This window comes from Emys orbicularis, chromosome 2, assembly GCF_028017835.1.
Source record: "Emys orbicularis isolate rEmyOrb1 chromosome 2, rEmyOrb1.hap1, whole genome shotgun sequence".
Lineage (NCBI taxonomy): Eukaryota > Metazoa > Chordata > Testudines > Emydidae > Emys > Emys orbicularis.
Genome location: NC_088684.1, coordinates 1,506,901 through 1,646,354, shown reverse-complemented (window position 1 = coordinate 1,646,354; position 139,454 = coordinate 1,506,901). Strand labels below are relative to the sequence as shown.

Sequence of the window (139,454 nt, the reverse complement as noted above, 5' to 3'; positions counted from 1 at the left end):
ACCAATAAGTGCTGGCCCCACAGCGTAGTTGAGCTGGTTAAATTCCCCTTGTCATGTGCCTGCTTAGAGAGCTGATGGGATGGGAGAACAGCACAATGAACAAAAATAAAACAAAACAACCTAATATCGCTTTGAAAATCAGTTTAATCCAACGTCTACACTACAATAAAACACCCGCGGCTGGCCAGCATCAGCTGCCTTGGGCTCGGGCTGCAGGGCTATAAAATCACAGTGTGTGCGTCCAGGCTCAGGCTGGGCTCCGGGCTCCCACAAGGGAGCAGGGTCCTAGAGCCCAGCCTCCAGGCTGAGCCCAAACGTCTATGCTGAGCCGCACGAGCCCGAGTCAGCTGAGACAGGCCAGCTGCGGGTGTCTGACTGCAGTGGAGCTGTACCCGAAGCTTCAAACACTACTGACACTAAGAATGAGATCGTTATTGCATTGCATCCCTGCAGGGTTCAGGGAAGGTTGTTTGGGTGCCTTAAGTATGGATTTTCACATCTGAACAAGTTTAGGACTTCTTCCAAGTTTAACCCCAAGTCTGAACGGGGTGTTGCTCCAACTCATGGCGTGTTTTCTCAAGTGCAGACTGCAGGCTCTTGGAGCCAGGCTCTGGTAAGCACCCAGCATTGTTCTGGGCAGGACAAAAGGAAGAACAGCAGCAGTAGAAAGCAATCAGACTCCAGCTGCTCCCAGCACCCTAGAGAGCATGCTGTTATCCTTGGCACTGTGTGACCTACTTTGCCTACAGGGTTTATAAGAACAAATTGCTGTAGTCCTTTGCAATGACCACACAAGGCCCTCTGAGCAAGGCCACTGTGACCACGCACCGGCCTCCTAAGCTCCTCCTGTTGCATAACTTACCTCCCAGGGGAAGGCAAGGCCATCACCGTGTTCTTGGTTTCCTGTGCTCCAGCAGAGTTTGGCTGTTTGAGATCCTCCAAATCCCTCCTCATCTGCACTTTACAGAAATGGTTTATTGCGTTTATTGGCCCCACTGACGGCTCTGGGCTGCCAGCAGAGGGCGAAACCTTGCTCCTCCCTGCAGCTTTCTTAGCCTGCAAAAGGAGTGACAGGTGCCGATTAACATCAGCAAGGGCTGCCTGTCTAGCGTAGATACTGCCGCAGGCATGACAGTGCTTCCAAAGGACACGCTGTATGTGGGAGACGGGCAGGCACCCGAGCCTCTGCCAGGTGCATGTGGCACTGAAGTGGTTACATCCAGTATAAAGGGCTGTTTCCGTTACACAGGAGAAAGATCCGTTGAAAGTGACAGGAAAATCCATCCTGCAGAAGCCCCGCAACATGAATATACATATACTGCACCATCACCATGGTATCTGAGCCCTCAGGACACGTCCTCTCTGACTACTGGGGCACTAGCTATGGGCGTTGCTTTGTGGGTCTGCTCATCCTGCCAGCAACTGGAGGGGTGGGGTCATGCCTCCTCTCTTCTGCGGGAGCAGCCTGCACTGGCACCGCTCAGCAGCAGTAACTACAACATTACAAGGGCTCAGGCTGCAGATACTTGGGGAGGGGAGGAAGCAGCTGGAGCAGAGAGCCAATGGTGGGGCTTGTCCTGGCATTGAGACGTATCATCTGGGAGACACTGGGCCATGCAGCGGGAGCTTGGCTTGAAGACACCTCCGCGGCACTGGCCTCACCTTTGGGCTGCTGCCAGGGAAGTGCCTTTTCCCCGCCCGTGCCTGGAACGGCTCCAACGTGCTGCTCTTGTGATCCTGGAGCAAACAGAGACGTAACCAGTCAAAACTGAACCTCCCCATTCCCACCAACCCCCAAACTCACAGAATCTCTTCATATAACCTGGGACTGTTTGCTTTGATCCCACAACCTGCGGGCAGGCCGCGGTGCAGAAAACACGGGAACAGGCAGGAGGAGGCCAGGATCAGGAAGGAAGCAGCTGTGAGACCCTGAAGCAGAAATTTTCCAGCCCCTTTCTGCTTCGCTGCCTGACACGTTATTACTGTGATGATCATTCGTATCACACCAGCAGTGTGCTGGGGCTGCAGGCCAAGGGCCGAAGAGAAGGGCCCTGCTGCAGAAGCTCCCGATCTGGACAGAGCATCCAAACAGAGAGGGGATGGGGAGTCTATAGTGGCAGCAGGACTCAGCTGGGCACGTTTATATAATAAGATTTTCAGCCCCCAGGTGAGGACCCGTGTCGGAGGAGGGACTAAGGAGGGCAGCCTGTGGGCACAGCTGCTTTGGGCACAGCCAGGCCTCTGAGCTCTGCAGATTCCCCTTTCTCTGAACTAGCCCCCCTCTCTAGGGCTTGGTCTGCACTTAAAACCTACACTGGCCTAGCTATGTCGGTCGGGTGTGAAAAACCCACAGCCCAGAGAGACATTACTATGCCGACCTAACCCCGGCGCAGACAGCGTGAGGTTGACCGAGGAATTCTCCCCTTGGCCTAGCTACCACCTCTCGGGGAGGTGGATTAACGCCGACAATAAGGGCCCCTCCCATTGGCAGCGTCTTCCCTGAAGCGCTACAACTGCGCCACTGCAGCATTTCAAGTGTAGACGAGCCCTACGCCTGCTCCCCCACTCCCCGGGAGCTCCGTCCCCTGCTCCTGGCGCGCTGGTTATCACACATGCAGAATTGTCAGTGGGAAGAGACGACATCCCACTGGGGTCCCTGCCTGGCCGCTGCTTTGAGCCATCTCCCCTGGGGCTCAGAGCCCCTGGGGGGCCGTGCAGTGGACAGACCCCCCCCCCCCCATGCTGAAGAGCTAACCCCACATTCCCTGCAGCCCGGGCCCAGCCCTAGGCGGGAGGGGTGGAAAGGGGATTGCGAGTGACAGAGCAGCAGCACCTGGAAATCCTGCATCACTCCTTCAAGCCACTGTGCGCAGAGTCTCCTCAGCGCTGCCTTGGTGACAGGCTTCTCCCTGGAAAGATCCCAAGAGTCCATCTCCTGGTAGAAATAGTTGTGCGGATCCTCCAGGCCCAGCTCTATGAAAAGAGCCTTAATGGACCCCCTGAGAGCAAGGGAGAAATCAGCGTCTGGAGGACGTTTGTCCCTCCCCTTGGAAGCTGATGCTAACTAGCTTTAATCAGACGCAGCTCAGCGAGCTCCGATACGTCCCCGGGTGGCCAGGCGAGCTGGCTTGTGGTGCGAGCCTCTGGCAGCATCAGACTGACGCCCCCAGGGACAGATGAGGCTGCGAGTAGCTTGTGCTGCATGTACCCACCACCTGACAGGCCCAGCGGTGTGGGGGGGGACCCTTTCCTCCCTTTAGAGGAGGGGGTTGGAAGTGGTTCTGCCGTGGCCTCGAGCCGTGATGGCTCGTGGGCCCAGCTCCCTCAGCGACTGCCTGCTCTGTGGCCCACGCCCTGCCCCGGGGGGTTAAGTTTAGCCCCGAGCCACGCTATGCATTATGGGACGTCTCAGCTCACATCTTGGCATGTAACGTGGCAGCGTGCTAAATTCAAACACACGGGGCAGTGTAGGGCAGCGGGGGCCAGCCTCACGCCCTGCCTGCACCCCCACTTCCTTCCGGCACCGCCTGCCCCATTCCCCAGGGGTGGGCTCCTCCTGACAGATGGAAATGTGAACCAAAGCGCTCTTGGACCCCAGGCCAGCCAGAACTCAGATCCTCAGACCAAGGGGATGGGGGCTTAAATCGGTCACTGCTTGTCAGGGGGTCTCCAAGTCCCTCTCTCACTACACGCCGGCTGGAGCCTGAGCCCTCAGCCCCAAGCATCTCGGAGCGTTGCAACGTGCCCAGCCTTTTGCAGGCTGTCCTTTGCTCTGGAGCTGGCTGGCTTCCCCTAAGGACAGGGGCTAACCCAGAAGCAAAGGCCCCCCAGGCCCACCCCACAGAGGCTGAGTTCCAAGGCACGGGCTCTTCTCCTTCCGACAGGGTCCAATGGGCATCGCCTACGAGCGAGTGAGTCCAGTAGCACCTGCATGCCCATGACCCTCCCCGTCAATAAATGATAGCGAGAGGGAGACGCCGGATTCGATGCAGGGGCGCGGACAGCTGGGGCTGCACAGGATCCTCTCGCCGAGGGCGGGGAGACTGTGCACAGAGGCAGAGAGGAAGCCGAGGGGAGAGAGGTGACCTGGGCCTGCCCTCATTCTGTCCTGGAGGGGCGCAGAGTTAGCCACAGCTGGAATCTGTTCACGACAGGAGCTACCCTGTTGAGCAGCACTGGCTACTCCTCAGCTCCCTGCCCGCTCACTGGATCGAATGCTGCACCCCCCGGGATCTCCGACACAGCCCTTTGCTCGGGGGAACAGGCACGGGAGGGCTTTGGCTGGTACCGTCCTGGGATAGCCTATGAGTGCAGCACGCTGATTCCAGCCCTGGGATTGCAGTACAATCCTGGTGCGAGGCACTTTACCCAGACTTCCCTCATCTAGAGCAACCAGTGCCCCCCAGGAACGGAGCCCAAAGCTCACCCTTGTCATGGAGGGCAGGAGTCTGAGGTCACTGATGGAGTGCATGGCTCCATACTCCCAGCCCTCCCTTCACCCTGCCTGCAGCCAGCCCCTCACCTGCTGGAGACGGGACTGTGCAGGAAGTATGCCATAAGCTCCAGCAGCAGCTCCTTACTGTCTCGCCAGAAGGCCATGAGGGCATTCAGGGAGGTCAGGACAAACTTTTTCTGAGTCTTTTCCTGAGAAGAGAGAAGACAGAGCATTAGCCTGCCCCAGTCCCAGCAAGGAAGTCGCTTCCCCCATGGGACGCCTGGAGGCTCAGGCTGGGACTAGCAACTGAAGAACACTAAAAACCTATTCACATGGCAGCATGCTGGCCGATGGAGCAGTGTCAGCCAGATGTGCTACTGAAGATAGTGAGTCAGGGCTGCTGAGACCCTCCCTCTCTAGCAGAGAGCCAGGAAGCAGCAGGCACCCGGACTGTTATGCCCTGTCCATGACAGAGCGCAGACAGCCGAGGGCAATAGGTATATAGACACAGCCATGCACAGCCATGCACTGCGAATACTAACAAGTGCACACCTACACTCCATCCCTAACAGGCACAGGCTGTCCCCACAGGACACAGCTCCCCTCAGCAGGCTGATACACGAGCCCACGTGCGCTTGGTACAAGCACATCAAGCACCAGTTTGTATGAGGAGGGGTCCACGTTCCCTCTGCGGGTTCATTTGGACACATTCTTCACTTCCTCTTCTAACCCACTGCGCACCATTGCCGTGCACCGAGGGCCTTACCCAGTTCCCATCACAGCCTGTCAGTGACTTCAGTGAAGGCTGGATCTGATCCTGACCATGGCGTCTGCTACGTCCGGGGGCTGCACGCCGGGGGGGGAGGGGAGGGGCATGCCTGAAGTTTGTGAAGTGCTTTGAGATCCTTTGGCGAGACAGGTGATATTATCCCCGAGCGTGCACCAAGCACAAACACCCCTGGTGCAGAGCTCCGTGCACACACCTTGCACCACACGTACCAGGGCGTGTGCCCAGCACAGGGGCACAGACACTGCCATGCACAGCCTCTGCTCAGCCCTACCCATGGGCAAAGGGAACAGTTCCTAGTTCACCGTCAGCACCCTGCCTCGTTCCCTCCTCAGGGCTGGGAGGGAAGGACACTCACTAGCCTGTCACCACCTCTTGTTGTGGCCTTTCTGCGGGTCTCGCTTCTCCTAACTGACCCTTCATCACTTCGTTCCCAGACCGATCAATTCATTGACCCTCGCCTCAGACTGAGCTTCTCAGCCCCTCAATTTGAGGGCTTGCAGCTGGGACGAACTGGGTCTGTTCTTAATGTGGTCTTTGAATGCTGAGTGGGGAGGTTGGCTGGGACGGTCTGCATTGGGGGATGGGAGACTGGCCTTGAGGGAGGAGACCTGAGCATGTAACATGAGAACCCAGGAAGGGGTTAGAGGCCAGGTGACACCTTGGCCCGGGAAACTGAACAAAGGCTGGGGGAGGGGTCGCTGAAGGCAGAGTTTCAGGAGCGGGCTGGTGGAATGGCTGGGAGGCAGACGGGGCTCTGACCTCCCAAGGGGGCTGTGGTGCCCTGGGACCCCAAGATGGACCTAACTGGGGGGATCCTGTTGTCTGTGCCTGCAAGACCTGTCTTGGATTGTGTTCCTGTCGTCTAAATAAACCTTCTGCTTTACTGGCTGGCTGAGAGTCATGGTAAATCGCAGGAAGCCGGGGTGCAGGGCCTTGTGTCCCCCCACACTCCGTGACAGCAGCTTCCTTGGGTCTCCTGGTTGATTTCCTGGAGGCAATCTGGTGCGTTACCCCCTTGCTGTCTCAGGCCTTTCGGCCTCTCCCCCCGGCTCTGGTCTCTCCCCTTTGTAGCAGGTCTGGTTTTCTCTGTTGTTGGCAGCGGTGGGTGCCTGTCTCCATGACTGGTGGCTCTGGCAGCTGCATGGGGTTGTGATCAGGCAGCTGGGCCGTAGGCAGGAGAGATGCTCTCCTCCCCTCTGACTGTGCTCTGGATGAGGTTACAAACCCCATTACGCAGCCACTCGTTTTAGTTCTGCTTCCAGCTCCCGGGAGATCATTGGGGGTGGCCAGGAAACTCCAAGTTCTCCAGAGCTAGCGACCAATCCCCATCAGTTCTGAGGGCTCCAAACTATACCCAGAGGGAGCCGTTTCAGACCATCCTGGGGAGGGGGTGGGGGAGGATCACCACTGCCCTGCAGAGCACTGGTGCGCAGGGCTGCAGTTAGCACAGTGCTGGGGCATGCTAACCCTTCTGACCGGGATCCTTACCTCCAGACTGGGCGGGTCGCTCTGGTTCAGGATGAGGAGCAGGGCCTTGCAGACCTCACGGCCATTCTCCACCCCGAGCTGCTCATGCAGCGTTAGGATGGCTTGGACTATGTCCGTCTTTGCACCGTCGTCCACGGTGAGCAGCGCCTCCAGGAGCTGGCGCACAAACCTGCTCATGCTCAGTCCCTGCAGGGAATCCTGACAAGGGGCAAGAGGGACATTCTGAGACACTCCTTTCCCGTCTCCTCCTTTCCATGTGTGGGGAGAAAATGCGCCTACTCAGAGCCGCCTCCCCCTGGGGCTGGGGGGCTCACCCCCCCAAATCCACGCCAGCTCCCCAACTTTCTGCCATGGCAAGGCATGCGCGGGTGCAGCTTTGCAGGGTTTTGGTAGGAAACGAGGCAGCGAAATTCATCATCTACAGAAATTAAAGTTTACTGAGCTAACCTCTGCGGCCTCCCGGGGAGAAGCGAAATGGCCTTTCAGCCTCTAGCAAGAGGTGGGAGAAGTCATAGCGGAGGCCAGTGCTGTGTGTGCACGCACAAGCGTGTGTCAGAGAACCCTCCCCGTGCCGCGCTGGCATGGGCCCTTCTTGCCTGCTGCCAGGGCTGCAGAAGTCAGAACTCCTGGCGCCGGGCCACTGTTAACTGGCTACACCTCAGAGCCCCGTCTCATTACCCACTCCGGTGGGGCACTGGCTTGCACTCGGTCACACAGCAAGCCTGTGGCACAGTCGGGGTTAACCCCCAGGAACTCCTAGCTTTCAGTCCTGTACTCTGCCCACTCGGCCACACGGCTGTGTACAGCCAGTGACGCAGACGGAGGCAGCTTCGCACCACTGAGCTGAGGACGGGGTAGATCTGCCTGAACCATTCTGTGTCCTCGAACTGGAGGACGAAGGATGGGATCTCGCCTCCGGAGGGAGAGGCCTGGGGCTGCTCAAACTCATCATGCTGTGTCAGGAAAAAACTCGTCACGCTCTGAAACAAAAGCAAAGGTGAGTCAGGAGAGCCAGCCCAGAGCCAGCCCGGAGCCACACAGGCCAACCCAGAGCCAGCCCGGAGCCACACAGGCCAACCCAGAGCCAGGCCAGAGCCACGCAGGCCAGCCCAGAGCCAGCCCGGAGCCACGCAGGCCAGCCCGGAGCCACGCAGGCCAGCCCGGAGCCAGCCCGGAGCCACGCAGGCCAGCCCGGAGCCACGCAGGCCAGCCCGGAGCCACGCAGGCCAGCCCGGAGCCAGCCCGGAGCCACACAGGCCAGCCCGGAGCCACACAGGCCAGCCCGGAGCCAGCCCGGAGCCACACAGGCCAGCCCGGAGCCAGCCTGGAGCCACACAGGCCAGCCCGGAGCCAGCCTGGAGCCACACAGGCCAGCCCGGAGCCAGCCTGGAGCCACACAGGCCAGCCCGGAGCCAGCCTGGAGCCACACAGGCCAGCCCAGAGCCAGCCTGGAGCCACACAGGCCAGCCCAGAGCCAGCCTGGAGCCAGCCCGGAGCCAGCCCGGAGCCACACAGGCCAGCCCGGAGCCAGCCTGGAGCCACACAGGCCAGCCCAGAGCCAGCCCGGAGCCACACAGGCCAGCCCGGAGCCAGCCTGGAGCCACACAGGCCAGCCCGGAGCCAGGCCAGAGCCACGCAGGCCAGCCCAGAGCCAGCCTGGAGCCACACAGGCCAGCCCAGAGCCAGCCCGGAGCCACGCAGGCCAGCCCAGAGCCAGCCCGGAGCCATGCAGGCCAGCCCAGAGCCAGCCCGGAGCCACACAGGCCAGCCCAGAGCCAGCCCGGAGCCACGCAAGCCAGCCCAGAGCCAGTCCGGAGCCACGCAGGCCAGCCCAGAGCCACGCAGACCAGCAGCACTCTTCTGTTTGCCGCTTTGCCGTTCCCTGCTAGGGTTGACGAGAGCCTGGGGCAGCACGAACAGGCCCTGTGCAGGCCTCCAGAGAACACAGTGCTCCGGCAGTGCTCCTCGGCGCTGGCCTGGCCTGCTAGTCAGTCCTGCCACCTGCCAGAGCTCTGCCAACGCCCTGGCTGCAATCCACGAGCAGCGCGGTGCCCAGCCGTGATCTGGCCCGTTCTGCGCACAGACCGGCTCCCTGCCCACCCATTCTGTGTCGTTCCCCGCAGCAAGCGCCCAGCATTTTGGGGGCAGACCCCAGATAGTCCCAGAACAAGCGCAGAGCCCCTCTCTCCTGCCCAGATGGGTAGGGAGCCCGGCCCCATAGAGGCACAGAGGGAAAGAGAAAATCACAAACAGGGAGGGCCCTGGGTTTAGAGAGACCCCCGAGTCCCTGCAGCCTGGGTCAGAGCAGGAGGTTGGGGGGAGCCTGATGCTCTGTTCCATTCTGGTTACGTCCTGGACCCCGAGCTGCTAGGCCAAGTCCCCGCACCCCAGTGTCCTCATGTCTCCTCCACCAGGGGTGCCCATGGACACAGCGAAGCCCCGCAGAAGCCCCAGCAAGGCAGTGAAGAAGCCGGGGAAAGCCACAGGCAAGGAGCAAGAGCAGCCAGGTGGGATGAGGTGGGGGACAGACAGTGAGTGGGGTCCCAGCACCGGGGTCACACGCAGCACTGCCAGCAGTAGGAGAGCCCCCCGGGCCTCTCTCTGCGTTCGGGGGACGAGCACAGGGAGAAGGGATGGTGCAAGGGCAGCAACAGGGGAGCTTTACACCTCCTGAAGGAGGCAGAGTGAAGGGAGGAAGCCTGGAGCCCCGGATCGACGGGGGAGCCCCAGAGACCTGCTGGAGGCCAGGCCAGGCGGAGAGGCGGGATGATGCAGCCAGAGCATGCAGGGGCGGGGAGAACGTCAACTGGAGCCAGGGCTGAGTTCCCAGCAGCACCGGGCAGTGGCTGTGCTCCGAGATAAGGCCAATGTCCCAGGTACACAGAGAAGGGGACTAGGCCGAGGTGAACAGAAATGAGCCAGTCCTTTTTGGAGAGCCGTTTGCAGGCTGTCTGGATCACATGTGGACCCCCAGCTCTCTGCAATGCCAACGTGCTGGGCAGGGCCTTCGGCTGCTCGTTAATTCCAGTGGCAGAGTCCCTAGGCGCTGGCCTGGGAGAAGGACTCAAGCTGTGAGGAGGCCAGATTACAGCACAGTGCAGACACCAGGCCAGGTTCTGGCCTGGAGACCAGAAAGCATGTGTCTGTCCAGAGCAGCTCTGCAAACCCACCAATAACCACAGTCGTCAGAGCCGGGCTGTGGGAGTCCATCGATGCCCTGGGCCGGGGAGCCCAGCCCTGCAGCAAAATGCTCCTCCAAGAAGGCTTGGGGCAGAGGCTCCATCACGGCCTCTGGGAGAGGGTGAAAGGCCCACGCAGGGACAGGCACTTACCTGGGGCCTAGAGGCTCCTGCGCTTTCAGACCTGCTTGCCAGAGTCTCCTGGAAGAGAACCGCTGGCATGAACCCCAGACTAACTCAATGGGGCTTCCTCGCTGACTGGGGCTGGCCCTGGCCCTGCTGCAGCATTTCACTAGCCAAACCTGCCCCCCGGCAGCTCCCCTTCCACCTCTTAATTGGTGTCTCTTCTCCCTGAGCGCGTGTCCTTCACCAGCTACGCCGGGGGCGGCAAAGGGCGCATGCTCAGGGCATGTGGTTTTCCAGAGGAAACATCCCAACTCAGTAACACCCATCCTGGGATCAATCTGGCGCAGAGGGGCCAGCTGGCAGACCCCAGGCCCCCGCTGCAGACGCTGCTGCAAGTTACCTCCTTCCACTTGGGGACAGGCAGGGAAATGCTGGATATCTTCTCTAGCATCGCCGCTGTCCTGGCCGCCTCGTCCTCTTCCTCCTCGGTACCAAGCAGCTCCTCGCCGCGCTCGGGGCCTGCCCTCCCGGCCTGATCCTAGCAAGGAGGAGGAGGAGGAGCTGCCCCTTTCTGCCTGCTGCTGCACCCACATCCCCCTGGGCTTGAAACTCAGGTGGGTCTGAGAGTCAAGAGGTGGAATCTCCCTGTGTCTGAATGCCAGCTGGGAGCGGCACGGGGTGGATGTAGGGCGACACCTGTGCTGCCTGGCTTATCCCAGGGTGTAATGCTGGCCCAGGGAGGGCAGCCGGCTGTGAGCGGCACGGGGTGGATGTAGGGCGACACCCTGTTCCCTGGCTTACCCCAGGGTGTAATGCTGGCCCGGGGAGGGCAGCCGGCTGGGAGCGGCACGGGGTGGGTGTAGGGCGACACCCGTGCTGCCTGGCTTACCCCAAGGTGTAATGCTGGCCCGGGGAGGGCAGCCGAATCTGAGCAGCACGGGGTGGGTGTAGGGCGACACCTGTGCTGCCTGGCTTACCCAGGGTGTAATGCTGGCCCGGGGAGGGCAGCCGGCTGTGAGTGGCATGGAGTGGGTGTAAGGAGACACCCGTGCTGCCTGGCTTACCCCAGGGTGTAATGCTGGCCCGGGGAGGGCAGCCGGCTGTGAGCGGCACGGGGTGCGTGTAAGGAGACACCCGTGTTTCCAGGCTTACCCCAGGGTGTAATGCTGGTCCGGGGAGGGCAGCCGGCTGTGAGCAGCACGGGGTGGGGGTAGGGCAACACCCGTGTTCCCAGGCTTACCCCAGGGTGTAATGCTGGCCCGGGAAGGGCAGCCGTCTGTGAGCGGCACGGGGTGGGTGTAGGGTGACACCCGTGTTCCCAGGCTTACCCCAGGGTGTAATGCTGGCCCGGGGAGGGCAGCCGGCTCTGAGCGGCACGGGGTGGGTGTAGGGCGACACCTGTGTTCCCAGGCTTACCCCAGGGTGTAATGCTGGCCCGGGGAGGGCAGCCGGCTCTGAGCGGCACAGGGTGGGTGTAGGGCGACACCCGTGCTCCCAGGCTTACCCCAGGGTGTAATGCTGGCCCGGGGAGGGCAGCCGGCTGTGAGCAGCACAGGGTGGGTGTAGGGCAACACCCGTGCTCCCAGGCTTACCCCAGGGTGTAATGCTGGCCCAGGAGGGCAACCGGCTGTGAGTGGCACGGAGTGGGTGTAAGGAGACACCCGTGTTCCCAGGCTTACCCCAGGGTGTAATGCTGGCCCGGGAGGGCAGCCGGCTGTGAGTGGCACGGGGTGCGTGTAAGGAGACACCCGTGTTTCCAGGCTTACCCCAGGGTGTAATGCTGGCCCGGGGAGGGCAGCCGGCTGTGAGCAGCACGGGGTGGGTGTAAGGAGACACCCGTGTTCCCAGGCTTACCCCAGGGTGTAATGCTGGCCCGGGAGGGCAGCCAGCTGTGAGTGGCACGGGGCGGGTGTAAGGAGACACCCGTGTTCCCAGGCTTACCCCAGGGTGTAATGCTGGCCCGGGAGGGCAGCCAGCTGTGAGTGGCACGGGGCGGGTGTAAGGAGACACCCGTGTTCCCAGGCTTACCCCAGGGTGTAATGCTGGCCCGGGAGGGCAGCCAGCTCTGAGCTGACACAAGACTTGTGGGAAGAGCCAGGGGAACGGTGTCATTGCAGGAACTCACTGCTCTGCTCTTGTGACTCTGACCTTCGGACACAAGCGGGGCCCTGGGGCTCCCGCCGTAAGCCCAGCCCATGGCCAGGCCGGTCTGGGGCCTTGCTCTGCTCAGGGAGGCTGCCCTGATTCCAAGCCCCCGGGGTGGGGTGACGGAGCAGCAGGACGGGAGTGTGGAGACCAGCACTGACCACAGCGACTCTCCAGGAGCGAGGCTGGGCTCCCGCCTGACCCCTCTGCCCTGGTCCTTGCAGAGGCTGCTCCAGGCTCCTCCTCAGTCAGCCCCGGCCTCCGGCTGCAGCTCAGCTCCCTCCACTGACGGGGAGGCCGGGAGAGTCTCTCACTCAGTGGGGGAGGAGGGGGGATGGGTTTTATGCTGTGTGTATGGAGCAGGTCTCCTGGCTCAGCCTGCAACCCCCATGCCCGCAACATCTGCCTGCCCTGCAGCTGGGAGAGGGCACTACTGGCCTGGCTGCAGTGGGCCCAGGCCACCGCCGCAGCACCCAGCGGGCCTGGCTGCGGGAGGAGCAGACCAAGAGGCAGGGAGCAGTCTCCCCGTTGGAGCCTGCAGATCACTGCACCTTTGGCGTCTTAGCTTCACTGCAGCGCAGGGAATCCCCCAGGAGATTCGGGGAGGGGACACACAACAGGGGCTCCAGACCGGAGCCCAGGGGAGAGCGAGGAGCGGCAGAGCACTGGGGAGAAGCATTGGGAGAGCTCTGCCTAGGGATAGCGCTTTCTCTCTTGGACCATCTGCACTCCTCTACTTGTTGCACTTCCAGCCACATGGCCAGCAGCGATTCCCTCGCAGACTCGAGGTCATCCTGGCTCCGGAACTGCTGCACCACCACCGAATTGGGCAGGAAGCCGGATGACAGCCTGCGGACGTGGAGATGGGACGACTCCTGAGAGAAGGAAACAAAGCGTATCAGAGAGCCGCTCGCTCTCCAGGGGCACGGCAAACCACGGCCCAGGGGAACCGGGCCAGGCCACGCAGCCGGGCTGCAACCACATCCATGGGGGAACTGGGCCAGGCCAAAGCCACCATCCACGGGGGAACCGGGCCAGGCCGCAACCACATCCATGCAGAAAGTGGACCAGGCCACGCGGCCAGGCCAAAGCCACCATCCACGGGGGAACCGGGCCAGGCCACAGCCACCATCCATGGGGGAAACCGGGCTAGGCCACGCAGCCAGGCCACAACCACCATCCACGGGAGAACTGGGCCAGGCCACAGCCACCATCCATGGGAGAACCGGGCCAGGCCACACAGCCAGGCCACAGCCACCATCCACGGGGGAACCGGGCCAGGCCATGCAGCCAGGCCACAGCCACTATCCACGGGGGAACCGGGCCAGGCCACGCAGCCAGGCCACAGCCACCATCCACAGGGGAACCGGGCAAGGCCACGCAGCCGGGCTGCAACCACCATCCACAGGGGAACCAGGCCAGGCCACAGCCACCATCCACGGGGGAACCGGGCCGGGCCACGCAGCCATTGCACAACCACTGCCCCCCGGGGAACCAGGCCGGGTCGCGCAGCTACTCTGTTATCACTGCCCCTGCGGAACTACAGTGGCCTGCATGCCATTCGTGTTCTCGTCTACTCGTCAGCAGTCACAACATGCAGACAGCTCTTAAAGAGCCAGTCTGCCCCCAACTAGGGTGACCAGATGTCCCGATTTTATAGGGACAGTCCTGATTTTTGGGTCATTTTCTTATATAGGCTCCTATTACCCCCCACCCCCACCCCCCGTCCCGATTTTTCACACTTGCTGTGTGGTCGCCCCACCCCCAACAGAACCGGCTTTCTGGGCCAGCTCCAAAAGGAACTTCCCACAGCCGAGCTGGAGGCTGTCCCGTGCACTGCCTGGTCTGTGCGGGGCACCCAGGAGGGCTGGTGGCAGCAGGCCGGGGGAATGCTCCATAGCGGCTCCTCCTCCTCTGCCTAATTCTTCGGGGGGGTTGTGACAGATCCTCACCCACTGTGGGAGGCCCAGGCCCGGAGCAGTAAATGGGAAACAGCTAAGTAGGGAGGAGCAGAAGGACAGGGACTCATGCCCATGCACGAAAGGAAAGAGATCAGGCTTTTACCCCCTGGGCAGTGCGGATGGCTCTGGAGCGAGCCGCACGCCTCGGCGGGGCTCTTGGAGAGGAAGGTTCTAGCAGGAGACAACATCAGCACCTTGCACTGCAGGGCTGGGTGCTTGGACGCCCGCTGCATCCAGGCTGGGGCAACAGGCTGCCCGGAGCCGGGACAGCGCATATGGCGCTGAGGTCAGTGAGCTGGACAGTCACGGACAGGGGAAGGAAACATGCCCAGGCCTCGACAGTCAGGGGCCCAGAGAGGAGCTAGGCCAGTGGTTCTCAACCTATTGACCATTGTGGGCCACATCCAATCCTACTCGTATGGACCTGAGGAGGTCACATGGGCCGCAGCTCTGTGCTGATTGGGCCGCAGGTTGAGAACCGCTGAGCTAGGACCTGGGGGGGCTTCAGGACCATGGCGCCAGGTGTTTGCAGTGGGATCCCCGACAGGCTCACCTTGGACGTCTGACTGCTGACCTGAGACGTGGAGGGGCCATGGCCGTTGACTCTGGTGATCTGCAGTGAAGGCGACCGGCTGCGGCTGTCGGTGTGCTGGCTCTCACTGGCTGCCGCGGCCTCCTGGCGAGCCTTGGGGACCCAGACGCAGAAGGGAGTTATTCCGCTGCTCTGGCTGCGTCTGCACCTTTCTCATTCCTTCCTGTTCCCGACCCACCACGTGCACCTGGACCACGGCCGCGGTAGGGGAGGCCAGAGCTTAACAACAGTCTGGCCACTCTCCCTTTCCCCCCAGCCAGCCTGCCAGCTGCAAGGCTAGAGAGCCCCTGCCCCCCAGCCAGCCCATTGGATCCCCCTCCCCCCAGCCAGCCCATTGGATCCCCTGCCCCCCGCCAGCCCATTGGATCCCTACCCCCCGCCAGCCCATTGGATCCCCCTACCCCCCGCCAGCCCATTGGATCCCCTGCCCCCCCAGCCAGCCCATTGGATCCCCTGCCCCCCCAGCCAGCCCATTGGATCCCCTGCCCCCCCGCCAGCCCATTGGATCCCCTGCCCCCCCGCCAGCCCATTGGATCCCCTACCCCCCGCCAGCCCAGTGGATCCCCCTACCCCCCGCCAGCCCACTGGATCCCCCTACCCCCCGCCAGCCCATTGGATCCCCTGCCCCCCACCAGCCGATTGGATCCCCTGCCCCCCCGCCAGCCCATTGGATCCCCTCCCCCCAGCCAGCCCATTGGATCCCTACCCCCCGCCAGCCCATTGGATCCCCCTACCCCCCACCAGCCCATTGGATCCCCCTACCCCCAGCCAGTCCAGAGGTGAGATCAGAACCGGCAGCGGACCTGCTGCCTTGCCCGAGCCTGCTCGGCGTCGATCCAAGCCCTTACCTGGGATATCTGACTCCGGATCCTTGCCAGTGAGGAGCGGCGCAGGGAGTCTTCCAGCCCTTTAGAAGCACTGGGGGTTGGAAGCGCTAAACGTGAGCCCCGGCCTGCGTGAGGCTCCAGGGCGTCCTCTCGGCAAACCCCATCTGCCACGGGAGCCTGGGGGACACAGGAGCTCGGCGTAAATGGGCACGTTACAGGGTCCCACGCGCTGCGCCGGCACGGCTGCCTGGTGCACCACCGCCAGACACCAACACAGGAGCTTCCAAAGCAGGGCAGGCAGAGCCCACGTGGGCCAAACCGCCCGGCAGCCGCCCGCGCTCTGGGGAGCAGCTGCAGCTTTGTGCAGTGGGGTTTCTTATGGGCGGTGTGTCCACAGCACAGCCACAGGCGGGCCAGGGGGAGACGTGGGCAGAGAGAGCAGGGGAGGCCACGGGAAACATCCCTGCTGGGTGTTGGTGCTTGGACCGGACCTCACACACAGACCCCTCACCTTCACACCCCTACCCCCCCCACACACACATACACCCCTACCGCCCCCCTCTCTCTCACACACACACACACACACACACACACACACACACACACACACACACCTACCCCCTCTCACCAGGGCCGGCTCTGGCTTTTTGGCTGCCCCAAGCAAAAAAAAAAAAAAAAACTCGGGGCGGCCAGAACAGCAAAGCAAAAAAAAACCAAAAAACCCTGCGGCGTGGCCGGAGCGCGGGTACAGGGGGACTCCCTGCGCTGCAGACGTGCCCCGGCTAGCGGGGGGGAGAGAGAGAGAGAAGGGGGGCGGCCAGGGCTTCAGCGGGGCGCTGCCACGCGGCCCCTCCCGCCGCGCCGCGCCTTGCTGCCTGCCGGGAGGCTCTGCGCTGCTCCGGTCGGCAGGGAGGGAAGGACGCGGGCTGCCCTGCAGGGCGCTCCCGTCCTCCACGCCGCCGCCCCCTACAGGGCGGCCGGAGCGGAACAACAACAAACAAACAAAAAGCGGCCGTGCCGCCCTAGGATTGGGCGGAATGCCGCCTCCTACAAGCTGCCGCCCCAAGCACCAGCTTGCTCGGCTGGTTCCTGGAGCCGGCCCTGCCTCTCACCCTCACTCAAACACATCCCTACCCGCCCCCCCACACACACACCCCTACCCCGCTTCTCTGACTCACACACACCTCTATCCCCTCTCTCTCACACACACACACACCTCACCCTCACACACACACCCCTACTCCCTCTCTCTCTCACACACACCCCTACCCCCTCTCTCTCTCACACACACCTCACCCTCACACACACACCCCTACCCCCTCTCTCTCACACACACACAACCCTACCCCCCTCACACACACACACACGGAAACACCTCACCCCCACTTCTCACACACACACACATGCTCTAACCCCTGCCCCCACCCTCACACATGCTCCACACCTCCATCTCCCCCACGCCCCTCACTTCTGCCCCAATTCCCCGCCCCACTCCCCTCACCTCATCACTCTTAGCCCCACCCACACCCTAGCTCCCCCTACAAACACACAAACCCCAACCCCCTCATCCCTTCCCCACACACACCCGCCCTCCTGCCACTCCCCCCCTCCAATCCATTTCAACTCAGTGAGACTCTTGGCACGACCAGCCTCACAGGAGGCCCCAGAGGGCAACCAAGCGACAGCCCCTCGGGTCTGTGCCAGAGACGGGTCCGACCCGCTCACAACGGGGCAACTCTCTGGCATGGGCTGTGGGGCCCTGGGCCCGTTGCCAGCAGAGTCTATTCCTGATCCCGTGACAGCCTGCTACACACACCCCTGCCAGCGCTCGCCCGGCCACGACACCCGTCACACAGAAGCAGCCAGCCCCTGCCTGACGCACCCGGCCCCACAGTGTATTGCTGCCGTCTACACACGGGCCCGGACCCACAGCCTGCCCCCCCCCCACCTGTTCCCCAAAGCCGGGCTCCATTACGGGTGTGCCAGCAGCCCAGGCTGCTCCCTAGGGAGGCGAGTACCAGGGTGAGAGGAAGGGAGGGACTCGGGCGTCTCTGGGACGTTGCTGACTGACAAACGCAAGGAAAGGGGCGGGGTGGGTGGGTTTGGGGTCGGTGGCGACACCTCCCCCGGGAACGTCCCCAGAGACCTGGGAGGCAACAAACTGGTGGGACCAGGCAGAGCACCAGTGCGGCCACGTAGCTAATAACGGGCTGAGAGATGCAGCAAACTCCCCAGCCTGGCGACGCACCACCAGCCAGGGCCCAGCGCCAAGCGGGGAAGAGGCAGGAGTGAAGGGAGCTGCGCTGTGAGCCACGTTATCACCTCTGCCAGGGCGGGGATCAGCACACGGGCCTAGCTGCGCTGCTTTCCTGCCGGGGAGCCCCGGGGCCTGATGCAGAGCTCTGGCAGTGAGCACATGGGGGCCAAGTTTGTAAAGGAGAATAATCCCCCCAAGCCAGATCCTCGCCAGCCAGATCCCCCTTCCCCAGCTAGCCAACCAGATCTCCCCACAGCCAGATCCCCCTTCCCCCGCTAGTCTGTCAGATCCCCCTTCCCTGGCTAGCCAACCAGATCCCCCCCAGCCAGGCAGTGCCCACAAGCCAGATTTTCCCTCCTCCTCTATAACCTGCCAGTCACCCCAGGACTGGTCCCCCTCTTTCCCTGTGGCTTATGGGCTGTCCTGCAGCTCTCCCCCCCACACCTCCCCACGCCCTGCCAAACAGCTGTGAGGCTAGAGAACGGCCACACCAGGTCAGACCAATGGTCCATGTAGCCCAGCAGGCGCAGTGGCTGGTGCCAGGTGCTTCATAGGGAATGAACAGAACAGGGCGATTATCGCGTGATCCATCCCCTGTCCTCCCCTCCCAGCTTCTGCCAGTCAGAGGTTTAGGGACACCCAGAGCAGGGGGTTGTGTCCCTGCCCATCCTGGCTAACAGCCATTGATGGATCTATCCTCCATGAACATATCCAATTCATTTTGGAACCTCTGCCCCCCGCCAGCCCATTGGATCCCCTACCCCCCCGCCAGCCCATTGGATCCCCTGCCCCCCCGCCAGCCCATTGGATCCCCTTACCCCCCCGCCAGCCCATTGGATCCCCTTACCCCCCCGCCAGCCCATTGGATCCCCCTGCCCCCCCGCGCCCATTGGATCCCCCTACCCCCCCGCCAGCCCATTGGATCCCCTTACCCCCCGCCAGCCCGTTGGATCCCTTACCCCCCCCGCCAGCCCATTGGATCCCCTGCCCCCCCACCAGCCCATTGGATTCCCCACCCCCAGCCAGTCCAGAGGTGAGATCAGAACCGGCAGCGGACCTGCTGCCTTGCCCGAGCCTGCTTGGCGTCGATCCAAGCCCTTACCTGGGATATCTGACTCCGGATCCTTGCCAGCGAGGAGCGGCGCAGGGAGTCTTCCAGCCCTTTAGAAGCACTGGGGGCTGGAAGCGCTAAACGTGAGCCCCGGCCTGCACGAGGCTCCAGGGTGTCCTCTCCGCAAACCCCATCTGTCACGGGAGCCTGGGGGACACAGGAACTCGGTGTAAATGGGCACGTTATCGTAGGCCTGTAACTAGATCTGGGTGTGGCCTCGCTTCTTGGGAGCCAGGCTTAGGGAGGTAAATGGATCAGCACACTGGAAACAGAACGTCTGGGCTGGCTGAGCTAACGGGGAACCCCAGAGAACCACTGACAATGGACAAGGGAAGTGGGGGACGTAAAGATGAGGTAAAGAGCAAGTCGTACATGGACAATGCATGGACGGAGCATGCTGCACAGGGATTGGCTCCCTCAAAGTAACCAAGCCATTCCCAGTGCGTGTGATGCAATGTACAGTACATGCAATGGACCGTATCAATGTCTACAACAGAAGAGGTTTACTGGGTGACTTTGGAGGTGTGCCATGCCCTAGACCCACCCCCTAGGCTTGAGGGCAATCAATTTAGTCTAGCTTTACTGTGCGCCTAATAAAGGAACCTGAGTGACGAGACAGGAGTTGACCTGAGTTCTTGAGGAAACCGGCTCAGTGCTGTGTTTGAAGGGAAGGGTGTATTTACCCCAGTTCAATTAATAAGCTGCAACATACTGACTCTTTAACAGAGCAATGAACTTAATATCTTCTGTGAATACACCGTGATGGGTGCTGTGCGCATTGCAGAGAATACTGCTGAGGAGTTTGGGGGCTGGATTTCGCTGGTTGTTACCTGCAAGGCGAGATTTGGGCTGGGAGGCCCCGAGGAGTTTGCTGGAGAGAAAGCCAGGCTGATGTGGCAGGGAGCTGACGCAGGGTAATCTCTAGCAAAGCTCACTCTTGCCTTGGCAGAGGTAACACAGTGGCTCACAGCTCTGGGTATCCCCAGCACCATGGTACATGGATCGTTGTGCTGTTTTAACTCTGTGGGACGCAGGGATCTGGCACTGGGGATCAGGGCAGGCAATTTTGTAAAGGAGAATAATCTCCACCAACCAGATCCTCATTCTTCATAAACCAGCCAATCCCCCCAAGCCACATCCCCCCAGCCAGATTCTCCCTCCTCCACCGAAACCTGCCAGTCTTCCCAAAACTGGCCCCCCTCTTTCCCTGTGGCTTATAAGAACATAGAACATAAGAACGGCCACACTGGGTCAGACCAAAGGTCCATCCAGCCCAGTATCCTGTCTGCCGACAGTGGCCAATGCCAGGTGCCTCAGAGGGAGTGAACCTAACAGGTAATGATCAAGTGATCTCTCTCCTGTCATCCATCTCCACCCTCCGACAAACAGAGTGTAGGGACACCATTCCTTACCCATCGTGGCTAATAGCCATTAATGGACTTAACCACCATGAATTTATCTAGTTCTCTTTTAAACGCTGTTATAGTCCTAGCCTTCACAACCTCCTCAGGTAAGGAGTTCCACAAGTTGACTGTGCGCTGTGTGAAGAAGAACTTCCTTTTATTTGCCCGGTACTGATGTTAGACTTACCGGTCTGTAATTGCCGGGATCACCTCTAGAGCCCTTTTTAAATATTGGCGTTACATTAGCTAACTTCCAGTCATTGGGTACAGAAGCCGATTTAAAGGACAGGTTACAAACCATAGTTAATAGTTCTGCAATTTCACATTTGAGTTCTTTCAGAACTCTTGGGTGAATGCCATCTGGTCCCGGTGACTTGTTACTGTTAAGTTTATCAATTAATTCCAAAACCTCCTCTAGAGACACTTCAATCTGTGACAATTCCTCAGATTTGTCACCTACAAAGGACGGCTCAGGTTTGGGACTGTCTGGCCGCTCTCCCTTTCCCCCCAGCCAGCCTGCCAGCTGCAAGGCTAGAGAGCCCTTACCCCCCGCCAGCCCATTGGATCCCCCTCCCCCCAGCCAGTCCAGAGGTGAGATCAGAACCGGCAGCGGACCTGCTGCCTTGCCCGAGCCTGCTCGGCGTCGATCCAAGCCCTTACCTGGGATATCTGACTCCGGATCCTTGCCAGCGAGGAGCGGCGCAGGGAGTCTTCCAGCCCTTTAGAAGCACTGGGGGTTGGAAGCGCTAAACGTGAGCCCCGGCCTGCGCAAGGCTCCAGGGCGTCCTCTCGGCAAACCCCATCTGTCACGGGAGCCTGGGGGACACAGGAGCTCGGCGTAAATGGGCACGTTACAGGGTCCCACGCGCTGCGCCGGCACGGCTGCCTGGTGCACCACCGCCAGACACCAACACAGGAGCTTCCAATGCAGGGCAGGCAGAGCCCACATGGGCCAAACCGCCCGGCAGCCGCCCGCGCTCTGGGGAGCAGCTGCAGCTTTGTGCAGTGGGGTTTTACTCCTGGGGGAATTCTGTGCCACTGCTCATGTGTAGAATTTATGTCCCCCACAGATTTATTTGCTTCCCTGCAGAAAAATGACTTTCTGACGGGGAACCAAAGGGAAGTCACAAGACCGGTCATGCAACCCTCCCCAGCAGTATGTTTCGGGTGTCCAGGGCAGCCAGCAGAGAGGTAAAATCACTGTCGGGTAGGGGGCGGGACTGGGGAAGACCCGGCTGGTGGCTCCTACCCTGCGCCGGACTCAGCTGCTAGTCCTGGCTGGGCTGCGGAGGTGGGGACTTCCTCTTCCCTTGCACAGCATCCAGAGCCGGGTCAGACCCACCCCCAAATTTCTCCCCCAGCTGCAGGAAGCTCTGCAAACTCCCCCCCACACACACACACTTCCTGCACCCAATGCTCCTCAGCTTCAGGGTGAGGGTTCCCTGTACAGGGAGCTGCTCCCCCATCCGCTCAACCCCCATGCATCCAGACGTCCTCATACTCAGACCTTCCTGCTGAGCCTCACACCCCCATACTCAGAACCCCCCCAATGAGCCTTACTCCCCCTGCACCTGGACCACCCTGACAAGCCACCTGCAACCGGACCCCTTCCCTACTGAGCCCCAAGCAATTACACCTGGATCCCCACCGCACTGAGCCCCACTCCTCCAGCATCTGGACTCCCCCACTAAGCCCCCCATACCCAGACCCCCCCCTGCCGAGCTCTATTCCCCCCACACACACCCAGACCCGTCCCTGCTGAGCCCAACCACCTTCATCTGGACCCCCCTGCAGAGTCCTATTACCGTTGCACCCAGAAACACCCCCCCCAACAAGCCCCTGTGCATCCAGATCCTCCCTGCATCCCCCACTGAGCCTCCCATACCCAGATTGCCCCACACAGAACCGTCTCAACCCACACCTGGATCTCCCCACACTGAGCCCCTCCACACTTGGATCCTGCCTTGCTGAGCCTGCCTGCCCACACCTGGTGCACCTGGCACAGAGGGGCAGAGCCCTGGGGTGTTTCTAGGGCAGGCCGGGTCCCTGCGCTATGTCAGGGTTGGGTGCAGCCTCACCACTGAGTCTGTGTCTCGGGGGGGGGGGGGGGAGCTGCACAGTGATCTCCCACCTCTGTGCAGCCAGTGCCAGGCTGGAGCCTCCACATTTATTTGACAAATAAAATTTGCAGAATTTTAACTCAGGACTAGGGTTGTTATGGGTTGTGTGTCCAAAGCACAGCCACAGGCAGGCCAGGGAGAGGCGTGGGCAGAGAGAGCAGGGGAGGCTACGGGAAAGACCTCTGCTGTGTTGGTGCTTGGACCGGACCTCACACACACACCATTTCAATTCAGTGAGACCCAGAACGGGGCGACTCTCTGGTGTGGGCTGTGGGGCCCTGGGCCTGTTGCCAGCAGAGTCTATTCCTGATCCCGTGACAGCCTGCTACACACACCCCTGCCAGCGCTCGCCCGGCCACGACACCCGTCACACAGCAGCAGCCAGCCCCTGCCTGACGCACCCGGCCCCACTGGCACGGCCAGACACTGTATCGCTGCCGTCTACACACCGGCCCGGACCCACAGCCTGCCCCCCCACGCCTGTTCCCCAAAGCCAGGCTCCATTACGGGTGTGCCAGCAGCCCAGGCTGCTCCCTAGGGAGGCGAGTACCAGGGTGAGAGGAAGGGAGGGACTCGGGCGTCTCTGGGACGTCGCTGTCTGACAGACGCACGGAGAGGGGCGGGGTGGGTGGGTTTGGGGTCGGTGGCGACACCTCCCAGTTTCGTAGCACCGACTACTCCCCTGGGAATGGCCCCAGGGACCTGGGAGGCAACAAACTGACATTCCAACCTGGTGGGACCAGGCAGAGCACCAGCGTGGCCACGTAGCGAGTAACGGGCTCGGAGATGCAGCAAACTCCCCAGTCTGGCGATGCACCCACCAGCCAGGGCCCAGCGCCAGGCGGGGAAGGGACAGGAGCGAAGGGAGCTGCACTGTGAGCCACGTTATTACCTCCGCCGGGGCGGGGATCAGCACACGGGCCTAGCTGCGCTGCTTTCCTGCCGGGGAGCCCCGGGGCCTGATGCAGGGCTCTGGCAGTGGGCACATGGGGGCCAAGTTTGTATAGGAGAATAATCCCCCCAAGCCAGATCCCCCCCAGCCAGATCCCCCTTCCCCCGCCAGCCAGCCAGATCCCCCTTCCCCAGGTAGCCAACCAGATCTCCCCACAGCCAGATCCCCCTTCCCCCGCTAGTCTGCCAGATCCCCCTTCCCCTGGCTAGCCTGTCAGATCCCCCTGTAGGCCTCACTGGAGCCCCAGGCGTAACTGGGTGTTGCTGGCGCTGCCGGTGCTGTTGTTCTGGGAGCTCTGTCAGCGGCACTAGCAGATGGTGCAGCATGTCTGTGCCGCAGACCTCGACGTTCCTCGTGAGACAGGCCACAGGCTGGGTTCGGTGGCGAAGGCCCTCGGCCAGGTTTATTGTCGCTGAAGCAAGGTCCTAGCGCCCTATAAGAGCTACAGCTGCACTAATCCACATGTGCCCGCCACAATGGGACCAGTTCAATGAGGCCAGCAGGAGGCTGTCCCCTCGGCAAGCAGAGTCGGCCCCCTGTGACTCATTGATACAAATGAGATATGTATCACCCTCCTGACGTGGTTAGTTACCACCTTTCTCCTTCTACCTGCTGGCTCGAGCAAAACATCCCCATCCACCCGAGGGGTTAGCATGTTCCTGGACTAGCTATGGGGAATGCGTTCACGTAGTTCCTTGAGAGCTCAGTGTGGTTTTGTATCATCCCCTCCGGCCAAGAACGTGCTTACTGGGTGTTAGCCAATGCCTGGCGTGTTGGTATTCTGCCAGGACCAGGCCTGCTCTGGTTCACAGCCTTTGGTTCACACTGTTAGTTACACCTTGGACTCCAGCGAGGCCTACACCCACAAGCCAGCCAGATCTCCCAAGCCAGATCCCCCGAGCCTGCCAATCACTCCCAAGCCAGATCCCCCGAGCCAGCCAATCGCCCCCAAACCAGATCCCCCGAGCCAGCCAATCGCCCCCAAGCCAGCCAACCGCCCCCAAGCCAGATCCCCCGAGCCAGCCAATCACCCCCAAGCCAGCCAACCGCCCCCAAGCCAGATCCCCCAAGTCAGCCAATCCCCACAGCCAGCCTTTTCCCCTGCAAGCCAGATATCTCTTCTCCATGGTTTAATAACAGTTTGGCCACTCTCCCTTGTCCCCCAGCCAACCTGCCAGCTGCAAGGCTAGAGAGCCCTTACCCCCCACCAGCCCATTGGATCCCCTGCCCCCCCAGCCAGCCCATTGGATCACTACCCCCAGCCAGCCCAGAAGTGAGATCAGAACCGGCAGCGGACCTGCTGCCTTGCCCGAGCCTGCTCGGCGTCGATCCAAGCCCTTACCTGGGATATCTGACTCCGGATCCTTGCCAGCGAGGAGCGGCGCAGGGAGTCTTCCAGCCCTTTAGAAGCACTGGGGGTTGGAAGCGTTAAACGTGAGCCCCGGCCTGCACGAGGCTCCAGGGCGTCCTCTCGGCAAACCCCATCTGCCACGGGAGCCTGGGAGACACAGGAGCTCGGCGTAAATGGGCACGTTACAGGGTCCCACGCGCTGCGCCGGCACAGCTGCCTGGTGCACCACCGCCAGACACCAACACAGGAGCTTCCAAAGCAGGGCAGACAGAGCCCACGTGGGCCAAACCGCCCGGCAGCCGCCCGCGCTCTGGGGAGCAGCTGCAGCTTTGTGCAGTGGGGTTTCTTATGGGCGGTGTGTCCACAGCACAGCCACAGGCGGGCCAGGGGGAGACGTGGACAGAGAGAGCAGGGGAGGCCACGGCAAACACCCCTGCTGGGTGTTGGTGCTTGGACCGGACCTCACACACAGATCCCTCACCCTCACACCCACCCCACACACACCCCTCCCCCCTCTCTCTCTCTCACACACCCCTCACCCTCACACACACACCCCTACCCCCCCACACACACCCCTCACCTTCACACACCTACCCCCCCACACACACCCCTACCCCCTCTCTCTCTCACACACCCACACCTACCCCCTCTCACCCTCACTCAAACACACCCCTACCCCCACACACCCCTACCCCCCACACACACATACACCCCTACCCCACTTCTCTGACTCACACACACCCCTACCCCCTCTCTCTCACACACCCCTCGCCCTCACCCCCCCCACCCTCACACCCCTACGCCCCCACACCTACCCCCTCTCTCTCACCCTCACTCACATCCCTACCACACACACACACACCCCTACCCCCCCAGACCCCTCACCCCTACCCCCTCACATCCCTACCCCCCCACACCCTTACCCCCCCTCTCATGCGCACACACCCCTCTCACACACACACACCCTACCCCGTCTCACACAACCCTCACCCGCCACCCTCTCTCTCTCACTCTCACACACCCCTCCCCACACACACACACACACACACACCTACCCCCCCTCACACACACACCCCTTCCCCCACACCCCCCTACCCCCCACACACACCCCTCACTCCTATCCCCCCAATCCATTTCAATTCCATGAGAGTCTTGGCACGACCAGCCCCACAGGAGGCCCCAGAGGGCAACCAAGCGACAGCCCCTCGGGTCTGTGCCAGAGACGGGTCCGACCCGCCCAGAACGGGGCGACTCTCTGGCATGGGCTGTGGGGCCCTGGGCCCGTTGCCAGCAGTCTATTCCTGATCCCGTGACAGCCTGCTACACACACCCCTGCCAGCGCTCGCCCGGCCACGACGCCCGTCACACAGCAGCAGCCAGCCCCTGCCTGACACACCCGGCCCCACTGGCACGGCCAGACACAGTATCGCTGCCATCTACACACCGGCCCGGACCCACAACCACAGCCCCACTGCCCCGCTCCAAGGACAACGCCCCGCTGCGCTGCCTGAGGCAGACACAGCCACTGCCCCCCACAATCAGAGAGCCGGAAAGGAACAGCGGTGAGAAAAGCAGAGTGTGGGGCAGGGACTGGGAAGAGCCGGGGGCCCCGAAGGCTCTGAGACCCAGGGGCTCACAACTCCTGCGTAGCCCCACGCTCAGTGCACTGGGGTGGGTCACCTCTCCACTTAGGGTGGAGACAGCGCAGCCTGGTGCTGGGAGACCAGAGCGCCAGAGTCCTGGGCAGGCCTCCGACAAGCCCGTGCGTCACCACGCCCATCTGTGCCTGCCATGGCACTAGCGCGGGTGGGAGGGCTGTGGCAGCAGGGGCGGCTCTAGGCACCAGCAAAGCAAGCACATGCTTGGGGCAGCCCATTTGCAGGGGCGGCAGGGATCCAGCCTGGGAGCTGAGAACCAACAGGGGGCCCTGGGAGCTGTAGTTCCTTGGTTAGCTCCCTGCCTATAGAGCCAGCCCTGGAGCAGGGAAAGAACTACATTTCCCAGCATTCCCTTGGCCACTACCAACAGGAAAGAGGGGGAGGGAGTGAGGAAGCTGAGACCTCATGCTGCAGCCTGCTGTGAATGGAGAGCTGCACTGTGAGTAGGGATTCCATATTTTAACATTCAAAAAATAGGACACTGCACGGGGAGGGAGGGTAGCCCCCCCCGCCCCCATCCACTCCCTCCGACTGCCCCCCACAGAAACCCCAACCCATCCAACCCCCCTGCTCCCTGTCCCCTGATCACCCCCTCCCAGGACCCCTGCCCCCCAGGACCCCACCCCCTATCTAAGCCCCACTGGTCCTTGTCCCCTGATTGCCCCCTCCCGGGACCCCTGCCCCAACTGCCCCCCAGAACCCCACCCCCTATCTAAGCCTCCCTTCTCCTTGTCCCCAACTGCCCCCTCCTGAGACCCCCCAACTTCCGCCCTAGGACCCCGCCCCCTACCTGTCCCCTGACAAACCCCTGGGACTCCCATGCCTATCCAACCGCTGCCTGTCCCCTGACTGCCCCCCCGACCCATCTAACCCCCCCTTCTCCCTGCCCCTGACTGCCCCCCCCAAACCTCCGCCCCATCCAACCCCCCAGCCCCCTTACCGTGCCACTCAGACCAGCATGTCTGGCTCCGCGCAGCGCCAGACACACTGCTGCATACATGCTGCTGTGCTCCCCTGCAGAGCCACAGCCCCTCTCCCCCCCCCCCCAGCACCTGCCTTCCAGATTTGAACACCTCAAAATTCAGGAGTGCTCAAGCTCAGTTTGGGCAGCTGTTACTTCATTTCTCCCAAATCAAATATACTGATCCACTGTAACTTGCTGTAGAAAAATTAGGATAAAATTGAGCAAGAAATGCTTCCCAGTGGTTATTAGGACTGGAATTGCTATTTTCAACAGCCATTGCCTTGTTTGTTTGTTTAAAAGGAAGACAGTGATATTGCATTGGCAAATTCCCCATAGAAAGAAAGAGAGGAACAAAAGAATAATAAAGGCACCTCAACTTTTCCTCATTTATGTAGGACAGTCTTATAATATGCATCCAGATATCCTCCAATCACACAAGCTGAAAATTGTTCCACTTTACTGCAGTTCTGTAACCATATGGGAACCAATCCTGTCTGTGTTCTGTGCACATCTAAAATTCCTGCTGAATGACCTGCCGTGGGAGCGAGTTACCAGTGACCCAGGGCTGCGGCGGAAGGAGGGTGCAAGTGGGGGGCGAGAGAGCCCAGAGCTGGGGCGGCAGGGGGTGTGGGTGGGGGGGAAGAGCCCAGGGCTGGGGCAGCAGGGGGGTCCGGCGAGGAGCCCAGGGCTGGGACGGGGGGCAGCCAAAATTTTTTTTGCTTGGGGCAGCAAAAAACCTAGAGCCGGCCCTGCTTGGCAGGGGCAAGGCTGCACTCAGCCAACCCACCAGCGTGGTGGCATGTGTTTACCTTGAGCATCGGCCGTTCCACGTTCTCCTCGGCACCATCGGGGAAGGCCCCTAGGAACATGTGAGAAGCAGCCGGGCCGTAGAGTTTCGGTACCAGTGGGCCAAGGAGACAGGCCTCCAGAACCATATCTGCATCAAAGGAATCGTTGTGGGGGATCTGCGTGGAAAGGCAGGGGGGAGCCGTCAGCCAGCTCCGCCTTCGCCACGGGCACCAGCTGAAATCTGCCTGCAGCACCACGCTGCACGGTGAGGCGTTCAGCCTGAGGGGGCCCGGGCGGCCACCCACGTGCCATGCTCTCCACGCACACACATCGGGCGTGGCACTGCCACGAGGCCCTCATTGCAGAGTGTGCCAGCCCCTGCAAGCGGGGGCCAGGGCCACCTCACGCACCACACACTCGGCTTTCCCACGGAGGGTGTTCGAATACATCAAGCTGAGCACAATGGGGCCAGCTCCCCAGCGACCCATGTGCTCCCGACACACAGACATTGTAAAGTGCAACCTGGCCTGCACCGCAGCACTCCCTTGGCCCCCCCGGGGGCAGTCACCGGCACGACACAGCCGTCGGTGTCAGTCCCAAGTAACTGTGCTTAGTACGAACGGCCACTGGGTCAGACCAATGGCCAGGTATCGCAGTTTCCTGCCTTCCAACAGTGGTGGGTGCCAGAGGCTTCAGAGGAAATGAGCAGAACAGGTAATCACGTGATCCATCCCATCGCCCATTCCCAGCTTCTGCCAGTCAGAGGTTTAGGGACACCCAGAGCAGGGGGTTGCATCCCTGCCCATCTTGGTCAACAGTCATTGCTCCTCCATGAATGTATGTATTTTTTTTAACCCAGTTATAGTTTTGGCCTTCACAGCATCCCCTGGCAAGGAGTTCCACAAGTTGACTGAGTTGTGTGAAGAAATCCTTCCTTTGGTTTGTTTTAAACCTGCTGCCTATTAATTTCATCAGGTGACCACTGTTTTGTCTGTTATGAGAAGGGATTAATAACACTTTCTCCATCCCAGTCATGATTTTACAGACCTCTAGCATATCCTCCCTTAGTCGTCTCTTTTCCAAGTTGAAAAGTCCCAGTCTCTAATCTCTCTGCATATGGAATCTGTTCCATACCCCTAATCATTTTTGTTGCCCTTTTCTGAACCTTTTCCAATTCTCACATATCTTTTTTGAGATTCAATATGTGGGCGTACCATGGATTTATATATCACCATTATGATATATTCTGTCTTATTATCTGACTCTTTCCTAATGGTTCCTAACATTCTTTCCACTTGTTTAACTGCCGCTGCACATTGAGTGGATGTTTTCAGAGAACTATCCACAATGACTCCAAGATCTCTCTCTTGAGTGATAATAGCTAATTTAGACCCAATCATTTTATATGTAGAGTTGGGATTATGTTTTCCATTGTGCATTACTTTGCATTTATCAACATTGAATTTCATCTGCCATTTTGTTGCCCAGTCACCCAGTTTTATGAGATCCCTTTGTAGCTCTTCGCCATCTGCTTTGAACTTAACTATCTTGAGTAATTTTATATCATCTGCGAATTTTGCCACCTCACTGTTTACCCCTTTTTTCAGATCATTTATGAACATGTTGAATAGCACTGGTCCCAGTACAGACCCCTGGGGGACACCACTATTTACCTCTCTTCATTCTGAAAACGGACCATTTATTCCTACCCTTTGTTTCCTGTCTTTTAACCAGCTGCTGATCCATGAAAGGACCTTCCCTCTTATCCCATGACTGCTTACTTTGCTTACCAGCCTTTGGTGAGGGACCTTGTCAAAGTCTTTCTGAAAGTCCAAGTACAATTTATCCACTGGATCACCCTTGTCCACATGCTTGTTGACCCCCTTAAAGAATTCTAGTAGATTGGTGAGGCATGATTTCCCTTTACAAAAACCATGTTGACTCTTCCCTAACAAATCGTGTTCATCTATGTGTCTGATCATTCTGTTCTTTACTATAGTTTCAACCAATTTACCTACTACTCAAGTTGCTGGGATCACCTCTGGAGCCTTTTTTAAAAATTGGCATCACATTAACTATGCTCCAGTCATCTGGTACAGAAGCGGATTTAAATGATAGGTTACATACCACAGTTAATAGTTCTGCAATTTCACACTTGAGTGCCTTCAGATCTCTCGGGTGAATCCCATCTGGTCCTAGTGACTTATTACTGTTTAGTTTAGCAACTTGTTCCCCAAACTCCTCTAATGACATCTCAATCTGGGACAGTTTCTCAGATTTGTCACCTAAAAAGAATGGCTCAAGTGTGGGACTCTCCCTCACATCCTCAGCCGCGAAGACCGATGCAAATAATTCACGTAGCTTCCCTGCAATGGCCTTATCGTCCTTGAGTGCTCCTTTGGCACCTCGATCGTCCAGTGGCCCCACTGGTTCTTTGTCAGGCTTCCTGCTTCTGATGTAGTTAAAACAATTTTTGCTGTTAGTTTTTTGTCTTTTGCTAGTTGCTCTTCAAATTCTTTTTTGGTTTGCCTAAGTATACTTCGTACTTACCTTGTGAGGGTTTATGCGCCTTTCTATTTTCCTCACTAGGATTTGACTTCCAATTTTTAAAGGAGCCTTTTTGTCTCTCACTGCTTCTCTTACTCTGTTGTTTAGCCACGGTGGCACTTTTGGGGTTTTATTCCTATTTTGTTTAATTAGGGGCATACATTTAATTTGAGCCTTTATTATGGTGTTTTTTTTAAAGTTTCCATGCAGCTTGCAGGGATTTCACTTTTGGTGCTGTACCTTTTAATTTCTGTTTTACTCGCTTCCTCATTTTTGTGTAGTTCCCCTTTCTGAAATTAAATGCTACCGTGGTGGGCTGCTGTGGTGTTTCCCCCCTATCCCCCCGGGGTGTTAAATTTTATTACATTATGGTCACTATCACCGAGTGGTTCACTCGGTGATAGTGAACCACTCGGTTCACTGTAGTCACCTTTTGGACCAGATCCTGTGCACCACAAGAATTGCCTCTCCCCTTGGGGTTCCTGGACTATCTGCTCCAAAAACAGTCATTTAAGGTGTCTAGAAACTTTATCTCTGCATCCCGTCCTGAGGTGACATGTACCCAGTCAATATGGAGATAGTTGAAATCCCTCATTATTATTGAGTTTTCTATTCTTATAGCCTCTCTAATCTCTCTGAGCATTTCACAGTCACTATCACCATCCTGGTCAGGTGGTCGGTAATATATCCTTACTGCTATATTCTGATTATTCAAGCATGGAATTTCTATCTATAGAGATTCTAAAGTACTGTTTAAGATTTTTACTAATTTGACTCCATGCTTTCTTTCACATATAGTGCCACTCCCCCGCCAGCACAACCGACTCTGACATTCCTGTATAATTTATACCCTGCTATTACCGTGTCCCACTGATTATCCTTATTCCACCAAGTTTCTGTCAGGCCTGTTATATCAACATCATTGTTTAATGCAAGGCACTCAGGTTCACCCATCTTAGTATTTAGACTTCTAGCATTTGTGTAGAAGCACTTACCACATCTGTCACTTTTGAGGTGTCTGCCTTCATGTGAGGGAATTGAATGGGCCTTTTTTCATTTGTCTGTTTCTCTTCAGTTCCTCCCTGTACTTCAGCAGGCTCCAGCCTCTCCTCTTTACTAGGCTATGGAGTATCTCCTTTAATAAATCCTCCCCTAAGGGATGTCTGTGCAAACCATGTGCTCCTCTGCACCTGGCACCTTTCCCTCAGCTCTTAGTTTAAAAACTAAACTCCTCTGACCTTTTGAATTGTCTTGTCAGCAGTCTGGTTCCGGTTTGGTTTAGGTGGAGACCATCCTTCCTATACAGGCTCCTTCTTTCCCAAAAGGTTCCCCAGTTCCTAATAACACTAAACCCCACCACCCTACACCATCGTCTCATCCGTGCACTGAGAGCCTGCAGTTCTCTCTAACCGGCCCAGCGCATGGACCTGGAAGCATTTCAGACAATGCTACCATGGAGGTTCTGGAGTTTAATCTCTTGCCTACATTTGGCCCCCAGGGCCTCTCTCCCACCTTCCCCTATGTCACTGGTACCTACATGTACCACCGGCTCCTCCCCAGCACTGCACATAAGTCTGAGCGACCTGCAACCTTTGCACCCGGCAGGCGAGTCACCATGTGGGCAAGCCCAGCTATCTGCATTTCTAATGATTGACTCCCCCACTGCTATTCCCGGCCTCTTCCTACTACTTGGGATTCCCTCCCCTGGACAGGTATCCTCAGTGCCAGAGGACACCATGCCATCGTCTGGAAGGAGGCTCCCGCCTATGGGGTAGTTCCCACCCCCCACTGTTGCTATGTCTGTCTCAGAGCCCCCCAGCCAGCCCCTTCCCAGGCAGAACTCCTGCTAATCCCAGAACACAGAGCGCGTCTGGCCGGGCCCCATCATCCGCAGCCAGCCCCAGCCCCATCCACACCGTCACCTGGATCCTCCGCGGCTGCCTGTAGACGAGATGCATGTAACGTTCAAAGGCCTCGTCCCGCAGCTTCTTGTTCAGCTTGGGCTTCCTGGTGGCGGAGAGCTTCCCCTGCTGAATGAGGAGCAGATCCTGGTCCCTCGCCGCCAGCTGGGCACAGGCCTGCAACGTTCAAAGGGGCCCTGGCTCACGGTCGTTCCAGGCAGGCTGAGGAGCCCAACGACTGCCTGGGGAAGTGGCAGGGCTTGGGAAGCGGGTCTGCAGCTGCCAGGCAGTCACTGGCACGCAGCAGAGCCCACCCATGACAGCAGCCAGTGTGGTCCGGGGCTGGGAACAGCAGACGGCTGCCCAGATCCGGGGGCTGTGCAGGGACTGGAGGGCCAGAGGTGCCCGTGGCCCAGGGCTTGGTGCCAGCCCTTACCCACTGTCTGAGATCAGGACCCATGCTGGGGGCCTGGATTTCGTGCCCCGGCAGGTTTGCAGGCCGAGGGGGTGGCAGGAAGCAGAGGCTGGTGTGAGCTTGCCCGGAACTGGCAGCAAGTCGAGGAACATGGGGCTGTCCATGTCCTCACTGACTAACAGGGGCCATCTCTCAGCCTCTCCTGCCTCATCCCTGCTCGAGCGAGCTCCGACAGGGCAGAATGTGAGCGCCAGCGCTTTGGCCCAAGGGGACTGGTGCTTTGGCCTATCGCTCAGGTGCTCCGGACCAGCGCTGGGGAAGGCAGCGCCAGCAGCTTGCCATCCCACCATCAGGCGTCACCTCCTCCTTCTCCTGGCGCGCCCAAGACAAGTCCTCGTCCTTCTTGGGCTTCCAGCGGAGCAGCGGCACGCACAGCCTGCAGAGAGGGACACGCCTGTCAACGGCCAGGCTCACGGCCCCCAGGCCATCCACCAGCCTTTGCCCACCGCGGCCAGGGCAGCAATACCTGACATGTGGCCCTAAACCCTCACAGAAGCAAGAGATGGTGCATCGGGTGCAAACTAGCACCAGCGTCCCTCAGGGATCTCAGAACAACCCCGCTCACCGCACGTCCCCTGCCTGAGTGACAGCATCCTGCCTGGGGCTGCACTGCGCAGGGATGGCATGGGCTGCCCTGAGCCCGCCCACAGGGCGGCCAGAGCCAAGAGACATGACCCAGGACCGCCGGTGGGTCACCCAGCATTGCCTCAACAAGGGCCATGTGGGTCAGGAACGTCGGCTGTGGTGGTGTGTGTCTGTCCGTGTATCCATCTGTCTGTCCCCATGTGTGTCTGGTCATCCATCTGTCCCTACGTGTGGGTATAGCCATCTGTCTGTCCCCACGTGCCCCACGTGTGTGTCCATCTGTCTGTCCCCACGTGTATGTTTGTGTGTATGTCCCCATGTGTGTGTGTCCATCTGTCCCCATGTCCGTCTGTCCCCACATGAGCGTGTAGGGTGTGCCCACAGTTGCCTTTGGGTGAGGACTCCCCCCATGTATCTCTCTGATGCCCCCCCATTACACTGCTCTTCGGCAGATCTGCAGCCACTGCCCTCGACCCCTCCCCACACCCAGCTCTGAGGCTGTGCGTTCTGCATCCACAGAGAATCCCTCGGTCTGGGCGGAAAAAAAACAGTTACTCACCGTTGTAACTGTTGTTCTTCGAGATGTGTTGCTCATATCCATTCCAGTCAGGTGTGCGCGCGCCGCGTGCACGATCGTCGGAAAACTTTTACCCTAGCAACACCCGGTGGGTCGGCTGTGGAGCCCCCTGGAGTGGCGCCCTCATGGCGCCGGATATATACCGCAGCCGACCCAGCGCCCCCTCAGTTCCTTCTTGCCGGCTACTCCGACAGTGGGGAAGGGGGGCGGGTTTGGAATGGATATGAGCAACACATCTCGAAGAACAACAGTTACAACGGTGAGTAACCGTTTTTTCTTCTTCGAGTGCTTGCTCATATCCATTCCAGTCAGGTGACTCCCAAGCCCCACCTAGGTGGCGGGGTCGGAGTGAGACATTGCTGTGTGCAGAACCGCTGACCCGAAAGCAGCATCGTGTCTGGATTGTTGCACCAGCGCATAGTGCGCCGCGAACGTGTGCACCGAAGACCACACTGCAGCTCTACAAATGTCCTGGATCGGGACTTGAGCCAGAAAGGCAGTCGAGGAGGCCTGGGCCCTCGTGGAGTGAGCGGTGAGGCGTGGCGTCGGGACACCGGCCAGGTCGTAGCAAGCACGAATGCAGGACGTGATCCAAGAGGACAGGCACTGTGAGGAGACCGGTGAGCCTTTCATCCGGTCGGCCACCGCAACGAAGAGTTGCGTCGTCTTTCTAAACGGCTTTGTACGGTCAATGTAGAAAGCCAGGGCCCTGCGTACGTCCAAAGAATGCAAACGCTGGTCTTGACGAGTAGCGTGTGGCTTTGGATGGAAGACCGGGAGAAAGATGTCCTGGTTTACGTGGAAAGGTGAAACCACCTTCGGGAGAAAGGCCGGGTGGGGGCGAAGCTGCACCTTGTCCTTGTGGAACACCGTGTATGGGGGCTCGGACGTCAGCGCTCTGAGTTCAGAAACACGCCGTGCTGAGGTAATGGCTACGAGGAAGGCCGTCTTCCAGGATAAGTACAGGAGCGAACAGGTCGCTAATGGTTCAAACGGGGGCCCTGTGAGCCTGGAGAGAACGAGGTTGAGGTCCCACGTTGGAACCGGCTGGCGTATTTGTGGGTACAGCCGGTCCAAGCCCTTGAGGAATCTAACGACCATCGGGTTAGAGAAGACCGATGCCGGGAGTTCTCCTGGGTGGAATGCCGAAATGGCGGCGAGGTGAACCCTGATCGAAGATATCGCCAAGCCCTGCTGTCTTAGGGACAGGAGATAGTCCAGTATGAGAGGGATAGGTGCCTGCAAGGGGGACGTAGCTCGTTGCTGACACCAACAGGAGAACCGCTTCCACTTGGCTAGGTAAGTGGACCGTGTAGAGGGCTTCCTACTTCCCAGCAGGATCTGCTGGACGGACTGCGAACATTGTTGCTCCGTCTGATTCAGCCATGGAGCATCCACGCTGTGAGGTGGAGCGATCGTAGGTCGGGGTGACACAGACGGCCGTGGTCCTGGGAGATGAGATCCGGACTCAAGGGGAGCGTGATCGGCGCTTGAACCGACAGCTCTAGCAGTGTGGTGTACCAGTGCTGCCTCGGCCAAGCGGGAGCCACTAGAATTACTCGTGCCTGGTCGGTGCGGATCTTGAGCAGCACCCTGTGGACAAGCGGAAATGGGGGAAAGGCGTAGAACAGGTGGCCCTTCCACGTTAGAAGGAAAGCGTCCGACAGAGAGCCTGGAGCTCGGCCGTAAAGGGAGCAGAATGCGTGGCACTTCCTGTTGGCCCGGGATGCGAATAGGTCGAGCTGGGGAAATCCCCACCTCCGGAAGACGGAATAGATGATATCCGGGCGAATCAACCACTCGTGCGTCTGGAAGGACCTGCTGAGACGGTCCGCCAGCGTATTCTGGACTCCAGGCAGGAATGATGCGGTGAGATGGATCGAGTGGGCGATGCAGAAGTCCCACAGGCGAATGGCCTCTTGGCATAGGAGCGATGAGTGGGCTCCGCCTTGCTTGTTGATGTAAAACATGGCCGTGGTGTTGTCGGTGAGGACCAGCACGCAACGGCCCTGTAGGAAGTTGAGGAATGCCTGGCAGGCTAGGCGCACCGCCATCAGTTCCCGGACGTTGATGTGTAGGGCTAGTTCGGATGCGGACCACAGGCCCTGGGTATGACGCTCCCCGAGGTGAGCGCCCCATCCTAGAGATGAAGCGTCCGTGACTAGGTGGAGGGAGGGTTGTGGGGCGTGAAAAGGCACTCCTGCACAGACCACTGCGCGATCCAACCACCAGGTGAGGGAGGTCAAGACCGAGGGCGGGACCGTGACCAGCATGTTCAGGTCGTCCCGGTGAGGACGGTACACCGATGACACCCAAGCCTGTAGTGGGCAAAGCCGCAGTCTGGCGTGGCTGGTTACGTAGGTGCACGAGGCCATGTGACCCAACAGGGTAAGGCATGTCCTTATGATGGTGAACGGAGATGCCCGCAGTCCGTGAATGACGCGTGCGATGGACTGAAAGCGGCCTTCTGGCAGAATGGCTCGTGCACTTCTGGAGTCCAGGATCGCTCCAATGAACTCTATTCTCTGTGTTGGCCCCAGAGTGGACTTCTCTCTGTTGAGTAGAATGCCCAGCTCGTGGAAAGTCTGTGTCACCATGTGGACGTGAGCTTGAACTTGGTCCCTGGTGCGGCCGCGCACCAGCCAGTCGTCCAAATACGGGAACAGCTGTACCCCTTGTCGGCGAAGGTATGCCGCGACGACTGCCAGACATTTCGTGAACACTCTGGGAGCCGAGGACAAGCCGAAGGGAAGGACTGCGAATTGGTAGTGCACCTTGTTTACTACAAATCGCAGGAAGCGCCTGTGAGGCGGATAAATTGCTATATGGAAATAAGCGTCCTTCATGTCGAGGGCGGCGAACCAGTCTCCAGGATCCAGCGAGGGAATAATGGTCCCCAATGATACCATGCGGAACTTCAACTTTACTATGAATTTGTTGAGTCCGCGCAGGTCTAAGATGGGACGTAGACCCCCTTTTGACTTGGGGATCAGGAAGTAGCGGGAGTAAAACCCCCTGCCCCTTAACTCCGATGGAACCTCCTCTATGGCTCCCATAGAGAGGAGCCCGAAAACCTCCTGTGTAAGGAGTTGCTCGTGAGAAGGGTCCCTGAAGAGGGACGGGGAGGGGGAGTGGGAGGGGGGGGGGCGAGGAAAATTGGAGGGCGTATCCCCTCTCCACCGTGCGAAGGACCCAACGGTCCGATGTTATAAGGGACCAAGCACGGTGGAAACGGGAGAGGCGATCCCGGAAGGGGGGAGATGAATCCTGGGTGCTGGCTCTGGTGCCGTCCTCGACCGCACCTTCAAAAGGCTTGTCTAGGCCCTGAAGGTGGTCTCGGCTGGCCCTGGTTCTGACCGGGTTGAGGGCCGGTCGACCGTCGTCTACCGCCTCGACCCCGCCTCCTGGCAAAGTCCTGTCTCGGGCGAGGCGGGGGAGGGTAGAACCTCTGAGGCTGGGGCCTGAAGGGTCTGCGCTGTGGACCTGGGACATGCATCCCCAGGGAGCGCATCATCGTTCGAGAGTCCTTAAGGTTTTGGAGCCTCGAGTCTGTCTTTTCCGAAAACAGGCCCTGACCCTCAAAGGGCAAGTCCTGGAGGGTCTGCTGCAGTTCAGGTGGCAGGCCCGACACCTGGAGCCAGGAGGTTCGCCTCATAGCTATACCCGACGCCAGGGTCCTAGTGGCCGAGTCGGCTATATCCAGGGAGGTCTGTAGGGAGGTGCGTGCCACCCGCTTACCCTCCTCTACCAAAGTGCCGAACTCTTCCCTAGATTCCTGGGGAACCAGTTCCTTAAACTTCTCCATGGAGGACCAGGTGTTAAAACTATATCGGCTTAAGAGCGCCTGTTGGTTGGCCGCCCTAAGCTGAAGCCCCCCCGCCGAATAGACCTTGCGCCCGAACAAATCGAAGCGCTTAGCGTCCTTCGATTTTGGCGCTGCCGCCTGCTGGCCATGGCGCTCCCGTGCATTCACTGATGAGACCACCAGTGAGCACGGTTGGGGTTGAGTGTACAAGTACTCGTGGTCCTTGGAGGGTACAAAGTACTTCCTCTCCACGCCCCTGGCCGTGGGCGGGATAGAGGCCGGGGTTTGCCAGATGGAGGTGGCATTGGTCTGAATGGAGCGAATCAGCGGTAACGCGACCCTGGATGGGGCGTCCGCTGAAAGGATGTTCACGATCGGGTCGTGAACCTCCACGATCTCCTCCATCTGAAGGTCCATATTGCGCGCCACCCGGCGCAACAGGTCCTGGTGGGCCCGGAGGTCTATGGGGGGCGGGCCCATGGCGGATGTCCCCGCTACCGCCTCATCAGGCGAGGAGGAGGAGGATACGCCCGGTGGCAAGGGGTCCAAAGGCACGTCTTGCTCCAGGTGCTCCTGGAGCTGGGCCTCGCTCGTCCCAGGGTCTATGGCCTGCGCCGGCGTGGGCACTGGAGCCTCCATGCCCCCTGGCGGGGGGCGGGAGATGGTGGCCTCCGGGGCTGTGGGCTCAGAGCGTGCCGAGCGGGAGGCAGACGGTGGGGCCCCTTGGGCTTGGTGGTAGGCCCATGGGGTCCAAAAGGACCAGTGAGCAGGTCCCTGCGTAGGGTCCTCTGCCATGTCCTGCGAGTGGCCGATGTCCGCCAAAGCCGCCTGTCCCTGTGGGGGGTAGGCCGATCTAGAGGCCCCTTCAGAGGAGTGGGACGCGGATCTCGACGGCCATGGCGGTGCCGAACGCGATGCATCCGTCCCCGGCTGGTGCGGTGCCGGTCGGTGCCGGTCGTAGGGCGATGTGTCCCAGCGTGCCGGAGATTGGTGCCGGGATCGGGATCGGTGCCGGTAGCCGCGCTGGTGCCGCGATCCGGATCTGGAGCGGGACGACGATCGCGACGACACCCGGTGCCGGGAGCGGTCCCTCGATCGCCGCTCATACCGGTACCGGGAGGTGCGCCTCGAGTCCGATCGGTGCCGGCGGTCGCGACGGTGCCGAGATGTGGAGCGGCGCCGCGAAGAGGACCTCGACCGCGAGTACGACCGGCGCCGAGGTGATAGTCGGCGCCGGGACTCCGAGCGGCGTCGGGACCTGCTCCGAGACCTGGAGCGGTGCCGAGAGTCCACGGTTGGAGACGGTGGGCGCACCAGTGCAGGCTTGCCTCTCGACTGCACAATGCGCGGAGCCACCGGTGCTGGGAGCTGCGACGGTGCCGGCTCCGTGAGTGCGATCAGGTCCCTCGCGGTAGTAAATGTCTCCGGAGTCGAGGGGAGACAAGGTTCCACCACCAGCCTAGGTGGTGAAACAGTCCGTACCGGACTCAACGGCCTCGGTGCCGGAGTCGACGGTGTGGCCGCCTGCTTTTGGCGGTCCAAAGGCGGACGCGGCTCTACCCCCGGCACGGGGGGAGCCGGCGTCTTCAGGGCAGCAGTGTCCTGAGCCTTGCGGGCCTTTTTATGGCCCGGAGATAGAGATCGGCGCCGAGTCCCTTGAGGTGGGCGCGGTGCCGAAGTCTGCCGGTGCCGGGAGGACTTGTCCGCGGCGCCGGTCGGAGCCGCTGGGGCGCTGCGCACCGACGCGCTCGGTGCCGGGGCCGGGCGCGCCGAGGGAGGATCCGGGCTGAGCGCCGCCTCCATGAGGAGCTGCCGAAGCCAAAAGTCCCGCTCCTTCCTCGTTCGAGGCTTGAAGGCCTTGCAGATTGGGCACTTATCTGCGTGATGGGCTTCCCCGAGGCACTTCAAGCAGGAGGCGTGCGGGTCGCTTGTTGGCATCGGCTTCGCGCAGGACGCGCACGGCTTAAAGCCAGGAGCCTTGGGCATGAGCCCGGTATGCTCCGGGGGGAAAAGGGGGGAGAACAACCCCCTTAACCCCCGCTAACAATTTACAACAACTACCAACTAAATAAACAACTATCTAAAGAACTCTAACTACTATACACAACTATCTAAATGAACACTATCTACAGAAATAAGCTAGAAGCTAGGGAGTGTGGAGACCAGCTATGCTGTGCTCCACAGTTCCAATGACCGTCAGGGGCGGTAAGAAGGAACTGAGGGGGCGCTGGGTCGGCTGCGGTATATATCCGGCGCCATGAGGGCGCCACTCCAGGGGGCTCCACAGCCGACCCACCGGGTGTTGCTAGGGTAAAAGTTTTCCGACGATCGTGCACGCAGCGCGCGCACACCTGACTGGAATGGATATGAGCAAGCACTCGAAGAAGAACTTCTCTTCCTCCTGAGGACACTGGGGACGAGGGATGGAACCTGCAGAGCCCACAACATGGAGCACAGCGGGGGAAAGTGTTGGGGGGGATCCTCTGGCCATGGCTGAGGGGGTGTACCCACGGGGGGAGGAGGGAGTCCTCCGGCCATAGTGGAGCAGGTGTACCCAGGGTGGGGAGGTCCTCCAGCCATGGCGAAGCGGGTGCACCTGATGTGTGTGTGGGGGGAGGTCCTCCGGCCCGGGCGGTGTGGGTACACCCAGGGAGTGGGGGGAGGGGTGCTCCGGCCCGGGCGGTGTGGGTACACCCAGGGAGTGGGGGGAGGGGTGCTCCGGCCCGGGCGGTGTGGGTGCACCCAGGGAGTGGAGGGAGGGGTGCTCCGGCCCTGGCGGTGTGGGTGCACCCAGGGAGTGGGGGGAGGGGTGCTCCGGCCCTGGCGGTGTGGGTGCACCGGCCCTGGCGGTGTGGGTGCACCCAGGGAGTGGAGGGAGGGGTGCTCCGGCCCTGGCGGTGTGGGTGCACCCAGGGAGTGGGGGGAGGGGTGCTCCGGCCCTGGCGGTGTGGGTGCACCCAGGGAGTGGGGGGAGGGGTGCTCCGGCCCTGGCGGTGTGGGTGCACCCAGGGAGTGGGGGGAGGGGTGCTCCGGCCCTGGCGGTGTGGGTGCACCCAGGGAGTGGGGGGAGGGGTGCTCCGGCCCGGGCGGTGTGGGTGCACCCAGGGAGTGGGGGGAGGGGTGCTCCGGCCCTGGCGGTGTGGGTGCACCCAGGGAGTGGGGGGAGGGGTGCTCCGGCCCTGGCGGTGTGGAGCCGTGTACTGGGCAGGAGCTCGGAGCACCCGGCCTGGCAGTGGGGCAGACCCCGGCTGGGCTCACTTGACAGCGAGGGAACGAGGCTCCAGGAGCAGACGTTGTCTGGCGTCCTTGTTGAGGGGCCGCAGGGAGCTGTCGCTGAGGGGGAAAGGAGAGTCCTGCACAGGGTCTGGGAGGCTCATGCACAGCAGCTGCAGGAGAAAGAGGCCCTGAGTCTTGCCAGCTGCGGAGGGGCAGCAGGATCCCAGGGACAGCAGCACACATGGCATGGATGGGAGAGAACTGGTCCCCCCGCCTCATCCACTCAGTGTCTCACTGCATCTCCGGGGACCCCCAGCAACGCCAGCCCCGGCCTCTCCCAGCAGGGGGCGCTGTGGGGAGCAGGGCAGGGCACTGGCTGTGGGATGGAGGGGGAGCTCCCAGCGACTCCAGCCCCAGCCCGTCCCAGCAGGGGGCGCTGTGGGGAGTGGAGCACGGCACTGGCTTGGGGGGAGCTCCCAGCGACTCCAGCCCCAGCCCATCCCAGCAGGGGGCGCTGTGGGAGTGGGGCAAGGCACTGGCTTCGGGGGAGCTCCCAGCGACTCCAGCCCCAGCCCGTCCCAGCAGGGGGCGCTGTGGGGAGTGGAGCACGGCGCTGTCTATGGGGGGAGCTCCCAGCGACTCCAGCCCCAGCCCGTCCCAGCAGGGGGCGCTGTGGGGAGCAGGGCACGGCACTGGCTGGGGGGGAGCTCCCAGCGACTCCAGCCCCAGCCCGTCCCAGCAGGGGGCGCTGTGGGAGTGGGGCAAGGCGCTGTCTATGGGGGCTGCTCCCAGCTACTCCAGCCCCACCTCTGCCAGCACTGTGTCTGAACGATGCCCAGTGGTGGAGGGTCTGGTACAGGGCTAGTCTGTGCAGACATTGTGCACAGAGAAGGTCCCTGTGGCAGGTATCCCTGAGCAGCCTGGCTCGTGTGTACCTGTGCTGGGCCCCGCCCCGCCCGCCCCGTGCTGCCCCCAAGCTCCGCCCGTACCTTGGTGAGATACGGCCTGGGCAGGTACTTGCTGTGGTGTATGCGGTGCAGGTGCTGCTCCACGCCCAGCAGCAGGTCCCCGCGCTCGTCCCCAAAGGCCAGGCTCTCCGGGATCGTGTTCAGCTTGAGGTGCCTGAGGAGAGAGGCCATGTGGCGGGGGAGCCCCCCCGCATCGGGCCGTGACACTAGCTCAGCCCAGGTCCTTCCTCTGCCGGGAGACCCCGACTGGCCGGGTAAACGGGCTGCTACCGACCCCCGCCGCTCCCCCGGGGGCTGGGTTCGTACCGGGGAACTGCACCACCGCTGCTCGCTAATGCGCAGCAACACTGCACGGCAGGGGAGGTCTGGACACCCATATCCCAGTTCAACTGCATCCGAGACCCAAGCTGAGGTGGGGGCTTCCCGGCCCATCCCACAGCACAGTGGGCTGGGGGGGGAGGGCGGGAAAGGGGCCCCAGGCTGCAGCTCTCCGCTGGGATCTTCCCTTCAAAGGCAGGGTGGGTTTGTGGCTAATGTCCAGTATGGGAGCTAGGACTCCTGGGTTCTCTCTGTGGCTCTGTCCCTGTCTAGCTGCCAGCCCCTGCCCCTGCCCCTTGGCAGCTGCGTCTGGAGCGCCGAGCTCCCCAGCTGACGGCGCAGGGACAGGCGGAGTGGGTAAGTCTGCTGGACCCAGCAGCCCCTCTAGCCAGCCCCAAACCTCAGCAGCTGCCCAGTGCAGGGGGTCAGCAGCACCCCGGCCCATTGGGTGGGGGGAGCCCCCGCCCAGCAGCCCCTGTGCCCCGAGCTGCAACAAGGGTGGGACTCAACCGTGGGGGATCGCAGCTCCCACTGGCTACAGAGGGGAGGGGCAGGCAGATAGACTGGGAACAGGTAAATAGCTAAATGCATGGATTTGCTCTGCCTGCCAGGCTGCCCCCTCCCCACAGGGGGGGGACCCCCAGGGCTGTGAGACCCTCCTCACAGGATAATTGTGATAATTGTTCCTGCACATGGACTCTAACTGGGAGCTCAGCTGTGAGCAGTGAGTGAAAGTCAATAAAGTCCCTGTGACGTTGTGCAGTCTATATGGTTTTATAAAAATATGCTAATGAGTGAATATAATGTAACTGGAATATGCTTCATGCAAAAGGTCTCTTGTAAGGTATCCTTACAAAGCTTATAATCTACTGAGTGTGATCATCCTATTTGTATAAATGTACCAGCCTTGTATCTGAAACTAGGAATATGAACTATAACTCTGAGGGCCTATTGTAATTATGCAAAGTGTGGGCCATTAATGGTGGTTTGGAATCTTGATGACTCCCATTAACCAGGACAATTGTCTGCAGATGGGTGTGTTTACCTGTGAGTCTTCCTGTATAGGTGTGTGCTGTATAGGTGTGTGGTGGCAAGTGAGTAATGAAGTCTTGCAGTGACATGTGATCATGTCACCTGAACTGGAATCCATCTTTAACCTGGTGTCTTTCCATTGAGAAGGAGGGGGTGGGAACCCAGAGGGACAAAGGGTTCCCGCCTTATGCAAAAGATATATAAAGGGGTGGAACAGAACACAGGGGGAGGAGCAGGGCCGGCGCAACCCATTAGGCGACCTAGGCGGTCGCCTAGGGCACTGCGATTTGGGGGGCGGCGACCGTGGCGGTTTTTCGGCGGCAGGACCTTCCGCCGCCTCTGTGGGGGGGGCGGCATTTTGGGGCGGGACCTTCCGCTGCCTAGGGCAGTGGAAAAGCTGGCAGCGCTCCTGGGGAGGAGCCATCATGAAGAATCCCCTAGCTACCACCTGAGCTGGAACAAGAGCTGTACCAGGGGAAAGAATTGTGCCCAGACCTGGAAGGGGTCCAGTCTGAGGAAAAAAATTACTGAAGCATCTCTGAGGGTGAGTGTGACGAACTGGGACTGTTCTTACTGTGGTCTTTGAATGCTGACAGGGGAGTGTGGCTAGGATAGTCTGCATTGGGGGATGGGAGACTGACCGACGGAGAATACCTGAGCACGTAACATGAGAACCCAAGAAGGGGTTAGAGACCAGGTGACACCTTGGACCGGGAAACTGAACAAAGGCTGTGGGAGGGGTCGCTGAAGAGAGAGTTTCAGGAGCTGGCTGGGGAGCTGGCTGGGAGGCAGACGGGGCTCTGACCTCGCAAGGGGGCTGGAGCGCCCTGGGACCCCAAGATGGACCTAACTGAGGGGGGGTCCTGTTGTCTGTGCCTGCAAGACCTGTCTTGGACTGTATTCCTGTTGTCTAAATAAACCTTCTGCTTTACTGGCTGGCTGAGAGTCATGGTGAATCTCAGGAAGCCAGGGGTGCAGGGCCTTGTGTCCCCCACACTCCGTGACAACTGGTGGCAGCGGTGGGATCTACTGCACCCCGTGGACGGCGCTTCCTGCAGTAAGTGACTGGGGAGCAGTAAAACGAAGGGGGATTGACGGGGACCAGGCGTGCTGAAGAGTCAGAGAGAGACGCTTATCACCCCCGGGAGGTTGTGACCAGCGAGAAGGACTTTTGCAGTAACAGGGTCCCCCGGGGGATCGCAGCGAGCGGTCCCAGGGGCGGAGGAGTCTGCAGCTCGACCCTGGCAGAGAGGTGGTGACCTCAAGAAGGGCTGGCACACTAGGGGTCTCCCTGGAAACTGTGGGGAGCGGTGAGCACCCAGGCCTGTGAGTGGCCAGCAGGAAGATGGATGCCAAGCGGCTTAAGAGCGACCTGGTGGAGCTGTGCAAGCAGAGGGGGCTGCGCAGTGGGAGGCTCACCAAAGAACAGCTCATTGCCCAGCTGGAGGAGGGAGATCGCTCAAATGAACTGATCCCTGTCTCTGAGGGAAGCAGCCTGGCAGATGTAGCGCAGGCACCGGTGTCTGTCCCAGCTGGGAGTGGTCAGCCGGCTGCTGAGGGCTTCCCGAGACCCCTCCTTCCTATGCCTAGGGGAAGGTTGGGGAGGAGCCCAGCAAATACCGAGGGCACCGTGACCCCCCCGGCCAGCAGGGGATCCTCCCGGCGACGCGCGCCATCCGTGGAGCGGAACTGGCTGGAATGGGAGAAAGAGCTAAAACTGAGAGAGCTGGAAGATCGTGAACAACAGAGACAGCATGAACGGGAGGAGAAAGAAAAACAAAGGCAGCATGAAGAGAGACAGCGTCAGCATGAACTGGAGCTGGCGAGGCTGAGGGGCCGCGAGCCCCCCGGCTGCGGTGAGTGAGGGGGGACCCAGGACTGCACGGAGCTTTGATAAGTGCATCCTGGCCCCACGTAAGGAGGGGGAGGACATGGATGACTTCCTGGATGCCTTTGAGACAGCCTGTGAGCTGCACCAGGTTGATCCTGCGGACAGACTCCGGGTCCTTACCCCCTTACTGGACCCCAAAGCCGTGGCATTGTACCGCCAACTAGAAGAGGCGGAGAAAGGGGACTACAAACTATTCAAAAAGGCCCTGCTACGTGAGTTTGGGCTGACTCCGGAGATGTACCGGGAAAGGTTCCGGAGTCAGGATAAAACCCCTGAGATCTCATATCTGCAACTAGTCGTCCGCATGGAGGGATACGCCAGCAAGTGGGCAGATGGGGCCCAGACGAAGGAGGACCTGGTTAAACTGCTGGTACTGGAGCAACTGTATGAGCGGTGCCCATCCGACCTGAGGCTGAGGTTGAGGGACAAAAAACCAGAGAACCCGCGACATGCAGGCCGGCTGGCCGATGAGTTTGTAAAGAGCCGGTCAGGGGATAACAGGGAGGAGTCCCAAAGGAACAGTCCCACCACAACGCAGAGAGAGAGTCACCATGGGACCTCCCAGTGGGAAAATACGGAAAACCCCCATCAGAGGGGAATATCCGGCGTCAGGGCCATCCGACCCACTCGAGGGGACCCATGGGACATGGTCTGCTATCACTGTGGCCAGAGAGGCCACATACGGGCCCAGTGCCCCAGGCTCAGGGACAGACTGAGCAGACCGAACTCACAGAAGGTTGACTGGGTAGAGACCCAGCCGGGCGAGAGGCAGCATTCCCAGGGAAGGGGGGCTGGCAGAGTACCACCTGCTAAGGAGGGAGGAGAGCTCCAGGCCAGCTCCTCTGGGGGGCTGGATGCTCCAGACTCAGGGTTTTTGGTTTATACGGTGGGCGCGGGGCTGTCCCTCCGGAGAGAGTACCTTGTTCCCCTGGAGGTGGATGGGAGGAAGGTCAATGGATACTGGGATACGGGCGCAGAGGTGACGCTGGCCCGGCCCGAGGTGGTGGCCCCAGATCAGGTGGTGCCCAACACCTACCTGACCCTGACGGGGGTGGGCGGGACACCAGTCAAAGTGCCTGTGGCGAGGGTACACCTGAACTGGGGGGCCAAGGAGGGCCCCAAGGATGTGGGGGTACACCCGTATTTGCCCACTGAGGTGTTGATGGGGGGGGACCTGGAGGACTGGCCAAGCAACCCCCAGGGTGCACTGGTTGTGACCCGCAGTCAGAGCCGGCGAGGGGCACTGCGCCCTGACCTTGGGGAGGGTGCCTTGCCCGAGGCGCAGGACCCTAACCTGGTGGGGAGGGAACACCCAGGGACACGGCTCAGGGAGGCTGTGGCTTCAGACCCAGCCGGTGAGAGAGAGCAGGTGACCATCCCTGTCCCAGCTGCTGAGTTCCAGGCCGAGGTGCAGAAAGATCCCTCCTTGCGGAAGATAAGGGACCTGGCTGACCTCGGTGAGGTACAGACCATGGGGAGAGGTGGCCGGAAAAGGTTCCTGTGGGAGAAGGGGTTCCTGTACCGAGAATGGGCTCCCCCAGGGAAAATGGAGTCAGGGGGGATCAGGAGGCAGCTGGTGGTACCCCAGAAGTATCGCCGCCAGCTGCTGTGCCGGGCCCATGACATCCCCCTCTCAGGGGACCAGGGAACCTGGCGTACCCAGCAGAGGCTGCTACGGAGCTTTTACTGGCCTGGGGTCTTTGTTACTGTCCGGCAGTACTGCCGATCCTGTGACCCCTGTCAGAGGGGGAGGAAGGCCCGGGACAAGGGGAAAACGGCTTTAGGACCCTTGCCCAGCATAGAGGAGCCTTTCCGGAGGGTGGCCAAGGTTAAAAGGAGGGCTCTGAACCAAGAGAGCCCGAAGCACAGACCTCCAGACTGGAGCGCTGGGAGAAGACCCCAGCCCAGTTGGAACCCCAGGGGTATTGGGGTGGGAAAAGGGCACAGGTCGCATAAACCTTCCCACATGCGAACTACGAGTGCCATCGAGCACACCCGACCTAAGGGGGGGCGTGAAACTGGAGGGGCCTGGTGTAATTCTCACCAAGGAATGGGAGGGATGCTGGGGCATCCACGGGAACGGGGGTAGATTCGAACTTCCCCGGGTCACTGGTTAAAGTGACCCCGCTCAGTTCGGTCTCGAAGTGGGGAGAGATGTGATGAACTGGGACTGTTCTTACTGTGGTCTTTGAATGCTGACAGGGGAGTGTGGCTAGGATAGTCTGCATTGGGGGATGGGAGACTGACCGACGGAGAATCCCTGAGCATGTAACATGAGAACCCAGGAAGGGGTTAGAGGCCAGGTGACACCTTGGCCCGGGAAACTGAACAAAGGCTGTGGGAGGGGTCGCTGAAGAGAGAGTTTCAGGAGCTGGCTGGGGAGCTGGCTGGGAGGCAGACGGGGCTCTGACCTCGCAAGGGGGCTGGAGTGCCCTGGGACCCCAGGATGGACCTAACTGGGTGGGGGGTCCTGTTGTCTGTGCCTGCAAGACCTGTCTTGGACTGTATTCCTGTCGTCTAAATAAACCTTCTGCTTTACTGGCTGGCTGAGAGTCATGGTGAATCGCAGGAAGCCGGGGGTGCAGGGCCTTGTGTCCCCCACACTCCGTGACAGTGAGATTATCGGTATTCAGTTTGATTAGACATAGATTTGCGTGTTTTATTTTATTTTGCTTGGTGTCTTACTTTGTTCTGTCTGTTACTACTTGGAACCACTTAAATCCTGCTTTCTGTATTTAATAAAATCACTTTTTTACTTATTAATTAACTCAGAGTATGTATTAATATCTGGGGGAGCAAACAACTGTGCATATCTCTCTATCAGTGTTATAGAGGGCGAACAATTCATGAGTTTACCCTGCATAAGCTTTATACAGGGTAAAACGGATTTATTTGGGTTTAGACTCCATTGGGAGTTGGGCAACCGAGTGCCAAAGACAAGCACACTTCTGTGAGCTGTTTTCAGGTAAACCTGCAGCTTTGGGGCAAGTAATTCAGACCCTGGGTCTGTGTTGGAGCAGACGGGAGTGTCTGGCTCAGCAAGACAGGGTGCTGGAGTCCTGAGCTGGCAGGGAAAACAGGAGCAGAGGTAGTCTTGGCATATCAGGTGGCAGCTCCCAGGGGGACGCCACTGTGACAGGTTGGATCACAGAAACCCCCTGGGAGCTGCCACCTGATGTGCCAAGACTACTTCTACCCCTGCCTTCCCTGCCAGCTCGGGGCCCCAGCACCCTGTGCAGCTCCAGTCAGTGACAGGGGTATGTTAACATCTTGGGCCGTGAGACCCACCCAAAGCCCCCCCAGCAACTGCAGCATGGGCAGGATCCGGGGAGAGACCCCGACAGGCCTTGCTGGCTGGCTTGGCAGGAGCGTCTGCCTCTCACCTGAGTAGCTGGTTTTGGGCGTTCCAGACCTTCACCGACCCATCCCTGCTGGCCGACGCAAAGAGCTTCAGTGTGGGACAGCAGCACAGGCCTATGGGGCAGGGAAGAGCTGCCATTAAACAGGGAGCCCCACCCCCCAGCCTGGGGCTGGCCCCCCATGCAGCATGCCCCGGGGGGAGTAGGAGCGCCATGAACTGGCTACGCCCCATGGGGCAACCAACAACCCCATGTCCCCCCCAGGCAGGGCACAGCCCACAGGACACAGCGTGACACTGCCAGACCAGGTGCCAACTCCTGCCAAGGTCCCCTTGTCTCAAGGGAACCCCGACAAATACGTGGCTGGAACCGGCCTGGCCCCCCTAGTGTGAGCATCATTCAGACGGGGGTCAGGATCATCAGAATGTGGGTCGTGTTTAGACTGTATGGAACGGTGGTGAGCTGCCGCCGGCATCAATCTCACGTATCACGTCTGTATCCCCTAGTGCAAGGGAACATCTGAGCGGTTGGATTGGGAGCTTCTGTGAGCGTGTAACTCACCAGGCAGGAGAGAGACATTAACCAGTGTGAAGTGCTGGCTCCAGCGGGAGGTGTCACGTCCTGCCCCACAGGAAAGGCCCATCGACACCGGACAGACCATTGTGGGATGATAAAGAGGACACAACATGTTTGTTGTTCTGCCCTCCCGCCCCTGGCCCTGAAGACGAGTCGTGCAAGTGGTTTCCTCCTGTCAGCTGAGTTCACAGCTTAGAGCACATGGGGGGAGGGGAATAAAAACCCCTGACAGGGAGGGACTGATTATCTCTATACTGCTCAGAATCTGGGGCAGGTTTCTAGGCATAAGCAAGAGATCCCCAGTGCTCAGCCCGGGCTAGCCCTTAGGACATATAGTATAGTTTAGTATAGAAGCTTTTATTGAGATTGAAACTCATCTCCTTTAACCTTGTCAATAACGCTTGTTTCCTTTCCCAGGTAATAAAGCTTTCGACAGCTTGTTCTGGGGCTGGCTACAAGCGTGGGCTTTGGTGAGAGAGCTAAAGCGCAGGGGCCCTGGGGTGAGGACGGGTCCTTTGGGACAGGGAGTAACCTGACTATTGCTGTATCCTTGGGGGAAGGGCCCAGCAATCTCACAGGTGGCAGGAGAGATGGGGGCGCCCACGGGGCCTGTCTGTGACTCCCCGGTTAGGCTGTTGTAGGGGCTGAGGAGCTCACACCTGGTAACTGGTTGGTGAAATCGAACACAGAACTCACAGCCATTGTGGGGCTGGTGCCGGGGCCCAGCACTCTGCCCTGCGGCTGGCACTGACGCCCTGGAGTCATGGCAGGCAGCTTGACACAATGCTTCCCCGCTGGGCATGGCCCCCCTTCCTGGGGCCAGACGCTCCCTGGGAGGCCCTTTCCCCCCACCCCATCTGGGGCAGAGTAGTCCTCCTCAGGCACCGCTATCCCTCTGCTGGGGCTGGACACCCCCATGGGACTCCATTCCCTGCCCCACACCCCAGGGTTGGACACTCCCTGGGCGGCACCGCTACCCCACTGGATGCCCAGACCCACCTCTGATCCCAGGCTCCTGCTCTGGGTGCCGACGCAGGCCCTGAGGGGAGGAGCAGAAGCCGCCGGGCAGTAGGGCTCTTACCCGTGATCTCGTCCAGCGGGTCGTCCTCGGGGCCGTGCTCCTGGCGGCTCTGGGCCAGCAGGTCGTACTGGACGATGCTGTAGGTGGCACTCTCGGGGTCCTGGATGGCGGTGCCCAGCGTGGAGCCCAGCGGGCACATGTGCAGCACGGGATGCTGGCAGGAGAAGCTCCGCAGCAGGGTCAGGCACTCATCAATGTAGGGGAAGATGCGCCAGACTTTCACCGTGCGATCGCCACCTGCACCGGGCCAGGCAGAGGGGCACTGCCAGGCTGCTCCCACCGGGCCCCACGCCGGGCTGCAGCAGGCCCTGGCCCTGGCCCCCGCCAGCCCCCACCAGCATGGGCTGTGGGCTCACAGGGGCCTTGCTGCAAACTACCCAGACTTCTCCTTTCAGATGCCACTGTCACAGAGCTTTTCATTAGTTTGATGAAACACGCAAAACGGATGGAAATGGGGGACAATCCCTCAGCTCCTGCCCTCCCGGTCATGGGGGAAACATCTGCCTTCCTCCAGGGATGGGGGGGACACCTGGTCCCTCCGAGGTTGGGGAATGGTGGAGTGTCCTGACCTCTGGGGATGGGGGAACGCCCTGCCCACCCTCAGGATGGGGGACGGGGGAAGACCCTCCCAGGCCGCGCCCAAGGCCCATGGACTCTCCTACTGACCCCTCTGCTCTGCGGTTCCCTCCCTCTTTAGCGACTGGGTTTTGTGAGCTCTGTGGCCAGGACTTCTCCAGCCCGTGAGGACCTGCCCCCTGCCCCCTGGAGCCCCGTCCATGCCATCGCTGCACAGGGAGGGCTCTGCCCTCCAAGGGCTCCGTGGGGATCCCTGCCCTGGGCCGGCGGTCACTGGGGGTGCACAGAAAGCCCTGCCGCCCGGCGCTCAGCGCACTCACCAGCTGAGATGATCCAGGTGTCGTGGGGGTAGGCAGCCAGCGCGGTCACCCTCTCCGAGCCGTGAGCCTCCACCTGGTACTGAACACGCCCGGTGAACCACCGGAGCACGCAGAGCGAGCCGTCCTCCTGTCCCAGCACTGGCAGGTACCTGCGGGCGACGCACATCACCCGCGGCACAGCCACAAACTACCACAGCACCACAACAGCGAACCCACCGGACAGGCTGGGGCTGGAGTCACCGGGAGCTGCCCCAACCAGCGCTCCTCCTCCGCCCCCCACTGCACCCCCTGCTGGGAGAGGCTGGGACTGGAGCTCCCGCCCAGCCAATGCTCCCGCCCCACTCTCCACAGCGCCTCCTGCTGGGAGAGACCAGGGCTGGAGCTCCCACCCAGCCAATGCTCCCGCCCCGCTCTCCGCAGCGCCCCCTGCTGGGAGAGACCAGGGCTGGGGTCGCCAGGAGCTCCCTGCCCCAGCCAGTGCTCCTGCCCGGTCCCCACAGCGCCCCCTGCTGAGAGCTCCCCGCCCTGCTCCCCGCAATGCCCCCATCTCTGAGGGGCTGGGGTGGGGAGCGGTGCTGGGTCTAATCCTTACCTGTTTTTGTCCTGCAGCTTTAGCGGGAGCTGTGCCCAGGACTTCTTGTCCCCTTTCTGCTCCACGATCTCCCGCCACTGGGCATAGGCCTTCTTGGGGTCCACGATGTGGCTGTAGACGAGCAGGCAGCAGGGCCGTGCCGACTCGCTCCAGGGCGCCACCATCTTCTTGACGCTCATGGGGTTGACCGCGGCGTTCACCCTCAGGAGCTGGCCCAGCTCCAGCAGCACGAACAGGGTCTCCTTGGGCAGACAGTAGGCCACCTCCACGGCCTGGCAGGGCCTGTCCAGCAGCAGGGTGGAGAGGATGCGGCCGGTGTGCGCGGCCACGAGCCGCACGGTGGAGTCCTGGCACGCGCACACAGCCCGCACCGGGAAGCTGCCCACGGCACTCAGGTCGATGGTACAGAGGCGCGTCACGGCGGCACCCAGCTGGGTGTGCAGGGAATAGAGCTGGTTGACCTTCCAAAGGTCCACGGTGGAGCCGGTCAGCGAGACCACGTACCCCCCCTCTGGGTGCGTCTGCAGATGCTCCACCACCTCGGCCACATGCACTTCGTCCACCTGGTCAATGGTCTGCAGGTTCCAGGTGCGAATGGTGCCGTCCTGGGAGGCAGACAGGATGAGGGGTCCCTGGGGGTAGATGGTCACAGCGGTCACAGGCCCTGCCAGAGAGGAAGGGAAGGAAGGCAGAGTCAGAGCAATGCCCAGGCTGCCCACTGGCGGGCACTGCCAGGCTGAGGGGCAGGTTTGCTCCCAGACAGGAGTCCCCAGTCGAGGGCCACATGGGAGCCAGGGAGCAAGCCTAGTGTGAGGGCAGCCCCCTCCCCCATCTCCAGGGCTGGGCAGGAGGCAGAGGGGTCAGGTGTAGCCCCAGGGCAGCAGAGTCTCTCCCTGAAAGGCAGGGGTCCGCAGCGGGGACCAGCAGCTTCAGACAGTGCTCCACTCTGCCCCCCAGGTGGGGAGGGTGCTCACCAGTGTGTCCCACAAAGATTGTCTGGATCATCCACTTCTTGTCCCAGACCTTGATGGTGGTGTCGCGGGAGGCTGTCACCACGCACGCCCCTGCCTCGCAATAGACGATGTCAGTGATGGCCCTGGGAGAGAGGCAGCCATGAGCGCTCCTGCCGGCTCCGGCGCCCCACCCCCTCCCAGGGTCACCCCGTGACTGCACAAGCCCCAGGGCACATGGCAAGTTGCACTAGTGGCTGGGCCTGGGTGCACAGACCTGGGGGCCTGGCAGGGCTTTCTAAGCTGCAGTGTCTATGAAACGCCTGCCCCACCACCCAGGATGGGCAGGGAGGGCTCAGAGAAGGTCCCACAGCTGCCTCAGCCAGGGCAGGGGCAGCAGCTGCCAGCGCAGCCCTCGACCTGGCAGCGCGTGGGCCTGTCTCACTTTACGAACATAGAGGCGAGAGCAGCCTCTGAACGTGAGCTTCAGAGAGACCAGAGGTCCCAGCATGCACTGGGGAGTCCTGGCGGTGACGCACAGAACTGGCCAGCCTCATCCGTCCACACGCCCATGCCAACGCCGGGCACAGCTAGCGAGGGAGGGGAACCCAGAACCCACCCAGCGCCTCCTGCCCGTCCCCTCCCCATGGAGCAGCAGCCCAGGGCCCAGGAGCGTGAAGTTCCCTAGGGTGGATGCCAGCCTCTTGCTTCACTGGGACGCCCGGGGCTGGCCGGGCAGCGCCCCACTCCCTAGAGCAGCTGTCACCTGTTGTGAAGGTCCCTCTGGAAGGTCAGTAGCTCCCCCTGGGAGATGTTGAAGACAGCAACCCCGGTGCCGCAGGCAGCAAAGCATTTCTGGGGGACCCGGGTGTCCAGGGCCAGCCGGGTGAAGGTGTCGCGAGGGGACAGGCCCTGCTGCACGGTGGCCTGGCACTGCAGCTGGGAGAATCCATAGCGGAAGGCCCAGATGGACAGGCTGCCCGCTCCAGCTGTCACCACCTGATTGAGCTCTGGGCTGTAGCGGCAGCAACGGATGCCATGCGGGGCCAGCACCTTGGAGAGGACCTCGAAGGCTGGGCCCAGCACCTGCAGGCTGCCCTGGTCCCAGGCCACGTACTTGTTGACCTGGGTGGCGTACAGCAAGCCCGCGATGGGCTCCGGGGCCTGGGTGCCGTGGCTGAACCAGCCGTCCTCCTTGTGCAGGTGCAGCTGGCTCTCCGCGTCCAGGACCACGAAAAGGCTGGTGCTGCTGTTGTAGGCAACGTGGCGCACGGGCTGCGGGAAGCTGAGGTGACGCAGGTGCTGGAGGCCGTGGGTCAACTGGGCAGCCTTCAGCTCTTCCTTCTTCATCTGCCAGGAGGAGGAGGAGTCACACGGCGCCATGACCCACCGCTCTCATCGCGCTGCTCAGCAGGTAACTCGGCATAGGGCAGGGCTGGCCCCCAGGCTCCCCAGGGCCACTTGGGGACCGCAAGTCCCAGCATGTCCTGCCGCATCCCAAGTCAAGTGGAGTGGTGCAGGCTGGTGCCCGACTGCTCCATGGGGAGGGTGGTCGCGGTGCAATACACACTGACGGGGCACCGGAGCACCTGAATGCTGCGGGTGATGTTTGGGTATCAGATGGTTTCAGGCACCTCCTGTCACGTGCCCGCTGCGGGAGAGCAGACACTGATCGCATCCTGCTGCTTGGGGCTTTAGGAGCCAGCAGGAGAAACCTCCAGGGAATGGCCTTTGGGGACGTTCAGTCCCGGCTCCAGGTGGGGAGGGACAGGGCAAAGCTAGCCTGGCTTGGCAAGAAGCTGCGTGGGGAGAGGGAAGCGTGGGGCACTGGCAAGAGACCTTCCCCCACCACATACCTTCTCCGTAGTGGCCCGGATGCCCCCCCGGAGCAAGGCCCAGAGCCGGCGGGCGCTCGTCAGCGGGGTCTCCTCCTCCCTCGCCTCCGGCAGGGGGCTCCAGTGACGCATGGTGCTGGGAGTGGTGGCCGCCCCTGTCGAGGTCGCTGCTGTGGAAAGACAGGCTGGGAAACCCCCTCCCCATTCATTCACCCCCCCTCGGAGCCCATGCAGCCCTTATGCCCCAGTACAGTGCTCGTGTGCCCCCCACTGTCCCTCTGCCTCGCACCAGGCCCAAACCCTGCTCTCACCGCTACCGAGAGAGGGCTGAGGCCCAGGGAAGACTCCAGGCAACAGCTGGGAAGAGGCGTGTGCAGGGGACGTCTGACCGGTGCAGCAGGAAGGTGGCACAAACACACCTGCCCCCGTCGTGGGCACAGGGGAGGCTCCGGTTCAGAGGGACCCAGCTCTGTGCTGGGAGGTTGCTTGGCAGCTGTGTACAGAGTGGGCACTGTCTGCATCCTCCTCTGGCACCGTCTTGGGCATGGACAGCGCCGGCAGAGACGCAGCCTGGTCTGGGAGGAGGCATGGTGGGGGGTAGGGCAGCCAAAGGCCCAGTGGGCGATTGTGGGCACGGGGAGGAGGTGGGGGCGAGGGCAGCAACGAAGCAACTTACAGCCACTGTCCTGCGATTCCCATGGCTCCGCCATGGCTGAAAGGGGCATCTCCTCAGGTCAGGCCGTCCGGGCCTCAGCCCCCCGCCGGTGTCTCTGCCAGGCCAGGGGCACCTCGGCCACCCACAGGGCTCTGAGGGGCAAGAGGGAGCCCACTGCTGAGCTCAGGGTGGTCCCTCCTGCCTAGAGGTGGCACCGGCAACCCCCCGCCCCAGACAACGCTGCCCCCAAGCCCCTCCCCACTCACCTGAGGGGCCCTGGCAGCTCAGCGTCTCCCCCCCCCCCCGCCCGTTGATCACTCGCCAGCATATGGGGCGCTGGGTCCCCTCTAACCCGCCTGCCCTGGAGCAGCCCAGGCTCCGGCTCCCTGCATGGCAGCCCCTCCCTGCCAGGGATGCTCAGAGCGGGGCAGCCGGAGCCCCCTGCGCCCCACAGGTGCCACCCCCGGGCCTGACACCCAAGCTCCCCTCACAGACCCCGCAGTCACCAACCCCCCTAGGCCAGACACCCGAGCTCCCCCCACAGCCCTGTAGGAGCCACCCCCCCTACCAGACGCCCAAGCCCCTCAGATTCAGGCCTCTCTAGCTGGACCCTGCCAGGCCGCAGGCCCCAGGAAAGGCCAATGCCACCCACCCTGCACCGGCGGGCAGAGAGCACCCGGAGCACCCAGTGCTGGGGAAAGGCCGGTCGCCGTGGAGACGGTTCTGTTTACAGCCAGAGGATTTGTTAGCGCTGAACGGCTGGGCCAGAGCAGTGCCCACGGGGGCTCAGGTGTCTGGTGGGGGGGTGTCAGTGCCCACGGGGGCTCAGGTGTCTGGTGGGGGGGTGTCAGTGTCTGTGGGGGGGGGTGTCAGTGTCTGTGTGGGGGGGGTGTCAGTGCCCACGGGGGCTCAGGTGTCTGGTGGGGGGGTGTCAGTGCCCACGGGGGCTCAGGTGTCTGGTGGGGGGGTGTCAGTGTCTGTGGGGGGGGGGGGTCAGTGTCTGTGTGGGGGGGGTGTCAGTGCCCACGGGGGCTCAGGTGTCTGGTGGGGGGGTGTCAGTGTCTGTGGGGGGGGGTGTCAGTGCCCACGGGGGCTCAGGTGTCTGGTGGGGGGGGTGTCAGTGTCTGTGGGGGGGTGTCAGTGCCCACGGGGGCTCAGGTGTCTGGTGGGGGGGTGTCAGTGTCTGTGGGGGGGTGTCAGTGCCCACGGGGGCTCAGGTGTCTGGTGGGGGGGTGTCAGTGTCTGTGGGGGGGTGTCAGTGCCCACGGGGGCTCAGGTGTCTGGTGGGGGGGTGTCAGTGTCTGTGGGGGGGTGTCAGTGCCCACGGGGGCTCAGGTGTCTGGTGGGGGGGTGTCAGTGTCTGTGGGGGGGGTGTCAGTGCCCACGGGGGCTCAGGTGTCTGGTGGGGGGGGGGTGTCAGTGTCTGTGGGGGCTGGGGGGGGTCAGTGCCCACGGGGGCTCAGGTGTCTGGTGGGGGGGTGTTAGTGCCCACGGGGGCTCAGGTGTCTGGTGGGGGGGTGTCAGTGTCTGTGTGGGGGGGTGTCAGTGCCCACGGGGGCTCAGGTGTCTGGTGGGGGGGTGTCAGTGTCTGTGGGGGGGGGGTGTCAGTGCCCACCGGGGCTCAGGTGTCTGGTGGGGGGGTGTCAGTGTCTGTGGGGGGCTGTAGGGGGGTGTCAGTGCCCACGGGGGCTCAGGTGTCTGGTGGGGGGGTGTCAGTGTCTGTGGGGGGCTGTAAGGGGGTGTCAGTGCCCACGGGGGCTCAGGTGTCTGGCCAGGGGTGGGGGTGTGTCTGTGCGGGCTGTGGGGGGGGGGTCAGTGCCCGCGGGAGCTCAGGTGTCTGGTGGGGGGGGTGTCAGTGTCTGTGGGGGGGGGTCAGTGCCTGCAGGGGCTCAGGTGTCTGGGGGGGGGGTTGTCACTGCCCATGGGGACTGTGGGGGGTGTCAGTGCTGGTGGGGGCTGTGGGGGAGGGTCAGTGTCTGGCCAGGGATGGGGGGGGTGTCAGTGCCTGTGGGGGCTGTGGGGGAGGGTCAGTGCCCGCAGGGGCTCAGGTGTCTGGTGGGGGGCTGTCAGTGCCTGTGGGAGCTGAGGGGGGGGGGTCAGTGCCCAGGGGAGCTCAGGTGTCTGGTGGGGGGGTGTCACTGCCCATGGGGACTGTGGGGGGTGTCAGTGCTGGTGGGGGCTGTGGGGGAGAGTCAGTGCCCGCAGGGGTTCAGGTGTCTGGTGGGGGGCTGTCAGTGCCTGTGGGAGCTGAGGGGGGGGGTCAGTGCCCAAGGGAGCTCAGGCGTCTGGCCAGGGATGGGGGGGGTGTCAGTGCCTGTGGGGACTGCGGGGGGGGTGTGTGTGTCAGTGCCTGCGGGGGCTCAGGTGTCTGGTGGGGGGGGTGTCAGTGCCCGTGGGGACTGTGGGGGGTGTCAGTGCTGGTGGGGGCTGTGGGGGAGAGTCAGTGCCCGCAGGGGTTCAGGTGTCTGGTGGGGGGCTGTCAGTGCCTGTGGGAGCTGAGGGGGGGGGGTCAGTGCCCAAGGGAGCTCAGGTGTCTGGCCAGGGATGGGGGGGAGGGGGTCAGTGCCTGTGGGGACTGCGGGGGGGGGGGGGTGTCAGTGCCTGCAGGGGCTCAGGTGTCTGGTGGGGGGGGGGTGTCAGTGCCTGTGGGGGCTGGGGGGGGTCAGTGCCCACGGGGGCTCAGGTGTCTGGTGGGGGGGTGTCAGTGTCTGTGGGGGGTGTCAGTGCCCACCGGGGCTCAGGTGTCTGGTGGGGGGGTGTCAGTGTCTGTGGGGGGCTGTAGGGGGGTGTCAGTGCCCACGGGGGCTCAGGTGTCTGGCCAGGGGTGGGGGTGTGTCTGTGCGGGCTGTGGGGGGGGGGGTCAGTGCCCGCGGGAGCTCAGGTGTCTGGTGGGGGGGTGTCAGTGTCTGTGGGGGGCTGTAGGGGGGTGTCAGTGCCCACGGGGGCTCAGGTGTCTGGTGGGGGGGTGTCAGTGTCTGTGGGGGGCTGTAGGGGGGTGTCAGTGCCCACGGGGGCTCAGGTGTCTGGTGGGGGGGTGTCAGTGTCTGTGGGGGGCTGTAAGGGGGTGTCAGTGCCCACGGGGGCTCAGGTGTCTGGCCAGGGGTGGGGGTGTGTCTGTGCGGGCTGTGGGGGGGGGGGTCAGTGCCCGCGGGAGCTCAGGTGTCTGGTGGGGGGGTGTCAGTGTCTGTGGGGGGCTGTAGGGGGGTGTCAGTGCCCACGGGGGCTCAGGTGTCTGGTGGGGGGGTGTCAGTGTCTGTGGGGGGCTGTAAGGGGGTGTCAGTGCCCACGGGGGCTCAGGTGTCTGGCCAGGGGTGGGGGGGAGGGGGTCAGTGCCTGTGGGGACTGCGGGGGGGGGTGTGTGTCAGTGCCTGCAGGGGCTCAGGTGTCTGGTGTGGGGGGGGGTGTCAGTGCCTGTGGGGGCTGGGGGGGGTCAGTGCCCACGGGGGCTCAGGTGTCTGGTGGGGGGGTGTCAGTGTCTGTGGGGGGCTGTAGGGGGGTGTCAGTGCCCACCGGGGCTCAGGTGTCTGGTGGGGGGGTGTCAGTGTCTGTGGGGGGCTGTAGGGGGGTGTCAGTGCCCACGGGGGCTCAGGTGTCTGGCCAGGGGTGGGGGTGTGTCTGTGCGGGCTGTGGGGGGGGGGGTCAGTGCCCGCGGGAGCTCAGGTGTCTGGTGGGGGGGTGTCAGTGTCTGTGGGGGGCGTCAGTGCCCACGGGGGCTCAGGTGTCTGGTGGGGGGGTGTCAGTGTCTGTGGGGGGCTGTAAGGGGGTGTCAGTGCCCACGGGGGCTCAGGTGTCTGGCCAGGGGTGGGGGTGTGTCTGTGTGGGCTGGGGGGGGGGGTCAGTGCCCGCGGGAGCTCAGGTGTCTGGTGGGGGGGTGTCAGTGTCTGTGGGGGGCTGTAGGGGGGTGTCAGTGCCCACGGGGGCTCAGGTGTCTGGTGGGGGGGTGTCAGTGTCTGTGGGGGGCTGTAAGGGGGTGTCAGTGCCCACGGGGGCTCAGGTGTCTGGCCAGGGGTGGGGGTGTGTCTGTGCGGGCTGTGGGGGGGGGGGTCAGTGCCCGCGGGAGCTCAGGTGTCTGGGGGGGGGGTGTCACTGCCCATGGGGACTGTGGGGGGTGTCAGTGCTGGTGGGGGCTGTGGGGGAGGGTCAGTGTCTGGCCAGGGATGGGGGGGGTGTCAGTGCCTGTGGGGGCTGTGGGGGAGGGTCAGTGCCCGCAGGGGCTCAGGTGTCTGGTGGGGGGCTGTCAGTGCCTGTGGGAGCTGAGGGGGGGGGGGTCAGTGCCCAAGGGAGCTCAGGTGTCTGGCCAGGGATGGGGGGGAGGGGGTCAGTGCCTGTGGGGACTGCGGGGGGGGGGGGGTGTGTCAGTGCCTGCAGGGGCTCAGGTGTCTGGTGGGGGGGGGGTGTCAGTGCCTGTGGGGGCTGGGGGGGGGTCAGTGCCCACGGGGGCTCAGGTGTCTGGTGGGGGGGTGTCAGTGTCTGTGGGGGGGTGTCAGTGCCCACCGGGGCTCAGGTGTCTGGTGGGGGGGTGTCACTGCCTGTGGGGGCTGGGGGGGGGGAGACATGGGCATCTGGCCTGTGGGGTGGGGCTCAGGCACCTGACTTGTAAGGTCGGCAGGCACTTGGGCGGGGGACGGATTTGGGTGCCTGGCCTGGTGGGGGTGAGTGCTGGGACTGGAGGGGGGACCCGGCCTCCAGCCTGGGGGCAGTCCCTGCAGGGGCTGGGGGAGCTATGAGCGCAGCTGCGAGGATGGAGCTGGGGCGTCTGGCCAGGGGCGGGGAAGTCCCTTTGGCTCCCCCCTACAGGGGGACCCTCCCCCACTCCCTGCGGGCACCCCAGCTGCAGGCCCCCTCCTCCCCTGGCCTGCTGTGCTGGAGCCAGGGCAGCTATGGGGCCCTGTCCTGGGGAGGAAGTGGGAAGGACTTGCCCTGGGGAGGGGGAGCCTGGAGTAGCTGGTGCTGCCCCCCACCGCTCTGCCCACCTTGCCCGCTCCCTAAGGCGTGGGACACTGGGCGCTTCTCCGAGCCAGGGGACCCACCCTCACAGAGCCCCATGCCAGGCCTGCGGACCTGCCTGCCAGGCCCTGATCCTCAGCCCCCCATGGGCCTGGCCCCTGCTCTTTGTGAAGGCCCCTCACTGGCATCAGTGGAGACCTGCCATGGAGCTGGGTGGGGGCCACGTAGCCCTGATTTCACACCAGTCCCAGTCTCTGCCTGCCATTCGAATGGGAATCCGGCCCTCAGCCCAGCGCCTTTCACCCCCTCTCTGCTGAGACGCTGGCTGCTCCGGGGCAGGGGAGATAGGCAGCGCCTGGGGGCGGGCATGAGCTTGGCCCCTGGCTCTCTCAGAGCCGGCAGCTAGGGGCTGGCCGAGGGCCTGTGCGAGGCAGCGGCTGGACACACAGCAATGATCGCAACCGTTCCTTCTGGCCATAGAATCGAAGACGTGCCAGGGCCTGGCCTGCACAGCCACTCCCAGACCTCCAGCACCCCAGGGAAACACCCCACACCAGGAGATCCCCACCTGCAGAAGCAGAATGTCCTGGGGAGGTGGGGGCTGGCGGCACCACGCCCAGCCCCCAGCAGCAGGCTGCCACCACCAGGCCTCATGCAGAGAGAGCATCCAAGAATGACAAGGAAAGTCCTCAGCTATCAGATGCCACCTTCCCGCAGCCCACCCAGCTCCTCCCGCCCCACAGCCAGCAAAGAGAGCGTCAGACCCAGCTACCGGGCTCCTGCCCACTGCGCTGCTCCCATCACAGCTTCCACGGCCAGCCTGGAGACGACAGAGTGCACGCCCCATTCTGCACCAGCCGCCCCTGGGCGGCTGGCTGGGGCTCAAGCCCGACACGCACACCAGGAAGTCCCATCCTGGGCAGACAGCAGCTGCCTAGGGGCTGAGCCCACGCGGGCCTGCGCTAGGACCGGGGGGGCTGGATCCTATCCACCTGGAACAGAAAGGTGGCATGGGGCGGGTTGCACTTGCAGAGCTTGTTGGGCCTTGAGACCACTGCCTAGACCTGTCCCCCAATGGCCCCCAACTGTTCCCCCCCCCAACCCCTGCACTTCCCAACCCCCGCATCCTCCCTCCTCTGCCAGGCTGCCCGCTTTCCTTACCCCACCCCCACACCACATAGGCAGGTGCTGCACGTGGCACAGGGCACGCCATGCTGGCCCCATCAGCACTTGGCGCCTAGGGGGGAGTGACCGGAGAAGCAGCCGGCTAGATAGGAGGGGGGAAGATTAACATTTGCAAACAAGCCTCCTTTGTGCTTTCTCCACTGCTGCCCCCCAGGCTTGGGAGGAGCTTCTGGTAACAGCCACAAACCTACAGTCCCCCTCCACAGCCCTCCTGGCACCATGGCGACAAACCTTGACAAGGGTTGGGCCCTGGGGGTGTGAGCCCACCGCCTGGCTCAGTGTGTGCCTGGCCAGCTCCTGCAGGCAGCTTGTTTTACACACAAACTGCAAGCTCTGGCCCGGTTGTACAGCACCTGGCAAGGGGGCCCTGGGGCTCCCAGCTACAAGTAAACGCTGGGACGGGGAAAGCAGCCCAGGGGGAGCATCTGCAGAGGTGAGGTAGGACACAGGCGAATGGGAGGACATGATGCAATTGAACATTCAGGCTGAATCTCAGAAGGCTCCTGAGTACGTGCTGGGGAAGGGGCTGTGCAGGGGGGGGGTTATCGAGCACAGAAGGGACACTCGTGCCTGTGGAGAGAGGGCCATGGAGGAGCCAGCCCTGCCTGGTGGGAGAGCTGGGAACCCGCTGAGCAGCAGGAAGGCTGATTTTAACAGCCAGCACCGTTCGGGTACCGCCCCTGCTGCCAGCGAAGCCAGCTCCGCCTGCCCCCCCTTGCAGAAGCTCCCTTGCCCAGCCCCGTGGACGGGGTGGATTCTCTAAAGGAAGGGGTGTCAGTCACAGATAAAGTTTATTGGTGTAACGATACATTGCTATGCAGTAAAGTCAAACCTCACAGGGACTTAAACATGAAACTGGCCCCAGCTCCCTGCCCACCCGTGCAGGAGACTAGAGGCACAAGCTCTCGAAGCAGTGCAGGGGGACAGCAGCTGCGCCCTCCCCTTGGAGCAGGGGCTCCCTGCCGAGAGGCCAGCTATGCACCACTTGGGCCAGTGAACATAGGGGCAAAGGCAGGAGCGGGAATGCCAGGTTCTCGGTAGCTGGGCTGAGATCTGGACCCATGGTTCCTGGCCACGGCCCCATCTCAGCCATGGATACGGGTCACATTTGCCCAGACTGAGTAACGCTGTGGAGCTTACGGTGCTCACCAGCCCTCTGCCCGGGCACCACTGCAGAGACACCCATGCAGGCCATGCTGAGCATATGGCAGGAGTCCAAGCTGCCCAGGCCTGGCAGGGCTGGTGGCCTCCACCCTGATGGCCAGCCATGGCATGGCTCAGAGGCAAGCACGACTCTGTCAATGAGCCCCCCGCTGCTGCGAGCTCCAGCCAGAGCCTAGCCGGGGCTGCGGCGCTCCAGCAGGGATGGTCAATGCACATGGGCTCCCTGCTCGAGGGCAGGCGGTTACAGCCATGGCTCCCAGCGCTAGGGAGAGCAGCCTCCTTAGACTACAGGTGGGTAAAACAGGACGCTTTGACGTAAGGTTCCCCTCCCCATATCCTCCCCGGGCCAGCAAGGCCCCCAGGCACACCCTGCAGGCCCAAGGAGGCAGACGGATCCTGCCAAGACAGCTCTTCCCAGCAGTGATGAACAGGCACCTGCTGGCCCTTAAAGCACTGAGCTGGGCAGTTGCGATGAGCTGGCCTTGGAGCAAATGCCCAGGGAGGATGTGTGAAGGGACAATGCCCCACAGCGAAGGGGAGACTCTGGGGGCAGCTGGCAGCCCCCTTGGCTGGGCAGGCAGGCTTCCCCGCACAGTCCTCTAGCTGTAGGGAAAGCTATGGCTCAGCCCCAGCGCCCCAACGCCGTTCCCGTGGCAGATTCCAGCAGTGAAGGGGGCTAGGTGACGAGCGAGCTCAGGGGGAGGAGGCTGGTGCATGGGCCAGCAGCAGAACCAGGGGCCGCTACAGCTCCCTCTGCAGGTCCGAGGCTGGCAGGGCACAGCTCCAGGGGAAAGCTCCCTGGCTGGCTGAGATCTAGGGGCCCTGACTGTGCTGGGCTGGCCCCTCTCCACCTTGCCCCCGCTGCAGAGAAGCTGGGCCCAGACCCTCTGCCAGCACATCTCCACTAGGGGTTTGCAGCTATCCTGGTGCAACCTGCCAGGGCGGGTGAGGCCCGAGGAGCTGCAGGGAGCTGGGCCTGGTGCTGCTGCCCTCTGCAGACACCATGCTAGTGCCAGGTCCCCCCAGTCCCCCCATGTGCTCCAGTGCCCATGAAGAGCAGGCTGCTCTGCACCCCAGTCCTGCTTTGGCCCTGGGACAGCGTATACTCATCCCTGGGGGCAGGGGGGAGCCTGGCGTCGGGCCCAGCAGCCTGCACTAAGAGGGCCAGTGCTGGGGAACCGGCCAAGGGGGACAGAGGGGAGGATGCAGTTAAACCAGAGCACGAGTCAGAGTCAACAGGGCTGAGCTCCCAACACACGCCACCCTACGAAAACAGGCTCTGCAGAAATCCTGGAGAGCGAAGCAGGCTCCCAGCAGCCACCCCTTCCCGGCCCAAGCGCGCTCTGGCCCAGCTCTAGCACAGCTGATGCCAAAAGTCATCTGTGGTTTAAAAACAAACCAACCAACCAATCAGCCCCGCTGGCCTCAGCTCGATCTCCCAGCCAGTTCGTTTGCACAGGAGAGCAGCGCTCAGCATGGGGCCGCAAGGCGCCTGCTACAGCCTTGGAAAAGAGCAAACTGAGTCCATGAGGTGAGCAGGGGCCAAGCAACCCCCCCCCCCCCCAAAACAGGGAGCAGGCGCGGGTCACCAACAGTTCTGAAAGAGGAGATCCAGGAGGCGAGGATGCCCTGCGCCCTGCCACTGCTCTGGCCGGACGGAGTTGGATGGGTCGCCGTCGGTAAAGGAAAGTGCCCGAGGAGCAGCCTGCCCTGCTTCAGAGCCAGCAGGAGCAGGACCAGTGCAGCCAGCAGATCAATTCCTACAGTGCATGGAAGCGTCTCAAAGGCCCTGCGCAAGCGTCTGGTGAGCCGGAGCCCAGGCCGGCAGGGAGAGCGTGGCCTCTGCTGACCAATCACACAGCACGTGTCTGGAGGGAACGGGCTCTGGGGCAGGACCTGCAGCTGGAGGATGTCTGCAGCCCAGAGGCACCAGCTGCTTTCCACATGCAGTGCTGTGGGGCAGGTGCTGGGGCACTCTGGAGCCCCCGGCGCCAAAGAGCAGAGCAGGGCTGCAGGCTCTGTGCATGGGGTAGTTCACACAATGGCCAGGGCTGGCCCATCCTCAATGCTGATGGACTGAAGTCTGGAAGGCTGGCTCAGCAGGGCTGAGTACTTCTTGGAGCTCATCTGGACACTCACATGCAGATAACCTGCACCCTGCAAACAACACAGCTGTCACAGCTCTGCCCAGAGTCTGCCCAACATGCTTTGGGGGAACACAGCTGGCTGCAGCTGAGCCGGGCACCCCGCCCCTGGCACCCCGCCCCCGGCACACGCCAGCTGGGGCTCCACAGAGACTGGGCCAAGGCCAGGCAGCCTCAAGTCCCTCTCAGAAGGGGCGACACCTTCACAAGTTTCAATGCAACAGGGCCAGGCCCCGTGCTCCTAGTGCCCACCAGGGCTAGAAGCTCTGCTCCCATTATCCGTGACTCTCCAGCATGTCTGCGTGCAGTCACGCTTTGCGGGCAGGGGACAGCCAGGATCCCGCCCCACTCGGCGCGTCCCTGCCAGCCGAGCTCACACACCTGTCCTCGATATTGCTGCTTTCCTTGTCATAGGCATCCATGCTCCCCTCCTGGTCTTCTTCACCGAGATCCATGTCCAGCTCATTCCCTGACTCTGAGCGAGGGTACGTGGACCCGCTGGAGACACAAAGGGCAGCAGTGAGCACCAGCCAGCTCCCCACAGCTAAGGCAGAGCCCCATCGGCACCAGTCTAAGGCACTGGCCTCCCGTTGGGAATCCTGCCTGCGCTGAGCAAGGGCTCCCAATCTGGCCAATTCAACCCCCCAGCGGCCAGAGGGAGGAAGGGCTGGCTGCAGGGACCCTCCCTGTGGGAGGCCGAGTGCTCATGCCATTTGGCGAGGGAGGGTCAGGCTGCCAGGCAGACGGCTCCCCTCTCCCTGGAGGCCACGGCTCCCATCCAGTCAGTTTGGAAGTGAAGCCGTATGCTGCAGGCAGATCGAAGGGGCCTGGCTGCTCTGGGAGAGCCGTGCTTCCCTCTCGCTGGCTGGGGAGGGGAGCGGGGTTCAGCGTTCCCTCTAAGTTTTCCCACCCATGTGCGGAATGAATTTTGTTGTGTGCACCTATATGGAGGTGATGTGTGACACGACCCTGTGTGACACATCACCTCATATTGGTGCTCATAACAAAATTAATGTGGTGGGGGCGGGGCCGAGGGGTTCGGAGTGTGGGAGGGGGCTCAGGGCTGGGGCAGCAGGTTGGGGTGCGAGGGCTCCAGCTGGGGGTGCAGACTCTGGGGTGGGGCCGGGGATGAGGGGTTTGGGGTGCAGGCTGCCCTAGGGCTATGGCAGGGAGAGAGGACTCCCCCCAGCTCTCTCTCCCCGTGGCAGCGCCTGAGCTGGGGGGGTGGGGGTGGGGGGCTGGGGGCACCTCTCCCTACTGCGGCAGCTCCGGGGCTGGGGACGTGGGATAGGTGCCCCTCCCCTGGCAGGTTGGGGGCCAGGCTAGGTAGGGGCCAGAGGAGGGGCGCCCCTCCCCCAGCAGGTCCCGGCTGGGTAGGTTCCCTGAGCGCCTCTGTGGCACTTAATAGGGGGCTGCACGGTTTACAGGGAACTTAGGCGGCGTGCAGCTCTAGCTCAGGGCACTGCTGGGGGCGCTGGGTCGAGGCGGTTCCCCCAGCAGGAGGCCCTGCTTTCAGACAGGTCACACTTCCCCACGGTCCTGCAGCCTGACCTGATGGAGCGGCAGGTGAAGAAGACAATCCTCTTCAGCCTCTTATTGTAGAAGAAGTAGTTGAAGGACCAGAGGCTGCCCTCCTCGCCGAAGGGGTCTGAGTCCAGGTCTGGATTGTAGCTGTGAAACCAACAGGGGAGGGGTGAGAAACGCGGCCTGGGCAAGAAGGGCTCCCAGCACCCAGACTCTCCCTCAGTCCGGGCACGCTGCTCACTCTGGCCTGACACAAGTGTGACAGAGCAGAATCGACCCTTGGCATCTGGTGGCCAGAGCACAACACAAATGGTGATGACCCCGACGCCTCCCCAGCACAACCCACAAGACAGGCGGGTGCCAGAATCAATGTTGTGCAGGGAGAAACTGAGGCAGACTGTTAGCCCACGGGCCAGCAGCCCCAGGCAGAGCCAGGAGTGAGGCAGTCACTACCTTAACAGCAAGCTCATGGTGTGCCCAGGGGGGGAAGGGGAAGGTATGGGATCATCCCTTTTAATCGGCCTTGGCAAAGGGACCCCTATAGGCAGGCCAGGGCAGAATCGGCAGGCGTTCCCCAGATCCACGACTGGCTACGCTACATCAGCCCAGCCCTGAGGAAGAGCCCCTGCTCTGTACTCCCCAGCGGCGCATGGCCTGGCTGCTCCGGGGCGTGGGGCTGCCCTACGCGGAGCGGGCCACTCGGGGGCGTGGGGCTGCCCTACGCGGAGCGGGCAGGCAGAACAGACCTGTAGATGTCACACTCCGAGAGACAGATCTCCTCATCCACAGCATCCCACAAATGAGGCTTCAGGGCTTTGAAGTCCTCCCGGACTGCTGAGAACAAGCTACAATTCACAGCATTCACCACCTGGAGGAGACCGAGACACACGGGAGTCAGGACCCTGCAGCTTTCCAGAGAGAAGCAGGAGCCCCACCCCAGGGGCTCTGGGCTGTGTCCGCCATGCCTGGGACAGGACCCAGCTCCTCTGCTCTGGGGAGGCCAGACAGGAGCATCCAGAGAGTCCGGAAGGGTGGGTTTGGAACACTGGCCGGCCCCGAGGGCAGGGCCGGATTAACGCAGGGGCTTTGGGGGCTGCAGCCCAGGGCCTCAGGCTAAGGGGGGCCCCGCAAAAAATAAATCCATAATTATAGACAATTCAGTGGTCACCAATCTGTTGATCGCAATCGACTGGTGGATCCTGGAGCCTCTGCCAGTCTATCGTGATCTCCGGGCCGCTAAAAGTCCCGTGGCGCAGCAGGGCTCAGGCAGGCTGTCTGCCTGCATGCCATGGCCCCACGCCGCTCCCAGAAGTGTCTGGCTGCTGGCACATCTCTGCAGCCCCTGGGGTGGGAGACAGCTCCGTGTGCTGCCCCTGCAGCTCCCATTAGCTGGGAACTGGCCAACAGAAACTACACTGTCCCCCTCCCCCCAGGGGTGTGCAGAGACGTGCCAGCAGCCGGCCGCTTCCAGGAGCGGCGTGGGGCCACGGCATGCAGGCAGACAGCCTGCCTGAGCCCTGCTATGCCACCGGCAAGGAGCCGCCTGTGGTAAGCGCCTCCCAGCCGGAGCCTGCACCTCGCACCACCTCCTGCACCCCAACCCCCCCGCCCCAGGTCAGAACCCCCTCCTGCACCAAACTCCCTCCCCTCGCCCTCTTCTGCACCCCAACACTCTGCTCCAGCCTGGAGCCCCCTCCTGCACCCAAACTCCCTCCCAGAAAGAAACTAATATAACAGCTGTTCTGTTAGGCTATTTTGAATTAACTTAACTATATTCTACATGTTTTAAGACTGAAATGTAACCACAGAACATCTTTATGTTATAGCGATAATAGACTTGATGCCATAATTGTGATCATTTTGTTTTAAATCAGGAAAGAGACTTGTATACAGGGGCCCCACAAAATCTAACAGCCCCGGGCCCACAGGAGAGTTAATCCGGCCCTGGCCAAGGGCTCACTCCTCTGAGCGGGAAGGAGCCGTTGTTTCCCGTGGCACATGCCGGAAGCGATAAGCTAACAGCTTTGGCAAAGCCTCACTAGTCACCCAGCCCTGTCCATGAAGGGGAAGCTGCTGCCAGGGTACTCCTGGGATGGGAGGAAAAACAGGAGTCTAACCTAGAACACGTGTGCGTGTGGAACAGATGCAGAGCAACGGGCACCCAGGGTTCGAGTCAGGGAAAACGTGAGGAGAAGCAGGAGAAATGCATTGTGGGGCAATAGAAGCAGAGGTGGGGGTGGTTGGACTGCCACAGGATCCCACAGGCGCCAGTTCACGTGGCTCCTCTGAAGCGGTCTGGGAAGAGGGCACTGCCCCAGGCCGAGGAAGGAGGCCTCCCGCCAGCAGGCACGGCTCTGGGCACCCTCCTCTCAGTCAGGATGGAGCTCTGCCCACTCAGCATGGTGTCTGGGGGGCTGGGCAGGGGAACCCCCAGTCTGGGTGGCTCCCAAAACGCTGGAAAATGCTCAAACCCCGCACTACCCAACACACACCAGATCCCCTCCCTCCCGCCCAAAACAAACCCCACCACCGTGAAACAACCTAGCCCAGGCGGCACAGACAGGGGAAGGCAAAACCTCACCCACAGGCACAGCGTCCCCCAAAGGAGAAGGGCCAGAGAGGCCAGGGAGCCTGGCAGGAGTTGCTGATTTTACGTGGGAAGTGCTCAGATTCTGCGGTGACGGGTAGAAGGACAGATCCCGACAGCCTGCAGGGGACGAGGGAGAACTTTGCTCCAGGGGCTGAGAGGGCAGAAGGGGAGGGTGTCTCACTGGGGGGTGGGTCTGGAGGTGGCAGAGCATCTCATGGGGAAGGGTCTGGCTGCAGCCCCTCTCGGAGCGGGTGGGCCTCCGAGATCTAAACCCCACTTGCTGGATCCCTGGGGTCCCTCAGGACAGCGAGCTGGAGGGAGCCCCGTCTCAGCTGCTCTCAGAAGGGCCCTGCCAAACTTCCCGGAAAGGAGCACTCGGACCCCAGCCCCCAGGGGCAGCTGGCTCCCGTGCAGAGCCAGAGGGAGCCCGTCCCGTACCCAGTTGAGGCTCGGCTCCCTGCTGAACTCATGGCCCTTGGCAGCGCTGAAGTCGTAGTCGGGCCGGAAGGACTCGTTGAGGGTAGCGATCAGGTAGAAGAGGGTCTTGCGGCTGCACTTGTCACTCAGTGGTCCCTCCTCGTCTCCACTCTGGCTTTTACTGAGCCTGCACACACAAGACAGCGAGGCAGGCAGCTGCTACCAGCTGCCCAGAGGCAACACACCGGAGGGAGGCCCCTGGCAGCCCCACCCCACACCCCGGGACAGGAATCCTGCGGAAACCAGCTTCAGCCCCAGGGATACAGCCAGAACCCAGCGAACAGACACCCCAGGATAGCACGCTGGCAGGGACATTTCCCAGTGGGGACGTGCCAGATGGCCCTAACCAAATGCACACACAGGTACAGGAGGGAATGCACGAGCACACCCACCTTAATCCAGGGGAAGCTAGAGTGCGCAGCTTGGCAGGACAGAGCCCCTCGCCTGCACAGAGGGCTGGCCTGGGAGATCCCAGTCCCAGCATGCACTGCTGCATCTCGGCCCCAGAGGCTCAGGAACAGAGAGCACTAACCCCAGGCTGCCTGTCCACACAGGGGTGAGGCCAACTGCAATGCATGGGGCATCCTGGGGCCACCAGCCCTCCCTCAGTGGGCTCTTGCCCCAGCCCATAGCTACCTCTTGTGTGGGGCCCCACTGAAGCATGCAGAGGTCCCAAGTAACTCCCCGCAGAAGTCCTGCGCCGCCCAGTGCCTGGCCCAGAGCGGAGGACTGACATACCTGCTGGGGCTAATCCCCGTGGTCTGAGGGGGTGACAGCGCTTCAAGAACATGTGGCTGGCCCTCCTGGCAGAACTGCTTAAACATGTGCTTGTCATCGCCCGCCATCTTACATGAGTAACTCTCGATCCTGCAGAGAGACAACACCGGGTGTGAGGCCCGCCAGGAAGCAGTGCAACAGGTCCCTGGGCCCACGCCTGCTCCTCAGAACAAGCATGACAAGCGAGAAGCGGAGGAGCAACGCTGGGTGCCCAGCCCCAGCGCAGACAGAGATCACCGCTCACAACACCGGCACTGAGTGCTGAGAAGGGACAGGCCAACAGGAGCAGAGACATGTCCAGTACAGACACGGGTTTGGAACTCCCCAAGGCAGCTGTCCCAGAGCTACGGCGACTGCTTTTTCAGAGAGATGTAAATGTGAACCCCACAGCACCCTGCAGAACTGGCTGCTGGAGCTGGAGTGTGCGGGGGAGGGAGGAGTGGTGGGCCGAACAGGATCCAGCAAACTTTCTCCACGAACTCTGACCAGGAACATGCCCACGAGCTGATCTAAGGAGCTCCTGTGTGCCCCCGCGCGCCCTCCTTCCCCCCCCCCCCCCCCCCCGGCTCCTGGCCTGCCTCGCCAAGGATACAGAACGAGGGACAGGAAACCCAGCTAATCACTGCAGCATCCGGATCAAAGTAGGGTTCTGCCCACACCAGGGAGTTCGCCTGCTGCCAGTAACCTTGTCAGAAAAGGGCTCCCCAGCCACTGCTGGAAATGACTTGATGGCCACGCTGCACCCAGGACTGAGCCACCCCGCACACACCTCCCCCAACAGGCTCAGTCCCTCTGCACTGGCAGCTAGCCAGCGTTACCTCTGGTTCAGGGGCACGATGACTGACCAGCCATTGCCACTGACCCAGCAATTCCAGGTGCAACAGAGCAGACGCGCCGGGCAGGGCCCCCCTCCTGGGAGAGCTTGTGGGTCCCATTCCCCAGGTTCAGCTCAAGGGTGGATGAGTGGCAAGGAGGCATCGCACAGCTCCCTGTGCAGGGGACCTGGGCTCTGCTGAGCCCACCCACGTCTTCCCAGCAGGAAGGGATGCTTGGGGGATGTCTGGGGGAGGAGCACCGAGACACCCCTGGGAGACAGAGGAGGGGGCTGGCCTGGCAGTGGCTCTAGCAGCAGCATGGGCATTTGGGGGCATTTGGTCGTGCTCCCTGGCCCAGCTGAGGCTGGAGCACTATAGAGGCAGCCAACTGCCCCAGGGCAAAGAGGAAGAGAAAGCGACCCCTGGTGACTGCCGAAGGCCTGATGGGCTCAGGAGGCTGCCAAGCCCCCTGGGGCAGGGGGAGCTGCTTTGTGGTGCCACACAGAAGAGGAGAATGGATTTGGAGCCCATTCTTCCTCCTGCGCCCCACCCCCACTCAAGAGAGGAATTAATAGGCCATGGTCAGTTCAGAAATCAGTCTCAGGCCAGGACTACACTGATAAAATTAGATCATCTTAGCGACATTGCTCTGGGCTGTGAAGCGTTTGTGCTCGGCATGCCATAGTTAGGTCAGGCTAACTCCTGGTCAGGACCTGGAGGAACTCTTCTATCGACCTAGCTACCACCTGTCAGAGGGGGATTAACTCCACTGAAGTGTTCGTGCCAGGGCATGGCGGGCACAGCTGCAGTGCCCTAACTGTGCCGTTATAGCAGCTGCCGCCATGTAGACATGGCCTCAGAGACATGCCGCTGCCAGGGCCCCAACACCGAGATCAGTCACACGTCACATGTTCCTGACCCTGACACGCCACTCCTTCCTGTTTGCCTTTCTATTGTGTGCGACAACAGGCTAGTAAGTTTCACTTCCGATTCTTGTCACTTCCTGGATGTGGTGTCTGGGCTCAAGCGGGGTGGGGGAAGGGTTGTTAGGCAGACAAGTCCACTGTCATATGTTCATGGACACATTTCTATAGCCCCCCTCCCCCCCCGAAATCCTGGGCAGACCTCCCCCCGGCTCCCCTGTGAATGAGCTGCCGACATTGACAGCATCACTAGAGCAGGGTGACAAGGCCCCCGCGGTAACTGCAGCCTCCAGTCAGAAGTTACAGCCAGGCCCTGCCAGGGCTCTGAGACGCTGCCCAGGAGGTGAGCGTGAGCAGGAAGTGTGCTACTGGGACTTGCAGGCAGGATGCGAGATGGTTTGCAAACCCCGACTCTTAGACTGTGCCCTCAGTTAAACCAAATCCACGTGAACTAAGCCTTTCGGGAAGGGCAGGAGACCCAGCCCAGGGCAGGGCTTTCTCCCTCCCAACTCTGCAGCACGTGCTCCACCAGCAGCACGGACAGAGGCAGAGAAGACAGACATGGTTCTGTCCAGCTCCCATGGCCCCCACAATCGGCTGGAACAGAAGAATGCAATCACGCTTCCCGAAGGACAGCAGCAGCCTACACTACAAGACACACAAGTGCTGCTGGCCCCAGGGTCACACTGAAAAAGAAGTGGGGATTGGGGCACCTTCTGGGGAATATCTGCAGCATCCTCTCGACCACTCTGCCCTTCTCTGGCTGCTGTCAGCCAAGAACGCCAGCTCTTTGTGAAGTGCCCGAAAAGCCCAACACTAAGAGAGCATGTGGAGCACACACACACCCCATGCCTGGGCGAGCTGGGAAATGGATTCACTTCAGCCGTGTCTCTATCAGCCAGCGAAAGTAGGAACTGACCAGGTTAAGCGAACCGGGTTTCGATGCCATTTAAAGTGCCCTAAGCACGCGTTAGGGTTCTGCAAGGTGCAGTTTCATTTCATTGGTGCGTGCTCCAATACAGACACAGCCTGAGCCTGGGCTGGGGCCTCACGTGGGAGCAGCCCAGCCACAATCAGAAACAGACTGCGTGATGGAGATTCCGAGCAAACCTACCCTGCCGGGCAATGCCAGCCAGCCCCACAGTCAGTCAGAGCTCGACGCCCAAACATCACGTTCCTGGCCAACTACGGGTTTCAAACAAAGCCCAAAACCTGGAAACTCCCCAAACGATCTCCTGAAGTTTGCTCAGCTCACCCCCTGCGAGACTGGCTGGAATCCTCCTCGGTCCAGAGAGAAAGGGAATCACAAAGCCCACAGAGCGAACCAAGGTCAGGACGGGCAATGGAACCCAGGAGTCCTGACTCCTAGCTCTGTGCTCGAACCAGTGAGCAATCGATGGGGAAGCAATGCTAGCCTGCTAAACAGAGGGGCATGTCACTGTCAGACACCTGCTAGCTGTGGGCGAGGGGCAGTCTCCTGCCCCCAAGCTGACCCCCTCGGGCACGCAGCATTGACCGGGGAAAAGCCCCTACAGAGCTGTGGTCTGGCTGCTCCGTCCCAGCAGTCTACAGCTGAGATGCCTACCAGCCTAGATGCCCTAGGCTGCTGTAAGGATGAGCCTCTGCTGGGCCCAAAGAACTGCCACCACCTCCTCCTGTTCCACAACATCACTGTCCCAGCACAGCTCATGCTCCACAGCTGACGGGGGTGTGATGAGCACAGGCTGGTCCAGCCACTGTCTCAGCCTGGTCACACTTGTGCAGCTGGCCAAGAATGGAAGCCATTGGCTGACTGGCTCCATTCTTGCGGCTCAGAACATCCTGCCTGGAGAGCAGATGTCTCTTCACAGCACAGAGACGCCAGACAGAGGGTAAGTGACTCTCTCCAGTGGGCGGAACAACGCAAAGGGAGGAAGTGTGCAAGGCCAGTGAGAGCACAAGAACCAGAGCCTGGGAGCCCATGGGTGTGGACCTATCCTGCCCTGCCTTCCCCATTCCCACAGCTAGATGGGGCTCAGAAAGGAGACACCCAGGGGCTAGAACACAGGTGCTCAGGCTGGCCTCAGCTGAGGACTCACTGGCCGTTGGATCAGCTGGGTGGCCTTGGAGCACCTTCCAGCCACTCTCCCAGGCTAAGTGGAGAGAGGCCTAGCCAAGAGTCTCACATCACTGCTGTTTAAGACTCCTGTAAACACGCCTGGAGAGCAAGTGCGTTCCCAGCTTTCCTCCGACAGGAGCAGGACGTCCCAGGCAAACAGCAACACTTCAGCAGGCAGAGGCGCTAAGGACAGGGGAGCACAGCGGTAGCCTTTTGTTCCCACATCTGGGGTCCCCTAGACGGAGATGGAAGGCTCAGCCCAGAGGCACTGCGCCCTGCACTGCAGCATGCATGTAAGGTGGGGATAGTGGTATCTGTGCACACAGCCTGACTCGCATCCCACCCACTCCACCTGCCAAGCCATTTAGAACAGAAGCAATTCTGGTAGGTGGGACTGTCACTGGGAGCTGAGGTGACACTCCCTAGGGTGACTGCGGACAGCCTGGAAGCAGACAGCGGAGCTGTGTGTGCCCTGAGACCCCAAAGCCCATGGCAGGTTGGAACTTCACAGACAGCTGGGCAGAGGCAAAGAGCAAAGGCCTGTAAGGTCTACGTAGTCCATTCCGCCCCCACACACACTAGCAGCAATTACCTGGACAGCACCCATTCGATGCTCTCCCACTCACCCATGTCAGTACAGTGCCTAGTGCCTTGGTGACTCTAGCTTCAAGTGTTTCACCGGGGGGAGGGCTCCCTCCCAGCTGCTCCTGGCGGGGGGCTGCTCCTCAGCTGAATAGCTCTGGCAGTGAGATCTATCAAGCTTGTCTGGGCCCCCTTGGGGGGGACTTTCTGCGCCACAGGAAGAGCACGAAAAGAGGTGGCTCGAGTCCCTGGGGAAGCACAGTAGGAAGCTTTGACAACACTCACCTGCCAATGATGTGAGCATCTCCCGTCTCCACTGTCAGCTGAGAGTTTATTGCTTCAAAACTTGAGTTCTCTAACAGCTTCATTGTCCCACCTTCGCTCCAGAGCAACTCCCAGTGCTACGGCTGCTGCAAAGCTGGTACTGCCTAGCACAGAGAGACAGGTTCCATCAGCTGCCCATCCCAAGAGCAGCACAGCAAGACTGCAGACAAGGCGAGAACGGCCCTGATTCCTAGTGAGCCCAGCCCCTGAAGCATGGAATGGGTTTGGCTAGTCTGGCATTGGGGTGATAAACCAGCACAAAGACAGGGAGGGGAGGGAGAGGTCAGGAGGCAGACGCCCTGCTAAGTGGGGAGAACAAGAACAGATCTCACATTGCTAGGAAGGAGCCAGGCAGCCTCCCAGGCTAATGCCATCGCACACTGCTGTATCCCACTCCCAGGTGACTGATGGACCATTCCCTGCAAAGGGCAAGCTGATCTGCAGCTCTCCACATCCACCCACACAACAGTGTGCCAACCTCATTCCTACCCCCTAGCAACGGGCTCCTTGCCAGCACCTAGAGCTTACACTCCACAAGGTGGGGAGGGCTATAAATTCCCCCTTTAGACCCTAAGGCCAGTTCTCCCACCCCAACCCACAGGAAGTAATTTCCTCTGGTTCAGCGAGAGTCTGTGCTCTGTGAAGCTACCTCTGAATCGCTCAGCAAGGGGGACCTGTTCCACCCAACACTCCAATATAAGAACGGCCAGACTGGGTCAGACCAAAGGTCCATCTAGCCCAGTGTCCTGTCTTCCGACAGTGGCCAATGCCAGGCGCCCCAGAGGGGATGAACAGAACAGGGAATTTCATGACAAGTTCTCCCTGTTTTAAAGCACCACGCTTCCACATAAAGGAGTTCCCTCCTCTCTGGGGTGAAAGGTCCTTTTATTATTCTCTACAGAGGCAACATTGCAGCTAAACAAATTCACCTCCATGCCCAACAGACCAACCCAAGTGACCGCTGGGCACAAACTGAGGACAATGCTTTCCTCATGGCCGAACCACCAGCTAACACTCCTGCCCAGGCCAGGTGCACACCTGCTCCCAAGTACGTGCCCATCCCGCGCACAGAGCAGGGCAGCAGGATTTAGCACCAGGGCAGCTTCCTGGGCCTAGATACTGCCTGCACGAGGACCCTAAGGGAGACGGTTCTCACAACCAGCCCTGCAAAGTCAGAGGCACAACGAACCCTCCCATGCTCACCCCCCCCCACCCAAAACCACCACAAAAGACTGAAGAAATAGATTTGAAGGAATCACTTTGCCAATCATGTGCTGCCCTGGCAGCCCCCACCCCCCATTCACCATCTGCATCAGCAGCCTCCCTGGTGCCCCCAGTGGCTGTTCACACGCAAGAACATCCCCTTGTTCACAGTCCCAAAAAGGGCCCCTGTATGCATCCACACTCTGCCTCGAAGAGTAGGACCCCCCCCCCCCCGCACCAACCCCTGATTCCCATACACCAGTGCTTTTCAAACTGCGGGTCGCAGCCCAGTACTGAGGAATGTCAGGCACTGGGTCAGCACCGCCAACCAGGCTGTTAAAAGTACCATCGACGGCGCTGCCTGGGTAAAGCAGGCTAGTCCCTACCTGTTCTGACACCGCGCTGTGCCCCGGAAGTGGCCAGCAGCAGGTCCAGCTACTAGGCAGGGGGGCCACGGGGCTCTGCGTGCTGCCCCCACCCCAAGCACCAGCTCTGCACTCCCATTGGCTGGGAACCGGCCAATGGGAGGAGGTGTGCCTGTGAGCAAGAGCCACGCAGAGCTGCTTGCACATCTCCACCTAGGAGCTGGACCTGCTGCTGGCTGCTTCCGGGGCGCAGTGCAGTCCGCGGTGCCAGGACAGGCAGGAAGCCTGCCTTAGCACCCCTGCTGCGCCACTGACCGGGAGCCGCCAGAGGTAAGCCCACGCCCCAATCCCCTGCCCCAGCCCTGAACTGCCCCCAAACCCAGAGCCCCCTCCTGCACCCGAAACCCCTCATCCCTGGCCCCAGCCCAGAGCCTGCATCCCCAGCCCAGAGCCCTGCCCCCCCCACACCCTGAACCCCTCATTCCCGGCCCCACCTCGCAGCCCTCACCCCCACACCCCAACCCTCTGCCCCAGCCCTGAGCCCCTCCCACACCCAAAACCCCTCATCCCCAGCTCTTTTGGGTTGCGGGCATCAACAATTTTCTTCAACTGGGTCACCAGAAAAAAAAAGTTTGAAAACCACTGCCATACATCCAACTCCCCAACCTCCATCCATATGCACTCATCAGCACCTCCATCCCTGTCTCCAGCTTCTCCACACCCCCAGCAGCCACTTGGTGCCCATGAACCGCACTGCTGTCCATGCAGCACGCCCCCCTGCAGCTCTCCCATGCAGCCCCCAGATTCTCAGAGACCCAGACATCATGCTCCTATTTTCTCCACCCCCCACACCGGTGCACCCCACCCCTATTCCCCAACATGCACTCCGCTGCCCCACATGCACCCCCCCATGCATTGCCCCATCCATGCACCCTGCCCCCACTCCCAATACCCCACACACCTCTCCATCCCCCTGCCGGTGCCCGGAGCAGTGGGAAGGGCAGTGGCCAGTCCCCACCCCCCCAGGGGTGTCTCCAATGGAGGCCCCCACCTCGCTGCCCCCACTGCAGCCCGTCCCCATCCTGGCTCGGTCCCCTGTCTGGCTCCAGCTGTAACCAGCCAAAATGCTCCTGGAGGTGGCAGGGCAGCCCCAGCAAAGGGCCTTGGCTCCAGAATTCGCTCCCTATGGGGCCTTTAAGGACACATTCCTAAGGGCCTTTGGTTGAGATGGCAGCTGGAAAGGGCTCTGGGTCTCACTCCCCAGTGCTGCCAGACAGAGACCTATTTCCATCTAGGGCAGTCTCACCCCGGATGGGCTATGTCTGACGTACATGGACTTTGTTAGACTCAGCGAGGGGATCCCTAAAATCCCTGCTGGCTACTAAGGAGAAGTCCCTGCTCAAGAACCCCGTGCCCCACCCTCTCTCCAGCTGGGGCCTGCTGCGCCATCCTGGCCTGTAACAGGAGAGGTTGTAAACAAGCAGCAGCAGGGACATGCCAGGGCTTTTGGGAAGCAGTGTTCCCTTACAGGACTACTCTGGGAGGCACGGTCATGTCACTGCCCCAGACACAGAGAGTCAATCTGGTTTCAGATAGGAGTGGGGGAGATAAGCCCTTGCAGAAGCGTCCTTGGGAGCAGAGAGGGGACTCAGGGCCAGCTGCTAACAGAAAGTCCATCCCAGGCTCCCGGGACAGAAGTGAGCAGCAGAGGACAAGCGCCAGGCTAGGGAACCCGCCCACCCAGCAAGGTCAAAGGGAGGTCAGCTGCCCGAGACCTGCAGGCCCAGCCAGGCTGCGCCGTCCTGAGAGGACTGAGGCTGCTGGATGTTCTTTCCCGGCCATAGCCCAGAGGGGATCACCACAGGCACATGCTGGGTGCACGGACATGCTGAGCAGCCGTCTGAGGGGCAGCCTCAGCATTAGCCACACAACCCTGCGCCTGCTCCCCCAGACAGCCCCCCTGGAGCCTCAGTCCCGGGGACCCTGCGAGGAACAGCCAGCCTCCAGCCCCAGCATTACAGGGGGCCACAGAGCACACTCCAGGATGCAGCAAACACCCTACAGCTCCCTGCCCCACACCAACGCTGGCTGCCCCAGCAGCTAACAGCCTCCCAAGGTGGATGGGAAACTCTCGCCGACTCCCCTTACTGTGACAGCTGCTACCCACACAGGGGCCAAGCCAGGGTGGAAAACAAAGTCCTCAGGAACCCCAATTCTTCCTCCTGACCCCTTGGATTCCCCCAGACCAGTCTCTTCAGACTCACGTGGGTGCAGACACCCCATCAGACCCCGACAGGGGGAATCCTGCATTTCCCAGCAGTGCCTGGATCCGTCCTACCTAAACTCTTCCTAATGGTGCCAGTGGAGCTCGGGCCAGGAGAAAGGAACGAGTCCCTGTGGAGGGGAGGACAGACTTCCAGGTGGAGAGGAAGCTGCTAACTGAGCAGGAAGCACCAGAGCTCTAGGGACCACAAACATTCACACTGGTCTGGGACTAGTTTGGTCCCTGGCTCAACAGGGGCTGAAGCAGGAAAGGGACTCCCCATTGCTCAGCAGCACCATCTAGGGGAGAGTCACAAACAAACCAGGGCATATGCTACATCATGGTTCAGACTGCGGGAGCACCACCCCGACTGTCCATCCCCGGATCGGGGAGAGTCACACGGCACCTACAAACCTGATCTGGGACAGACCGCGAGAACGGCTCCTGCAGGGCAGGGAGGCAGCATCAGCCTGGACAAGAGCAGACTCCCCCTTACTGTGACAGCTGCTACCGCAGGGAACAACCATCAGGGGAAAAACCTAACAAATAGTGAGACTGTTGCAGGCGAGACGCCGCGGCCTCAAGGATGGAGAAGATACTCGGGTAACATTGCTACATTAGTGCACAGAGACCCCAACCACGGTCAGAAGACAGGACATTGCGTTAGATGAACCATTGGTCTGACTCAGCACGGCCAGTGTCATGTCAGCCTTTTTGGCCAGTGTCACACTGGGAGCTCCTGTTCAGCTGATTGTTCACCATCACCCCCAAATCTTTTTCAGAGTCGAATTCCCCATCCTGTAAGCATGGCCTGCCACCTTTGTTCCTAGATGCAGACCTTAACATTTAACCTATTAAATCACTTATTGTGTGCTTGCATCCAGCTTATCGAGTGAACCAGACTGCTCTGTGTCAGTGACCTGTCCTCTTCAGGATTTACCACTCGACCAATTTCTGGGTCTTCTGCAAATCCTTCCAGGCCATTGATAAAAATGTTAAATAGCATGGGGCTAAAAACCGTTCCCTTGAGGACCCCACTAGAAACAACCTGCTTGATGGCGATTCCCTGTTTACAATTACATTCAGTTGGCCAGCCACTAATCTGTTTAATATGTGCCTTGTGAATTTTATATCATTCTGGGTTTTTTCATCAGAACGTTGGGAGGTACCAAGTCAAACACCGGCTTAGAGAAGTCTAAGTATAGTACAATAACAATCTTATCTCATCAAAACAAGATATCAGGTTAGTCCGGTATCTATATAAGCCCATTAATTACATTACACTTCTTTAGGTCAGTATTAATCAAGTCCACATCAGCCGCTCCATTATCTTGCACAGGATCAATGTCAGGCTGACAGGCCTATCACCCTGGTCACACTGTTGGCCCAACATTAGCTTTCTTCCTACCCCTTGCTCCCGGTGCATACTTTTGCGTGCTCATGCTGCGAACAGCCACCCTCAGTTGGGTTAAGGAACATGGTGCTTAACACACCAGCAGACACCTGGGGCCCTGCTTACACTAACTCTCCAACCACTGACACCACATCCATGGCAGCAGTGGAAAGTCTAGCAAAAAAATCCTAATGCGCACACAGCCCCCATGCAAGTGAAAGCCAACCCTCCTCCCGACACACAGGAGGGGGAGGGGATCCCGGACTGATAAGCAAACAGCAGCGTAGGGCTTTTATAGCCTTGGGTGCAGAATAGCATCCCAAGGGTAGCTTGGGATAGCATCCTATGCTTGCCCCCTAGCCATGTTCTATTTTGAAAGCATTTGGTGGCTCATGCAATGGGATCGGCAGGGAAAGGATACACTTCCAAAAGACTTGCTAGTTTAGCCAGTCTCATGAAGCTACTGAGAGACATGGCATCACCACAGAGAGAAATCCTAGGTCATGACACTAACTTTATTCAAAAGGTCTTTGTTTCAGTCCTGGAGGTGTAGTTATACAAGATTTTATAGCTCCACAACACCAGGCAATGACGATCGAGCAGCAGAGTTCTGGACATTGGGACCGGAAGGAACATGGACCTCACGTGACCATATCCGGTCTCCAACAGTGACCAGTATGCGTTGCTGCAGAAGACAGAGCAAGAACCCTGCCCAAGACAGTTAGGGAATAATCTGCACAAAGGTGAAATTTCTTCCTACCTCCTAAGTGGTGGCATATGCGCAGAAGAACAAGGCTTTAGAGCCCCCATTTTCCCCCACACCCATAGACTGCATTCAACTGCCCCATGGGCTGAATCTGGCCAACAGGCTGCACTTCAGCCATTCCCTGAGTTACCATAAACACAGTCATCCAAGCACAGAGGGACTGGGTTAGCATCTGGAAAGGCTGTATTGGCCAGGTGACAGAGCATTGTGGAGACACTTTGGCTGTTAAGAGGAAATAAAACAAGGGGTATCATTAAACAATTACAACTCATACTTGACAGGGACCAAATTATGACAGAAAATTGTCCTGCACCTCCTCTTCTGGCCTTCAAACTACTACTCAACATCATCAGAAGCAAGCTCCCCGCAGACCAGGACACACTGATTCAAAGTGGAACCAGACCTGGCCAGAACAACCGAAACAAAACCTTCAGACAGACTTCCACTGCTATGATGATCAACCTCCCTAGAACACACCTTTCAAGATCAATGGATCCTACACATGCCTATCACAACATGCGTGTACCTTATCCAGTGCACTAAGTGCCCCAACAACAACTGTATGTGTGAAACCAGACAATCATTATGTTCTCGAATAAACTTGCACAGGAAAATGATAGAAAGACAAAAAACACCATATCACCCACGGGCGAACACTTCACAACATGATCACTCCATGTCTGACCTCTCAGTCCTTCTCCTCAATGGAAACCTGCACACCTTCCAAACACAAGCCTGGGATCTTAAATCCGTAACTCTGTTAGACAATAAAAATCATGGGCTGAAGAGAGACACTGGATTTATGGCTCATTACAACAACCTGTAATCCACTAACCTTCCTTTTTTGTCTCTGACTGCAACAATAGCCAATGGTCTACGCCTTGAATGGTCTTTTACAACATGTGTAAGCCTGTTAGTTCTCAGTTTAAACTGGTTCTTAATGAAAAAAATCGCAGATTTTACAAAAAATTATTATTTTTTCTGATTTTCACCCTACTTTTGTATCATTCAAAGACATAAAAATAACTTGTTTTATTAGGAAAATACATATATCTCATGCAATGTATTTTATTTCAATAATACATCAGTCTGTGTGTATATGCAAAACTGCCTATTGAAGTAAGGCTAGAAGATACAAACAAACAGGCACACACGCACGCTCTGAAGTGCGTGTGCATCTGAACGTACTGATGAATCTCACACTCACCATGTACACATTTCAAGCCATTAGCAGATAATGGTTTAAAGATCTGACATGCTAAAATGGAAACAAACAAAAAAAAGTTTCAGAACACAAGTATTCAAAAGTTAAAAAAAAAAAACAAGAGAAAAGGACGAAGTTGAGTGTATGTGCTGCTAATGGTGTGGCCCAATTATTAAATTTAAATATTTATAGGCTAATAGTTATACGTCTACAACAGTAATCTGTTTATTCAAATGAAAAGTTTTATTTGGGGATTAGAGATGTATTGTTTTCTTAAACTCAAGAGGTGGCATCAGTTTTGAGTTTTTGTTCTGCAGCAAACCACACTGAATTCCATTCAAAGCATTAATCTACTCAATACTTTCCCCTCCCTGTACTTCCATCCACCAAAATAAACCTCAGTATTTACCAAGAAAAATTAATAGTTTTTTCCACCAATTTTCACCCGTTTTTGTTGTTGTAGTAATAAACACCAATAAATTCACGGGGAAAAATTAAATAAAATAAAAACTGAAAACAATGGACCCTAAATATGTGGTAACTACTTATGCTAAACAATATGTTCTACTTTGTATTTAGCTGTGATGCTCCCAGAGTATCTTTTCTAGACCGGAAGAGCTCTGTGTAGCTAAAAAGCTGGTCTCTTTCACCAACAGAAAAAAAAAATACTGCCTCATCCACCTTGTCTCTCTCACAGGAAGTAAGTGAGAGCAAGAAACTCTTCAGAATGTAAAATTTGAGAATGAGCAATTTGTGCCGAAGGCATAAGGAGACTAAAAATATTTGTAGGCAGAGTCCCAAAAGGAACCTTTGAGCTCTGGGCTCACTGCACAGACCAATTAGCCTCCAGCCACGGAGATATTTTACTGCTGACAATAAAGCATCCAGGGTGCAGTTGCCCTGCTTCCCACCTCAGCAAGGTCAGGAAGCCAGGCACATAGCTGGCTATAAATACGGTACCTGAAGACTTGTTTAAAGAACTAGTTTCTTTTTCTCGCTGGTCTTGGTAAATCCCTTCTCTGGAGAGTGGCTGTTCCCCAGCACCTCCTAAAGAACCTCAGCTTTCATTTAAAAGGATTAGAAGCCCGATCCTCAGCTCTCCTCCAGCAGCACAAAGCTGCCACCAGTGGAAGATTCCCCCAGCGTGGGGAAATCCTCAGTTGGTGCAGTCATCATAGCAATTCCTATGCCCATCTCCCAGCCCCTGTCCTGGGGAATGGGGGAGGCCAAGGCATCAGTCATGCCTAGTTTCAAGAACAGACCCTTCACAGATTAGAGCAGTCATGTCCGTTCCATTCTGCTGCTAGAGAAGTACTCCTGAGGCAAAAAGAGGCAAAATGCTACTGTCTCTCAGAGGAACAGTGACGATGTCCAGGCTAGAGGAACAGATGGGATTCCAGCAACCCTGCATTGAACTACGGGTGGTGTGGGGGGGGGACGGGGACTAGTGGGACTATGACCCACTTCCACAAGTTTCTGAAAGAGCCTCAGTTAATTTTGCCACTATGGAAAGACAGCTAAGAAAGTACCTCCCTCAGGCATTGAGGGAGATGGGGCTCCCTGCTATGAGGACCATTTATCTGTAGTAAACAAGGACAGAACAATCAGAAATGATCGAAAGAAGGAAACATTAAGAATTAATAGTTGGAAATGCTTCCCAAAAAACGATCAATTAGGTAATGGAACAGGAAACTAATAAAGGTCACATGATCACTATCTTGCTACATGACTAGACATGTAGCTGATGCTAAGAAAAATGGTTCTACAGTGAGGCAGGAGTGAGACTCTGAGCTAAGAGAAATTCTACAGTCCAAATATCTACACAGTTTGACATGCTACGTTAGTGAAGCATTAAGGCTGAAAATCTCACATCTGAGAGCTTGGTCAGCTGTGAGAGAGAAGGATCTTTTATGACCCCAGTAAGAGAGCAAGAAAGAGAAACAGTGTGAAACTGAAATCAAGTCACCTCTAATTCAAGCGTTTTGTTAAACTTTCCATGAAATATGAGTGAACATTTAATGTAGATCCATTTTTGGGAGCTGTAATCTCATTACTGCAGCATATATGGGACTTTGGAGAACAGACAGCCCAGAAGTCTGCAGTAGTTTTTTATATCCGAGTACCAGGAGCATGTCATGGAGTTTGTACCCCCCACTGAGTTACCAGACACCGAATACTAATGGAGAAAGAGTGGAAGGGGGTGAGGCAGGACCAATGCCTCTCATTCTGGGCAGATGGCAGCCAGAGCCATTGTCCAGACTGTGTGTCAGCAAAAGATACCATCTGCTTGGACACCAAGAGATTCAAGAGCAAACTCATGGGCAAAAGGGAAACAATGAAAGTTAACCCCATACAGGAATGGACAGAAGCCAAACCCTGATAGAGTCAGGTTAGCGAAAAGCCCAACTGTGACTAGACAAGACCAGGAAAGGTAGAAAGCAAAGGGAACATGTAAGAGTTAGAGAATGGGTAAAGGCATAAATATCAGCCCAGTCTAGCCTTTACTTTTAGTCCATTCCTATCGCCTGACTCGTCTGACAGGAACTGCTCTTGTGGTTTCCCTGATACCAAAATGCACTATTTGGACTTCTTGCTTTTCAGTACAGCTGTTGCTCATCGGAGCAGGGACTCCTCCCTCCCCCACCTCCTGGACCCCTTTCACCCCAAATCTGCAGTTAGCTTGTCCAGAATCAGGAATAGCAGAAGGTGCCTCCAACTGCAAAACAGCTGATTCAGTTTCAGTGAGCAAAACTCTGGAGACTCCCAGGATAGGAACTCATAAGAACCTAAGAGCTGCCCTATTTGGTCAGACCAATGGCCCTTCTAGACCAGTATCCTGTCTCCAAGAGTAGTCAGTACCAGAGCATCAAGGGAAATTTACAGAACAGGGCAGTTGGAGATCCACCCAGTCTTCCCCTCCTGACTGGTAGTTGGAGATTTAGGGTTGCCTGGAGCATGGGGTTGCAATCCTGACCATCTTGGCTAACAGCCATTGCTGGCTCCATCCTCCACTAACTTTATCTAGATCTTTTTTAAACCAAGCAGTTAGACTTTTGGTCACCATAACATCCCATGGCAGTAAGTTCCACAGGTTAACTGTGCATTGTGTGAAAAAAATAATTCCTTGTTTATATTAAACCTACTGCCTATTAATTTCATCAGTTGACTGCTGGTTTTTGTCTTGTGGGAGAGAGTAAATAACACTTCTCTATTCACTTTTTCCACACCACGTACGATTCCAACCGCTCGCCTCGCTTTAGTCATCTGTTTTCTAAGATGAACAGCACTAATCTTTTTAGTCTCTCCTCATATGGAAGCTGTTCCATATCTTTAATCATTTTTGTTTTCCTTCTTTTAACCCTTTCCGATTTCCTTTTTGAGATGAGGTCTGATGCCTAATAATTCTGTTCTTTACTATAGTTTCTACCAATTTGCCTGGTATTGACATTGGGCTTACCAGCCTGCAAGTGGCAAAAACCACTGCTGAAGCCCTTTTTAAAAATTGGCATTACATTTGCTACCTTCCAGTCATCTGGTACAGAAGCTTGTTTCAGAGATAGGTGACATACTACAGTGAGTAGTTCTGTAATTTCAAATGTGAGTTTCTTCAGAACTCTTGGGCAAATACTATCTGGTCCTGAAGACTTATTATTAAGGATGCGAGTGCGTCACGGAGGTCACGGATTCCGTGACCTCCATGACTTCTGCACCGGCCACTGCTGGGGCAGTCTCGGGCCACCGCACCCTCCCCAGCAGCAGGAGGAATTTGAGTGGGGGGCTCAGGGCTGGAGGTTGGGGCGTGGGATGGGATGAGGGCTCTGGGCAGCACTTACCTTTCAGGGGCTCCCCAGAAGCAGCGACATCCTTCAGCTCCTAGGGGGAGGCATGGCCAAGGAGCTCTGTGACGGTCTCCGCTTGGCCGCAGTTCCCAGCCAATGGGAGCTGCGGAGCCAGTAGTCGGGGAGGAGGCAGCACGCAGAGCTGCGTGGCCATGCCTCTGCCTAGGAGATGAGGGATGTTGCCGCTTCCATGCGCCACCGCCCGCCCCCCAAAAAAACACCAGTGTGGGTCACAGGCCACCACCCATGCCCAGCACAGGTCCTGTCTCTCCCCCCCCCCCCCACAGCCACCCCCCTTTCCCCGAGCAACTGTGTTGCCCCCCTCCCCCAGTCTACCCCCCTCCCCAGAGAACCCCCAGGCTGCCCCCCTCCCCAAGATTTAGTCAGGGGTATATAGTACAAGTCATGGAAAGGTCACGGGCCGTGAATTTTTGTTTACTGCCCGTGACCTGTCCATAACTTTTATTAAAAATACCCGTGACTAAAACTTATTACTGTCTAATTTAACAACCAGGCAATGAACTCAATCAACCAGGGATAGCTCTGAGCCAACAGTGTCATAAAATATACCATATACCTTACATGTGACTAAGCCTAATTACAGGCACTGCCCATCCAGGTATTTGTCCCAGACATGCCTTAGGTGTCTTTATTGGTAGTAAATGAAGGATTGCTCTGCCCACGGTAACAGAAGTGGCGACCTAACAAGAATGTTGCCCAACCTCAATACCTGTTGGGGAGAAGCAGATGTCAGAAGAAATTGGTTTTGGTAGCTGATGTAACAGGTACCCTGTCTCCCTAGATGCAAGAGCCTTATCTTACCAAAAGACAGAGAGCACTTCCTTGGGACAGGAGACTGGCAGGGATGCTCAGGCAGCATTTAGGCTGGGAGAATACTTTTCTCCGGTCATCTAAGATTTCTGAGGCATGCAATACTTTGTAGCTGAACTTTAGAGCCTGCCTATCTAGCCATATAGATAGGAAATCAGCTAGCATGGTGATAGGGCCACATAAATACCCAACAACGCTTCACTTAGTATCTGAATAAGCAAGTGTAGCTAGTACCTATCCCTGAATGTATGTTTTTCCTCTCTCTGTCACTTACCAATAAAACCTACTCTTGAGACAAGTGGAAATGGTCCGTGGATACTGTCAGTGGGGGCAGTCGCTGTGGGCAATGCTGAGATACTGACCTCAAGGATGGTACAATCCAGTGAGTGCAAATGTCACTTCACGGTGGCAGGCAAGGGGCGTGAGACCTCCCATCCCAACAGTGCCACAAGATCCAGTACGGCAGCCCTGTTTGAGGCACACCTCCAAGCAGGCACCCCCCATAGCAGCCCCATAACTCCCAGCATGCAATGCTCCATCCCACCCTAGCACCCCCCCACACACACCCACACCAGGAGCTCCCAGCTGCATGCTGGCTCCACCCCAGAATACAGCGCTTCGGGCCTGGAGGTCTGCAGCTCCCACCATGCAACGCTCCAGCCCCCTCCCTACAGGGGTGCAGCCCCAGGGGACCACAGCTCCCATCATGCACCACGCCGTGAGGCCCTGGAACGCGCCCATGGTGGGGGGCGGGGGGAGGATGCACCTGCCAGCCCGCAATGCGTCACCGGGGCCTGTGGCCCAGTGATAAGACTACAACTCCCAGCATGCAAAGCGCCGCTTTGGGCCGAGCCGCTTCCGCCCGCCCTGTCCCGTGTGGCGCATTGCAGCCTGGGAGTTGTAGTCCTCGGGCTCCCGCGGCTTTGAGGGGCCGGGCAAGGACCTACTCGCGTCTCCCTGGCTCAGTCCCGGCCGGTCTCCCCGCGGCGGCGGCTCCCTCACTCCCTGGGCGCCTGTAAGCGGCACAGCGGGCGGGGAAAGCTCGAGCAGGGCGCCTCCGCCTCGGCCGCCGTCCGACTCCTCGCCGCGGCCCGCCAGGCCTCCGCCCGCCTCGACATGTCCCCGGCTAACCGGGGCGGAGCGACTGACCGACAGAGCCCGCACTACCCTGGCTAGCGGCGGCCACCGACCCGTCTCCTCAGGCGCCGGACGACAACAAGAGCCCCGCCCCGCCCCCCGAGCCGCGATTGACCCGCTGCCCCTCTCGGTCCGCCCATTCCTATTGGAGGAGAGACAGGCCAATCACCGCACTCATATCCCCACATTGGCTAGAACGGATGCAAATCAAACACACAGACCCGCCTACCGACGGGAGAGAGTCTGCATCTGATAGGCTGCGGCTTCCCAGGCCCTGGTTGGCTGCCTGGGACAAAGCCGGAGCCGCTGTCAGTCAAGTGCGGGTGGCCTCGACCCGGTGCTCAGGGTGGGGAGACATGGGGAGGAGAGGGGTAAAGGGAACACAGGCTTCAGGGGGCGTGTCCCTGCCCCGGCTCCCCGGGAGGGGTCAGTCCCCTGCATCCCCCCACAGGTGCATCCCAGGCACCCCTCCCTGGGGAGGGGGTCAGTCCCCTGCATCCCCCCACAGGTGCATGCCAGGCAGCCCTCCCTGGGGAGGGGGTCAGTCCCCTGCATCCCCCCACAGGTGCATCCCAGGCACCCCTCCCTGGGGAGGGGTCAGTCCCCTGCATCCCCCCACAGGTGCATCCCAGGCACCCCTCCCTGGGCAGGGGTCAGTCCCCTGCATCCCCCCACAGGTGCATCCCAGGCAGCCCTCCCTGGGGAGGGGGTCAGTCCCCTGCATCCCCCCACAGGTGCATGCCAGGCACCCCTCCCTGGGGAGGGGCCTTTCCCTTGCACCCCCCCATAGGTGTGTCCTAGGCACACCGCACCCCAGGGAGTGGCCTGTCCTCCTTACCTTGACTGGAGCAGCCCAGGCACCCCTTCACTTCCCCAGGGAGGGGTTCACCCACCAGCCAGATCTGCCCCAGCCCAGGTCAGTTCCATACATTCCCCATCAATTCCCCACCCTTATTTCACCCCTACCCCAATAACTCCTCTCCCCCCTTGGGGGACCCGTCCTTTCCATCAGCTGTTACCAGCCCCTAGCCTCTCGGGCTGGCTTATCCCTGGCATGGGATGTAGCAGCCCACATCCTTTCCTCTCAGGCAAGGGCCTTTGCACCATAGGGTGATATCCGGAAGCTGAAACTTAGCACAAAGCAGCTGCATTAGCCAACAGAGGTGTGAGCAGAGTGCAGACTGCACAGATGTTGGCTGGCTGGCTCTTTCCAGAGTGAATTTAAAGTTAGGTCCTGATTTACAAGGTACTCAATGGTCTGAGCTGCTTCAAAAACTACGCAGCCACTTGTGAGCCTCACAGACAGCTGGGCTCTACAGGAACACTGAACCGAGAACTGAGATAAGGCAGGTGCATGGAACACAGCATTTCCAGCTGCAGGACCCAGCTATGGGACACCTAGGAGAGCAGCTGAAAATGAACCTGACCATGTTCCAATCTGAATGCAAGGCCCACCTCTTTGAGAAGGCCCACATCACTCATCCCAGTAACAGATCAGCCAAGAACTGGGGACGTTCGAGGGGAAGAAGTGGAAGGGAAGAAGGAATTTAAAAAAATAAATGAAAAAAGCCAACCGCCCGGAAATGGCCCCAGGAACAAAGGAAACTGTGAGAAAACGGCCACTTGGTGCGATCTTTAATTGTTGTATGGCAGTTAGATGGGAGCTTGACACTCTGCAAATCAGAACCTAGACATTCTTTTCCCTGAGGCTGGCGTATTCATTTCATGTCCACATTTGAGATAAGCCCAAGCACTGGTGCTTCCTATTTTGTTTTCTACCAACAAGAAATCAAGAGGGTTATGACCCTGACTGGGGAAAATGGGGGTGGGCAGGTGTGAAATTTCAGCCCCAACTGAGCAAATATGATTTTCCTCTGATGTTGCCAGACCAACACAGGCAAGAATGAATGTTTGCAAGGCTGACTCTGAGGGCTTGCATTGGACAGGTCTACTGTGCTCCCCTCCCAGCCAAACTCTGTGAGCTCCTAATGGAGAACATGCCGCTGTAATATGCACATGCTGTGGCTACTCACAACTTTGCAGTGACAGCTAGGAGAGCCCTAGCTCCTCCTGCATAGGCCCCTACTAGTTGAGTTACAGAGGAATCTCCTTTAGCAGGGATCAGCATAGGGCCCATGACACACACTGGAGCAGTTCTGCTTCTCTTCGACCCGGCCAGTGGTGCACATACAAGCTAGCCAATTAACTACTCTATGTTTTTATTACGATGACAAAGCAGTTCATAAAAGCCACTGTGGTCCTGCTAGGTTAGTAGCTGGTCATTGGCAGTAGCCTGTCAGAGATGCTTCCGAGGCAGGTGCAAGGAACCCCTGGGCTGGGCAAACATTTGTGCACTAACATTTGTGAGCAGTAAATAATGAAGAGGACAGGTCAGTTATACAGTGCTCTGGATCACATGATAAGCTGGGGGGGCACAAGCAAACATGATGCATTTTAAAACGGCCAAATGTGAGGTCAGACATCTAGGCACAAAACCTGTAGGCCACTGTGACATTACCCAGGGTACAATCTGGACTGACGGACAGCTGTGTCTCTCAATTCTCCAACCTGGGGTGCCTTTTACACTGCTTCGCTATGACAACAACCACTCCCGGTCCGCCCACACAGCCTCTAGCATGTAAATCACTCCCAGCTATACCGAATGAGTGCTCTAGCCAGCCAATCCTGAATTACATTATAGGGCAACAGCAGCAAACTCCCAGTCCCAGACTTTCCCCCAGAAATGTGCATCTGGTACTGCCTAGCGCCCTCCTGGGCAATACAAGCTCCTAGAAAGTCTGTCATTTCATTAATAGAAAATTATATGCAAAAACCTTGTTATCTCATATGGAGTATCCCGAACACTTCAAACACACACTGCTACAGATAAAACAATAAAACAAATTTATTAACTACAGATAGATTTTAAATGACTACAAATAATGAGGCATAAAAGTCAAAATTGGCTACTGTGATGAAGTGGGAATGTTCTTAATGTTTTCTCTGAGTGCTGTGTGCGTGCCTCAGTTTCCCCTAAGCATTTCTCGAGTGTCTAGGGGGTGTGATTGTTGCAGAGCCCTAGGGGGCCAGTGTGATGCTGTCTGCACAAAGAATGGCTGACACCCTGTCTCCTGGCAACTGATGGCCTGGGCCCCTCCTCTGCAAAGGTGTCAACTGAAGGTGTTGGAGAACAAAGAGATCAGGTGACCTGGCCTGGGAAAGAGACAAAGGCGAGAGGAGGGGCTGGAGTTTTTTCAGTTTGGGGCTGGCTGGGAAAATGGAGGGGCGCCCAGACAGAGCTCTGGCCTCCCTTCCCCCTCCTCTCCAGATGGACCTGACTGAGGGGGTCCTGTTGTCTGTACCTGCAAGAGCTGTCTTGGACTGTGTTCCTGTCGTCTAAATAAACCTTCTGCTTTACTGGCTGGCTGAGAGTCATGGTGAATCGCAGGAAGCCGGGGGTGCAGGGCCTTGTCTCCCCCACACTCCGTGACAACTGGTGGCAGTGGTGGGATCTACTGCACCCCGTGGGTGGCGCTTCCTGCAGTAAGTGACTGGGGAGCAGTAAAACAAAGGGGGATTAACAAGGACCCTGCGTGCTGAAGGCTCAGAGAGGGGTGGTTTCAGGGGGCGGAGGAGCTACGCTTAATCCCTGGGAGTGTGTGACCAGCAAGAAGGACTGTTGCAGTAACGGGGTCCCCCTGGGGACTGCGGCAAGCAGTCTCAGGGACAGAGGAGTCTGCGGCTCGACCCTGGGAGAGAGGTGGTGACCTGGAGAAGGGCTGGCACACTAGGGGTTCTTCCTGGAAACCGTGGGGAGCTGAGAGCACACAGGCCTGTGAGTCCACAACTTGGGAACAGTGAAGTGATGGCCTATCACCATCTCCTTAAGAAGGACACTGTAATCCTGTGCAAAAAGAGAGGGTTACGCATTGGGAAGTTCACCAAGGCCCAGTTAATCGTGCAGCTGGAGGACGAGGACCGCTCTAAGGAGCAGACTCCTGACCCAGGTGGGGCTACAAGAGGATCTGGGAGCAGCTGGAGCAGTAGCCAGGCATCCCCAAGAGTCCTGTCCCCAACCAGACGGGGGTCTTCACGATCGGGTTCCCCATCAGGGGATCGGAGATGGACGGGATTGGAGCTGAGTCCGAGAGAGCGAGAGGACCGTGAGAGACAGCGAGAGCCCAAGGAAAAGCTGCAGGAGAAGCAGCAGCAGCATGGACTGGCGATGGTGGAGCGGAGAGGCATAGGGGGCTTCCCAGGGGTGAGTGGGGATAGACCCCGGGCTGCCAGTTCCGCAGGGAGCCTCGACACTAAATTGCTGCCCCTGGTTAAGGAGGGGGGGATGTGGATGCCCACCACACTGCTTTCACGCAGGCTGGCGATTTGAATCAGGGGGACCCTGCGGAGAAGCCCCGGTATCTAGCTCCCTTGCCATAGACGCTGTCAGCCAGATATGGGGTGATGGACAGGCTTCCACTGCTGGCCCCGGCCTATATGTCGGCGTGGAGTCTCCTGGGCTCAGGCCCCTCGGACCCTCAGTGGGAGCAGAAGGTGGTGGTCAATGGGGAGACATGCCTGGGGTGGCGAGACCCTTGGACAGAGAGAACTGGTGTCAGGCTTTGGGTGGTGCAGCCGCAGATGCTGAGGGGCGGTGTGACCTGGGTGAAGGTCCCCGGGAGGAAGGCCCTAACCCTGCCTACGGCCCAGATCCCTGTGCAGACCCAGGAGGGGTCGGGCTGGCTGGTCGTTGGGGTTCTCCAGGATATCGACTGTGAGGTCCTGTTGGGGGGTGACTGTGTCTCTTTGGGACAGGATCCAGGCCCCACTCCTGTAATGGCCGAGGATTTGAATTTGAATCCAGGGAACCAATTGGCTAAGATGGAAATGGTCAGTGAAAATGCAAATGACTTGGCTGGCGGGGGGAGGAGCTGCAGGGCTCAGGATACCTGCCTACCTGTAACCAGATCCCTGGGGCTGAGTGTGTCAGAGAAATGCTCCCCGCCCCCCTGCACACCGGAGAGGGGGCTCACGCTGGCTCTGATGCTGTAAGGAGAGCAGAGAGCTCGCTGCCTGCCCCCACTGGGGCAGCAAGGGCAGCGCTGAGCATGGTGGGAGCTGAGACCCCAGCTGAGTGGGGGGGACACACAGGCAGGGCAGGTCGGCAGACAACCAGGTTTGCCTGGTCCAGGCGTGCTGCTGGGAAGTGATTACACAGCAGGGAGGAAGCTACCAGGGACAGGGCTCAGAGGGGCTGTGACCCCAGGCCCAGCCAGCGAGAGGGAGCAGGTCCCACTCCCTTCCCCAGCAGCTGAATTGCAGACCGAGCTGCAGAAGGAGCCCTCCTTGGAGAAGCTGAGGGAACTTGCTGGCCACAGCGCTGCAAACGACTTTGGGGAAGGCTGCAGGGACAGAGTCCTGTGGGAGAAGGGATTCCTGTACCGGGAATGGGCTCCCCCAGGGGAAGTAGAACTGTGGGGAATCAGGAGGCAGCTGGTGGTGCCCCAGAAGTATCGCCGCAGGCTATTGTACCGGGCCCAGGATGTCCCTCTCTTGGGACACCAGGGGATCCAGCGCCCCAGGCAGCAGCTGCTGCAGAACTTTTACTGGCCCAGAGTCTGTGACACCGTCCTTACAGACCAGGGGTCCAATTTCATGTCAGCCCTGCTCCAGGGCTTGTGGGAGAAATGTGGGGTCTGGCCCACCTGGGCCTCTGCATATCAGCCTCAGTCCAACAGGCTGGTGGAGAGATTTTATGGGACCCTGAGGATGATGCTGAGGACTCTTATGAATCAGCCTCCGCAGGACTGGGACAAGTACCTGCCCCACTTGCGGTACGGGGAAGTGCCCCAGGAATCCAAAGGGTTCTTCCCTTTTGAGCTGCTGTATGGGAGGAGAGTGAGGGGACCCCTAGACCTGGAAAGGGAGGATTGGGAAGAGAAGGGGAAGACCCCCTGGTGGATTTCTTCCCTGAGATGGGAGACAATCCTCCCATCAGGTGTCCCCCATTCAGAGTCACTGGGAAAACAGCCCAGGACCTGGAGAGAGAGGTCAAGGACATGCTGGCTTTAGAGGTGATCCAGCCATTCAACAGCCCATGGGCTTCACCCGTGAGGTTGGTCCCCAAGGAAGACGGGATGATCTGGATCTGTGGGGACTATCGGAGGCTTAATACCATCACCGTGTCCGATGCCTACCCCATGCCTAGGCCTGGGGAGATTCTAGACAAGCGGGGGGGGGGGGGGGGGGGCTCATTACCTCTCTACTATGGATCTCACCAAGGGCGACTGGCAGGTGCCTTTGGACCCAGACGCCAGGTTGAAATCTGCCTTCACCACCCCTTTGGGGCTCTTTGAGTTCCTGGTCCTGCCTTTCGACCTCAAGGGGGCATCAGCTACCTCCCAGCGCCGGGTGGATCGGTTACTGAGGGGGATGGAGAACTTGGCCCTGGCGTACATCGATGACGTGTGTCTTTAGCCAGACCTGGGAGGAACACGTGGCCCAGGTGAAAAGGGTGCTGGGCTGCCTCAAGGAGGCAGGACTGACGGTAAAAGCTGGAAGGTGTAAGGTGGGGATGGCAGAGGTATTGTACCGGGGCCACAAGGTGGGGAGCGGCTGCCCAAGCCCAGGGCTGGCCAAGGTCAAGATGGGGGCTCTTAACCAAGAGAGCCCGAATCGCAACCCTCCAGACCAGAGCACTGGGAGAAGACCTGTTCTCAGTTTGAACCCCAGGGGTATTGGGGTGGCAAAAGGGCACGGGCCACATAAACCTTCCCACATGCGGCCTGCGAGTGCCATCAAGCACAACAGACCCACCGGAGGGCATGAAACTGGAAGGGCCTGGTGTAACTCCCACCAAGGAAGGGGAGAGGAGCTGGGGCATCCATGGGAATGTTGGTGGGTTCGAACTTCCCCAGGTCACTGGCTAAAGTGACCCCGCTCAGTACAGTCTCGAAGGGGGGAGAGATGTGACAAAGTGGGACTGTTCTTAATGTTTTCTCTGAGTGCTGTGTGTGTGCCTCAGTTTCCCCTAAGCATTTCTCGAGTGTCTAGGGGTGTGTGATTGTTGCAGAGCCCTAGGGGGCCAGTGTGATGCTGTCTGCACAAAGAATGGCTGACACCCTGTCTCCTGGCAACTGATGGCCTGGGCCCCTCCCCTGCAAAGGTGCCAACTGAAGGTGTTGGAGAACAAAGAGATCAGGTGACCTCCTGGCCCGAGAAAGAGACAAAGGCGAAAGGAGGGGCTGGAGTTTTTTCAGTTTGGGGCTTGCTGGGAAAATGGAGGGGCGCCCAGACAGAGCTCTGGCCTCCCTTCCCCCTCCTCCCCAGATGGACCTGACTGAGAGGGTCCTGTTGTCTGTACCTGCAAGACCTGTCTTGGACTGTGCTCCTGTCATCTAAACAAACCTTCTGTTTTACTGGCTGGCTGAGAGTCCCGGTGAATCGCAGGAAGCCGGGGGTGCAGGGCCTTGTCTCCCACACGCTCCGTGACAGCTACAAAGTAAATAAAAGGTAAAATGCATCTAATACCTAACTTAACAAGCTAAGTGAATTCAAAGCAAAGGTTTCTCTCACCACAGACCTTAGCAGTCTTGCTGGCTGGAATCCTTTCAGTCAGGACCCCTCCCCCAGTTCAGTGTTAATTTCCTTGTCCTTCAGGTGTTGTTGATGCCATGAGAAGAGATGAAGGGAGAGATATTTTGGTGCCTCTGTTCCCCTTTCTTATAGCTCTATTTCTTTGAAAGTCACCTCCAGCTGAGGTTCAGGAGACAGCAGTCTGTGGGACAGGAACCTCCAGCTGTTTCTTTGCCAACATGTACATTTCTCACTCACACCCTTTTTCCTGCCAAAGAACGGCCACTTAACCAGTGATAGTCCATTTTGATTTTGTTGACACCTGGCTGAGGCCTCAGTTTGCCTTTTGTCTTCAAGGAACTGGTTTGTACCTGCTCTTCTAAACTTGGAATATGTCTCACAAATGTTATATAGTAGAATCTTATCACTTTACAAACGACGTTGCCACACATATTTTACCAGGACAATAATGATCAGCACATTATGGGTTTTCAAATTATACCTCATAAGCAGGGCCGGCTTTAGGAAGTGCAGGGCCCGATTTGAATAGTTTCGACAGGGCCCCGGCAGGGATGACTCACACGGTGCTCCGGGTCTTCGCTCCGGGTCTTCGGCGGCACTGAAGGACCCGCCGCCGAAATGCCGCCGAAGACCCGGAGCGCCGCCGGGTGAGTAAAAATTAAAAAGGTGCCTAAGGTAGGCGCTCTTCTTTAGGGCGTGGGGCCCAATTCGGGGGAATCTGCCTAAAGCCGGCTCTGCTCATAAGGCATACTTTGTACAAAATCTATTATAGCTTTGTAAAAAGGGTGAACATAGGGATACAGACTGTCACAGCCATAATCACAGGATGAGGACTCTATTCTAGGAAGCAATGACTCTGAAAAAGATTTGGGGGTCATGGTGGATAATCAGCTGAACATGAATTCCCAGTGTGACGCTCTGGCCAAAAGGGCTAATGTGATTCTTACATGCATAAACAGGGGAAATTTGAGTAGTAGAGAGGCTATTTTACCTCTGTCTTGGCACTGGTGTGAATCCTGTGTCCAGGTCTAGTCCCCACAGTTCAAGAAGGATGTTGAAAAATTGGAGAGGGTTCAGAGAACGGCCATGAGCATGATTAAAGGATTAGAAAACCTGCCTTATAGCGATAGACTCAAGGAGTTCAATCTGTTATAGCATAACAAAGAGATGGTTAAGGGGTGAATGGTTCACAGTCTATAAGTACCTACCAGGGGAACAAATATTTAATAACCATAGCTTCACAGAAGTGTAGGACTAGAAAGGACCTCAATAGGTCATCTAGTCCAATCCCCTGCACTCAAGGCAGGACTAAGTAATAACTCTAGCAGAGGAAGGTCTAACACGATCCAATGGCTGGAAGTTGAAGCTAGACAAATTCAGACCGGAAATAGGGTATAAATTTTTAACAGTGAGAGTAATTAACTATTGGACCAATTTACCAAGGGGCGTGGTGGCTTCTCCATCACTGACAACTGTTAAATCAAGGTAAGATTGTTTTACAAGATCTACTCTAGTTTAAAAGGAATTGTTTTGGGGCAGTCCTCTGGCCTGCCACACAGGAGGTCAGACAGGCTGATCAGAGTGGTCCCTTCTGGCCTTGGAAGCTGTGAACATGCCCCTGAAGAAAGCTCCTCCCTACACCCTGTCACCCCATGGCTGGTTTGTACTGCGAAGCAGGAGCATTTGAGTCCAGGTTACATAGAAGTTCTAATTCGCTATTATTTCTATTCCGGTAGCATCGAAGAGCCCTAGTCACAGACCAGGCCCCCAGTGTGCTAGCACTGTACAAACAGAACTAAAAGACAGTCCCTGCCCCAGAACTTATAATCTATGTGTAAGACAAGAGGTGACAGACAGGGAAGCCCAAGGAAACACTCAGCCGCCAGTGGTCAGCATGGCAGGCACTGGTCTCCTCAGCACACCAGCAGCTGAACCATGGTCAAGTGTTTTGTAGACGTCATGGCAGACGGCAGCTTGGAGGTGGGATCGGAACAATCTTTTTTGGAACCCTGCGATGCTCTGGCACGTGGGGAGACCTTGTGCCAAGGTGACTGTGCAGTAAATCTGGGCATGTGTCCTGCTGCCAGACCAGGGCATGTGCCCTACTGCACTGCCTGTGGCCTACGCCTTGCTGTACATGCGCACCCGTGTCCTGCTGTATGTGTCTGTCCCTGCCCGCGGCATGCTGTACTATCCACCCATGGTCTGTGTGCCGCTTCACATGTGCAAAGGTAGCTGGCTGCATGTGCCCGTGGTCCACTCTACTGCCAGCCCCTGGCCTGTGCCCCACTGCATGTGCCTGCCTGTGGCCTGAAATACTGCCTACCCATGGACTGGGCTGCACTGTACGTGCCCGTGGCCAGGGCCGGCTCCAGGGTTTTGGCCGCCCCAAGCAGCCAAAACAAAACAAAAAAGCCGCGATCGCGATCTGGGGCCGCAATTCGGCGGGAGGTCCTTCGCTCCCAGGCGGAGTGAGGGACCGTCCGCTGAATTGCCGCCGAAGAGCTGGACGTGCCGCCCCTCTGCGGAGCGGCCGCCCCAAGCACCTGCTTGACAAGCTGGTGCCTGGAGCCGGCCCTGCGCGTGGCCAACTGTACGTGCCCGCCTGCGGCCAGTGCCCCTGTGCCCATGGCTGCCTGAGGCTCCCGCTATGCGTCAGTGCCCCACTGCACTGCTTGCCCAGGGTCAGTGCCCCACTGCACTGCTTGCCCAGGGTCAGTGCCCCACTGCACTGCTTGCCCAGGGTCAGTGCCCCGTGCCATGTGCCCGCCCCCGGCCTGTGCCCCTCTGCAGGAGCCCGCCTGAGGCCCGCTGTCCTGCCCAGCCGTGGTCACGCCCCGCTCCACACGCCCGCCTGGGGCCGTGTCCCGCGGCACGTCCCTGCCCACGGGTGTCCTACGTGCCCACAGCCCCTGCCCCTGCCCCAGCCCGCCCGTGGCCAGGCCCCGCCGTCCCGCCCGGAACGCTGCGGCCGGGGCGTGTTTCCAGCCGGCCGGCGCGGAAGTGCGGCGGCCGCTCGGCTCGGCTCGGCTCGGCGGCGATGGCTCTGCCGGGCGCGCCGGCCCCCGGGCCCCCCAGCGGCCCCGCGCCGCCCCCCACCGTGCTCATGTCCGTGCGCGTCTGGGCGGCGCGGCCGCTCGGCCTCCTGCCGCCGCCCGCCGGGGCCTCGGCCGCCGGGGACGCGCTGCTCCGCCTGCAGCTCAGCGTGCGGCCCGGGCCCGGCCCCGGCGGGGAGCCGCTCTTCCGCCTCGCCCTGCGCCACACGGACGCCCGCCGGAGCGTGGTACGGGGGGGCCGGGCGGGGGGTAAGAACTTGGGGGGCTGGGCGGGAGTACGACCTGAGGGGCCGGGGTGGGGAAGGGGTAAGAACTTGGGGGGCGGGGTGGGGAAGGGGTAAGAACTGGAGGGATATGGCCTGAGGGGGTGGGGCAAAGGGGCCGGGGAAGGGGTAAGAACTTGGGGGGCGGGATGGGGAAGGGGTAAGAACTGGAGGGATATGGCCTGAGGGGGTGGGGAAGGGGTAAGAACTTGGGGGGCAGGGTGGGGAAGGGGTAAGAACTGGAGGGATATGGCCTGAGGGGGTGGGGCAAAGGGGCCGGGGGTGGGGAAGGGGTAAGAACTTGGGGGGCGGGATGGGGAAGGGGTAAGAACTGGAGGGATATGGCCTGAGGGGTTGGGCAAAGGGGCCGGGGGTGGGGAAGGGGTAAGAACTTGGGGGGCGGGGTGGGGAAGGGGTAAGAACTGGAGGGATATGGCCTGAGGGGTTGGGCAAAGGGGCCGGGGGTGGGGAAGGGGTAAGAACTTGGGGGGCGGGGTGGGGAAGGGGTAAGAACTGGAGGGATATGGCCTGAGGGGGTGGGGCAAAGGGGCCGGGGGTGGGGAAGGGGTAAGAACTGGAGGGATATGACCTGAGGGGATGGGGGCAAGGCAGGCTGGTGCTGGGCGGTGATAAGAACTGAGGGGGTGGGGAGGAGGGGCCCGGGGTGGGGGAGAAGCAGTGGGGGGGGGGGTCAGGTGAGACTGAGGTAGGAAGCGGAGGGCCTGGGAGGGAACATGTACTGGGGAAGCTGGGAAGGGGGGTAAGTACTGAGGGGGTTGGGGAGAGGGCAGGTACTGGAGGTTACGGGGGGTCGTGGCAGGAGGGGTCTGAAGAGGACAGTTACCCCCTCCTCTCCAGGGTCAGTCAGCATCAGCCCCCACACCCCAGCCCCTCCCTCTGTGCCTCAGGATTGGGGTTTCTGCACCCCTGGTAGGGCCCTCCACTTGTCCCACCGCCCCAAAGGAAGGGGCCCCGTTTGCTCAGCCACTTTTGAGGCAGGAGTTGCACAGGCCTGTGCCGCCCCAACCTGGTTACTGACCCTGCCTCCAGAAGAGGATTTCATGACTGAAATCTCCCACCCCATGGCTGCTTAGGGGGCCCATGTGGGACTAGCCGATGCCCCCAGGAGGGACCCGCCATTAGACTGGCCCCAACTGACCCCCTTGTTGGCAGTCTCAGCAGAGTAGCCAAGGACTGAATAGACCCTGGAGCCTGAACTCTCTTCTCACCCTTAGGGGAGGGTTCCTCCGATGCAGGCGAGTCAGCTACTGGGGACCGTGTGGAAGGCAGCTGCACTCTCCCAGCTCAGGGGATGATGGGAGGCCTCCAGAGGCCTGTGGTGGTCCCCCACCGCCGGTCACAAGTGTCCATGTTCGCACACAGTCTTTACAAACACTTGTCAGGTTTCCCTGGGAGCATCATGGGCAGCAGCCATTCTCTGCTTAAAGGCTGGGCTAGAAATACCTTCCCCCGACCTGTGTGTGGCTCTGGATCATGTACAGCAGGGGTCGGCAACGTTCGGCACGCGGCTCGCCAGGGTAAGCACCCTAGCGGGCCGGGGCCAGTTTATTTACCTGCTGACGCGGCAGGTTTGGCCGATCGTGGCCCCCACTGGCCACGGTTCACCGTCCCGGGCCAATGGGGACGGCGGGAAGCCGCGGCCAGCACATTCCTCGGCCCGCGCCGCTTCCCGCCGCCCCCATTGGCCCGGGACGGCGAACCGCGGCGAGTGGGGGCCGCGATCGGCCGAACCTGCCGCGTCAGCAGGTAAATAAACTGGCCCGGCCCGCTAGGGTGCTTACCCTGGCGAGCCGTGTGCCGAACGTTGCCGACCGCTGATGTACAGTAACTCAGGATGAGACAGCACTGAGGGGTTCTGCAAAATAATTCAGGTGATAAAGTCCTTAGTCTCCGCTGTGAGTGTGTGAACAGCAGAGTGTAGAGATTTGTGTGTGTTTCTGACTGGGGATTGAGTTCCTGGCTGTTGTATAAGATGATGTCTGGTGGGACGGGAATTCTGAAGGGTTGTCTGACTCCCAGTGTACGGCGAGGCCAGTGAGGAGAAGGAGCTGCGTTTGCATCGGAGAAGCAGAGTTCTGTTAGGTAAACAGGAACGTCAGCTTTCCCTCTCTCACCCCCACATCCTTCTGTGTCCCAGCCTGACATTTATTCTATGTCCTTTCTTATACAGTGCTAGTCACTGCAGGGTCTGAGTGCCTTGTATGAAACGACATGACCAGCGTCTGTTCTGGGGTGTTTGTTCTCTCATCCTCTCCCCAGGGGAGAAGTGTGTGCAGGGGGGTGCTTTGTTTGGGTAGTTGAAGTATACTCATTGCTCTGTGTCTGCCAGCAAAGGCAGGTTAGAGAAATGGGCCTGGCTCTTGAAGTGGAAGGTGGGGAGGTTTAGGATGGCCCATAGGTTGTGGGGGAGTTCATTCCACAGGCTCCGGCTGGCCCTGAGAAATTTCTGTCTCCTGCACAGGCGAGTTTTACCCTTACTGCAGGGAGTCTGTTGCACCAGAGGAGTGGAGCTGTTGACTGTGGTCTTCATCCCGGAATGTTAGGCTCTTTTACCTACGCTGGGCCCAGGCCATGGAGCACATTAAAGATACGGACTGAGATCTTGGCCATTGTCTTCCATGAATGCCTCGGCCAAGAGGCCGGTGTCCACAGCACTCTCCTCTCCTGATGTAACTCACCTTTCTAACCTCTACTTTTAACTCTCTGATGGAGGCTTTACTCATTCAGCTCTGAGTGCTGACAGCTGCATGCTGTCAGAAGGCTCCATCTTTGCTCTTCTCCTCCTCTGGAAGCACCTACTTGGACTTGGACTTTCCCAGCTTTAACCGTCACATCATTTCTGTGGAGATGCCACCTGACTCCATCTCCCTCTGCACTGATTGACTCCTCCCCTCTCATCTCTTCCAGCCCTGGATACCTCAGGCTGAAGAGCTTCCTGAGTTAAACCCTTTCCTCTCTCTTCTGCCCCTTACTCTCCACTGAGACAAAAGCTCAGAGCCGCCATTTCCTCTCTTTGACCTGTCGGCCGCCTTCAGCGCAGTTGACCGTGCACTTCTGGAAATGGGGTCCTCCCTTGGCTTTCATGACTGTCTTCTCCTGGTTCTCCTCCTGCCTCTCTAATCGCTCCCTCTGGGTGTTCTTTGGGGGATCCTCTTCACAAATTCAGCTCCCAGCTGTATGCTGAGGACTGACAGCTACCTCTCTGCCCCAAACCTGTTTCCCTCTGTCCAAACTGAAATCTTGGCCTGTCTCTGTGACCTCTTCTCATGGATGTCTAGCCGGCAGCTCGAGCTCAACCTGGCTAAAACCAAGCTCTTAATCGCCACCCTTCCCCAAACCTGCCCTGCTACCCCCTTTCTTGATGACTGTAGACAACACTACCATTCAGCCTGTCACTCAGGCGTGTAACCTGGGTGTCCTCTTCAACTCAGACCTCTCTCTAGAGCCTCGCGTCCAGACTGTACAGATCACGCACAACATTTCTGCTTCGTGTTTCTAAGATCCAGCCTTTCCTCTCCATCCACACAGCTAAACTTTTCCCCAGGTTCTCACCATCTCATCTCTCTCACCGCAGCATCCTTCTCTCGGGCTGTCACACACACCACACCGTCTTGCTCTGCAGCTGTCCACTCAGAATGCTGCTGCCAGGATCGTTGTCCCAGCCCATTGCTCTGACCGTGTCACCGTCCCCCTGCATGCTTACGCTGGCTCCTCCTTCTCTAGCTCATCAGACATACGCTATTTGTTTACATTTTCAAGGCCCTTCGACTGTCCCCAGACTACCTGTCACCTCTCAGTCAGTACTGAAAGGCTGGGTCCTGCCTCCAATCAACTCAGGATTCCAGCCTCCATCACCCACTTGTTGAATTTTCAAACAAGCCCCTTCCTGCTTTCTCCTGTGCTGCCCTTCACTCTGGGGAGGAGCTTCCCGTAAACATCCGCAAAGCCACCTCGTTTCCTCCTCCACGTCCTTAACGCTCTCCTTTGCCTTGATGCCTACAAAATACTTGACAGGTGGGCCCTGATGTGCTGAGAGCACAGCTTATGCTGATCAATGTCCTCTTGTTTCCTCCTCCTCGACTGTCAGTCTATCTGTATCCACCTAATGTCTCATCTTGTACGTAGGTTATAACTCTCTGGGCCAGGGACTCTGTGTTCTGTTTGTACAGTGCCTAGCGCAGTGGGGTCTGGACCCTGACTAGGGCTCTAGGTGCTACCATAAGAACATAAGAACATAAGAAAGGCCGTACTGGGTCAGACCAAAGGTCCATCTAGCCCAGTATCTGTCTACCGACAGTGGCCAATGCCAGGTGCCCCAGAGGGAGTGAACCTAACAGGCAATGATCAAGTGATCTCTCTCCTGCCATCCATCTCCATCCTCTGACGAACAGAGGCTAGGGACACCATTCTTACCCATCCTGGCTAATAGCCATTTATGGACTTAGCCACCATGAATTTATCCAGTCCCCTTTTAAACATTGTTATAGTCCTAGCCTTCACAACCTCCTCAGGTAAGGAGTTCCACAAGTTGACTGTGCGCTGCGTGAAGAAGAACTTCCTTTTATTTGTTTTAAACCTGCTGCCTATTAATTTCTTTTGGTGACCCCTAGTTCTTGTATTATGGGAATAAGTAAATAACTTTTCCTTATCCACTTTCTCCACATCACTCATGATTTTATATACCTCTATCATGTCCCCCCTTAGTCTTCTCTTTTCCAAACTGAAGAGTCCTAGCCTCTTTAATCTTTCCTCATATGGGACCCTCTCTAAACCCTTAATCATTTTAGTTGCTCTTTTCTGAACCTTTTCTAGTGCTAGAATATCTTTTTTGAGGTGAGGAGACCACATCTGTACACAGTATTCGAGATGTGGGCGAACCATGGATTTATATAAGGGCAATAATATATTCTCAGTCTTATTCTCTATCCCCTTTTTAATGATTCCTAACATCCTGTTTGCTTTTTTGACCGCCTCTGCACACTGCGTGGACATCTTTAGAGAACTATCCACGATGACACCAAGATCTTTTTCCTGACTCGTTGTAGCTAAATTAGCCCCCATCATGTTGTATGTATAGTTGGGGTTATTTTTTCCAATGTGCATTACTTTACATTTATCCACATTAAATTTCATTTGCCATTTTGTTGCCCAATCACTTAGTTTTGTGAGATCTTTTTGAAGTTCTTCACAATCTGCTTTGGTCTTAACTATCTTGAGTAGTTTAGTATCATCTGCAAACTTTGCCACCTCACTGTTTACCCCTTTCTCCAGATCATTTATGAATAAATTGAATAGGATAGGTCCTAGGACTGACCCTTGGGGAACACCACTAGTTACCCCTCTCCATTCTGAGAATTTACCATTAATTCCTACCCTTTGTTCCCTGTCCTTTAACCAGTTCTCAATCCATGAAAGGACCTTCCCTTTTATCCCATGACAGCTTAATTTACGTAAGAGCCTTTGGTGAGGGACCTTGTCAAAGGCTTTCTGGAAATCTAAGTACACTATGTCCACCGGATCCCCCTTGTCCACATGTTTGTTGACCCCTTCAAAGAACTCTAATAGATTAGTAAGACACGATTTCCCTTTACAGAAACCATGTTGACTATTGCTCAGGAGTTTATGTTTTTCTATGTGTCTGACAATTTTGTTCTTTACTATTGTTTCAACTAATTTGCCCGGTACCGACGTTAGACTTACCGGTCTGTAATTGCCGGGATCACCCCTAGAGCCCTTTTTAAATATTGGCGTTACATTAGCTAACTTCCAGTCATTGGGTACCGAAGCCGATTTAAAGGACAGGTTACAAACCTTAGTTAATAGTTCCGCAACTTCACATTTGAGTTCTTTCAGAACTCTTGGGTGAATGCCATCTGGTCCCGGTGACTTGTTAATGTTGAGTTTATCAATTAATTCCAAAACCTCCTCTAGTGATACTTCAATCTGTGACAGTTCCTCAGATTTGTCACCTACAAAAGCCAGCTCAGGTTTGGGAATCTCCCTAACATCCTCAGCCGTGAAGACTGAAGCAAAGAATCCATTTAGTTTCTCCGCAATGACTTTATCATCTTTAAGCGCTCCTTTTGTATTTTCATCGTCAAGGGGCCCCACTGGTTGTTTAGCAGGCTTCCTGCTTCTGATGTACTTAAAAAACATTTTGTTATTACCTTTGGAGTTTTTGGCTAGCCGTTCTTCAAACTCCTCTTTGGCTTTTCTTATTACACTCTTGCACTTAAGTTGGCAGTGTTTGTGCTCCTTTCTATAAGACAAATAACACTCCTGTGACTGTCTGTCACTGGGACACGCCGGGGCATCCACCCTAACCGTGGCTCCTGAGGAGATCCCTGTTCAGGGCGATTGCCTCACTGCTGCTGAAGCCCCAAGTCTGGAGGCAGATGTGCCCCTCATGCTGGTGCGTGCACATCTACACCGGCATGCCCGCGGGACGTCAGCTGCAAAAGAGCCGAGTGAGTCCAGCAGCAAAGGGGGGCGTTGGGATTCCCTCTCATTCTTCCTAAATCCTCCACCCTCGACTCCAGGTGGTCCAGGATGCGGGAGCCTGGGAGCAGGACCACCTCTCCTCCAGCCTCTGCCAGGGCATCCTGTTCGCTCTCCCCTCACCTCCTGTCTCCAAATACAATCAAATACCTTCCTCCTGTTCCCAGAGCTCTGCCTTCCTGCCCTGCTCGCCTGGAACTTCTTAGCCACCTGCCTCCCCTGCACTACTCTGCTCCAGACTGGGGCTCCTGCCCCTTCCCCGCTCGCCTCGTGCGCGCACTGCTGTTTGATAGGAAATCATCCCTGCCCCATTGCCGCTCCACCAGTATTGCTGTGGTGAGTGCTAGTGCAGGCAGAGCAGGTAAAAACGCTTGTGCCCTGTCTGCTCTAGTGCTCACTCTGGTGGATGTGCACAGGGCTAGTGCCAGGGAGGGGTTCCCCAAAAGGGGCAGACAGCCCCTGGGATTCCCCAGTTGAGGGGTGCTCTTTCCTTTATGCTGTCTCATCTGCCTCCGAGTCCCTCCCTCTCTCTAAGCTCTCCATTTCTCATTGGTGTGTGAGGGGCTCTCTGGACGCTGCTCCAGGAAATGTGATCTGGTAAAGGCCAGGGCCTCTCAGCTTTCATTGGAAATGTTCTCTAGGGCAAGCTGAGGTCATGTCACCTTCCCTGCTTGCTGCTGCTGTGCTGTGTGGGTAGCTCAGCTGTGTCGGCGCAGCCCTTTCCCTTCCCTGAGACAGGAGCCTGCTCTCTGCTGCATGCGCGACTCATGTCTGTGCCGGATTTAGAGGGCTAAGGACATCCCCTCGCAGAGGGTGTTGCAGTATTTCCAGCGGGGGTGAATGGAAAGGAGACAAGCTTCATTTTGTAGTTCCGCTGCCTTGGTCTCCCCCGCTGATCGCTTACCTGGGGACTCCGGACAAGTTCGCTTCTGTCTGGGGTTGGATTTCACCAAAGAGCCATTTTAAGGGAATCCCCTTCCCTACCTGTCTCTTGCACAGCTGACCTCCAGGGCAAAACCCTGGCTGGAGGGTATTTTCCCTCGGGCTGTAAGGCTGCTACTGGACTGTTATTTACAGGAAGAGCAGGGGAGTGCACTAAAAACCCTCCTTTGTAGCATCTGAGGCTTAACACTGCCCTCCTTTCTAAGCCAAAGTGCCCCAGGCTGAGTCAGCGTAGCCCAGCACCCGCCCCACAGTGACCGTTGGGTCATCTGCCCTTTCAAGAAACAGAAACAGGTTTTCCTGCCTTGTGCAACACATCAGGCTGGTGACATTGCCGTGTCAGATTGCAGAGCAGTGAACCTGGCCCCACTGCTGCTAGCAGATGACAAGTGACTTTCTCCTCAGCTGATGGGATTGGCAGTGAGTGTAAAGACGTGTGAGGGCACTTCATGAAAGCCCCACTTCTGCTACAAGCACAGCCAGGCTGTGGGACCAGCAGGTAACACTCAGACCTGACCCAGTGTAGAAGGGTAGCTCACCCTGACCCGGCTGAGCTTGGAACAGCAGGGTCTTCTCCTCTGCCGTCCCCTGCTCACAGGGGCTGCAGCCCTGTGGTGGCCCATTGGTTCTCATGGCTGGCCCTCCGCAAGAGGCTAGACCCCCGGGAAATGCTTTTCATTTGTTATACATTTTTGGAAATTTCTTCTTGTTTGGTTTTATGCATTCCCCTACCCTGGGGGTCAGGTCCTCCCCTGGGGCGTGGGGAGGCCCGGGTGGGGGGGTTGCACATGAGCCTGCCCTGCACTCTTCCCACAACAGCAGCTCCTGTCCTATGGGGCTGGCTCCCTGCTCTGGGCATTGCAACCTGGTGCATAGCACTTGAATTTGGCCTGGCTGCTCCTCAGTCATGAGGACGGGGGTGGGGGTGGCCAGGATGAATTTGAGTGAGTCATGCTGCACCCCCACATGCTAGGTTGCAATTTCTGGAGCAGGGAGCTGGGCCCAGCCCTGCAGGACAGGAGCCCCTGCTGCAGGATGGGTTTTTCCATTTTTTTCCATTTTGTTTCACATTTGCAAAAAACTGGGGCTCTACAATAGTCCCACCCTGTCTGGGGGAAACCGAGTCCAGCCCAAAAGGACGCCCACACATCAGGTCTTCAGCCTGCATTCAGACTTTATTGCCTTTCAGCCCCTCTCCAGGGCTTTCTGTGCCACTGTCCTCACGGGGCTGGGAAGGGAACTCAGGTCCATCTTCCACTCTGGGCTCCAGTATGGGGGCTCTCTAAGCAGTTCTGGGCTATCTGCTCCGACCCCCTGCTTCCTCCCTCCCTCATTTTGTACATAGAGTTGGGATTTCAGAGTAGGGATTGTGTTTTCTAACATGCATTACTTTGCATTTATCAACATAGAATTTCATCTGCTCTGTTGTCACCCCAGTGTAATGAGATCCCTGAGGCACTCTGCAGTCTGTTTTGGCCTTAATGGTAGCACCCCCTGCTGGCAGAGCATGGCACTGCAAACCCCCCTCAATTTCTCCTCACCAGGGTCCTCTGTCTGTCTGGGGGATTCACGTGGCTCAGTCACTTGGAGTTCCAGCTCCCTTCCAAGGGAACACAAGTCAGACAAGCAAAGGTTCTTCTGTCCTGCCTGGGTTTCTTTCCACCCACCTCCAGACTCCGCTCCCAGCGCCTTCTGGACTACCTTGAAGTCTCTCTGCTCTGGGGTAGAGTGCTGACTCCCAGGCTGCTTCCCGGAGTCCCCTCCTTCTTCCAGCCCTTCCCTCAGGGCCTTCCACAGCCACTCAACTTGCCCCCAGGCTTCCTCCTCCAAACAGTTCTCTGGGCCTGTTATGAGGCCCAGGTGTTTCAGACTGTCACCTGACCCCAGTTAGTCCTGGGAGGCAACTAATTATGGCACAGGTGGGGCTAACTGAACAGGGCTGGCTAGCCCCAGGCCTTGTGGCCCGTAAAGGGGCAGGCCACCCTGTTACAGAGGGACCCTGGGGCTTGGGGAGTGGTCCCCTCTGAGAGCCACTGCACAGGGCATTTCTAGGTCTCATTCTTTTTAGATGTCTCTTGTGGTTTTGTGCTCCCAGAGGGTGGCAAATAGAAGTGGCAGTGGGCGGTGTCCTCTCTCTGTGGTGATGGAGCCAGTTGCATCTTGCTGAGATGCGCTCCTGTGAGAGACCTTGGGCTGAGATGGCGCAGGACAGGTGGAGGATTGCAGGGTACTTCTGTTTTGGTAACGTGTGAGCTGTGCACGGCCCAGGATTTTGGTGCTCACCAGACACGCACAGGTCGTCACGCGCTATGTTCAAGGGCTGCTTCCATCGGGCCCTCTTGTAGACTCAGCATGGGCTGCTGTTGGCCCCGATCCTGCAGACTTAGGCACATGCTTAACTTCACTTGCCGCAGTTTTCTTAAGCACGTAGCGCAGCATCAGCCCTTAACATCTGGTAAGAGGGTCTCTGGAACGTCCCAGGTTACTGGAGCCCTGGCCAAAGACAGGGGCCAGAGAGCAGTGTGTATGTGGGGGGAGGGGGAAGGCATGTTGCCTTGCTCATACCTTGGGGTGGCCTCATGACCCTCTCCTTGGTCTGTCCCCAGAGCATTGCTGAGTATAACCTCAAAGACATCTCGTACACGGTGAAGAACGCCTCGTGCCATGAGCTGACGGTCCTTAGCAGCTCAGACGACCCCATGGTGTTTCACTTCGAAGATGAGCGGGAGGCACAGAAGTGGTGGACGGTTGTCAGCAGCTCCCTGCGGGAGGTGCAGAAAGGTCAGCAATGGCAGGCCGGGTTCTCAGGGGCTGGCTGTGTCCCGGTAGCATTCACGTGTTACAGAGAGAGACGCAGGGGGTGTAATGCAGGGGCAATGCCAGGCTTCTCCTGGCCCAGGGCAACACTGGCACCTCGCCCAGAGCCCCAAGGCCATAGCCGCTGTATGTAACAAGGAGCAGATTGCAGGTCCCGCTCATATGGGGATAGGGACAGCGGGCAGGCCTGGTGCTTCTGTTAAAGTGGCTCAGCTGGGTAGCACCACAGCCTCCGCCTCTCACACCCGCTGGGTCTGGACGGCATGGTGAGTGTCGTCTGAGGTGCACGGCGTGTCTCTGGCGGTAAGCAGCAGCCTGGATTTGCTCTGTCAGTGGTGGCGATCCGGCGAATAGCGCTGGCTGGGGGCTCCAGGAAAGCAGGGGCCGGTCTCTGGCTGGGCTGTGCACTGATTGTAGATGCGACGCAGGCAGGCAGTGTCTGTGTCAGGCTGGGCTGTGGGTGGCTGGTGTGCACTGGTCAGTTATCAAGCTGGGGACAGGAGTCGGGGTCGAGCCGGATCAGGATACCAAGGAGTATCAGGCACCAGGTTACAGACAGGAGGCAAGTAGCGGAATCGGGGACGAACCAGGGTCAGGAGCTGGAGTCCAGGGTCCACAGCAAGGCATGGGCTGGAGTGGAAGCAAGCACACAATCTGCGTGTGCTCAGACAGCCCCCTAACTGGCTTCCTGGTTTGTATACCGGCATTGTCAATCAGGAGGCTACAGTACTTCCTGCAGTGCCTAGCTTCACAGGGTCCCCCAGCTGGAACCCGGCCTGAGGTCCTGTGGCGAGGCCCAGAACCTCCATGGTCCCAGGTTCTAGTCTGGCTGGTGCTTACAGGCTGGGCGTCAGCAGGACTCAGATGTGGAGAGGCAGGCAGCCGAACTGATGCTCTCCCAAGCAACACCCACTCTGACACTAGAAGGAGTCGCCACTCGCAGATTATATAGTTCTTGGTGTGGCTGTTGCTCCTCTCTGTGCTGTGATCAGTAAGAGAGAGTTAACGTTTACGCTGCCATCATTAGGGTTAAGAATTAACACTCCGCTATGATGAATGGTGCAGTCCACAATCTTTGGGCGGTGGTTTCAGGTTGGCTGTAGGCTCGGCATGCGTTACTGAAGTGGGTGCTCCTGATTCACCTTTTGAAGGTTTTCCTCACAACTGTAAGGGCTAGAGACTTAGCTATCTGTGTTTTTGTAATGCTAGCTGAGATTCTGGAGCCCCCGGTGGCAGCCCTCAGGAGTACTGGCTAACTGAGCTGCCACTAGCCAGCTCCGCTTGACCCCTGAGTGGCAGAGTGCCAGCAGGGTAAGGGTGCCATGTCTCTTCTCTCGGGCCGCAGTCAGCCATGGAGAGAACTCACTGACTTGTCTGTATATTTTAGTACAGATTGGTCAGTGGATTTAGTGCTAATTCAAGCCAGGGACTGCTGGAGCTGGGTATAGCGTTGGCTGGTTCCCTGCAGCGCTCAGCCAGTGCACAGCCATCCTGGCCTGCAGCGCTCTGCCAGGGCCTTGGCATGAGATTGCGAGACTCCTTGTACCAGCAGCTGCCCAGGGTCTCTTCCTCCCGCCCTGGCCTTGCCCTTGCTAGGAGGGAAGATAAGCCTCACCATGAGGGAGCGAACTGGTGGGAGAAGGTCTGCAGAGATAGGAACGGGCCTGGGAGTAACTGCACAGATTCCCCCGGGCAAGGGGGAAGCTGCGCGCCCACAGGATGGGAGGAGCAGAAACGCTGTCACTGCCCAAAGGGATGCCCTGAGGACCCAGGGAAACAGCGTGTGCCTGCTCCCTCGGGTGCTGCGATTGTCGGGTAACTGTGACCGTGGCGGGCGAAGCATTTCAGACCGTGTGTGCGTGAGCTGACGTTAGCCCTTCAGTCGCCGGACACCTGGGTGGGGGCAGATTGCAATTGCCCCCCTGCCATTCGCAGCCCCTCCAGGAAGCCCCCATATTGACCCACCTTTTCCTTGCGGAACTAACACCAGAGCTTCCCAGGGACGGTGCTGGCTTGGCTGCTGTGGCTACAGCAGCCCCGACGACGCTCTCGTGGTTCTCTTTCAGCTGCCGAGAGTCCCAGTGTGCTGGTGTGTCAGCCCTCTGCCAGCGGGAATGCGCTGCCTGCGCCACCATCAGACGCGTCTCAGTCGTTGGAGCTCACAAATAAAGGTAGTGAAGAGTGGCGGGTTCCTTGGCCCTTCGCGTAGGGCAGGAATTGTCACCGCACGGCAACCATGGGCGTGAAAGCCCAGGGCCAGGAGCCCAGCTCCGCCTGCTCCTCATGCTCAGGCTGCCAGACTCCTCTCTGAAAGCCGCCGGCTCTGTAGGCCTGGGACACAGTGGCCCGAGATCAGTGCCTGTGCGGGGGCCCGGTTTGGATGCTCAAGTCAGCCGAGTTCAGCTTGACAGAAATGACTAAAGTCTTGGTTGTTTCAGCCAGCGCCCTTCTTTGCTCCCACAAAATCCCCTTTTCTCTCCTACCACCCTGTGTGTGCCCCTCTAGCAAGGGCAAGTGGCGCAGGGCCACGCCGGCTGAGGCATGCAGAGGGGTAGTTGCAGTGCAGGCGTGGGCTGCTGCTCCTCCTGGGGGCTGCACGCCCGGCCCTGGGTGGCCAGAGTCAGGGGCTGACCCCGGGGGAGGAGCACTTCCCCAGTCTCCCTGTGGAGCCTGAGTGCTGCTCCTGGACTAGCCGCTAGCCTGCCCACAAGGCCAGAAGCAGCACTCCAGTGCTCACCGCGAGGCGGACACACTGACACAAACTCGCCCTAGCTCGGTGTCTCCTGCCTTTCCTAGAGGAGTTAGCGCTCCGCCTCGCGAGAGCCATTGAGTCTGGGGACGAACAGGCGGCCTCGCAGTGCGCCATGGTGCTGGCTCGGCAGCAGGCCTCCTTGCGCATCCTACTGAAGGAATCCAGCTACCCCCCCAACGAGATCAGGTGAGCCCCTTCGCACTCGCCGTGGGCACCCTGCGCCTCCCCTGCATGGAGCCAAATGCCAGTGGCCAATCTCCCTCGCTCTGCCATTGCTCCTTACTCCTGCCCTGAACATCCAGCCTTTCCAAAGGGGCCCTGGAGCCCTCTGGGGCAGGGGTGGTCTGGCACAATGAAGCCCTTGTGCTGGAGCCCGGGTGTGAGCACCGTGTGTCGGGGCAGAGGTAGTGTCTGGGTGTAACGTGCTGGGCGAGGCAGCGCTGGGATTTCTCTACCCCCTGGAGCCTGCTTGTCCCTGGCCTTCAGGGAGTGTCTAGTAGCCAGTGCAGCACTAACACAGACCCTGCTGACGGGCACCTGGCCTCTTCTCTCAGGATGAAGGTTGGAGTGGAAGATGCGACGTGCTCCGCCAACATCACCATCAGAGTCCATGCTCACATGACCATTGGGACGCTGAGGCAGCAGGTAGGACACGGCACTAAGGCACCTCCCCTCCTGCGACTGGGCCATGGGATGCCAAGTCCCACTGGCCCACGGAGTCCATTGCCTGCCTTTTAGCAGGGCCGCCCAGAAATGCTTCAGCTGTAAATTCTTAGCCGTGCTGCATGTCTGGAGAGAGAGCTGGGGATCCAGTCTGCTCCTGTCCTCTAGCAGGGCTGGTGGTTCTTCACTGGGGTCTGAGGAACGCTGGTGGACACTAGTTTGAACCCAGCTTGGCGCAAAGCCACAGGGTGGAGCTGAAAGCTTCTGGGAGGCATGCCGTATGGGGATGCCGTGGTGGTGGAATGTCCGTTGGCTTCTCCCGCCCTGCAGGTTTTCCAGGATTACGGGTTCCACCCCAGCGTGCAGCGGTGGATCATCGGCCAGTGCCTGTGCGTGGACGATCGGACGGTAGGCTCGTATGGCATTCGGAAGGACGGAGACACAGCCTTCCTGTATCTGCTGTCAGCCAAGAGGGCCAACCTGTCGGAGCAGCGCTGCGAGGAGGACCAAGTGCTGGTCATGCTGCCCCCGGCCCCCTCGCTCCCAGACAGCTCTGGCACCGACGAGAAACGCAAATACAGCACCTTGCCAAACATGGCTCCAAAGAAAGGTCTGACGTGCTTCCTACTGCTCACAGATGGGAACCCTAGGCGGGGTTGGGGCCAGATCCTCCGCTGGAGTGAACAGGCTCAGCGTCCCCTAAGACGGGAGCCAGCCACCTGGATGTACCCTAGCTGAGGATTGGGCCAGGGGTTTGTTACTGCTGAAATGCTTCCAGTCCCAGGCGCGGGTCCAGAGAGACAGGCACAACTGCAGGGTCTCAATGTGAGGATGAGACAGTGGTGTAGGGAGGAGGATTTAGGATTATTAGGAACTGGGGAACCTTTTGGGAAAGGAGCCCACGCAGGAAGGATGGGCTCCACCTAACTCACAACAGAACCAGTTTGCTGGTGTGTACAATTCAGAAGGTCGAAGGGCTGGGGGAAAGCCAACGGGTGTGGAGGAGCATGTGGTTCAGACAGAGACAGCCCTTAGGGGAGGATCAATTAATGGAGATTCTCTATATCCTTGTAAGGAGGAGAGGATGGATGTTGGTAAAGCACAGGTAGGAGGTAGTGAGGAACAGTCAGATGTAAGAGTCCCATTTAAATCTAACACATGAAGGCAAGGAACTGAATATTGACAGAATGTACAAGGGCTTGTATAGAGTAATCAATGGGACATGATAATACCAGGGATCAAAATATTCAGGAATGACAGAGTCGGTCACGCTGGTGGGGACATGGCATTATATGTGAACGAAAGTGTAGAGTCAAATAAAGTACAAATCTTAAATGAATCAAACCGCACCATAGAATCTCTATGGATAGAAAGCCCATGCTTGACCAATAAGTATGTACCAGTTGGAATATACTATTGACCACCTGACCAGGATGGTGACACTGGTTGTGAAATGCTCAGGGAAATGAGAGAGGCTACAAAGGCAGAAAATGCAATAATAATGGGGGATTTCCACTGTCTCCATGTTGACTGGGAACATGTCGCTTCAAGAAGAGATGCAGAGATAAAATTTGTAGACACATTAAATGACTGCTTCTTGGAGCAGCTAGTCCTGGAACCCACAAGAGAAGAGGCAATTCTTGATTTATTCCTAAGTGGAACACAGGATTTGGTCCAAGAGGTGAATATATCTGAACTGCTTGGTAATAGCAACCATAATGTAATTAAATTTAATATCCTTGTCGGGGGAAAAATGCCAAAAAAGAAAACACCCCTATAGCATTTAATTTCAAAAAGGGGAACTACACAAAAATGAGGAAGCTAGTTAAATATAAAGGAAAAGGAAAAGTCGCAAGGGTGAAACGTCTGCAAACTGCATGAAGACTATTTAAAAACATCGTAATAGAGACTCGCACTAAATTATACCCCACATAAAAAAAATAGTAAGTGGATCAAAAAAATGCTACCCTGGCTAAACAACAGAGTGAAAGAGGCAGTTAGAGACAAAAAGGCTCCTTTGAAAATGGGAAGTCAAATCCTAGTGAGGAAAATAGAAAGGAGCCTAAACTCTGGCAAGTCAAGTGTAAAAGTCTGAGGCAGAGTCTACTATGAAGTGGTACAACTAGTTCCAAAGCCCTCTTCCCCGTCTCACTAACAGCTGTCTCTTTGAGAGATCACTGCCAGGTGAGTGATGGGGGCTGGGGAGAGGCTGGCCCGTTTGTGCTGCTACCACTGAAATGGGAGGAAGGGGAGTTGTTCAGCTCCCCTGTGGAGTGCTCTGCCCCCAGTGGGGGTGGGGGGCAGTCGGAGCGCAGGGCATTGCATACTGAGCTGTGCCCAGCATCGCACTGGGCAGTCATGGTGCAGATGAGAGGCCTCTTCCCCCGTGCAGTGATCTGCGGTGGCCTAGCTTCCTGCACAACCAGGCCTTGGTGACCGTCCGTGTTACGCTGAACTGCACTGACTCAGCCAGGCGAATTTCAGACCTGGTGTTTGTAACGTGTCTGTTTGCTGGTGTCTGCCCCTCTAGCGTGGGTCGCTGACAACAGCGGGAAGATGAATATCGGAGAAATCAGCCACCAGCTGGGCCTGCTGCAGCTCACCAACCCCTTACCCAGCCAGTCCAAAGCGCACCCAGCCGCCGCTGCTCCACCGTCCCCCGTGCAGGTATGCACCCGTCTGACCCCTCCCCTGTGCAGGTATGCACCCGTCTGACCCCTCCCCCATGCAGGTATGCACCCGTCTGACCCCTCCCCTGTGCAGGTATGTGCTCATCTGACACCTTTCCCCACCTCATCTTCCCCCGTGCAGGTATGCACCCATCTGACCCCTCCCGCCCTCCCCTGTGCAGGTATGCACCCATCTGATCCCTACCCCCACGCTGCCGTCCCCCGTGCAGGTGTGCACCTGTCTGATCCCTACCCCCACCCCGCCCTCACCTGTGTGGTATGCACCCATCTGACCCACCCCCCTAGCCCACGCTCACCTGTGCAGGTATATGCCCATCTAACACCTTCCCCACCTCATCCTCCCCCGTGCAGGTATGCACCCGTCTGACCCCTACACCCACCCCACCCCTTCTGCCCCTCCTCTGCTCTCACGTGGGCAAGTTTGTACCCTGTCTGGCTGCGCCACCCTCCCCTTCAAGAGCCCAGGGACTCAGGCCTGAACAGGGCAGGTGTGAAGAGCAGTGAGTGAGGACAGTCCTCATGCAGTGGAGTAACAGGCCCGCCTTTCGCAGACACTGTCTCTGCCTGGCGCTGCCTTGGGGCCATCACGGTCAGAGGCCTGGTCCCCTGGGAGAAAGTGCACACACAGCTCTGGGCGGGGGGGCTGACCCCTTCTTTCAGAGGTGGATTTTTTCTGCTTCTGTGTCTGTTGCATGTCCTTCAGCTTGCCAGTCCACCTTCCCTGGGAGCCTGCAGGGGAGACCGTTAACCCGTGTGCTCCCACAGGCGCTGGGGGTGTGGTTCCCAGGCAGTTGATGGAGAAGGCGGCAGCCTCTCCTGCTCGCTCAGTGCTGTGTGGGTGAAGGGCTTGTCTTGTTCTCTGCAGACAGGCTGGTCATGTGCAAAATGTACCTTCATCAACAAGCCCACGCGGCCAGGCTGCGAGATGTGCAGCACGGACCGGCCGGCGGAATACATGGTGCCGGGCAGCTACCGACCGGATGAGACGGAGCTCTGGAGGATGCAGCAGGAGGAAAAGGGGATCTTGCAGTACCAGCAGGTAACTCTGCAGGGAGCTCTGCCCCGGGGGGCAGCCATGGTGCCCGCACCGTTCTGTCGGGGACAGCGCCAGGGGAGGATGAATCTATAGTAGCTGCCTACCAGCAGCCACTTGGTGGTGTTTCATGAGTGCATGGATGCCCTGGCAAGGACAGCTACTCACCAGGGGCCCCGCCAAGTGGTGCCAGGGAGAGCTGCCCTCTCTAATAGCGAAAGGCAGGCAGGGGGCTGGCAGGGCCCAGCACATAGGGAGCCTGTGGCCCTCGGCCCCTCCAGCCAGGCTGTTACAGGTGAGGGCAGCCACTGGCCATGCTACAGTGGGATTCTGTCGGCGTTTCCCTCACCCGCGCCTCTACAACAGGGCAGCAGTGACTTCGGTAGGGCCCCGTTCACAGGGGCGGTGGGCTTTCCAGCTGTGGGTGCGGGGCAGTGCAGCCTGAGCTTGGCATGACACGGACTCCTGGACTGGCAGCTCCTTCCCTTCTCTTTCAGCTCCATGCACCAGCGCCCTGTGGGCGGGCACGTGTTTGTCACGTGCGGCGAGTGGTGAGGAGTGGAAAGAGCTGCGGTCGGGCTGGCTTGGCTAGCAAGGCCTTGGCTGGGCTAGTTTGTTGGAGCTGTATTTCCCATGGGGTGACAGCACCAGCAGACGCCCCAGTGTAGACAAGGCTCCAACAGGCTGGGCCTTGGCTGTGCTGTGGCTTCAGCCAGGGGCGCTGCCCCCGTTGGGAACTGTGTCTCCACCTGCTACCCCAGCCAAGGCCCAGAGTGCTGCAGGGCTCCGGCGAGTCAGACTCGGCGACTGACAAAACTCTTCTCTGCTTTCTTTTTTCTCTCGTGCTGGAATCTCACTAGGAAAAGGGAAGGAGAGAAGATGGCTCGGCCACACACTACACCCAGAGCCCAGGCTCCCTGGATGACTTCATCCACCTCTCCTCGGAATTCTGCTAGCCACGTCTCATGCCTGGCCGCCCTGGACTGCCCCGCCCCGGACTGCCCCGCCCCAGCCCCTCTCGCGCTGGCCTGAGCCCTCCCCTGCGCTGCCTGGGGCATCCGTTTGTGCCAGGTCACCATACTTGGTCAGACTGTAGAGTCAGTATGGTAACTGTGTTCCCACACGGAGAGCAGCGGGCAGGCCGCGGCGTTATACTGTGCTGCCGGTGACTGTGGGGCTGCCAAGCCATGGACAGAGCCACTGCCAACTGGCCTTGGGCCTGCCCCAAGAGGGGTGGATCCCAAGCGAGAGCATGGGTCTCATTGCGCAGAGAGGCCTCTTTCCTGGTGGCTTGGAGGGCTGAGGATCTGGCTGAGCTAGGTCTGGCCTGGCGGGAGTAAGGCAGCTTTCTCAGGCAGTTTCACGTCTGTCTGCGTCTTCCCTACATGGGTTTGGCGGTGGTGCTGAGAGACGGAGCGAGTGGAGTATGTGCTAGCACAGGGCCAGGCCATGGGAACGCTGCAGCTTGGAGTGGCTAGTGCTGCCTCCCGTGGCTTGGGGGGTGAGGGCCCTTCGTGGTGCAGGCAGAGCTCTTCCCCACCCTCCATGGCTGGTCCTGGCAGCCCGGCTAGTCCTCGCCTAGGAGGGCTGCACACACCTCCCTACGCGGCTGGAATGGCGGCTTTCACCCGCAGCACCACCTCTGCGGCAGGCCCAGGCCCTGCCTGTTTGCGTGTGCCGAAGCACAGCTCCTGCACCAATGGTGTGTCTCTCTCGTGCGCGTACAGGCCACGCGCCTTGGGCAGCTGCCACACAGGGCTTCCTGAGGAGGCTGCTTCCCCTGTCGGCATGATGGCGTGTGGCTCCGTGGGGCGAGGGCCCCGTGGTCTCTGCCTAATTCTTTTAGGGGAGAGCAGCGTAGGCAGATCTGATGCCCCTGCAGAGCGGCACTGGCTGCTGCCGTCAGTCACTGCTGTGCTGTTGCTGTGACCTCCGTCATCGTGGGGAGCCGGGAGGGGAGGGGAGGGGAGGGTGGGGTCCCCCCCCGGGTATCTCTCCCCGGGAAGTCCCTGCCTCCCTTCCGGTTATATACACTGCAGCTGTCAGTGCTGCTGCCAGGCAAATTGGGAGAGCCGGGGAAGGAAGGGAAGCGCCTCCCAGAGAGCCACTCTCATCCCAGGCTTCAGGGCGCTTGTTCCGTTAGGCTTACAGACAACAAGGGGGATGGGTGCTGCTGGGGATCACCCTCCAGCCAGCCAGACCAGGAGAGCTGCAGAGGTTGTTGGCCGGGGCTAGAAAAGGGCCCATTTCCCCAGGGCGTAGGGCCTGACCCCTGCCAGGCCAGCTCCAAGCCTCTTGTGCCCCTGGGAATTGCAGTGCCTTGTGCTAAACCACGGGAGCCAAACTGCCCAGCCAAGAGCTGTGCTGAACCGACACAGAATAGAGCCAGCTGCAGGTGCAGCCCCTGGCCAGTCCAGGCCCCGCCCGCTGCAGGTGGAGGCTGCTCAGGCTACGATGCAGCACTGCATGCTGGGGCCCCTGTATTAAAGTGGGGAGCTGCTGTGGGCTGCACCTGCCCTGCCAGCCATGCGTGGGTCACCTGCACGAACACTTCCTGCATAGCCATGTGGTGTGCGGCTCCGGGACCCCCCGGGGGAAAATGCAGGCTAGAGCCAGCCCCCCAGCTCGGGAGCTCCTGCACCTGCCTTCTGGAGTCCCACATACAGTGGAAGGGCAGGGCCTCCTCTGTGCTTAAGCTAGTACGGTCGTGGGGCTGGCGTTGGGTGCAGGGCCGCATGCATACTCAGCTTGGGGAGGGGGTGAGTGCTTGAGTGACTTCCTGCCTAAGGAAGGAGGGTTTGACAAATGCTAGAGCAGGAGGAGTCCAGCAGAAAGAGCCCTGAGTTGGAGCTGCGGCTTAGAGGAGACTTGGTTTGACTCTGGTTACGGGACAGGAGTGGCAGAGTGTCGTGTGAACGGGGACTGGACAGAACTTCTCTCCCAGGAGTGTCAGGACTTGCAGTCAGGCACTGGCCTGGCTCGCAGCGTGGGGAGGGTAAGGGAGCCACCTGATGAATAGGCCAGAGATAAGCCAGGTCTGGAGATGCACAGCCCGCCCTCCAGGCGCTTGTCCGCTGTCGTGGTTTTACTGCGGAGGAAGGTGAAGGGTGTGGTCGCTCTGCTGCAGGTACGGAAGCAGCAATGCAAAGCTGTCAGTGGAGATGGGATTGGAATCCCAGGCCAAAGTCACAAGCCTCTTGGGATGGGCCTAGTGCTGATGTCCAGCCAGACCTTGTCTGCGTGTCTCCTGTGAAACAGAGCCCCCGTCCCAATAGCACTTTACTCTGGGAAGAGATGATGCGAGCCCCTCTCGTTACCTGCATGCACTGATACTGTGAGGGCGGGTGGGCCGGAGTCACTTGTTCTGTGTTGCACTTTGTGTTTGAAATCTCAGCCCAAAGCCAGTCACCGGCTGTAGGGCAGAAGTGGCCACAGCGTCTGCAAGACACGTGCTGCTCCCCGGCCGGGAGAGCGCGGCTCTGACACCAGTGCGCTCAGGGTGCCATGTGGTATCCGGCTGAGGCTCGCTGGCATCAAATCCTTAGTGGGGAGGTCTGGCCTGCAGAGACTACAGCTCCCAGCATGCAATGCTTCAGTGCCCTGGCAGCTGGGAGTACGATGGAGGAGCACAATGGGAACCAGTAGTCTCTGTGGCTGCCTATGTGATGCTGGGCCACGCTTTGGGCTAGCAGAGCATGAGCTCCTCCTCTCCTGTAGCTTCTTGTGGTGCAGTCTGTGCCCAGTTCCTTGTATGGAGTGTGACGGACAGTCATTGCTCAGCTACAGGTACTGGACGAGTTCGCACCTGAGTTCCTTGGTCTATTAAAGATTTCTCCAAAGAGCGCGTCTATCCTGGTGTGTTATTGGGCAGCCGGCAGGGACTTGCGCCTGGTCTGTACAGAGACATGCAGCATTGGACTAAAGGGGTGTTTCCAAAGAGGTGCTGGCCCTGGCTAGATGCTCTTGTGCCTTGAGGGGCTGATTTGGGTTCGTTTAATCTGTTTTTTACTGGATTATGCTAACTCAAAAGGAGCCAATCATAGCAACACAGAACAGCCAGATGGGATCAGAGCCGGGGTCTGGTCTCTCACGGCGTTACCTGGGGTTTCTCAGAACCCAAAGCAGGGGTAACGTAACTGTTTCTCTCCAGGCAGTGTCAGGAATAAGTCAATGGGAACCCAGCGCTTCCGTCTGATAAACGATTGATAAAAGCAAGCGTGCTCTTACTAAAACTACGATTTATTAGATATTAAGCGCACACACATACGCAATAGGTTTAAGACATCCCAGATATAGTTACCCACAGTCTGAGATGGTTTCAAGTAATCACCAGCTGGGCTTCCACGGGCCCTCTTTCTGTCCAGCTGACGTGGAGTTTAGATGTCAGCTCCTTGCCCAAAGAAAAGCTCCCTTGGACTTCTCTGAGGTATTTACTTTTACCTAATCTTTTATAGCTATCCCTAACAAAACACATAACCTATAGTGTCTCCTAGTGGGTCAATATATAACAACCTCTGCTGGGTCACCAATTCTCCTAATTTCAACAAACTACTCATTATCTCCAAACATTTCTAATATTTCTATCCATAACAACAATACGTCAGGGGCACCTTAAACCATGAGCTCTTCACTCAATCTCTTTCATAACTTTCTCTCCCATTCTGATTAACAAACGGCAAGTATGCAGCTGTCTGACCTTATCTCACAAAGGACGAAGATTATTCCTAGCTATGTGATGTTTGCTGGTCAGCTGGCAGTGCTGCATGTACGAAATGGCTGACTGCAGTACTGTCAGGTTCTGGGGTACACGCAGGAATGTCAGATTCCGGGTGGCAACACTAGGTTCTGCAGAGGAAGGTGCAAGAGGTGATGTGGGATAATCTGCCCCCAGCCCCATCTCCTGGTCTCTGTTAGTCAGAGATTGGCTTCAGCCCTGAAAGCAGCAGGTTTTCTCTCTCTCCTAAAGCTCCTCTCTTAGCACTTGCTGCTCTAACTCTGGATGTCCGTGTTAATCCTTTTTGGAAGCTTGTTAATAAATCGCCAGTCCTACAGCCAGCGCAAAGGCTGAGCCGCATGTGTGCTGGGAAGAAAACACCAAAACCCAGAACTCGCTGATGGATACTTAACTTAGGTGTATAAAAGGGAATCTCGAGTAGGGGGAGAGAGGTTATTTTACCGCTGCGGTATCTGGCAGTGGGATGGGAAGTGGGACCCGGAGGGGCCAGAACAGGCCTGGAAGCAGATAGGAACCCCCAGGACCCTTCCTCCCAGCCCCACCAAGTCTCAGTAGTTCTCTTGTTCCCACTTCTTATCCATCTGGCTCCCCATTCACAGGGAGCTTCCACCCCTGCAGGAACAAATACTTGGTGATGGGCTCCTTGGTCTAGCAGGGAAAGGTTGAACACGAGCCAATGGCTGGAGGTTGAATCTAGACCAGTTCAGACTGGAACTAAGGCGTAAATCTTTAGCAGTGAGGGTCACTAACCGTGGGCCTATGGAGAACACTTGCTTGACCAGTTTAATTCACTTATAGTTCAGTCGTCTCAAATGCACGGCTGGAATTACCCAGGCAAACCCACAGTTCGCCTCAATGCATTAGCCAACGTGTGGCCATGGTGTCATGAGTGATTATGGACACTAATGCTGGTGGCATCCATCTCTAACATCCACTGAGGTGGTCATTGAAGGACAGTGGTCTGCCTTGAGGAGTGTGGCATCCCTGATTTGCAATTGGAATTCCTCCTGCTCGGGGGGGTTGCCCCCCAAGGCTGAAGAGCTCCGCCCACCCTACGCAGTCTGGTTTCTTTTCAAGGTGCCAGCCACTGACCTTTCACACCCCTGCTTTTAATAGAAACCCCTCTGCTGCACGAAGGCATGTGATGATTGGTCTAGATTCGCTGGCCATTTGGGGCATTTTATAGGAGTTGGGAGCTCGTCCACAACCCCATCCTGGCCCTAACAGCCCTTTTAGGAGGCTAGCAAGTGTTCTCCACTGGCCCATAGCATGTTTGTGCCATGAGAGCGGGCTGCCTCCTGCTACTACAACATGAGCTCTCATGGTGAGGGGATGTGATGGACTGGGAGTGGAAGGAAACGTGCTGATTTGGGGTGGCAATGACAGAATATGAGCGCATGGGGTGTGCTGCCAGTGAGGAAGCAGATCAGCCCCTATACGTTGGTCAGCAGCAGGTTAATGACCCTCAGCTTGGCAGCCTGTCCTCATCATGTGACTTGTCTAGTGTTCTGCCCTGCTACTGACTGTGGTGATGAAGAGTGTGAGAAATTCTGTGGCGACGCTGAGAAGGCATTAGCAGCTGCTCACGGTAGAGAAGTGTTAATTGGACAAGGTGACTGGAATGCATGCATTGGTCCTGAACGTTCCCCGGAATGGTGCCGCTGTGTAGGGAAGCTTGGACATGGCCAGACAAACAGCAGAGGACTGCAGCTCAGTGCAATTAGCAAATACCTTGTTCAAGCACAAACTGTCCAGGCAATGGATGTGGACAGTGCTGGATTTGGGGACTCAGAACCAGACTGACTTCACTGTAATTTTGAACAGGTGGTGTGATGGGGAGTTGATCCTTCTAGAAGGCGGACGTAGGATCTGATCGTAACGTAGTAATAGCCAACATAAAGATCAAACACTGAAGAAAGAATGACCTGCAGGTATCTTCAGGCTCTGTTATAATGTCGACAAACTGAAAGTCCATGGAACAAGTGGAATTCAAGAAAACAATTGAACAAAAGCTGCAAGCTGTTGAGCTTCTGCACAAGTAGCGTAAATCAGATAGAGTACAACATCTGCTGCACTACAGAGACAGTGGATGAATTCCCGGGGAAACAGATCCTAAAGAAGAAACCTTGGAGATCACGGAGTGGTGTGATCAATGAAGGAAGCTAAGAGCATAATGGATGATGGATGAAAGGCAAGAGAGCAATTGTCAGGGTTCCCTCCCAACTCTGAACTCTGGGGTACAGATGTGGGGACCTGCATGAAAGACCCCCTAAGCTTATTTTTACCAGCTTAGGTTAAAAACTTCCCCAAGGCACAAATCCTTTCCTTGTCCTTGGATGGTATTGCTGCCACCACCAAGTGATTTAGACAAAAATTCAGGAAAAGGATCACTTGGAGTCACTTGTTCCCCAAAATATTCTCCCAAGCCCCTTCACCCCCTTTCCTGGGGAGGCTTGAGAATAATGTGAGTACCGAGCAGACCCTTTGTCCCTAGGACACTGAAAATCCAACAGGTTCTTAAAGGAAGAACTTTATTTAAAGAAAAAGTAAAAGAATCACACCTGCAAAATCAGGATGGAAGGTAACTTTACAGGGTAATAAAAAGATTTAAACACAGAGGATTCCCCTCTAGCCTCAGCTTCAAAGTTACAAAAAACAGGAATAAACCTCCCTCTTGGTATGGGGAAAATTCACAAGCTAAAACAAAAGATAATTTAACGCATTTCCTTGCCTTTACTTTCAATTTCTGTAATTTTAGATGTATGTTTTCAGGAGACGTTTTACCTGCTTGGTCTCTCTCTCCGTCCAGAGGAAATAAACGAAGAGAGCAAAAACAAAACCTCTCCCCGGCCCCAGATTTGAAAGTATCGTCTTTCCTTATTGGTCTTTTTGGTCAGGTGCCAACCAGGTTATTTGAGCTTCTTAACCCCTCACAGGTAAAGTGATTCTGTACCTGTGGCCAGGAGGGATTTATGTTACTGCATAGATAAAGGTTGTTACCCTTCCCTTTATATTTATGACAGCAATATTCCCGTATGACGCCAGAAATAAATGCACTGATTAAAGTGGCAAAAGAAGATTGGCTTGAACAACAGTGCAGTGATATACAGAACTGCTTTGTGGCAAATGCCAGTAGGAAGGCCTGCCAAACCATCAAGACACTTTTGAAAGGTCTCTCTGGCAGGAAACACACCTTTTCACCCCCACGTGCCAGGAACTGTTAAGTTGGAAGTGAAAGAAGCAGAGGGGATATCTGTGAGAAGTTTGTCTTATCCCAGTGAACCTCCTGCTACAATTATAATAATAATTAATAATAATTAATGGAGATATCCTATCTCCTAGAACTGGAAGGGACCTTGAAAGGTCATTGAGTCCAGCCCCCTGCCTTCACTAGCAGGACCAAGTACTGATTTTGCCCCAGATCCCTAAGTGGCCCCCTCAAGGATTGAACTCACAACCCTGGGTTTAGCAGGCCAATGCTCAAACCACTGAGCTATCCCTCCCCCCCCGCAATTGAAGAAGTTGTGGATGCAGTGTGGACACTGAAAAGCAATAAAGCCCCTGCCGTGGACAACATACAAGCAGAACACATCCAAAGGGGTGGAGCAGCCTGTCAATGCCCTTTGGGAGCCTGGAAGATGGCCTGAGACTTGGGAACTCTGCTGCTTCTGGAAATTCCTGCACAATCTTGTTATTGACACTCCCTAGTAAAAGTCGGCCGTGCATCATTCTGAAGAGAATGCGCCCAGAAGAGGGGAGTTTCTGTCTGGAAAACAAGTGGGGCTTAGACCCCAAAGAAGTACAGCGGAGCAAATGTTCAGTCCGTATGTGATATGCAAGAAAGTGCTGGAGAATGATCCAAGCTTTGGTGGATTTTGCTAAGGCGTTTGTCAGCATATGGCACAAACCTCTTGAGGCGGCTGCTCGGAGCCGGTGAAAATGTAATAGGCCGACACAAAATCTCTGTGGAAGTTCAACAGCTCTAGGGCGTGCCGGGCATGAGCAAAGTAGTTGGCTCAACTTGAGGACAGGGCTGCTTGTTATCACTGACCCTCTTCAGCGGTTAGCTTGAAGAAATCTTAAGACCCACTGGTGGAAACCTCCAGGAGGGTGTACGCGTAAGTGAACCACAAACTAGTCAGCTGTGCTTCGCCCATGATATTGACCTGATTGGATTGTCCCAAGAGGAGGCTGTCGCAAGACGAGGCTTCACTCTGTCTGTCTCTCCCCCCAAGCATCCCCCTCCCGCTGCTCTTTGTAGGGGAAACAGCTCCTCTGCCCCCAGCTGGCTCTACTGATTCAAGCCCACGCCCCACCCCAGGTGTGGCAGGCAGGGATCACTGGGCAGGGCTAGCCAGCTCCCAGCCTCTGGCCCTTGAAAGGCCAGGCTGACCCACAGTGTCTTTAGGAAGACAGTGCTCTGTGGGGCTTGGAAAGGGATCTGGGAGCTGCCAGGCCAGTCTCGGCCCCTGGCTCCTGGGCCTCTTGTTCTGCTGGGAAGCCTGCGTGCCGAGCGCTGATCGTGTGGCAGGTGCCCTTTGGGACCCCACAGACATGGTGCTGCCAACCCCAAAGGCTCAAAGATTGCGAGTCAGACCCCAAAACTCACGAGGGGCCCAGAAGTCCTGAGACTTCATGGAAAGAGATGAGAGTGAGGGGTGGATGTCATGATTGGGGGGGGACGGACAATTAGTGCTGCCAGTGGTCCCAAGTGTACTAAGGGGACTTTGGCCCCTGCTGCAGGAGCGCTACCCCCATATCTGCCTGTCCCTTGCTCCCCCAGCAGCTCTGCTCCTCCTGGGGCTCTCCCCCAGATCTGGGTGGTAGGCTGCAGCAGGGTCCCCTTCCAAGCAAGGGGCAGCTCCAGGAGTTCTCTCCCCTGTTGCCTGACGGAGTCTCACCGGCCCGGGGGAGTTTAGCAGATGGTCACTAAGGTGACTGACCCTCAGTTAATCCCACAGCTCCAAGTGCCACTGTTGCCTGGTGGGCCAGGAGGCCGGCCGGCCCCAGGGGAAAGGACACCAGAGTGCAGGAGGCTTTGCTACAGGCGGCTGATAAACTAAACACGGACACACCCCACGTCTTCAGTCCTGTTTCCCCATAAAGCCTCAGGGTCCTGGGCGGGCAGGAGCCAGAGCAGCTGGGATAGCTGCTGGCTGGCTCCCTGACTAGCTTCCTGCTAGGCCACCGATGAGCCCAGCTGCCCTGTTTGGAACTGAGAGTGGTCACAGCCCCTAAAGCAGCGGCTCCGCCTCTGGCTTATGACTCTGGTTTACCCTCCGGCTCTGGCATTTGAATCATAGAATCATAGAAGAGTAGGGTTGGAAGAGACCTCGGGAGGTATCTAGTCCAACCCCCTGCTCAAAGCAGGACCAACTCCAGCTAAATCATCCCAGCCAGGGCTTTGTCAAGCCTGACCTTAAAAAGCTCTAAGGAAGGAGATTCCACCACCTCCCTAGGTAACCCATTCCAGTGCTTCTCCACCCTCCTAGTGAAAAAGTTTTTCCTAATATCCAACCTAGACCTCCCCCATTGCAACTTGAGACCATTGCTCCTTGTTCTGTCATCTGCCACCACTGAGAACAGTCTAGAGCCATCCTCTTTGGAACCCCCTTTCAGGTAGTTGAAAGCAGCTATCAAATCCCCCCTCACTCTTCTCTTCTGCAGACTAAACAATCCCAGTTCCCTCAGCCTCTCCTCATAAATCATGTGCTCCAGCCCCCTGATTATTTTTGATGCCCTCCGTTGGACTCTCTCCAATTTGTCCACATCCTTTCTGTAGTGGGAGGCCCAAAACTGGACGCAATACTCCAGATGTTGCCTCACCAATGCCGAATAGAGGGGAATAATCACTTCCCTCAATCTGCTGGCAATGCTCCTACTAATGCAGTCCAATATGCCGTTAGCCTTCTTGGCAACAAGGGCACACTGCTGACTCATATCCAGCTTCTCGTCCACTGTAATCCCCAGGTCCTTTTCTGAAGAACTGCCGCTTAGCCAGTCGGTCCCTAGTCTGTAGCAGTGCATGGGATTCTTCTGTCCTAAGTGCAGGACTCTGCACTTGTCCTTGTTGAACCTCATCTGATTTCTTTTGGCCCAATCCTCCAATTTGTCTAGGTCACTCTGTGTCCTATCCCTACCCTCCAGCGTATTTACCTCTCCTCCCAGTTTAGTGTCATCCGCGAACTTGCTGAGAGTGCAATCCACGCCATCCTCCAGATCATTAATAAAGATGTTGAACAAAACCAGCCCCAGGACCAACTCCTGGAGCACTCTGCTTGATACCGGCCAACTAGACATGGAGCCATCGATCACTACCCGTTGAGCCCGACGATCTAACCAGCTTTCTATCCACCTTATAGTCCAGGTGGACTAATTTGGCTTCTGTCCCTCCGGCCCTGACCCTCGGCTTGTTCCAGGGCTCTGCCCACCCTGGAGCCAGCTCTACCTGGTAGCCAAACTCTTATTTCAACCAGTGGGCCTGACCACCCACACCCCAGGTGGCTAGGGAGGCAGGTCCCAGCCTGGAGCCAGCGCTCCCCAAACTCAGCCCCTTTTCAAGGTGATCGTCTCTCCTGCCCCTTTCTGGAGCTGTTTTCCCCTTGGTGCGCCTTCAGCCTCCTCTCTCGCTGCAGTGAGCTGGCTCTGGCTTATACAGGCCCTGCTCACACCCGCAGCATCAGAGAGGAGCAGTTAATTGGAGTCAGATGCTTGGGTCTTCATTTTCTCCCCCCCTCCTTAGAGTCAAGCACAGGCATAAGCCCTAATGTTTGCACAACATGCAAACCCCAGCGCCCTCCCGCCTCCACCAACGGACCCCAGGCATGGGCTGAGCCTGCCCTTCTTGCCTGGTGCGTTAGACCTCTTGGTCTTTGATGTTCCCCAGGCTTCCACAGTCCTACTGCAGGAAGGGGGCTTTGCCTCCTGCTATGTGATCCCTGCATCTGTATCAGCTGTGTAATGGGGCTCCCCTTTGTCAGCTGACCTGCCTTGCAGCACAGCCCCTCCTTGGCAAACACCCCAGAGCTCAGATTTTTCCCTTACGGCAGCGACCTGGCCCCCCAGCTGCCCCCTCTTCTCTGCAATGGACTGGCTCTGCAGGAGGATTTCAGTGTGGAGCTGTGATGTTATGAGTGTGATATAATATCTCATTGGAAGGTGACAGGACCAGAAAGAGTTAATTAACTCACAGACAGACCTGACCCATGGCGGAACTTTAGAGACTGGTTAGGAAGAGCTGTAAATGAACAGAGCTTTGAAATGCAAGTCTGCATTGTTAGAGGTAGAAGGGGAGGTGTTTGCTCAGGTCTTGTGATGTAAGCAAACAAGGCTTGTCTATTGCTATAGCTTTAATTCAAAGATCAAAAAAGAAGTATTAGTATTTAGGAAGACACTTGAGTGAAATAGTATTATTGTCTCTCTGTCTCTTTGAAGGTTGTGGTAACCTGTATCTGAACTGTTTAATGGATAAATTCATAGATTCATAGATTCTAGGACTGGAAGGGACCTCGAGAGGTCATCGAGTCCAGTCCCCTGCCCGCATGGCAGGACCAAATACTGTCTAGACCATCCCTGATAGACATTTATCTAACCTACTCTTAAATATCTCCAGAGATGGAGATTCCACAACCTCCCTAGGCAATTTATTCCAGTGTGCTAATTGCCAGGATGTTTGAGAGAAGGAGAATTAAGCCTATTGTTTTCTCAGGCCGAAAGGCTGCTGGAAATGTATAAGAACCCTGGGACACGATCCTGCTTCATCTCAGATCTGCTTTGGGTTTCATGGGGGGGGAAACCTTAAGCCATAAGGATTGAGATCCCCAGCCACTGACTAGAGCCACCCTGAATATGGACATTGGACTATAACCTATGGACTATTTCTAAAAGGACTTTTGGCAACTACAAGCTCATCTCTGCTATGTACCTGAACCTCAAGAATTGAATTCAAGTCTGTCTGTATATTGATCTTTTAACCAACTCTCTTTTCTTTTTTAATAAATTTTAGTTTAGTTAATAAGAATTGGCTCTAAGTGTGTATTTTGGGCAAGACCTAAATTATAATTGGACCTGGGTGTGTGGCTGATCCTTTGGGGTTGGAAGAACCTTTTCTTTTATATGATGAGATCAGATTTTCAGTAATCATCATCATATCTCACAGGTGTGTCTGGACGGAGGCCTGAGGCTGGGCACTTTAAGGGAACTGCGTTGTTTGGACTTCTGAGTAACCAGTGAGGTACTACAGAAGCTGTTCTGTGCTGGTTGGTAAATCTAAGTACTAGAAGATCCACCAGCGTTTGGCGTTTGTCTGTCCCGTTTTGTTTGCAGTTCACCCTAATTGAGTGACCTCAGCTGGCTCCCACGGGCACCATCGTCACAGGAGCTTGGACAGCTTCTTCTCTTGCAGCTGCTGCTCACTCTCCTGTTCCTCTCCTCTGAGGCAGGTCGCTTTCTGCTCTCTCTGGACGGCTTGGGTCAAAATCTCATCCCTCGTTCCTTCCCACGCCTGCCAGCACTCCGTCGAGTGAGTCTGGCTGTTTTTGTGAGAGGACTTCAGCCCATTTCTCATCAGCCACAATAACCCTTCTCTCTGATCTCTCCAGTCTGGCTGCGGGGCCACACCTCCCTTGCCCAGTCTCCCCGTTTGCACTGTGGGACACCCATTCCATTGGAGGCCTCCACGTACCTTCTTTGAAACAGTCTCCCAGAGTCCCTTTTGGTCCCTTGCTGCTTTGGTGCTGAGCCCAGCCTCACAGCTGCGCTGTACATCCCTGTGTGCTCCAGTGCTCAGCTCAGGGCCAGCATTCTCTGCCCTGCGGCTTCCTCTGCCCTCGGGGCCATTTCCCTGGTGTGGCTGCCGGGGTGTCTCTAAGTGAGGCTCTGGACCCCGCTGAGTCAGTGACCCCCACCCGTCACTATTGAGGGGCTGCTGCAGCTCCCCTGCTGGTCCAAAGCTTCCTTCCCTGCTCTGCTCTGGGAGAAGGCCTGTATCATCTTCTCCTAGCCCCGTGGACTGGGCAGGGAGGGTCTTCTCAGCTAGTGGCAACTCCAGCTCTTTCCACCTCTCTTCCGAGGTGGAGATTTTCTGCTGCTGGCTACCTACTGCCGTGCTTTGCCGGAGCCATTGCAGCCTTGAGCTTTCGTTATTCTGGAGCTGCCCGCTGGGAAAGAGCAGAAATCGGGTTCTCCGGGTTCCCCTTTTTCTCCTTTCCTTTAGTAGCTGCTCTCCGCTGTGGCTCTTCTCAGCCTCTGTGTTTCACCCAGCCCTGAGATCCTGCTTCTGGCATGCCTCCTCCTGCAGTGCCTCATCTGCCTTCTGCAGCCTGGACCCGGAGCTCTGGAGTCTTCCCCTTGGCTAATTGGTTCTTTCCCGGCAGCCGCAGCCAGAGAACGCTTTTCTTCCTGAGCACCTCTGGCTTCTTCAGCTGCCTCTGGGGCCTGTTAGGTCCAGTCCAGCTGAGACTCAGCTTCTCCAGGCCCCAGGCTGGCCCTGGAGTGGGGAGCCCCCCCAAGCTGAGAAATGCGCTTATTGTCTGAGATTAAGAAGTGCAAAGAGCCTGACTGGAAGCATCTGAATTCTCCCCACCGCCCCTTCCGACCGGCTGGCTTTGGCAGGAGCCAGGGGCTGCATGCGGGAGTGACTGGGGGAGGACTCTGGCCGGGTGATGCCCAAGGCTTGGATGGCCACCGTGATCCCTTCAGGCCCTAAGTTCAATGAACCTGTGGGAGCAAAAATGCACATTTGAAATGGGCCTGCCCCAGGGACTGGGCAGAGAGCGCCCCCATCCCGCTGGGTGGCCTGGCCCCTCTCGGGGGGAGCGCCCCCATCCCGCTGGGCGGCCTGGCCCCTCTCGGGGGGAGCGCCCCCATCCCGCTGGGCGGCCTGGCCCCTCTCGGGGGGAGCGCCCCCATCCCGCTGGGCAGCACAGCCTGGCCCCTCTCGGGGGGGAGCGCCCCCATCCCGCTGGGCAGCACAGCCTGGCCCCTCTCGGGGGGAGCTCCGGGGCCCCGCTGGGCGGCCTGGCCCCTCTCGGGGGGAGCGCCCCCATCCCACTGGGCAGCGCAGCCTGGCCCCTCTCGGGGGGAGCGCCCCCATCCCACTGGGCGGCCTGGCCCCTCTTGGGGGGAGCGCCCCCATCCCACTGGGCAGCGCAGCCTGGCCCCTCTCGGGGGGAGTGCCCCCATCCCACTGGGCGGCCTGGCCCCTCTCGGGGGGAGCGCCCCCATCCCACTGGGTGGCCTGGCCCCTCTCGGGGGGAGCGCCCCCATCCCACTGGGCAGCACAGCCTGGCCCCTCTCGGGGGGGAGCGCCCCCATCCCGCTAGGCAGCACAGCCTGGCCCTCTCAGGGGGAGCGCCCCCATCCCGCTGGGTGGCCTGGCCCCTCTCGGGGGGAGCGCCCCCATCCCGCTGGGTGGCCTGGCCCCTCTCGGGGGGAGCGCCCCCATCCCGCTGGGTGGCCTGGCCCCTCTCGGGGGGAGCTCCTTGCCCCCCTGACCTCTCTCTGGCTCTGTTCTGCAGGCCCTGGAGGACGAGCGTCTGCAGAATTTCCAGCAGTTGCTGCAGCTGGAGGAGGAGGCGCTGGTGCCCAGCCAGGAGGCCATGGAGTGCCGGATCTGCTACCTGCCCATGGCACCAGGGGACGGGGTGCTGCTCCGGGAGTGTCTGCACAACTTCTGCAGGTACGGCGGCCCAGCCTGCACCCCCAAGCCACAGCGTGTCGGCACCGCGAGGCAGAGACTGCTGCAGAGCAGGGGGATGGAGAAGGTGGGATCGGTCCGGAGCCACCAGCTCCCCCCGGGTGTCCATTCCCTGGTCCCTGCCATGCAGCGCTCGGACTCCATTCCTGAGGCCCAGGTGCCGGCACTGTGCTGGGAGCCTGGGGCTGAGCCAGGCTTTGGGCCCTCATGGGGCTGCGGGGGCCGAGAGCTCAGACTGTGGGGCTGCAGCTGCTGGGTTAAGGGAGGGCTTCTCTGGGGTGACTGCCCCCTGTCCCCACAGAGACTGCCTGCAGCAGGTGATCAGCTACAGCCAGGAACTCCAGGTGTCCTGCCCCTTCCGCGACGACACCTACGCCTGCAGCAGCAAGCTCCAGGAACGGGAGGTCCGGGCGGTGAGTCCCTGCAGTGGGCAAGGGGGGCTCCAGCTCCCAAGAGCTGGCCTGCAGGCCCCAGTGAGTGGGTGGGTGGGCGGGCGGCTGTGGGGCAGGGATCTCGGCTTGTTCCCTAGGACCAGCCCCGGCACTCAGGGTGAGGCACAGCGGGAGATGGGGGGAGTGGGGTAAATGTTATCAGACAGATGGCAGGGAGCCAGGGACCTGCTGGGACGCTCTGACCTCCCATCAGATCCCAGAGGCTTGGCCCCCTTTGGATCTTGGGGACCTGCACACTTAAGCCAGGCCAGCACCTCCTCAGATAGCCCCTGCCCCACAGCCACCCTCTGTCAAGGCAGAGCTTCCAGAAGGGGACCCTGCAGCCTATCCCTGTCCCCTGGTGGCTCTGCCATGGGGTGGGCCTGGCCAGCAGTGGCGTGACCTCCCCGGCGCTCTGTGCCCACAGCTGGTGTCAGCAGAGGAGTACAAGCGGTTCCTGGAGCGGGGCCTGGTGGCGGCGGAGAGACGCACCCAGAACAGCTATCACTGCAAAACCCCGGACTGCAAGGGCTGGTGCATCTACGAGGACACGGTCAATGAGTTCCGCTGCCCCATCTGCCAGGGCCTGAACTGCCTGCTCTGCAAGGTGAGCCCCGGGGCCCTGCGGGGGAGGGCCGGGGGGCAGGACGTGGGGCTCCACAGCACTGCCCCGCCTGCTGCTGCTGCCGCCGCCGTCCCTGGGAGTCTGCAGCGCGCAGTGCTCCAGCAGCCAGGCCCTGCGGAGCAGGATGGAGCAATGCATGCTGGGAGTGTCGTTTCTGTAGGCTGCAGCAGGGACCATTGTGCTCCTCTAGTGACCTCCTGCCTCGCACGGGACTGGGAATGGCCCCCAATCATCCCCAGCGCCGAGCTGTCAGACAAACAGCCCGTCTGCATTTAAAACCATCCACCATGAGCCTTGAGAAATTGCTCCAATGGGTAATTCCTCGCCGTTAAAAACCTATGTCCTATTTCCAGTGTGAACGTGTCTGGCTTCAACGTCCAGCCATTGGCTTTTCCTGCTAGACTGAGGAGCCTGTGATCAAATCTCTGTTCCCCACGGGGGTACTTACCGACTGGGATCAAGGCGCCCCTTCACCTGCCCCTTGTTACGTGAAACACATGGAGCTCCCTGAGTCTCTCGCTCTAAGGCAGGTCTCTAACCCTTTCCTCCTTCCTGTGGCTCTTCTCTGACCCTCCCCAATGTATCCCCATCCTTCTTGAATTGTGGACATCAGAACTGGCCCCAGGATTCCAGCAGTGCTCGCACCAGGGCCACATACAGAGCAGCAGGAGCATGGGAGGAGACCAGAGCAGGGGGCAGCAGAGTAGGGGGTTGGGGAGGGAAGTGCAGGGGGGGCTGGAGCAGTGGGGGCAGGATGGGGGGGATGGGGAGGGTGGCCTGGAGCAGTGGGGGCAGGATGGGGGGGATGGGGAGGGTGGCCTGCAGCAGTGGGGGTAGGATGGGGGGAGAGAAAAGAGGAGGGGGGGTCTAGAGAGTGGGGGCAGGATGGAGGGGAGGGGCGGGGCTTCCGGAGCAGGGCTTCCGGAGCAGGGGTAGGGTGAGGAGGGGGGGTCCAGAGAACTCAACAAGCATGTGGACAAGGGTGATCCAGTGGATATAGTGTATTACATTTTCAGAAAGCCTTTGACAAGGTCCCTCACCAAAGGCCCTTAAGCAAAGTAATCTGTCATGGGATAAGAGGGAAGTTCCTCTCATGGATTGCTAACTGGTTAAAAAGCAGGAAACAAAGGGTAGGAATAAATGGTCAGTTTTCAGAATGGAGAGAGGTAAATAGTGGTGTCCCCCAGGGGTCTGTACTGGGCCCAGTGCTATTCAACATATTCATAAATGATCTGGAAAAAGGGGTGAACAATGAAATGGCAAAATTTGCAGATGATACTAAACTGCTCAAGATAGTTAAGTCCAAAGCAGAAAAGAGCTACAAAAGGATCTCACAAAACTGGGTGATTGGGCAACAAAATGGCAGATGAAATTCAATGTTGATAAATGCAAAGTAATGCACATTGGAAAACATCATCCCAACGGTACATATAAAATGATGGGGTCTAAATTAGCTGTTACCACTCAGGAAAGAGATCTTGGAGTCATTGTGGATAGTTCTCTGAAAACATCCACTCAATGTGCAGCGGCAGTCAAAAAAGCAAACAGAATGCTGGGAATAATTAGGAAAGGGATAGATAATACAGAAAATATCATATCGCCTCTATATAAATCCATGGTACGCCCACATCTTGAATGCTGCGTGCAGATGTGGTCGCCCCATCTCAAAAAAGATATATTGGAATTGGAAAAGTTTCAGAAAAGGGCAACAGCTTGGAAAAGAGACAACTAAGGGGGGATATGATTGAGGTCTGTAAAATTATGAGTGGCGTGGAGGAAATAAATAAGGAAGTGTGATTTACCCGTTCACATAACACAAGAACTAGGGGTCACCCAGTGAAAGTAACAGGCAGCAGGTTTAAAACAAACAAAAGCAAGTATTTCTTCATACAATGCACAGTCAACCTGTGGAACTCCTTGCCAGAGGATGTTGTGAAGGCCAGGACACTACTAGGGTTCAAGAAGGAACTAGATAAGTTCACAGGGGATAGGTCCATCAATGGCTATTAGCCAGGATGGACAGGGATGGTGTCCCTAGCCTCCGTTTGCCAGAAGCTGGGACTGGGCGACAGGGGATGGATCACTTGATTCCCTGTTCTGTTCATTCCCTCTGGGGCACCTGGCATTGGCCACTGTTGGTAGACAGGATACTGGGCTAGATGGACCTTTGCTCTGACCCAGCGTGGCCGTTCTTGAAACAGTGGGGGCAGGACAGGGGGAGAGGAGGGGAGTGGAGGGAGATTGGAGCAGTGGGGGCAGCATGGAGGATAGGGAGGGGCAGGGGGAGGGGGATGGGGCCTAGAGCAGTGGGGGCGGGATAGGGGCAGGGCCATGGTGCTGCGGCGGGAGGTCGGCGGTTCCCAGCTAGTTACCGTCCAGCCCAGCTCTTATCACAGGACTAAGCGGGAGGGGAAGGCCGGCCAGTGCTGGGAGACGGCCGGCAGTTCCCCTGGCTCCGGCCTGGGAGAGCGTAAGTGGAGGTGCCAGCTGGCCGGGGGGAGAGATGGGCATGGCTGTGGGCATGGGCAGTTGGCATTTCAACCTGAACTTCTCCCCCCGGCTGGCAGAGGAGTGGCAAAGGCAAAAGCCAGATGAAAAGACAGGACTGGAGGGTTTCTCCTCGGCGCTTAGCCGAGCGGTTGGCTGTAGCGATCGTTCACCACTTGGTCCGTTCCTGGGCGGCCGCAAGCATCAGAACAGACTCGATGCCCCCCCATCACGGGTCAGCCTCTGGGCCACCTCCACCCCTCGGCTGGTGGAATTTTATCCCGGATGTTACGAGCTGTCAGAGAACGGCGTTCTCCGGAACGTCTTGCGGTATTCTCGCGACAGGTCTGAAAAGGCGCCGTCTGTAGACCATGGCCCCATGGCCCCAGGAGTCTGTAGCCAGAGCGACCGTAAATATCCCCGTTACGTCTGTCGAAGCAGGCTCCAGCTTTTGCTCTTTGGGTTCAGTACTCACCGGATCCTCCCACTCACACGGAAGTTCTGCGCCGGCTTGGCATCGCCGCGTCTGCCACGGGCCTCTCGGCACGACAACCACGTTCAGGATCTAGTCCATACGGCTGTGAAACCGGGACACTGTGCCGCTCCGACTGGGCAAAGCCGGGGGCTTCCCACACAACACGCCAGCGCCGTCTGTTGGGCAAAAAGTGCCACGACTTGATTCCTAACGCAGCGGGGTTTGTGATCTCAGGATTCTGGGACCGACGGGGAGCCATAGGCTCTGTGTTACGCCCCTGCTTGGGAACAGTCCCTTGGAGGCACCTTTCAGTGTGATGGGGTCCCCCAGCGGGTCCCACTCCTCCTTCGGGGGGGAAGCAGTCTGACCACCTCCTGGACTGAGCCCCTGGGGGGCTCCAGCTCTGCTGTGTCATGCTGGGAGCACTGGCCTGCAGGTCGCACTGAGCCAGACCCTGGGAGCGACGCGTCCGCTCTGCAGGGACGGGTGCACCAGCCAGCGGTTGCAGCGACACCCGGCCGGCCGCGGTTCCAAACCGCGCAGGGTTTACTAGTCAGCTGGGACAGGGCCTGGCCGGCCCTAGCTCAGCACAGAGAACTGAAGGTAAAAGCATCGTCCGTCTGCCGAGCCGGAGCAATCGGCCAGCCAAGCTGGAGTGGCTGCGTCCCAGGCTCTGTCTCTCTGACCTCGTCAGTCTGTCCCTGGAGAGCCCCCAGGCTTCATCCCCTGCTGCTCACGGCTCGTCCTTTGGCCTCAAGCTGGGGTCTCCGCCCCATGTCCCTGCTGAGCGGTGGGGGACGCCACCTTCCTCTGAGTCGTTGGTTGGTTGGTTAGATGCTAGGCTTCCTAGTCTCTCTGGGGGATTCTGCATTGAGATGGGGTCGCTTCCAGCAGGTCCAGTTCCTGGCCCAGACAGCCAGGCCCCACCCCCACCCTGTGTTCTGTGCTGCCCCCCACAAGCAGCCGTAACCCTCTTCCTCCACTGGGGAGTGATGCAGAGGGAAACTGAGGCACACACAGGCATCATAAAATTATACAAACAATTCCTACTTCATCCCAGGGGCCTGTCAGGATTTGGGGGTGGGAGGCTGGCAGGCCGGGGGAGGCTGCTCCGGGGCAGGGGGCAGCGTGGGAGGAGATGACCGTGGGGGGGGGGGGGGGGAGGGGGGCTGAGGTGTAGGTGCTGGGGGAAGGCTTGAGCAGAACCAAGGGCTGCAGCGTTGCTGGGGCAGGGGGCGAGTCACTCAATATCCAAGCCCTGGGTGCTGCCCTGTGGCTGGGAGAGCTCTGTACCCCTGCAGAGGGGGCCCCAGCGCCTGAGAGGGGATTGGCCCTGGCCCCGGGGTCAAAGCCCAGCCAAGCTCCCACCCCAAGCACCATAGCCAGGGGCTCTTGGCACAGTGCCAGGCCAGCTGGGACCTGTGCGGGGCTCCCAGCCGGCCCAGTGCCTACTCACCCAGCAGCTGCTGCAGGGCCGGGGGGCTGATTGCTGCCACTCTCATCCCCACCAGGTCATCCACGAGGGGAAGGACTGCCGCCAGTACCAGGACGACCTGCAGCTCCAGGCCCACAATGACACTGCTGCCCAGCAGACCAGCGACATGCTGCAGGTGAGAGCGCGTCCCCGGGCGTCGGCCCCAGCACAGGAGAGCACCAGGACACCTAGGGTCTCTGCCTGGCTCTGGCATGGATTTGCTGTATGGTCTTGTGCCCCACCTGTAAAACAAGGCTAGCAGTTCCCAGCTGGACTCCCCACAGCCCCTGCTTGTCCAGCCCTGGGTTCCTCCCTCCCCCAGCTCTGCCAACACCCCTCAATCCCAACCTGCAGCCCCCTGCTAGCCCAGCCCTGGGCTCCCCCATCCCCCAACACCCCTCATCCCAACCCACAGCCCCTGCTTGTCCAGCCCTGGGCTCCCCCCTCCCCCAGCTCCGCTGACACCCCTCAATCCTGACCCGTGTCCCTCACTCCCAACCCGCAGCCCCTGCTAGCCCAGCCCTGGGCTCCCCCCTCCCCTAGCTCTGCCAACACCCCTCATTCCAACCCCCAGCCCTGCCAATTCCCCAGGGTCCTGACCTACAGCCCCCTGCTAGTGGGCTCCCTTCTGCAGGTCTCCTTGGTTCTGTGCAGGTTCCCAGGCTCGTGTCTTGCTCAGTGCTGTCTGGCCTTGCAGTGCAGCCAGGGTTGGGCCTTTGCCAGCAGCGGCCGTGGAGCAGTGGGGATCCCAAGATGGGTGCATGTCTCCCCTAACGGCTGCCTCCCCCCCGCAGACACTGGTGCAGACGGGCGAGGCCATGCACTGCCCCGTGTGCCGGATCATCGTGCAGAAGAAGGACGGCTGCGACTGGATCCGCTGCACCGTCTGCCAGACGGAGATTTGCTGGGTGACCAAAGGGCCACGCTGGGGGCCTGCGGTGAGCGGTCACAGGCCAGGCAGCCCTGGCTCCCGAGCACCTGCCCCCGGGCAGGGAACTGCCCCCGCCTCCCAGGCTGGGCCTCAGCCCCCCTGCTGCCCCCCCCCCCCCCAGGAGCTCATGTGGGGGGAACTGGGCCATGGTTGGGGAATAGCAGGTTGTGCAAGGAGCAGGCTGCGTGGCTGCCCCTTCCCCCGGCTCTAGAGGGAGATTTCCCCTCCTGTGAGCTACTGACCTGGCCCCCTGCCAAGCCATGGGGCTCAGGTTCCCGAGGCTCTGCCCTAGCTGCCAGAAGACGGAGCGTGGGCTAGAATCGTTGGCTCTGGGCAGGAGGGGAGCAGCCCCTGGAGCCAGGCAGAACAGGGGGCGCCCCCACTCCTCCGACTGGATGGAGCCCTGAGGCTCGTGTGGATGCGGGAGCAGCAGCCTCCCCTCCCCTCCCCGACCCTGACATGCTGCTCCCGGGGGCGGAGGGGATCAGCTGGCTCGGGCTCCTCATCTTTGGATGCAGCCCCCATGGAGAGGTGGGGAGATGCTGCAGGTATCTCTGTTGTCCATCCGCCCCCACCCCCACCCCTCTGACTCACTCTCCTCCCCTCCAGGGCCCTGGTGACACCAGTGGAGGATGTCGCTGTAACGTCAATGGGCAGAGGTGTCACCCGCACTGCCAGAACTGCCACTGAGCGCGCTCCGTGCACGGCCCCTGGGCCTCCCCCACTCGGCAGCCTCCAGCCCTTGCCAGCTGCGTGCAGTGCCTTGAGGGGGCTCCCCCCACTCAGTCTGGCCCAGGGCCCTCTTCCTGCTGGGCCATAGGCTGGGCCTGTCTCTGCCCCCTGGACAGGCCGGGGTGGGAGCTGTTGGTGTCAGGTTCCCAGAGCAGCAGCTGCCTGGCCCCAGGGCTCCATTAGTGCTTCTGGGGCTAAGCAGGGCTGGGGTAATTGCGGTAATGCTGCTGGTGTAGAGAGCTCCTCAGCCCCCCTGCAATGTAACCTGGGCCTCGCCTTCACTTGCCCTGTACCCCGTCCTGTGGCTGTTGAGTGCCTCCCCAGACACAGGGAGCTCCCCGTAACTACCTCAGGGGGAGAGGGGTGTTACAGAGGCCAGCTGTTCCCCACACCTGCCTTGGGAGGTTCCTTGGGCTGCAGGGGCAGGTCCTGGAGACACCAGCCCCTCAGGGCCCAGGAAAGCTGCACCCTTGTCCCTTACTGTCATGTGCAGGGGGCAGAGACGCCCCAGTCCAGCACAGGCTGCTCCAGGCTGGCCTCCCTCTCACTCCTCGGGCTGAGCTGTTGGGGGCAGCCTGGCAC

The 139,454-nt window shown here is 58.7% G+C and overlaps 3 protein-coding genes across 6 annotated transcripts in view; 1 reads left to right on the top strand and 2 right to left on the bottom strand.

The window, feature by feature from the left end:
* The window catches only part of WDR97 (WD repeat domain 97), a 13,013-nt gene extending 8,396 nt beyond the window's left edge, over window positions 1-4,617 (bottom strand). For both annotated transcript variants that reach the window (XM_065399765.1, XM_065399767.1), the window contains exons 1-4: window positions 4,523-4,617; window positions 2,834-2,999; window positions 1,663-1,737; window positions 863-1,056 (exon numbers count right to left, since the gene is read on the bottom strand). In XM_065399765.1, the coding sequence (XP_065255837.1) occupies window positions 863-1,056; window positions 1,663-1,737; window positions 2,834-2,999; window positions 4,523-4,599 (512 nt within the window). In that variant the 5' untranslated portion in view covers window positions 4,600-4,617. The remainder of the gene's footprint in view (window positions 1-862; window positions 1,057-1,662; window positions 1,738-2,833; window positions 3,000-4,522) is intronic.
* Window positions 4,618-62,311: 57,694 nt separating this feature from the next.
* Window positions 62,312-87,807, bottom strand: MAF1 (MAF1 homolog, negative regulator of RNA polymerase III). Of its 3 annotated transcripts, none has more exons than XM_065398943.1 (8): window positions 87,769-87,807; window positions 74,919-75,061; window positions 70,177-70,305; window positions 69,400-69,565; window positions 67,118-67,239; window positions 66,399-66,518; window positions 65,229-65,345; window positions 62,312-64,860 (listed from the first exon to the last, which is right to left on the bottom strand). In XM_065398943.1, exons 2-8 carry the CDS (start codon window positions 74,999-75,001, stop codon window positions 64,839-64,841), a joined length of 759 nt encoding a protein of 252 aa, XP_065255015.1. In that variant the 5' UTR covers window positions 75,002-75,061; window positions 87,769-87,807; the 3' UTR covers window positions 62,312-64,838. The 3 variants fall into 3 exon arrangements, with proteins under 3 accessions (XP_065255015.1, XP_065255012.1, XP_065255014.1); XM_065398940.1 differs by having other exon boundaries at window positions 62,312-64,853; XM_065398942.1 differs by lacking the exon at window positions 62,312-64,860 and having other exon boundaries at window positions 65,156-65,345.
* Window positions 87,808-98,591: 10,784 nt separating this feature from the next.
* SHARPIN (SHANK associated RH domain interactor) lies at window positions 98,592-138,830 on the top strand. Its single transcript, XM_065399332.1, has 14 exons — window positions 98,592-98,834; window positions 108,938-109,112; window positions 111,215-111,319; window positions 111,945-112,086; window positions 112,455-112,545; window positions 112,894-113,173; window positions 115,094-115,230; window positions 116,119-116,292; window positions 131,539-131,699; window positions 132,019-132,130; window positions 132,576-132,755; window positions 137,247-137,345; window positions 138,004-138,147; window positions 138,750-138,830. Exons 1-14 carry the CDS (start codon window positions 98,592-98,594, stop codon window positions 138,828-138,830), a joined length of 2,124 nt encoding a protein of 707 aa, XP_065255404.1.
* Window positions 138,831-139,454: the final 624 nt, after the last annotated feature.

Excerpts from the sequence above, each read along its gene's own strand:
- MAF1 (XM_065398940.1), bottom strand. The coding sequence starts at position 75,001 with ATGAAGCTGTTAGAGAACTCAAGTTTTGAAGCAATAAACTCTCAGCTG. Across the intron at positions 66,519-67,117 it reads TCGGAGTGTGACATCTACAG|CTACAATCCAGACCTGGACT; the intron begins GTCTGTTCTGCC and ends TTGGTTTCACAG. Across the intron at positions 65,346-66,398 it reads TTCACCTGCCGCTCCATCAG|CGGGTCCACGTACCCTCGCT; the intron begins GTCAGGCTGCAG and ends TTGTGTCTCCAG.
- SHARPIN (XM_065399332.1), top strand. The coding sequence starts at position 98,592 with ATGGCTCTGCCGGGCGCGCCGGCCCCCGGGCCCCCCAGCGGCCCCGCG. Across the intron at positions 112,087-112,454 it reads TACCCCCCCAACGAGATCAG|GATGAAGGTTGGAGTGGAAG; the intron begins GTGAGCCCCTTC and ends CTCTTCTCTCAG. Across the intron at positions 116,293-131,538 it reads GGATCTTGCAGTACCAGCAG|GCCCTGGAGGACGAGCGTCT; the intron begins GTAACTCTGCAG and ends TCTGTTCTGCAG.